Here is a 144,179-nt window from a genome sequence, read left to right as displayed (position 1 = left end):
CTGGGAGTGTTGAGACTTTAGCTGACCCTCCCCTAGGTCCATTTCTGGTAAAAGTCAGCCTTGGTGTGCAGCCAGGTTGTTTTCTGCACACACCCAGGCCAAGCAGAGGCAGTCACAAACTGTGGATCACTTATAGCTCCAAACAGGTTCGCCAGGACAAGTCATAGGCAGTGTCTGATATTGGTCTATACCAGAGTCTCTGCAGATCTACCTAACACATAGAAACAAACACAAGAGGCAGCCAAAAAGGAGGAGAAAAAAACAGGCCCCAAATGAAAGAACAAAAGAATTCTCCAGAACTAACTGAAATGGAGGCAAGGAATTTATCAGATATAGAGTTTAGAACAATGATTATAAGAATGCTCGACAGCATGAAGAAAAACATAGAAACCATAAAAAAGGACCAGTCAGAAATAAATAATGCAGTATCTGAAATAAATAATGCATTGGAAGGAATAATAGGTTAGATGAAACAGAGGATCCACTGATTTCCAATCAGTGATTCGGAAGACAAGGTAGATAAAAACATCTAAGCAGAGCAGCAAAAAGAAAAAATAATTTTTAAAAATGAAGAGAGTTGAAGAAACATTTGGGACAACATGAAGCTTAACAACATCTGCATGATGAGGATGCCAAAAGGAGAACTGAGTGAGCAAGGGATCAAGAACTTATCTGAAGAAATAATGACCAAAAACTTCCCTAACCTGGTGAAGGAAAAAGACACACAAGTCCAGGAAGCTCAGAGAGTTCCAAACAACATGGTTGAACTCAAAGAGGCCCCCACCAAACACATCGTAATTAAAATGGCAAAGATTAAACCCAAAGGGAGAATCTTAAAAGCTATAAGAGAAAAATAGTTAGTCACCTACAAAGGAGCTCCCTCTAGAATGTCCTCTGATTTCACAACAGAAACATTTCCGGCCAGAAAGGATTGGCATAAAATATTTAAGGTGATGAAAAGCAAGGACCTACAACCAAGGCTACTTTACCCAGCAAGGCTATCATTTAAAATTGAAGGAGAAATAAAGAGCTTCCTAGACAAGAAAAAGCCAAAGGAGGTGTTGTTTTTTTTTAACACCAAACCAATATTGCAAAAAAATGTTAAAGAGATTGCTTGAAGGAGAAGAAGAAAAAGGAAAAAGAAAGAGAAAAATAGTTAAAAATAAAATGTCACAAAATATGTATCAATAATCACTTTAAATTTTAAATGGCTTAAATGCTCCAATCAAAAGACATAGGGTAGCTGAATGGCTAAGAAAACAGGAGACATATATATGCTGTCTCCTAGAGACACACCTCAGAATGAAAGATGCACAAAGACTGAAAGTAAAGGGATGGAAAAATATATTTTCTGCAAACAGAAAGGAAAAAAAGGTGAGATAGCAATACTTATATCTGACAAAATAGACTTTAAAACCAAGGATATAGTAAGAGACAAAGAAAGACACTAAATAATGATAGAGGGAACAAACCAACAAGAAGATATAACCTTATTAAACATTTATGCACCCAACATAGGAGAACCTCAATATGTAAAGCAAATCTTGAAGGACATAAGGGAGAAATTGACATAAATACAGTCATAGTAGGGAATTTTAAAACCCCATTGACGTCATGCATAGATATTCCAGACAGAACATAAACAATGAGACAGCGACCTTAAATGACACTCTAGATCAAATGGATTTAATTGATATCTTCAGAGCATTTCATCTCAAAGCAGCGAACATACATTCATTTCAAGTGCACTGCGAACATTTTCTAGGATAGACCACATGTTAGGACACAAAATAAGTCTCAATAAATTTAAGAAGATTGAAATCATATCAAGCACCTCCTCTAAACATAATTCTACGAAACTAGACATCAATCACAAGAACAAAGCTGAAAAATACATAAAGACATGCAAGCTAAATGATATGTTATTAAACAGTAAATGGGTCAATAACAAGATCAAGAAAGAAATCAAAAGACACCTTGAAACAAATTAAAATGAGAATACAACCACCCAAAATTTGTCAGACAAGGGAAAGCAATCCTAAAAGGGAAATTCATAACATTACAGGCCTATCACAAGAAACAAGAAAAAGCTCAAATAAACAATCTAACTTTACACTTAAAGGAATTTGGAAAATAACAACAAACAAAACCCAAATTGTGTACAAGGAAGGAAATAATAAAGATCAGATTAGCAAAAACAAAGTAGAGTCTAAGAAACAATACAAAAGACAATGAATCTAAGAGGTGGTTCTTTGAAAAGATAAACGAGATTGACAAACCTTTAACCAGACTCATCAAGAAAAAAGAGAGAGGTCTCAAATAAATAGAATAAGAAATGAAAGAGGAGAAATAACACTGACATCAAAGAAATACAAAGGATAGTAAGAAAATATTATAAACAACTATATGCCAACAAACTGGGCAACCTGGACAAAAGGGATAAATCCCTAGAAACATACAGACTTCCAAAACTAAATCAGGAAAAATAAGAGAATCTGAATAGACAGATTACACCTAGTGAAATTGAAGCAGTAGTCAAGAAACTCCTAACAAACAAAAGCCCTGTCTGGATGGCTTTTACAGGTGAATTTCACCAACATTCTGGAACTAATACCTCTCCTTCTCAAATTATTCTGAAAAATTCAAGAGGATGGAAGACTCCTAATCTCATTTTACAAGACCAGCATTACCCTAATTCCAAAACCAGATAAAGATACTACAAAAAAAGAAAATTATAGACCAAAATTTTTGATGAACATAGATGCTAAAATCTTCACCAAAATATTAGCAAACCAAATACAATACATTAAAAAGATCATACACCATAATCATGCAGGGTTTATCATCTAGGTACGCAAGTTTGGTACAACATTCAGAAATCAAAAAATGTGATTCACCACATAAACAAATGAAGGATAAAAACCACATGATCGTATCAATATATACAGAAAAATCATTTGATGAAATCAACACCCATTTATGATAAAAACTCTCAGCAAACTGGGAATAGAGGGAATATACATAAACATAATAAAGGTCATATATGATAAACTTTGTGCCAACCTCATACTCAACAGGCAAAACTATAAGCATTCTCCTTAAGAGTAGTGAATAACAGGGATCTGACTTCACCTCACTTATTGGCTTATTCACCTCACTTAGAAAAAAAATAAACAAATGGGACTACATCAAACTAAAATGGTTTTCCACAGCAAAGGAAAACATGAACAAAATAAAAAGACAACCCACAGAATGGGAGATCATAATCACTAATACATCTGATAAGGGGTCTATATCCAAAATGTATAAAGAACTTATAAACATAGCAATCAGAGAGGAAGAAGAAATAAAAGCCATCCAAATTAGAAAGAAAGTAATAAAACTGTCATTATTTGCAGATGACATGATACTGTACATAGAGAACCCTAAAGAAACTACTAGAATGGTTAAATAAATTCAGTAAAGTAGCAGGATACAAAATTGATATCCAGAAATTGGGTGCATTTTTACATGCCAATAATGAACTAAAAGAAAGAGAAATTAAGAAAACCTCATTCACAATTACTTAAAAAAGAATAAAATACCTAGGGATAAATCTAACTGATGATATAAAAGACTTGGACTAGAAAAATTATGAGGAATTGAAGAAAGAAATTGAAAAAGATACATTAAGTGAAAACACAAACCATGTTTATGTATAGGAAGAATTAACACCATTAAAATGTCTATACTACCCAAACTAATCTATAAATTCAGCGCAATTCTTAGGAAGGTACCAATTATGTATTTCAGAGAACTAGAACAAATATTTCAAAATTTTACATGGAGCCCCAAATGGCCCCAAATAACAACCGTGATCTTGAGGAAGAAGAGTGAAGTTGGAGGAATCAAGCTACCTAATATACTATACTATATTATACTATACTATATAGTCAAGCTACCAGACTATACTATAAGACTATCGTAATCAAGAAAACATGGTACTGGCATAAAAATAGACAAATCAATGGAACAGAATAGAGAATCCGGAAATAAACCCCTACCTTTATAGTCAATTAATATTTAACAGAAGAAGCAAATATATACTATGGGCTAATGGTAGTTTATTCAATAAACGGTGTTGGGAAAATTAGAGAGGTACATGCAGAAAATAAAACTAGACTACATTCTTATGACACACACAAGAAAAAATTCAAAATGGATCAAAGACTTAAATGTTACCAAAACCATAAAAATCCTTGAAGAAAACATAGGCAGTAAAATCTTGCACATTGTTTGTAGCAGTATTTTTCCTGCTATATCTCCTTGGGCAAGGGAAACAAAAGAAAAAAAATAAACAAATGGGACTACATCAAACTAAAATGGTTTTCCACAGCAAAGGAAAACATGAACAAAATAAAAAGACAACCCACAGAATGGGAGATCATAATCACTAATACATCTGATAAGGGGTCTATATCCAAAATGTATAAAGAACTTATAAACACTCAACACCAAAAAACAAACAAACAAACCAATTAAAAAATGGGCAAAAGACCTGAATAGACACTTTTCCAAGAAGGACATACAGATGGCTGGCTTAATAGACATATGAAAAGATGCTCAACATCATTAAGCATCAGAGAAATGCAAATTGGAACCACAATGAGATATCATCTCACACTTGTGAGAATGGCTATCATCAATAAATCAACAAACAACACGTGCTGGTGAGGATGTGGAGAAAAGGGAGTCCTTTTGCACTGTTGGTGGGAATGCAGACTGGTGCAGCCACTGTGGAAAGCAGTATGGAGATAGCTCAAAAAATTAAAAATGGAACTGCTTTATGACTTAGTGATTCCACTTTTGGGAATTTATCTGAAGAAACACAAAACACTAATTCAAAAGAATGTAAGCACCACAATGTTCATTGCAGCATTATTTAAAATAGCCAAGATTTGGACACAGGCCAACTGTTCATCGGTAGATGCATGGATAAAACAACTATGGGATATTTACACAATGGAATACTATTCAGCCATAAAAAAGAAGAAAATTTTACCCTTTGTGACAGTATGGATGGACCTGGAGAACATTATGCTAAGCCAGTAAGAGAAAGACAAATACCATATGATTTTACTCATATGTGGAATCTAATGAACAAACTGAACTAACAAGCAAAATAGAGACAGACTCATAGATAGAGAGCAGGCTGACAGCTCTGGTCAGGGGCGGGTTAAGGGGTATAGGGAATCTAGCTAAAAAGAAAAAGGACTCCTGGACATGGACATCAGTGTGGTAATTGCCGGGGGAAAGGCGTGGGTGGAGGTGGAAGAGGGTGTAAGGGGGATCAATGGTAATGGAAATAATACAATAAAAAATAAAACACACAAAAAAAATGAATGAGCAGGACTCAGTTATGTGAAGAAATGGTGAGGGAAGTTCAGGTTGAAGAAACTTTACAGAGGGAAAAGAATGTAAAAGAGTATGTTAGAGACTAATGTGTGGGAGGGTCAGGCTGAGAGGATCAATTGAAGGAAGTAAATACTTGGTGCATCACTTCTCACAAGCTTCAGCTTCCATGCACCATTCACACTCTACTGTTGATCGTTTGGGAGTCTCTAGACAAGAGTAAGCATCCATGGTTGAGGATGGTGGATTAGAGAATGTATAGAAGAGGTTTATCTGCAAAGAATCTGCCAAAACCTCCACGGAATTTTCAGATCAAATGGAAAAGTTGGCTAGGTAAAAGTTTGATTAAATAAATTTATAGTGGGTTCAATCACTGGACCAAAATTATACTCATCTCTTGCCCCTAAAACTTCCACTGTTCATGTTATTCCCATCTCTGCAACTGGCCATTTGCCCAGTAGAAGTGGGAGTAGATTCTTAAAAATAAGTCAGTTCACACCCAGGTCAGAGTACTGGAGTTCCCATGGTGTGAATCATCGCAGGAGATAGAGGGACTTGCTGCCTTAAAGGCGATAACTTTCTCTAGGACCAGCTATAGGCCATGAAAATCTATGGTCCTATTTGTGTCCCAAAGTACGTAAGACTCTTCCATTTTCCAGTTCTAGAGTAGTGAGAACTTTTGTTTAAATTGGCATTTGGGTATGCTACACCACATAAATAAATGTTTCCATTTAGACCACCTCATGCAGTGAGAATAAATTCAAATGCCAAATCCCCACATGAACTTGCCACTGAAAAATATGAATTGTATCATGTTTTCCTACTAATACTCCCTGACAAGCATAATCACAGTGATTGACCCACATCTACCATTCTGTGTAAAATTCATGCAAATGAGGGGACAACAGTAGAAAGAGAGAATAGAGGACTGACTGGTCCTTGGATTAAAGGAATGGTGGGAGACGTCTTTTACAATTTATCAAGACATAAATAGAGATTACTTTTTTTAAAAAAGGGCAATGGATCTACTGAGAAGTAAGTAAAAATAAAAAAGAAGTGTAATCCAAAGAACCACCTGGAAAGGTGGCACAGTATGATCAGAAAGTACCAAATCCACAGCATCCAGCACATAAAATTGTAAAGTGCCAAAGCACCTTTTCTCTGGCATTATTTTGAAAGATGGAGAATTGTTTTTCTGGTGAGTCTTGAAGAATAAGGACCCAGCAACTAGGTTAAGACCCCCTAGTCTGACCTGCAAGTCAGAGTAGGGGGTCTTAAGTACTCTTGAAATCCCATCTCTGCCCAAGACCTCAGGATTTCTGCTTGAGTTAATGGAATGGGAGTTTTCACAAATCGCAGCTGTATGTGAATCATGGATGATCAAGGAGAGCCATGATTTCTGAAATCTGCCCCAGCCTTGTAGCCTGCCAGCTGAGGAGGTTGTCTGTGACAGAACCCATCTGACAATTTGAGCAGGAATTTCTTCCCAAAGGCAATAACATCCATGCCTTTTTTTGGAAGTCTGATTTTTTTTAAGTTCTTAAACTAGCAGCAATAATTCTTTCCTAAAGCGAAATTGGCCTTTTTGTTAGCATGGTCTTTGAACTAACTTTTTCTCTAATCCTTCTGGCACAGAAACTTGTTTGGAGTTAATGAAGAGGGTCAACATGTTGAATGAGATAGAAATTAGAAGCTTGTCTTTGTTAGCCAGATGCTGATGGTACACAGGACCCACAATAATTTACAGGGTGGTGCCGCAGGATAGCAAGGCAGCCACTTGTTTCAAACTAAAAAATAAGAGTGAGTGTACATGATAAAATAAGAGGAAGGACGCAGTTGAAAGGAGAGGGTTTTCATCATGTTTGTCCTACTGGCTCCTTCTTGTGGCTTTTCCTGAGTTTAAGGATCTATGAACCTTAATCAGTGTATTATTATATACCTGTGAACTTGCTGAGTAATCAGAAGAAAGCAGTCCATTAACTAACCGTAAGTCCAAATACCTAACATTTTCACATACTCATTAACCCTAACAGATAAAGAAGTCTAAAAGCAGCATTTTGAGGTAAAAAAAAAAAGTCTAATTAAAAAAATGACTTTTGAAAATCTCTTAGAGTGCACATTATACCATCTCTCAACAAGCTCTTACACCATCTTTATACCATCTTTCAATAAGAGCAACAGAGTTTGTTGGGTGTTTTCCTTCAGTTGGATAGCAGATAAAAGAGTGGACTTTTATTTAAAAGGTTGTTTTATGAAATAAATTTTTGTTTCTATAAACACAAATCAGCTCATATTATTAGCTACATCTATGGACCAAGACCAACAAGGAAAGAGTAGATCCACATCTCTCATCTCAGCCCATCTAACACTAGTAATTGAGTAAAAAGACTGGCAAATCAGCTTCACTATTTATACGGCTCTTTTCTCCTTTCTGTCTTGTTCTAACACGTATCACTGAGTTCATGTCAATTAAATACATACAGGGTTCAACTCCATCGTTCTTGGACATATGCTCTCACCCAAATACCAAAGTGAGAGCTAAGTAAAAGGCAGGGTCCTACACTTGAGGCTTTAGTTTCAGGAAAAAATGTCCACTGCAAAGTGTGTGTATTGTTAACTGCTGTCTTTCTAGGTATGTGCCCTGGATTCTGGCCCTTCGTTATCACTTCTCCCATTTATGACACCTCCTCTCATCTTTAACACATTTCTCCGATGACCCTTTGGTCCTGAAGACCTTCATTAAGAAGGAAACAGATTTATGGGAAAGGAACCTGGAAAATCTCAAACAGACACATCTTTATTGCAACTCTCTGGATCTGTGGGAGAGAGAACAGGGCCCAGAAGGATTAGCTCTGAATTTGTTCCAACTCACTCCCTTCTCTCCAAGCTCCCCATTAGGGCCAACATTTTAATCTTTCGATCTCTCTCTCTCCTTCATTATCCCCTGTTTATTCACCTTTTCCATTGCCTGTCTCATTTTCTCGTTCTTCCTGATTGCCCCACTCTCACACTCATATCCCCTCGTGTATCATCTTTCTGTTGGAGCCTGTACTAATGGCCTCTTTCCAAGAGCAGCAGGTTTGAATCAGCTCCAGTTCAAAATGAAGGCAGGGGGTGGGGGTGGAGTGAAGCCAGGAGGGGATGTCGGCTCTCTCCTGTCCAATATACCCAGAGCACTGCTCTCCCCCAAGCCTCCCAGCTTCCCTCTCAGGACCTTTCTCAGTATCTTTCTCAATCTCTCTCTCAATCTCTTTCTCTCTCTCCCGTTTTCTCCCTCCCTCCCTCACAGTCCCTCCTCCCTCTCTTTCCCCAGACACCTCCACACACAGGTATAAGCAAAAGAAGACTTAATAATCCCTCGCAGGCAAAAGCGGAGACCCCCACCTCCAATCAGGCAGCTGGTTTTCATTAGATGTTCCAAGTCCTATAAATATTCTTTTCTCACTTATCTGTTATTATTTTTCCTTTCCCTTTCTCATGTTCCCCACCCCTGGATTCCCTCCTGGGAGGAGGCCTAAATTAAGAAGGGAAGGCTTGCCAAGCTTTGCATTAACCATCTTGTCATGCCCCAGGCCTCTGGCAGAGCCGAACCCAGAAATGATGGCTACTTGTTTGTCCAGTTTGCTCCTCCGCACACCAAAGTTTGAAATCCTCCCGGGAGAGCAGAAGGGTTGAGCTCAGCCTGTGCTAGAGGATGCTTCCAGGGTCACCCCATCTGTGTGCTCCCAACTGTGCTCCTGGCTGAGCCTTTGAGTCCTCTGTCACGGCTGTCTGGGGCTTAGCGCTGGATGGTGTATGGTGTCTTGGGCACGGGTCTGGAGGGCAACATTCTGGGGTTCAGATCCCAGCCTCTATGTATTACACAGGCAATGTGGCCTCCAGCAAATGATATAACCTCCCTCATGGGTAAAAATGTGCTGATAAGCTCTACCTCAAAAGACTACTGGGGGGATGAAAATGGAGAAACTAATGGGAAAACTTTCAGCTGAAGTCCGCATGTAGCAGATACAGGTCCTCTCTTCTCACCCCTTCCACTAGGACTTACATTGGAAAAAACAGGCCCTCTTCTACTACCGTCTCCTGCACCTTCAAAGTAATTAAAAAAGCAATTAGAGAAGAATTAATACATAAGTGCTCAAGGAGTGTAAAATGTTTGCTTCTATCTGATAAATGTTTGCTCTCTAAGATAATGAGAGAAGCAGAGGAGGCATAAATGTAAAATCCTTATATTAGAACAAAGTTTACAATTGTGAGGACTTCTTATAAGATAGGCAGCAAGAAGATATGTCATTGTTGGGTCAGCGACCCCAGAGCAAGAGTTCCTCCCCGGTGGCTGGGAGGAAGTCGGGGGACACAGGCACCTCACCTTCTGCCATGGCAGTTAAAATGCAGCCTTCAGGATCAAACTGTCTCTGGGTCTGGATCCCAGGTCCAACCGTCCCTAGCTGTCGAACTTGAGTAAGTTATTGTCCTTTCTGTACTGCATTTCTTCTTCTATGAATGAGGATGATAACAGTACTGACTTCATAGAACTGTTGCAAAGATTGAATAAGCTGAGATAATTCACTGCCCTCGAACCAGTGCCTGACAGGGGAAGTGCGGTATATGGCAGCCATCCTTCCCACCCAGTAAATCAATTCTGGTTTCTTACAGCCAGGATACTCACAAAGTGACCCATGCGCAGGGCCATGATCCAGCAGGGACTAGCATCCCCATAGTGGGGGTGAATTTTGGGAGGACCCGCACTGCAGGCAGTAGGCATGCCTTTCGGGAGCCTCAGACGTCCACGACCACCGCACCGGGTCCATAGCCTTCCTGAGATCAGAGCTTTTGTCTGGGAGTGCAGCCGGTGACCAGAACAGAGACAGCCAACTCAGACAGAGCCCTGAGTCTTCACACGGTTTCGGGGAGGTGGTGAGGCTGGACTTGCCTACTCTGCCAGTCTCCTTGGCTGAGGATGAATGGAGAATGCTGCTGCCTTTCCAGCCCAGGCTCAGGTGCAGCACAGAATCCCAAGGCCTAAACCCACAGAATTCAATCCTCTATCCTCTGAACGTAAACCAATGTAAGACTAACGAAAACTTTGTAAGGTGGTTTTTATTTTTATATTTGCTAATTCCTTTGTCCTATGAGTCAGCCTTTTCATCTACTTGAGTCAGTTAGACCTTTTGTCACTTCCTCACTATGTGACCTCGGACAAATTGTTTAACCTTTCTGAGCCTCCATTCATTAATCTTTAAAATGGGGCTAACAACCTCCCAATCTTACAGATATATCACATCTTTAAGAAGGAAGCCCCGTGACTTATTCGTTAAACTTTGTGCCAGTTGTTGAGGGAAGAGAAAAAGAGAGAACTGCAGAAAGAGACTCTGAAGGAAATCATTAAATTGAGGAGAAGCTCTTAAGAAAAGAGACGTTTTCTGCTCCCTGAACCTTCCTTGCTACGGTCCGTTCTCCCATGGTGACAGTGTAGCTAATGCGTCTGTGCTCCACTCGCCCCTGCTGAGCAGGGCTGGAGTAGGACAGGAAATCGGCACTCAGAAAATAAATGACCTGTCCCAGAGTCTTTTGTTAATGAGTCCAGGGCATAATAAATCAAGGTGACCCAGTCTCAAGAAACACAAGCCTGTTTAAAAACAAAAGCCACGAAACCCCCAAGCCCCAGAGGTGAAGAGGAGGAGAAGGGAGAGGGGAGACCGCAGGGAGTCCTTATAAATCACACCCCGATGAAACCAGTGCAGATGTTTTCCCATTTCAGACCCACTCAAGAGGCAGAGAATAGACGCATGTGGATGTGAATGGAAGGGGCTATCTGTTCATGAGAGAAGACAGGAGACAGCCAGCCCAGTGGACACAGCCCCTCCTCTCGCTCAGTGTCCTTGGGGCTTTTAGTGGCCCAGGTCTGCAAGCTCCTTCCTCGTGTTCTTCTAGCTGTCACAGTCGTCTTGGCTTTTTTCTCTCATCCAGGGTCTCCCTCTAATCAGCATGGCGGGAGTGACTGGACTAAACAAAATGCCTCAGTCTTCTCAGAAGAAAGAACCAAGGGCCTCTAGTCTCAAATGTGGGTCTCAGCTTTCTACAGTGGCAGGCTCCTGTACGAAGCGAGGGCTGGTCAGGTAAATCAGAGGCAGGCCCTAGCTTTCCAAGTAAACTGTGAGCTCTCCGAGGGTGAAATTTAACAACAGAGTAGAAAGCATGTCAGATGGGAAATAAATATTCCAGTATGGGGTAGAGAAATAGGAACTTCTAGATTTAGGGTGAGCTGTAATATGAGATCAGTTATATGCAGAGGGCTTTCACATAGAGTCACAATGGCGTGATGATACGGGCAGCATTATCCCTATTTCACAAACGCAGAAAGGGAGGAAAAACAGTTTTAAGAAATAAGAAGAAAAGTCATTTGTAATGCACTTTGCAGTTTGCAAAGAGTTTTCAAAAACATTATTTCATTTGGGGTAGGTTTAACAAGTTGTTCTTCCTTTGCTACAGATGAGGGAACCTGGGATGATACAAAAAAACTTCTCCAGGTCATGCAGCTGACGTGTGGAAGAACTTCGGTCCACACTCAAGTTCTGGAATCTGTCGTCCTTTCTTTTCAACCACATCTATTTCCCAGGGTCTCACGATGAACCCTGTGCTGATAGTAAAAGGACCCTGAAAAGGGGAGATAAACTTTGGCCAAGGTGGGAAAGAGCCAAAGGCCAGTAAGGTCCATAACTGTTCCGTGTTTAGAGGTAGCTGGAAAGCAGATGAGTGGCCAAGAGGAAACTGTGGCCAAAGGTGTCCCCCGCTCTGTTCCTGCCATATGAACCCATCATTCCATCATTTTCCTCCGTCCTTATAAGCATGGCCTCCTCTGATCACTCTTTGCTGCTCACCAACATTTCAAAAGAAATGACATCATACCAGTTGCTTTTTAAAAAAATATTGCCCATGCTAAATTCAGTTTCAACCTCCATCATCACCACTACAAGTTTGTATAGCACTTTATATTTTTAAAAAGTCTTTCATATCTGTTACCTCCTCTGAATCTCTTAATCAGAGTTATCACTTACCCTTGAAGAAACTGAGAGCAGAGTGCTTGCGCACAGTTGCTCCACACATGAGCATGGAGACGTCCCCCCTCCCCTGAACTGCTTCCAAAACACACAAGTTGCCACATGGTCTTTTCCATCTTAGTTTTTTTTTTTAATATTGTCCCAGTTATGCAATGAAAGATGTCACCTTCTCCCTGAAGGGTTCTCCATAGACTTCCTCTACCAGCTCTGCTTTCTTTTGAAATAAACTAATGAGCATTATGCTCTAATCCAGCCACACAAGTATTGTCAACCACAACAGGAAGATGCCACAGCAGGCTGCCTAAAATAAACCAAAATAAACCCATAGCTTTTAATTGGTCCAGGACCTAGATCTGCAGTACAGCAGGCACACCCATGAAAATTAAGATCGTTTCAAGTATTTTAAGTCAAACAGCTGCCTTCTACCAAGGCAGATTGCTGCTTTTGGTTTCCTTCTATTATTTCTTGGGGTTTTTTGTTTGTTTGTTTATTTTGTTTTAGTTTTTAGTTCTGCTCTATGTGCCCAAATCATTTCCTGTTCTCAGCTGGGTACCCAGAGGGAAGATTGCCAGGAAGTGGGCATTTCGATGAATTCTGGCATATCACTTTTCTGTTGTAAAACTTATTCATTCATTCAACAAATATTCTTGAATTTCTCCTGCATACCAGAGATTATGTTAGGTGGTGAAGAGAATTGAGACTTATGTTTTCTAGTATCCTTCCAACCAATCTATTGGGAGACCTTGGACAAGACCCTTCCCCTTTATGGACACCAGTCCCTGCCTCTGTAAAGTGAAAGGGGGGCTTGATTGGCCTCTAGGTTCTTTCTACCCCTGCTCTTCTACACACAGCTCTTGGGGATCTGTACTGATGGTGTAGGCCTGGGTGTAGTGCCTAAGGAGAATAATAGTGGGATTTGTTTTTGTTGCTGTTGTTGTTGTTTTTTAATTCACTGATAGAAATCAGATAGAATTCAGGTAGAAATGAAGACCATACTTTACAAAGAAATCATACTTTGTGGTATGGGGTAACTATTGAGTTTTAAAAATCTATTATATGTCATAAAAATTTTTCAAATACAAATAAGTGTATCACTTTATGCTCCTTTCTGGTACGTATTTTACATACTTAGAATCAGTTTGTGCATGTTTTTCATTCTTTGTTTGACCAATGTTATTGTGTGTGTGTGTGTGTGTGTGTGTGTGTGTATTCTCTATATCACAAAATATATAGTCTTCTAATTTTTGTAGTGGATAAGAGTAGTCCATCTTATCATAACATAGGTCCCAAATGGCGGGGCATTTGAAGTATGTCCAGTCTTTTTTCTTTTATTAATAGCACTGATACAATATTTTGCCTAAATTATTTCCTTTGGACATTCATTAAAAAGAAAAAAGTTCTAAATCAGTGATGTAATCAGTTTCCAAAAGACTCAATCAATTTATAATGCCATCAGCAGTTTATGATGTTTATAAACCACCTATATCACATAGAATTTTTATTTTTTGTGTACTATTTCTGCTAACTTCTATAAAGTTATTTATATTTTCATTTATTTCATTATTATTGAGGCTTATCTGTGTTCTTTAAGTATGTTGAATTATGTGAATAGTTTTTTTTGTTTTTTGTTTTTATTTTTTTAATTAATTTATTTTTTCAAATACATTTGTCTCTGCCTCCCCCCCACCACTTTGCCTTGCCCCCTCCCTCCCTCCCTCAACTCTTCCCCTTTGGTTTTGCCCATGAGGCCTTGCTATATGTTCCTTGACTTTCCCCTTTCCTTCCTTTTCCCCTGCCCCCTCCCCGTCCCTCCTTCCCTCTTGTCTTTGTTGGTTTCTTTTCCTTTCAGTGTTGCTGGTCTTATTTTCCTTGCATCTTTGTATTGTTGGTTAGGTTCCACTTATAGGTGAGATCATATGGTATTTGTCTTTCACCCCTTGGCTTATTTCGCTTAACATAATGCTCTCGAGTTCCATCCATGCTGTCGCGAAGTTTAATAGTTCTTTTTTTCTTTCTGCTGCGTAGTATTCCATTGTGTATATGGACCATAACTTTTTGATCCAATCATCTACTGATGGGCATTTAGGTTGCTTCCAACACCTGGCTATTTTAAATTGTGCTGCTATGGACATTGGGGAGCATAGGTTCCTTTGAATTGGAGTTTTGGGATTCTTAGGGTATAGTCCCAGCAGGGGAATCACTGAATCAAAAGGCAGTTCCATTTTCAGCTTTTTGAGGAAATTCCACACTGCTTTCCACAGTGGCTGCACCAGTCTGCATTCCCACCAACAGTGTACTAGGGTTCCCTTTTCTCCACAGCCTCGCCAGCACCTGTTGTTTGTTGATCTGTTTATGATGGCCATTCTGACCGGTGTGAGGTGGTACCTCATGGTGGTTTTGATCTGCATTTTTCTGATGGCTAGTGATGCTGAGCATCCTTTCAAATGCCTCTGGGCCCTCTGTATCTCCTCCTTGGAAAAGCATCTGCCCAGGTCCTTTGCCCATTTTTTGATTGGATCGTTTGTCTTCTTGGAGTGGAGTCGAGTGAATTCTTTATATATCTTGGAGATCAAACCTCTATCTGATGTATCATTAGCGAATATATTTTCCCAAATGGTTGGCTCCCTTTTCATTTTGCTGATGTTTTCTTTAGCCGTGCAGAAGCTTCTTATTTTGAGGAGGTCCCACTTGTTCATTCTTTCCTTTATGTCCCTTGCTTTAGGAGACATATCAGTGAAAAAATTGCTGCGTGGGATATCTGAGAGTTTCCTGCCAATGTTCTCCTCTAGGACTTCTATGGTGTTGCAACTTATATTTAAGTCTTCTATCCATCTTGAGTTTATTTCTGTGTATGGTGTCAGCTGATGATCCAATTTGAATTTTTTGCATGTAGCCGTCCAGCTCTCCCAACACCATTTGTTGAAGAAGCTATTATTGCTCCATTTTATGCTTCTGCTCGCTTTGTCAAATATTAGATGCCCATAGAGACCTGGGATTATTTCTGGGGTTTCTATTCTGTTCCACTGGTCTATGGATCTGTTCTTATGCCAGTACCAGATTGTTTTGAGTATAGTGGCTTTGTAGTAGAGTTTGATGTCCGTTATTGTTAAATAGTTTTTTCATGTCTTTGACCTCATGTCTAATGATTTTTGAAAAACATGTTAAGGTTTTTGTGGGAGAAATTCATAAGTACTACTAATATCATGGATACCCAAATACATTCATCATCAGGAGATTTTGTCTGGTTTGTTCACTGAAGTATTCCAAGCACATAAATTAATTCCAGGCACACAATAGATGCTCAATACCTAGTTATCAAATAAGTGAGTGAATTATCATTTAATATTTATGAAATGTCCACTATGTGTTGAGGCAAATACGAGCATTCAGTTTTTTATTGTTTATTACGGTTGTCCCTGCTTTTTCTCCCTTTGCCCACCTTCACCCAGCCCCATCCTCTCCCCTCCCTCAGTCAATTCGCATATCATTGTCCATGTCAATGGGTCATGCATAAATGTTCTTTGGTTAATTCCTTCATCATCTTTCATCGTGTCCCCCCAACTCCGGCAGCTGTCAGTCTGTTCCATGTATCTATGCTTATGTTTCCATTTTGTTCATGAGTTTATTGTATTTATTAGATCCAACATTTAAGTAAGATCATGTGGTATTTGACTTTTACTGACTGGCTTATTTCACTTAGCATAATATTCTACAGGTCCACCTATGCTGTCTCAAAAGGTAAGAGTTCCTTCTTTTTTATTGCTGTGTAGTATTTCATTGTGTAAATGTACCACAGCTTTTTTCACCCACTCATCTACTGATGGTCACTTAGGCTATTTACAGATTTTGGCTACTGTAAATAGCGCTGCTATGAACATAGGGGTACATATATTTTAAAAAGCTTCTGCATAGCTAAAGAAACTATCAGCAAGATGAAAAAGGAACCCACTGTATGGGAGAACATTTTTGCCAATGATATATCTGATAAGGGTTTAATCTCTAAAATATTAATATACAAAGAACTAATGCAACTCAACACCGGGAAGACAAACAATCCAATTAAAAAACGGGCAAAGGACCTGAACATACACTTCTCCAGAGGACATATGGATGGATGGCCCATAGACATATGAAGAAATGTTCAACCTCACTAATCACTGGAGCATTCAGGGAAAATGAGAAAAAAGAGTCAAAACAGCTGAAGCAAGAGGGGGTTCTCACTTCAGAATTTTAAAAATCCGCACAAGATAAAGTAGTAAGGTAAGAAGCTACTGAGGAGTCCTTCCAGGTAATGACTTGAAACTTAATGACATGTCAATGACTTGACATTGCCAAAATATGGCACAAGTATTTGACTGTGTGTTCTTGTTTATCCCCTCATTTTGATGCACACTGATATGTCAGACCAACTTCAATATTATCACACTTCAACTTAACTGAAACAACGAACATTTTCTTAGCTTTTACTGTGATATGCAGGCACTGAACTAGTCATTGGGTACGCAATAGTGCACAGACCCTGGTCTCTATGTATCCATGTACTAGAATATTATACATCAATAAAAAGAAATTACTGATGTAAACTACAATATATATAAATCTCAAAGAGTTCTTCATGCTAAGTGAAAGAAGTGAGGTGTAAAAGAATATATATTGCATGATTCCATTTATATGAAATGTCCAGAAAAAAACAAATCTATCAGATAGAAAGTAGATTAGTGGTTGCCTGAAACTGAGAAATGGGCACAAGAGATCTCTTTGGGGTGATGGAATTGTTCTAATACTAGATTGTGGTGATGATTGTACAATTCTATAAAATTACTGAAAACACACTGAACTGTACACTGAAAATTACTGGATTTTATGTTATTTAAGTTATACCTCAATAAAACTTTTTTTTAAAACGGGTAGCCACCATGACCGGTTTACTGTCAAAATGAAGCAAAACACCATCCCCACAGCAGGCAGATAATTAGAAGACTGTCAGTTGAGGGCTGCCATAGAAGTGCGCCCAAAAGCCTCTAGGAGAACGCAATTACCTAACGCAGTCCTGCTCCTCACGGGACATTTCCCAGAGGAGATGATGGCTGGCAGAAATTGTTCCAGGGAGAATAGATGGGAGGTAGAAGAGTAGGACAGGCATATCCTAAGTCAGTGACAACAGTGTTCATGTCATGGGATGTAGTACTTAGGGCCATGTCCACCTCATTTTGTTTAGAAGGTTCCAGAGGAAGTTCAACACTGGTAAAAGCTTTGTGTGTCAGTTACAACAACCATCTGTCAAGTACCTTGCCATGAGTCAAGAGCTTTACATTCAGTAACAACAATCCTGCAAGGCAATTACAGATGAAGAAACCGAGGCAAAGAGAGGTGTACTTGCTGAAGATGTAGTAGCTTCCCTAATATGAACAGCAAAGCTAGAATCCCCACATAGATAGGCCTGAAGCTAAAACCCATGTTCTTCTCATTCCTCTACCTCCTTTTCTTCCCCAATTACAGTTTATGTTTAATATTATTCTGTATTAGTTTCAGGTGTACAGCATAGTGATTAGACAATCATATACTTTACAAAATGGTCACATCGATATTTCAAGCACCCACCTGGCGCCATACATAGTTATTTCAATATTACTGATTATATCCACTTCCTCCTTTTAAAACTACACAGACACAGGACTAAAACTCATCTGCGAAGGGTTGTGCAAATGCAGCGTGGCAGGGCCTCGGAGCCACAGCCCTTGTGATTTAGCGCTGTCCCTAGCACACTGCTCTGTATACAGCAGGCAGGCATTTGAGATGCGTCGTTCTCTATTTAGCTTTGATGTGTGAGTAAAATCCAACAATCTTGATTCAAAAATAAATTAAAGGACGCTGGCTTTTTAAACAGCTAGAAAATTCTAAAAGGCCACAGAAATCCAGTCTGTAACACATCAACCTCTACCAAAAAGCTTCATTAAATTGCCTTTTAATAATAGTTTAGGTGATAACATATAGCATTTAAGATGATTTGCCTAAAACAGCAACTTTTTTTAAAACTGTGCTTAGTCTTTCTTTCAGATTTTTTGAGAATTGTCTTTTCCCCTCACCTTTGGCCCAAGTGTATCTACCACTTATTAGTCTGCTTGGGTGAAGCAAAGACACACATTTTTCTCTTGAAAGAACAGACTTTCATTCCTATGAGTAAAATAAATTAGGGCCAGTTTCTCTGTCCATTAATTATGTGGAATAAACAACCTTTCCCTGCTTGGAGAGAAGCACAGGAGACCAGCACAAATTTCCTCCTCAGACTCAGGGGAAAGATCACTTGACCATCCAGGAGAATGCCTGTGGTCTGGGGAGGCCTCAGAGGATTGGATCAGGAAGGGCTCTGCAGCCAGACGTTTGTAAAAGATGGAGATGGTCCCATGACACAATCCACAAAGGACTCCCGCATTGCGGGGAGGGGGTGGGTATTGCAAAAGAGCAACAGAGTGAGAAGGAATTTGCATCCAGTTCTGCCCCTCTGGAATATCCATTCAACCCTCAACTCTGAAGACAGCGGATGGAGTCCAAAATATGACTTCCCTCGGTACTTTATTTTAGAGTCTTAGAGTACATCAGACACATCACCAGAGCCATGGGGGTGGTGGAAGGAAGGTGCAAGGTCCGATTCAGGTCTATACTCAGCTTGAACCCGCAGGGATTTGCAAGGGAATGAAACGTCACCACCCAATCACCATTCTTCACACAGGAGGAACACACAAATGAAAACAGTTTCACAGTTGGACATGTGTTTGTGTTTTGGCCTTTACACACCTGAGACCAATACTCCTATTCATTATCCCCTTTTTCTTACTAAGCGAAACTGACTTTTATTTGGAGCTACAGCAGGGCTCTCAAACCACTGGGCTCCCAGACTCCCCCGCAGCCAAGGAAGGCACGTGATCCACCTCTGTCCAATGATGTGTAAGCAGAGCTCACTGGGCGGGGCTTTAGGCTTGTCGCAAGTTTTGGTGCCTTGCACTTTGCACTCGCTTCCAGTCCAGTCCCAAGGGAGGACGCCACCCCCCTCCCCTCCACGGCCGGTTTTATCCGGCAAAGGGTGAGGGGAAGTGCCGCGTCAGACCAGGCCCTGGATGGTCCTCGGCCAACACCACACAGAGGCGGGGCTGCTACCTCTGTAGTTTTTACTATGCGAGTCCTATCTTATTTAAGCCTCCGTTGTTTGTGTCTTCTTTACATGCAGTCAAACGTAACCCCTAACTGACATTCAGCAGTGATCACCTGTGATGTGCTAGGTGTGGAAATACAAAGAGGAGACAGGTAAAACCTACTGCCCTCAAAAATTTCACCAACTAGTGCATGAGAGACATAAGCAAACCATTAGAGCATGGTGGCATGTTTGTTTAAAGTGTTACGGAAACAAAACTATCGATATTAAAGAAGCAAAATGCACTGGGGTAAATTGTGTGGAATTATAAATTATTTCACACTTTATAATACTTGTACATGTGTAAGTCCGATAAACCTACTGAATACGCACAATTCATAGTATTGATATAATCTGCCAAATCATGAAATCAGTTATGTTATCCTTCTGTAAGTACCACTTTACACTTGTTTATTTTCTCTGGTGGGGTCAGAGGACCTCCATGTTTCCTAAGTAAATTTCTCAAACCTTTGTCAATTCCATATACACAGGAGAAACCCCCACGAAGCCCCTGGAAAAATAAATTCAGCCTCCAAGAGCAGTAGTAACGCAGGACAGTTTGGTCTGAAGCACACCCTGAGGTGAATGCCCAAGCGCAGTAGCAGCATTGTCGCCCTGCAGCACCTACGCCGGCCACTGCTGCCCCTGCCGCCCTGATCTGTGAGCCTCTCTCCCTCGGTGCGTTCCTCTCTCCCTGTCCATTTCCGTCCTCATTCCCCATCGTCCCTCTCTAGTCTCCAGGATGGCAACTATTCCTCTGCTATCTCACACGGTCCACCTCTCTCTTCCTTATCCCACCATGAATTAAAAATAATGAATTCTTTCAAGGTTATTTACTGCATTTATTGAAGTTTTTATCCAAGATTTTAATTATGGAAGTTAGATTAAGAGATATTTCACATAAACAAAAATGAACTGCTTTAAAAATTTTTTTGAAGAGGTAATACATTCATCAGTTTCAAAATTTAAGAAATTTGGAAGGATGTAGGTAAAATATCTCTCTCACATCTGCCACCTAGTTCCCTTCCTCAGGGCAACCATGTTACCAGCTTTTTATGTATCCTTGCTGAGCTATTTTATATACAAGTAAATATGAAGAGCTATTTCCTCAATTTGTTCCACAAAAAGATGGCATATACTGCATTCTTTTCTGTACCTCTCGTTTTTTTCACTTAATATATCTTAAAATTTTTTCAAGTCAGCATATTAAAAAATTCTCATTCTTTTTTAAGCTGAAAATGTTTCTTTGTATAAATGTATCATACTTTAACTAGCCCCCTATTGATGGACATTTGTTTCCAACCTTTATTACTTAAAATAATGATGCACTAAATAACTTTGTATATATATTATTTCACAGATGAGAGTATATTCTAAGATAAATTCGTAAAAGGGAGTCAAATGATATGAGCACTGCAATTATGATAAATATTGCCAAATTTCTCTTCATTAAATGTATTATTTTTCACTTCTACTTACAGTGTATTAAGGTGCTTATTTCCCTAAACTCTCACCAACTTAGTTTATCAAATTTTTTGGACTTCGTCAATTTGATAGGTGAAAAATGATCTGTCGGTGTATTTTTAATTAGTTTCTTTTATTATGAATAAGATGGTTCATCTTTCACATATTTCAGAGCTATTAGTCTTTTCTACATGTAGTCTTTTCCTTTATTCTTTATTCTATTGGGTTAGTAGGGGTTTTATCAATATTTTTCAAGTTCTTTATTTATTAAACAAACTAGCCATTTGTCTGTGAAATAAGAGGCATACATTTTCCTAGTATGTCATATGTATTTTGATTTTGCTAATCAAGGATTATTACCTTGCCAAGATGTTTATATGTAGTCAGATTTATTAATCTTTTCAGTTCTGATTTCTAGGTTTTGTTTCATACTTAGAAAGGACTTCTGATGGGATAGGAGTTCTTTTTTACCTCCTTAATCATACATTATATTGACGAACAGTAAGTTGTTTCTTATGTGACTGGTATAAGTTAGACAATGTCCAGAATCAAAGTGTATGGGGCCAGGGTGGCACTTGTGAACGGTGAGAATCTGGTTCAAATTCTGTCCACTCCTGATTACGTTGATAGGTAAAAGGGCTTGGACTTATTCTGATACCCACTCCATCTATTTGTCTGCTGTAGGTGAATGATTATGTCCAAGGTACCACAGGCTAGGTATGTGTGAAAGGATTCTAAAATGTTTTGATGACATGTAACTAGACATTTAAATTCTTAAACTCCATATATCACAATGTCACGTCTTCTGCTGAACATCTAGATGCTACCTGTCTATATAATGTTGTTATTGTTTTTCCTCAAAGATAAAGATTCTGGCATGGGAGATAAAGCAAAACTCATTATAGCTGGAAAAAAGAAAGATCCCCCAGTACATTGCTGGGGAGAGGGGAGGAGAGTCAGTCAGTGAATATGCATACTCCTTAGTTGAGCATGGCTTGACATATGTGTAATGAGGCACCTGTAACAAATTAGAGCCATCAGGCTTCTTGGTCCTGTCTTTCCCAGTTCACAGCCTCCCAGCCTCATGGTTCCCAACTATCCTTTTTAGATGAGGCCAAACTCCCAGATAAGCATCTCAATAGGAAGAGCTGCCCTCCTGCAGGATTGGAAAGCCCCCATCAGTCAGAAAGGGCAGTTCCTGAGATAGCACCATTTGAGTCTTCAGAAGCAACAGCCCCTCTCTTAGTGTCCTTTCAACATCAAAAGAGCAGAGAAGCTGGCCACTTAGGAACCCAAACTTGACTCCAGAGCATCTTGACTTACTTCCAAGGAAAACCACTCAGGTTTTAAGGATTTTTCCTTTGATTTTTCTCATTTTTAGGGCATTTGAGATAATGTTACGCTTACACAAGGTTCTACAATGAGAGGCATGGTCAGTAACTGCGCTGTCATTGGGTCATACATGATGGGCCACTCTAAAGATATTAGCCTCAGTCATCAGTGCTCCCAGGTCTTGGCCTGTAGGGAAATGAATGATGGGGCTGCTTGAGGTCCAGCAGAACAGAGTGATGGGCAGCCACAGAGATCAGAATTAGGAGATTTAGGTGCCAGGAGGCCAGGTCATCTGAAGTCAGTGTCATGTAGTGCACCTTGGACATAGGATCTTGGGAGTAGAGTTAGCAGTGGGAGCTGATGGATAGAGGAAGTTTGTTATAGACATGGAAACAGCTCTGTTCAGAGCCAATATGGTAGAAGCCTGGAGATGCTCTTCTGCTGCTCTGAGTAGACACCAGCTGGATATATGTAATGAGGCCATTTAACATTTGGGGCATCAGTCACCACAGAGACATGGATAGCCTCATTGGCTTTATGAGAGCCTACCTATTTCTGATTTGGCTAGAAAGGAGAGAGGATTTATCTGAGTCGTGAGACTTGGGATCAATGAGTTGGAGACTTTGTCCAATGGAGAAGCAGCTATACCCACTGGAACTCTACAGGCAGGTTCCTCTGCTCTCCCCTAAGTTGGGATTCAGGTGGTTCAAGGATATTTTCTGTCTGAAACTATGGCATGACTTGAGGCTTAAGTGCAAGTAGAAGAGATCAAGAGCTGTTAAAGAAATGGCTCTAAGTTATGGATTAAAAGGTAAAGGTAATCAGCTAGAAGAAAGAGTGGCCATGTATTCAAACACTGCTCACTGAACCTTGTGTTTCAGAGATCGTTTAAGGTACCAGGAATACAGCAGTGAACTAAACAAAGTCTCTGCTCTCATGAAACGTGTATTCTAATGGAGATAACAGATGATAAACAAGGTATATAAATATGTATTTTAATAGGTATTTATATAATTATGCATTTATATATACTCTTCGTCTATCACGTGTCTATCTGTCCCATTCTCTGACTCTATTATCACTAATCCTTGCTGTTAATAGATAGATAAGAGATGGAGGTAGAATGCTATTAGGGTGGTCATAAAGTGCTTCGGTAGTAATGATATGGTAGATTGAGTAGAGCCAGAATGAAGTGAAGGAGGGAGCCATGGAAACACAGAGGGAAAAGTATCCAAGGCATAAGGCACAGTAAGCCCAGGGGCAGGTGAGAGTGTGCTAGGTGCTATAAGGAGGCCCCCGTGGCTAGAAACAAGTGAGTAAGGTGGATAAGACCACAGAGGTTGGAGAGGGTGTCATGGTGCAGGTCACATAGAGCCTTCAGGACCACAGTAAGGATTTAGGAATTAATTCTTTTCTTTTCTTTTTTTTTTAAGATTTTATTTATTTTCAGAGAGAGGGAAAGGGAGGGGAAAAAGAGAGGGAGAGAAATATCAATGTGTGGTTGCCTCTTGTGCGCCCCCTACTGGGGACCTGGCCCGCAACCCAGGCATGTGTCCCTGACTGGGAACCGGCAACTCTTTGGTTCACAGGCCAGCACTCAGTTTACTGAGCCACACCAGCCAGAGCAGATTCTGGAATTTATCCTGAGCGCAGTGAGAGGCTGCTGGAGGATCATATACTCATCAGGTTACTGGAAGGCCTGGAAGACACTGTATCATCATGTAAGTGTGATTTCCCAGTGCTGTACTTACCTCCTAGCCTTTGAAAGACTGTGCTCCCCAGCACCAGTGACAGGGAAAAGAGCTGGGTCCTCCAACCACTATTTGTATAGTTCTGGGCTGCAGAGTAGCCTGAAGAAGGAGAAAGACCTAAAGGCTGCAAATCTCGGGCCACTTGAGCAAAGCCTCGTCATCTGGATGGTGGTAGCTACAAGTGCAGCCTTGTAGGTAGTGGTTGCCTTGGCCTCCTACGTGAGGGGTATACTGCACAAGTAAGTGGCTGTAGCTCCTAACCTCTTCATACGCTAGACCTTTGCTAACAGAGCCTAAAAAGGACACCTGCTATGTCCATCTTCTTCCACCTGGGACAAAGTACTGGTAGGCCTTCACAAGCTTCTTCCTTACACAGGAAGTGAGACATCCCCCTAAGTCCTCATATAGTTAAAGAATGAAAGTGTTCATAGGCTCAGTCTGGAAAAACCCACATTCCTTGTAAGATTCAAATGCATTAGCAGACATGCGCAATGAAGGAACCCAGATTCCAGAAGCTGATTTCTTTCACAGGTACCCTTCCTTACAGCTTTAGAAAATGCAGGTGGTCTTATTGTCATTTGTATGTTTTGTTTTGTTTTAGGGTGTGTGTGTGTGGCTTATAACATAAAGGTTTATGTCTTGCTCATGCTACATGTCCATTGTGAATAGCTGTAGGTCCTTCCTGTCCTCATTCCAGGACTGAGGCTGGAGGCCTGGTCCCTAGCTGCAACATGCTCATCATCATCATCAGAATCATTCTCAAATATTAATAGTTTTTGCAAAACAGGATACGACTGCGCTTTCTTTGACACAATAAGTCCATACTGCCTTTCCAGAATCACCTTCTGGCTCCCATTTCCCTGTTTTGTTTTTATCATAAAGCTTTTGAACACACACACACACCCAAGTCATTACAATGTTGAAGTTTAATCATCTAGAACAGCGATTTTCAACTGGTGTGCTACAAGAATTTTTAAAATGTGCAGTGCCTGACAAGCTAGTCAGGGGCACTAACGTCTTTTCCTTTACATTGTCAAATTAAAAAAATGACAACAGCCAACACAGCAACAGTTGTCTGGTGTGTCTTGAAACATAAATATTCAGGTCATATAATAGTTGCATATTATTGGTCACATCACATAATAAAAATACATATGATTGGTAATTCTTGGTACCAGAAATCCTTATGTATAAGTATAGGCACATGATTTTTTTTAATTGAATTTATTGAAGTTACATTGGTTAATAAAATTATATAGGTTTTAGGTGTACAATTCTGTAATACATCATCTGAATATTGTATTATATGTTCACCACCCCTATCATATTTGTTTCTATCACCATTTATCCTGCCTTTACCCTCTGGCACCAGATATTTTTAAAAAATCAGTTTGGAGCACAAAGGGTAGGTAATTACTACTGTTATTATTTTTTGTAAGTCAACCAAAATTATACCTATTTTTTGTCAGATTGGCAAAAAATATAAACTATTTTTGTGTGTGCCTCAGAACTTTAGTAATTAGTTTATATGTGCCATGAGATGAAAAATGTTGACAATCACTGACCTAGAATGATATTCACATAAACTTGTATGTTTGGTATAATTGTGTGTGTGTGTGTGTGTGTGTGTGTGTGTGTGTGTTCATTTTAAGTATCAGTAAATATACATAAATATATCCACCAAAGTGGTGGCACAATGGGTGGTTTTATTTTCATTTTTTTCAATATGTATTCTCAAATGAAAATATTTTTGAAAATGTTTATATTCCCAACTACCTGGATATAATGTCAGAAATTTGTAGTCTCAACCTCACTCCTCCCATCTAACAACTCTCTATGATACAGGGCCTTGCAAGTCTGTCCAGCAAATCTTCTAAATAGTACATGCACTTGTAGTAAACCTTCATGGATGATCCCCTGACTGACCTTTTCTCAGGCACTGGCATGTGGCTTAGAATCATTCCCACCAAGATCACAGAATTGCAAGGGTTTTCAGAAATGTGATTCCCTGATTGCCCACTCAGTTTACAGCTCTCTGTACTGTGTCCCTGACTGAGGCTCCCCTAGTCTCTGCTTAGTCACGTCCAGGATGGGGACCACAGGTCTGAGAGACCAGCCATTGGTGGATAATGGCCTTAGTTAAGAAGATCCATTTTATAGAGAGGAAGGATCTGTCCCTACATAACTCCCACCCTCAGGTCCTAGCCCTTAGATCTATGGCACGTCACAGTTTTAAGATCTCATCTCATGAAAATAAAAGGGGGCGTAAGGTGAAGAATTGTTCGCATTTGTTTTTCCGTTGTTTGTTTTGATTTAAGAATTTCTTTTAGTTCATCTTAGATATTTTTTGTCTGTGCTTTTGGCACCACTCAGATTTCCCCTGCTCTCTATTTCTCTCTTTTTATGTCTGAAGTCTTCCTCCCCTAGGTGAAACATGGTAAACTTCTTGCTTCATTCTGCTGAGCTTCTTTGGCCTTTATCTCTTACCCTATATAGGTAAGTGGTTTTCTTTGACCTTTACCCTCCTACTTCTATCACCATTTTCTCTTTCTTCATCAGAACTTCTTATTCTCTCTTTCCATTTCAGGTCGTATGTGAATTTGCCTCTCCAAATGTGAATCAAAATAAAAGTAGGACCTAACTATAAAACAAGTCTTTCAGAGAACAAATTTTTTTTTCAGATTTTCATAGTGATGGTATATCAGTGCTTTTTTTTTTTGCATTTTTAATTGTAAAACAACATATAACCTAAAATTTACCAATTTAAAATGCACAGCTCAGTGACATTAAGTACATTCACAATATTGTGCAACTATCACCACTATCTAGTTCCAGAAATTTTGTGTCGCCCCAAAGGGAAACTCCGTGCCCATTAAGCAGTCATTCCCCATTCTGCTCTGCACCCTCTCAGCCTCTGGCAACAACGAAACTGTATTCTGTCACTATAAATTTACCATTTCTGCATATTTTGTATCAATGAAATCATACAACATGTGGCCTTTTGTGTCTGGCTTCTTTAACTTTGCATAATATTTTCAAGGTTCATCACGTTTGCAGCATGCATCAGTTCTCTATTTCTTTTTATGGTTGGATAATATTCCGCTACATGAATATACCACATTTTGTTTATCAGTACTTCATTTCTCTTTTGGCTAGGTAATATTCTGCTATATGAACATATCACATTTTGTTTATCCAGTCATCAGTTGATGGGTATTTGGGTTGTCTTTACCTTTCAGTGATTGTAAACAGTGCTGCTATGAACATTTGTGCATAAGTTTTTATTTGAACATGAATGCTTTTTTTTGAAATATTTTTTTCTTCTAAAACACAGGCTTGTTTATTTGTCTCTTGCTAGGGCAGGAGCGGTGGTGTGCCACTGCTCTGCCGGAGCTTCAGCAAAGACCCTGGCCCCTGGTAACCCTGTTCCCTTCCCTGTTCTTGTGCCTCTTGATAATCCCTCTCCCTATTTTCTTTACTCTCTCTTCCCTGCACAAATTTGCATGTATATGTGGGTTCTCCCCGACTCAGACAATTTGGAATTCATATTGGCAAATAGATTTCCTCCCTCTTTAGGGGTGATATTTTTTAAATAAATACAATGAATGTGTCCAATTCAGAAAGGCCTTAGGCCTCAGTTCTCAGCTTCCCCTAACAAGGCCCCTTTCCAACTCAATTCCGGGAAAGCCAGCTCCAGGAGCTCAAGACGGGAGAGGCCCTTCCTCGGGCCTCAGCTCATAAAGCCAAGGTATGTCTGCGCCCCCCCACTCTGGCAGGCTTGGAACTTGAGCCTTAACTCACTGGCTCCTGTCAGAGTTCAGTGCTCCCTGCCTAGCCCTTGGCAAGCTGGGGGCCTGGGGGGAGAGAGAGGTGTCAGGTTACTGCCTTTAAAAGGGAGGGGTACTGCCCTATTTGACACTCCCCATGTACAGTGTCACTGTGAGCCGCCACAGGCATCACCAGCATTCAGGATCACATCACAACACACAGCCTTATTATCTTGCCTCCTCTCGGAGATACAGATGCCACTGCTCCTTTCCCCACCGCCTCCCCACCTTTTTCCTGGGTTTTCCTCTCTTCCCCCTACTCCACATCTGCTGCTTTCCTGGATCTATTTTTCTGCTGATTTTCCCCAGTAGGCTCTCTAGATTTCTCCTGTCCCTTTGATTCCCTCCCCCTCCTTTCATCCTCCAAACCTTTTTTATCCACTCCCTGTCTCCTTGCCTTTTTCAGTGTGTCTTTTGGATCTGTTTCCCTTGACACTGGTCCCAGGACCGCTGCCAAGTTTCAGACCCATTAGTGAGGTGCCTTGCTGACTGAAACACAAATCAAGACTGATCCGGGTACAATTAACAGCTGCTCACACCTCATCTGGAAAGCATTAGCCAGCACTGAGAGTGGAGGGAGGGAAATATTGACGCCAAACAGAATAGATCTTCTATTTTGGAACATGAAAGGATCCTGACCTAGTAGATGCATAACTGAAAATAAGATACAAATAGACAAAGTGGCCCCATAAGATGCAAAGATGAATGGCCTGTTAACTGACCTTAGGTATCCTTCAGCGTCTATGCAAGAGATGGGGACCCCTCCACATTTGACTCAGGTGTCTGTCATCCCAGAAAAGGGGTGTCTCTTTGATTTAATCCAGACATTTGAACACTTGTGTAATCCAGGAGTTCTCTGTTCTCTTGCTGCATACTATGTTCCCTTAGCACTGTTTCTAGAAATCTAATGTGCATTAAGAATTGCCTGGAATTGAGTTAAAAATGCAGATTCTGATTTATTAGGACTAGGGAGGGGTGTGAGGTTCTGAATTTATAATAAGCAGGCAGGTGGAGCAAACTTTAAATAAGGGTCTAGGACAATTCAACTCATACAACTTTGGTGAAATACCTCTTCTGGAGGCATCTCCTAGTACCCTGTCCTTCTCCTTTTTGGCACTCACAATTTCAATTAAGGATAAATGATGTAATTAGCAGTCTGATGCCTATCTTCCCAACTCAAGGGCAAGCACCAGACCTGTCTAGTTTACCTCTGTTCCCCTAGCACTAGCCCAGTATGTCGTATATAGTAGGAGTTCCATAAACATTTCACAAGTGAACTTCCACATTTCACAAGTGGACAAACCAGCTCAGTACTCTAGGGCCACCAAAATCCTCTCCTCTTTCAGAGTGTCTTCCTAATCCAGTACTGATTCCTTATCTGTGCTGCCAGGTGGCATTTGATAATTTCCCATGTGTTTTAGCCCCTCAGCTGGATCATGAGCTACTTGAAACTGGGACTTTGTCTTCTGAGTTTCTGAACTTTTTATAGCCCCTCTTCCTCCACCTCCCCCCCATCCCCCGCCCTCAATTTTAGGACTGCCTTGCTGTAGGAGGCATTTAATGTTAGTTGATTGATTCAGAGGCCCTAGGATGGTGCCAAGTTCTATTTAGACCTCAGTTATAATGCCCAAGGAGTAGCTGAATTTTGGCTTGGACCAAAGCCAAGATTTTACATGCCCCAGTGGAAAAACCTTTAATATTACCTAACACATTTGAGGGGTGGGAAGGCTGAGACATTATCAAGGGATATAATATTGTGAGGCTCCCAGAGCAGTTGTAAATCAGGTCACCCCGGGGGGTTCACTGCACGGCTGTGACCATTACATCACTCCCATTTTCTCCGCTGAAGCTGATGGTTCACACTGCAGGGCTGTACTTGCAAGGCATGGGGGCTGTTGTTCTCTTCCAGAATTAGGCAGACCATTTATCTTGGAAATACAGAAAACTGGCTTACAGCATTCTGCCGTAGATAGGAGAACATGGTTTTGTTTGGAATTCGTCAAATGTCCTATTTTTCAAACATTCAAGGTTTCATGAAACCCAATATGTCTTTTGTCAAGCACTTTCCTCCCATAATCTTAAAACACGTGTGTATTTTAAGGGACATTTAATGCACATGCTTTTAATTTACTTACCCTTAAATCCTTGAAATATTGTTATGCAAGATTTGTTTGATGTCTGAGAAACTTTATGAGCATTATTTGAAAATTTAAAAACCTTGCTTTCAGGATAAAAACAGGAAGTTGTGTTTTCCCAAAAACACATTGCCTTTAACACAGAAAGATTTGAGGGCCTTTCCAGAATCCTAATTTTGCAGGGCTCAAGGGGTTCAGAGCCACCACAGCCCAAGCTCCCATTCCGTCTCTTCAGTGAATCAGAGGATAGCTGGAAGTCCCAGGCTTGGCAGACTCGGGCTGCCACACTTGATTGGAATCTGTGACCCTTCAATACCCAACAGTGACAAAGCTTAATCTGTCTGGAGACTCCCAAGCATATTTTACAACAAATACCCCAGATGCCTGTTCAATGTGTATTCCTACAAAATGCCTCGCTGTGGCCTGATTATCTTCTTAAGCAGATAAAACATGAATCCCAGGGTATTACAGACAACTTTTGAAGTTTGAAAGTACCTGGCAAAGAAAACCCACCAGAATGCAGCTCAAAGATGTAGTTCTATGGGATGGATTTTCAATGATCTGATTGCTCTCAAGGTGGGGCATGGGCAGGGAGTATAGGATGTTGCCTGTTGCCTTTTAAGGCCCTGTCCAAAATTGGCCCTGAAAACTGGGCACCACCACTTTAGTCTCTGAGTTCTGATTCACTTACAGGTGAAATGATAAAATAAGTGAGTGGGTGAGTTTCAAAGCAATGCTGATGTACACACACACATACACACACACACACACACACTCAAATACCCTATATAAACACAATTAGGGAGCAATAGAGAATATAAGAGATTCTGATGAAAGAAAGACTACAGGGCACCTAACACAATGAAAAAACTTAACAAACAGTTGTTGAATGAGGAGTGACGGAATGTTGCTGAAACCAGATAACAGGAAATCTGGATCCATGACTGTTAACTCTCAGGTAACAGGCTCACCTGTTCCAACCTGGGGATGTGGAAGTTTGGGGTAACAAGAGAACAGAAGATGGCTGCTAGGCAGGTAGCAATGGCTTAAGTCAGCCAGGAGAGGCAGAAGCATAAGGAGGTCCATGTTCCCCAGGCCACTTGGCCTGTCTCTCTGTTGTTTTCCCTCGCCTGCAACCTTGGAGCCCAGCCTAAAGGGAACAGAGCCCTGCCTGGGAGATTAGTCCCCCAGGAATGATATTCTGCATCTGAGAGAACCACTCAAATATCACTGAGGGCCTGCCATCTGTCAAGCATGACACAGCTGTCTCAGAGCCACAATGGTGGCTAAGATGCAGGCACCACCCCCAAAGAGTTCACAGTCTGGCAAAGGAGAGTGGAGAGCTTCCTTCTTGCTGAAGATTCAGGGGAGTGCAAATGGAAATGACAGGACAGAAGGAGATATGAGTGAGAGATGGAATCAACAGAAGTAAGCCCTTAGCAGATGTTGGGGCAAAGGAAAAGGCAGCATCAAGAATGCTATTGAAGTTTCGTGATACTAGCAGAAATGGAGATTACAGAAGAGAAAAGCATTTGAGAGTGAGGATGCCAGGACCAGTTTGGGACCTATATGCTGGGTCTGGTGGCACATCTCTGTAAAATGCCACTAGAGGGGACTCCCTCTGTTCATTTTGGGAGAGAAAAAATGGCTCCCAGGAAAGGTCATACACCAGGCACAAAAAGAGGAAAAGAATGAAGTGAGAGAGCATGAGAGCCATTGTTGAAGGGGCTCCATTCTCATGTGCTATGCCAGTCAGAGACTAGCAAAAACAGGTGGCTCTCTTGGCCTGAACATGCCCAGATTAGAACTAGCACACACCACTCTGTCTCACTTCTTTACTCTAAGTGTTCTCAAAGTGAAAGAAAAAAGTATTCTTGTCACTGGAAAGGGACTGACACTGAGGCGGGTCTCCTCTGGAGCAGTCTAGAATCTGTGGGTTCTTGACTTCATGCAGGAAAGATTTCATGAGAAAATCCAGGTGATTCTGAGGGTAAAATTGGGGACCGTGAAACAAAGGAAGGGCTTAAGAAAGAAGAGGCAAGATCATAATAACTGAAGTAAGCCTAGGTGGGGTTGCCTTGGCCCTTTGGAAACATAAGGAAGGGTTGAGCCTAGGAGTGGCCCTTTAGGAAGAATATCACAGAGACAGAAGAAGGGAGCCAGCTGGGCTGCGTGAACTCAGGAAACAAGTTACAGAGGGAAAATGAAGGCCCTTACAGAGAGGTTCAGGGAGTTAGCCCAGAATGAGCTGCTGCTTCCCACTACTCCCCTGGTTGCAAGTCTCCTGGGAATCTTTAGAGCTTAGGAGAAAGAAAGCAAAGATACACACCCAAGGAAGAAGGGGAGGCAGAGGCATGCTCCCGGTAGAGTGTGCACTGGGTCTTTTGTCTTAAGGGTTTTTATCTATTTTCTAAAGGCAGAAATTTTACAGGAAGTCCCAGGAGAGGATCTCATGAGAATATTCATCAGCTTTTCAGGTGTGTCTTTTTTATATGCTGAGTCATCAAAATGAGCATATAGAGGGGTCAGGGTCATTCTCTACTCAGCTTCACCTTCAGAGAACGTCACCAAAGAAGGGGACCAGATGGAAGCGGGTCTGCCCCAGCATGGTCTGGAATGTGTAAACCACCTGCTCCTAAGTGTCCCTGGTTGGGGAAGATAGGGCCTTTTGATTTATTATCTAGCTGTAAATTGTTCAGCCACGTAACTGTCTGTCTCAGTTTCCTCATCCCATTTGCCAAGGAATTTTCCTAGCTTCTTACTATCCTGCCTGAATCCCACACCCCAATAAACTGGATCAGATGTGTGCTTCAGTGGGTAGTGGTGAATCTAATACATATGGAAAATTGTATTCAGAAATGCCTGACTCCAGCACTTAAATTCCATGGCACACATGGAAAGAATTGAAGAGATAGCCAAACTTACAAATATTCTGCCCACACTGTGTAATATGGCATCCTGATGCATTTTGGAAACTAAAGAGCAACATGGTGGGAAAAAAATCTCTGCACAATTAAACGTGGACATCTTGAAAGTAGTCCAAGTTTTTAAAAGATTTCTATCTCATTAAGGACTTAGCTAATTCCATCATATTTTGAAGAGAAGTCACAGACTCTTACCTCGGGCTATCTAAAATGCTTTGGAAAACTCATTGTTTTACAGAGTAAATGTTCCAGAGAGCAAAGGGTTCACCCCCTTAAGTGCCAAAACTTTATTTCAGTGATTTTGAATGATGTTTTCCCCAAAGGCATATACCTTTTCTTAACTTTTTAAATGTGAACTTAATTTCACTTCAGGAATGTCAATTACAAATTATGCTATAATAAAAGAACTACTAGACTGTAAGTTCCTTGAGAAATGAGTGAGTGCATGCACAACTGGGTGAAATCCAAACAGGCCTGCACAGCACTGCACCAGTGTCGATTATCTCGCTTTGATCATGGAGTGTGCTTATGTAAGATGATGTCATTGGAGGGAAGCAGGGAGAAGTGTCCATGGGATCTATTTTTGCAGCTTCTCGTGGGTCTAAAATCATTTAAAATAAAGTTTAGTTTATTTTAAGTACTCTCAGATCAAGGACTCTGTTTTAGTTATCAAGTGGGCGAACAGAAGAAAGAAGAAACGGAGGGAGGAAAGGACGGAAGGACGGAGGGAGGGAGGAAGAGAGGGACGAAGGGAGGGTGGCCTCAGGACCTTTAGATATCTAAAAATCTGTATGGGAGAGAGTGGGGAGTACCAGGCACCCGGAGGCTATAGGTGCACGCAGGCCCTGAGATTATTCCCCCTTCCTAGCTTGGTGACAATTTTTTAAATTTTGCAAACTGGCAAGTTTACTTTTGTAGTATCAGGCATAAAAATACACACTGCAGAGAACTGCTCCAAGGATTAAATTAAACAGTATGCCCAATACACCCGATAGAATATCTATCACCTGATGGGTACTCAATGAATTGCCTTATTATAAATGCCCCCGAATAATCTGTGGTTATAATTCTTATGTCTTATTTCTATAGTTCTGGTTGCTGATCATCAGAATTCACCTCTCACACTTTAATGCTTTCCACATGCTTCCCTGTTTAGTTTGCTTCTCTCATCTTCTCTGAGTTTGATATCGTTCTATATACAATATTAAATAAGTTCAAAATAAGAATCTAAACTTTTTGGTTCTCAGCCCACGAACACTAATTTTAGCTGCTCAGAGACCCTTTTCTTTTGACTTTCTAGATTTGGGCTGAGTTCCAGATGAATGAGGTTCTTAGATAAATTCCATTTAGATGAGGCAATGATATTAATAAAAATAGCAATAGCCATCATTTATTGATCATTATAATGCTAACTATGCTAGGTGTTTTACATACATTAGCTCATTTACTTCTCACCACCACTCTATGAGGTAACTATTCTACACTTGAGATTAAGAATTTCATCCCTGACCAAGGTCCCAGAGCTAATTATCTGCAGAGCTGACATCTCAAGACCCTGCTCACTCCAAAGCCTAGGCTCCTGTCACAGAAGACATTGGAACAGTTTCCTAGTCCCTCATTGCAACCGAAAATACTTTGAAATGGCTCCAATCCTTAAAGTATGGGATCTATGTCCCTTTGATGAAGGAGGTAAAAAGGGAGTAAGAAGACGAAGGGAGGAAAAGAAAGTAGTTCTTTAGAAATTTCAAGAAAACAGCAGTCGTGGAAACAGCAATATTTTTTACTGTAGATGCTTAATAAGTATTGAGTGTTTCAGCAAAAACAAAGAAAAGAAACAGCATTTCCCCAAACTGCTTAAAGAAAGAAAACTTTCTTATAGGAGGTTTCTCCCTTCTATATCCTGAGATCCCTCATCTCCAATGCTCACTCTATTTCCCAATGCCTAGATGGCTGAGCCAGTCAGGAAACATTTCCTCTCCCAGAACAGGAAGCAGTAGGATTTGAATTACATAGCGTCCCTTTACAGGCAATCTGTTGGGAATTGTTTATTTTAAATTTTGAAGAATTCCTATGTTTGGTGATTGAACATCGGAAGAAATGCTAATGATCTTCCAGAGGGTCTGTAGGTGTTCGTTGCCTACATACTTAAGCCCACCATGGAAGCCATGTGGGTAGAGACACAAAAGAAAAAGAGTTGCACAGAAGGTGCGTTAGGAGGCTTGGAGAGAACGTGTCTGCTCTCTAAGGGGGCAGAGACCAGAAGAACCCAGCAAGGTTGCAGACCAGCTGTGAAGTCAGAAGAGTCTTTAAACAGAAAAGGTTGCCGGTCCTTGGCACGTATTTCGCAATGGGTTGTGGTGTGAGGGATGTTTGGAACAACTGTAAACAGGAACTGCTGTGTCCTTATTAGGAATAATCAGTTCTCCAGGCAGTGAAGTGGCTTTTGAGGCTATGCTTGCAGCCTCCTTCCTCACTCCTGGCCCCAGCCTATCCTCTCCATTGGTCCTATAGGATCCCGTTGAGGCTGTACTCTATGGTTGCTCTCGAAGATTGCTGCCCAGCAGGACTCAAGAAAAGAAAAACTCCAGCGATTCCATCTGGCCCAGCTGCTCACAAGAGCTGCTTATTCCCATCAACACTGAGCCCAGTGTAGCCCTCCTCCCTACAGGGTGGCCTTAAGAGCTGTCCAGCAGGCTTGGCAAAGTTTGTCCAAGCCAGAACACTGGGCAGGACTTCAGGGGGTGGATCTGGGTGTGCAGCAGCCTGGATTTGGAGAAGCAAGAGCTCAAAAGAAGGTAGGGGCTTTGGGAAGAGCAGATTGGTGCATCAGCTACCCCTTTAAGAAGGGGCAGATAAACCCTTAGGCCTCAAGGCCAGAGGTCATTGCTTAAAAGTCACTTTGTTCCACTATCACCTGTACAGAAGTGATTAACAGTATAGGCTGTGGCAACAAGCAATATGGGTGAGAATTCTGGCTCTGCTGCTTCCAAGATGCATCTTGCTGGAGATTAAAGTAAGACTTGGCAAGTAGCTGACATAAGGGGAAACAAAGAGTCTTTTAAATGTCTAGGCATAGAGCAGACTGCCTTGGAGAAGGTGAAGGTCATTTATAAAAATTTGGGATTCAGTAGGCTGAGCAAACTTGAAGATGAATATAAAGTCAATTTTTTACATTTTGAGTTTTAATAGCTAATGAAATAATCAAATGAAGGTGCCAGTATGGAGCTATAAAAACAGGAATGGAGTTTAGGAGAGAGGTTGAATTAGATTCTTCATCATTGATCTAGGCATGACCCTATCTTGCTTATTTTACCTTTAATAACTATGAACCTACCCCAGTGCTCATCCACATCCTGTTTGCCTCAGAGGAAACCATGGTCCTGATTTCCATGTCTATAATTTCTTTAGTTTTCTGCTTTATTTACATATTTTTTCCTAAAAAGTAACTTGATTAATTTTGCTTGTTTTTTTAACTTTATAAAGAGGCTATGCTATAATATCTGTTGGAAGTTGCTTTAAACATGCAGCATTATGTCACTAAGATTCCTACATGTTATATATGGCTGAATATCATTACTGCTATATAATATTGCATTATGTGAAAATACACAATTTATCTATTGTCACTACAACTTATCTATTGTTATTGGGCACCTAAGTTGTTTCCAGTTTGGGTTTTTTGTTTGTTTCTATTTGAAGAGTGAGCTTTGACCATTTTTTCATGTGTTTCCTGGTATATATGTGTAAGAGTTGCTCTTGGGCTTATCCCTACAAGTGGAATTGCTGGGCCACAAAGCATACAAATGTTAACTCTTCAAGATAATGCCTAAATGTTTTTCCAAGTAGTTGTGCTAATAAGACAAAGATTCGAGAGGTATAATTAGGGAGGTAACTGTTAAAGTCATGTAAGTAGATGAGTTTGTCCAGGGAGATCATGTAAAGCAGGAAAAAGAAAAGATTGAAGTCTAATTCTTAGAAACACCTACGTTCAAGTATGTATTGGAGGAAGAAGAGCCAGAGATACATAAACAAATGGCCAGAGGAGAGGGAGCACGACCAGGAGAGAAGATGGTTGAGCAGGCCAAAGGATACGTTTCTTAAAGGCTGGGGAGACCAGGATCAAAGGATGCTGCAAACATGGTTTGAAAAGGACCAAAGATGGGGAAAGGTCAGTGATCTTTAAGCTGTTTTGGCCTTTGTTGACTATAAGGGTGGAAGGCAGATGTCAAGGAATTTATGGGTGAGCATGGCATAGGGGGTAGTAAAGAGAAATACTGGTGTTATAAATGCCAATTGGATAAGTGTGACAGTGAATTAAGGAACAGATATGGAAAGTTAGAGGAGAGAGTGGGTCTGAGACATGGTATTTAATTTGTTACTTTTTCAGATATGGAAGACATAACATGTTTATAGACTCAGAAGTAGACGCCAATGAAAATGAAGAGATTGAAGGCGTAAGAGGTTCATTCTAGAGGAAGGCCTTCTAAGGTTCAGGAGAGTATAGACTCTGAAGCCCAAGTTTGTTCTTGGCCACTCTATTTCCCTGAAAGTGTTAAGATATAAAAGCTTTAAGTGCATCCAAAATTATCGACACCATCATAGCAACCAACATTTATTGTGTGTGCCATGTAAAAAAATCTTATCCTAAGTACATAACAAATATTATTTTACTTAATCCTCTGACCAGCCTGATGACATGGGTACTTTTTATAATCTCTATTATAATTTAAATTTTACAGAAGAGGAAACTGAGGCTTAGAGACATAAATAGACCAGGCTAGCTGATGGAGGCCATGTGCTCTGAATCACTGCTTATAAGCTGAGAATTAGGAAATGGAATGAGTTTGTGCAAGAGAGCAAAAGCATAGGGCTGAAGGAAATCAGAGATGTGCGAAGAATGGAAAAAAATTGGACTAGGAACCCTTGGTAATGTGATAAGGAATCAAGGGGAAAAGAAAGGGAAGTGAATATATAGGGCTCCTACTATACGTTCAGGCTAAGTGCTGGGGCCTTTACATGTACTGAGTTATTTCAAAAGAAATACATAAAAAAATTAAGAAGTAGCAAGGGCTCAGTGGTGATTGCAGCTATGTAGGTGTAATGGAACTGTGCAGCCTGGGCTTTCTCTAGCGTTCTCAAACACCAGGAGCAGGAATCTGGAGAAGACAGCGCAGTTGAGCATGGGTTGGGAATACACATAGCAGAAGCCAAGAGGCAAGTGAGTGGACAAGACCAGAGAGAACCACTTATTGGCTGATCATGGGGCCCCACATGAGAAAGAAGGCAAATGAACGTAGGGACAGATGAACTGAGTAGGGGAAGATCAAGAGACTCAAGTTCACAGAACAGATACAGGGCCAGTTCAGCATTGGCATGAGTGGGAGAGCGGGGAGGTAAGAGTGCAAGGCACAGGCACTTTCCTGATCTGATATCTTGGTGGTTGAGCAGCTGAGCAATGAGGTTTGCCACGCGGTCACTCAGGTGGGTGCCGATGCAGAAGAGGATGTAGATGAAGGCCAGTGGGACTGAGACACCAGAAGCCTGGACTATACATAGCACCTTGTAGTGATTTTATAATCTTCATAACTACCCAATGGGGTATTTGTTGCTGGAGCCGATACGCAGATGACCAAACTTAAGCGCACCCCCCCGCCCCCGATTTGGAACAAGCAGTTCTAGGATGTGAACCAAGTCTTTTGTCTCCAAGTTCCCATCTTCCTCCTCTGTGCCTGCAACTGCCACTTACCATTCAAGAACCAGGTCAAATGCCATCTCCAAGGTCTCACCTCTCTTAAAACTGAGTCAGGTGCCCTTCTTCTGTGATTTCATGATTCCTTTTGTCACATTGTATCCCATGTCCTCATTTGGGAAATTGAGGAAAGTGACTATGTCTCTATTTCCAGTGCCTGGTACCATTTCTGGCTCAGAATGGGCTCAGCAAAAGTTTATGGAATTGCTGTGTTTGAAAGCAATCTATGGGTCCACAGCAAGATAAATTCCATGTCCTCATACAGACAAGATAATACCACTCCAGGAGGCTCCATTTCCAATATTTGGACTTCCAGTCCCCGTAAGTTTGGTTTGAGAAACAAAGATTCTCTATAAAAATAAGGTCAGTGTGGCTGTGTGGCAGAGGCTAATACAAATAAATAGAAGGGCAGCCACGAGCAGCGTGGGGGGGGGGGGGACGGGGCTGGGAAGCAACAGGGTTACCTGGACAGGATGCGTTCGGGAGAGAGCAGGGGGTCCAGCTCAGCTCTGAGCAGACACTTGAATGACTTAAATCATTCATTAATCAAAAGCCCCAGTTTCCTCAGAGGCCATCAGATAAAACCCTCGTTTGTCGTAATTACCCCTGTCACTCTTTCCTCTCCCTAACCCAGCCCCAAAAGAAAGTACAAAAGGAATGAGCCTCAGAGCCCCCTCCTCTACTTAACCACCCGCTACAGCTTTGCTTCATTCTGAGTTCTTCACACCAATCTTTCCTCCCCCTACCTCCCAAACCTCCCGAATCCCCCAAATCCCATGCGTGACGACTCCCCTCTACACGCTTCCCCCCACCACAACATTCCATCCCCAGATGAGCATCCACATTTGCTCTCTTTTCCTCCCTGGCTGATTTTCCTCCCTGGTTTCCCAGACTGGGGGAAGAAGAAGCCTGTTTTCAGTTAAGGCTTTGGTCACACACAGATGCCTTTTCCATTACTCTTGTTTTTCCCCTTGAAGTGTAACATTTCCAATTAACTCTCCACTGGGGAGGAGACCCTGCATTAACCACTCCTATGTGGGTTAGGGGGCAGGTTGGCAGGTTCCTTGGAGGCCTGCCCTGAACTGCGTATAGCTGACCCCTGCTCAGGTTGCAACAGGGGCTTCCTTCATTTAGAATAGGGAAGGTAAACCGTGAACACAGTTTGAGGACATCTGGAAGGTATGCTCACTTCTGTGACTAAGGTCTGTGAAATGTGCACTTTTCTAAGCTTCTTTATGACACTCCCTGACAGCCTGAAGATACTCAATTAACCTTGTCTGTGTGAGGACATGGAATTTATCTTGCTCTATCTTAGAACCTAGAGGAAGAGCTTAAAACAAAACAAAACAAAGACTGTAAGAGACCTGTGAAAATCAAAGGATCTCCTCATGGATCTTTACTTTTGTACATACCTGCATAACATATAATTTTCCCCCCAAAAGTATAGCTGGGTGTAAATGAAAATGTTCGAGTCCCTTCTGCCTCCAAAGGACAGTTTATATTACTGCCCACATGCTATAAGAAAATACACAAGCATTGAAATCTGGATACTGAGCAGTTGACAGAACTCAATCATTAGTCCCTGTGGGTTAGCCCCCCACACAGGAAATTCAAATTTGGGCCTCAGGAAAATGAAAATGAGAGGCATTTTGACGGGTCCTGAAGATTGGTCAAAACTGTCCAAATTGCAAGTAATTGTGAACGTCAAATGTTGTCTGTGATAAGTCTACAGTGTGATTTCAACAGTCCAGGCATTACCGTAGGACCTTGGAAATCACGGCAAAGTTTATCAGGTGGGTGAGCTCCATGCATTTGTGTTGCACGAAGATTTCTTGTGGAAATCCCATCTGTGAAGGCCCAGACTCCATCTCTTTGCCTACTTGGAGCTCCAGCTTCAGGAATCCTTGACATGGGGTCTCACGGACTGGAGACCAACCTGACTGATCCTGGAGTCTGGAAGATGAACTGAAGCAGTATACCTCTTCGGTAGCAGGAAGAGCAAAAGCCATGGGAACTGGGTTGTTGGAAAGAGCAGGGGGATGTGAGGAATTTAGTCTGAAGGGAGGGACTGGAGATTCCTGTCAAATTTGAGGCCCAGACTCTGACAAGTGAAGGACACATGCTGTTTATAATCGTAAGTTAAGTAGGTTTGATTACACCTTGAAAGCTCTGGGGGCCCCTCTCCCAGGCACCTGGGTCCAATTATCTAGGGCCCCATCTACCTAGAAGGGAAGCTGCATCTGGCTCTGATTCCCAGCCTGACTTCACTCTCTCCAGACACTTCTCTTCTTTCTGAATGGGAATTTAAAGGAATATAGGTGGTAGAGGGGGCCCTGGCTGTTGACATACAACCTCCAGAAATACATTCGATGATTCATATTTTATATCTGCCTTAAGTTTTATCGTCAGCAATTTACTTATTCCTCTGCACAATTCCTCCTGGTAAAAAACTCTGCATACTGAGATGCACCTCCACCCAACACTTTATTGTGGTATAACTGACCTATAACATTGTGTAAGTTTAAGGTGTACAATGCAATAGTTTGATATAGGTATGTATTGCAAAATGACCGTGAGAGGGTCAGTTAACTCACCTCATGTAGTTGTGTGTGTGTGTGTGTGTGTGTGTATGTGTGTGAAGAACTTTGAAGATTTACTCTTTTAGCAACTTTCAAGTATACAGTATTGTTAACGATAGTCACCATGCCATACATTAGATCCTAAGAACTTATTTATTTATCTTATAACTGGAAGTTTGTATCCTTTAACCATCTTCACACATTCCCCTTTCCTGAATTTGTTCTTTTAGCTATTGAGTTCCTTATATACTTTGGATATTAACCCTTTACCAGATATATGATCTGCAAATACTTTCTCCCATTCAGTAGGTACCTTTTCATTTTGTTGATGGTTTTCTCTCCTGGGCAGAAGGTTTTCAGTTTGATGTAGTCCCGTTTGTTTATTTTTGCTTTTGTTACCTATGCTTTCACTGTCATATTCATAAAATTATTGCCAAGTCAAATGCCAAGAAGTTTTTTTTTCGGCATTCTAGGGGTTTTATGGTTTTGGGTCTCCCATTAAGACTTTAAATTTTGAGTGGTGTCAAATAGGGTCCAGTTTTTGTACGTGGATTACTTTAAAGACATGAAAGTGATTTAAAATCCTTAGGAAATGGAAAAGTGGGTTAGGTAATATCAGTACATATTTATTGCATTCAGATCACAGGAATAGGTGCTTTGGAGAGAAAACTTTTAAAATATGGTCTTAGATTTCTACAAGCAAATCTTTCTAATGGAGACGTAGTTTACCCATGCAGAGAGGATAATTAGATGCTTAAACACAGAGACTAGCTGAGGAGTGGCTTGGATCTTCTTTTAATAGAGTAGTTAGAGAAAGCTTCTCTGAAATGATTCATTTAAGCAGAGATCTGCAGAACAAAAAAGAGCCAACCTTGTAAAGAACAGGTGGAAATTCTTTCCAGGGAGAGGAAACAGAATGTGCAAAGTCCCTGAGGCTGCAAAGAGTTCAGGGAATTACAAGACCACTGTGGTGAAAGCTTATTTTTTAAAACATGATGAAATAATATTACATAAAAATTTCATATACTGCCCTGACTGATGTGGCTCAGTGGATTGAGTGACAGCCTGCGAGCCAAAGGGTCTCCAGTTCAATTCCCAGGCAGAGCACATGCCTGGGCTGTGGTCTGGGTCCCCAGTAGGGGGCATGTGAGAGGCAATCACACATTGATGTTTCTCTCCCTCTCTCCCTCTCTTCCCCTCTCTGAAAATAAATAAATTTTTTTATCTTTAAAAAAATTTCATATACTGCATTTTCACTTAATATAGAAATATATTTCCTGTGTTACTTTCTTTAAAAAATATGGTTTTAATGACATTTCTTTCTATAAATGTAATATAATTTGTATAACTACACCCTTCAAAAAAGTTTCTAACTTTTTGCTGTTATACATAATGGCAGCATAGACAGCTTTATACATAAGTGTATACACACACACACACACATATTTGTCTGAATTTCTTATTTTTCTTCAGGAAAAATTGCCAAGAGTGAAAAAACTATTTGATGGAGGTCTGTCTGGAAAAAGTCCAGCCATTGTTAACATAACGAGAATGGTTTGCACGACATCAATTGAACCTGGCAGCCAAAGAGAGTGGACTGGAATGAGCATGTATGAACAATGACACCTTTACTGTACTAGTCAGTGGCAGCAGTAGACACCATTGAGTGAGCATTGTGTACTGTGTGGCCATCACATTCAAAATAACTATACCAGTAGAGCAACAGATTTGCATCAAATTTTGTGTTAAGCTGAAACATTCCTCTGCAGAAAGTATTCAGATGATTCAGAAGGCCACAGCCATGGGCAACTGGTGATTGGCAGCTTCATCATAACAATGTGCCTGCTCATGCATCACATCTCACACAGAGCTTTTTTACAAAACATCAAATTACCCAGGTGACTCAGCCCCCTACAGCCCAGATTTGGTGCCCTGTGGCTTCTGGCTTTTCCCCAAACTAAAATCACCTTTGAAAGGGAAGAGATTTCAGACCATCAATGAGAGTCAGGAAAATATGATGGAGCAGCTGATGGCAACTGGGAGAACTGTGTGAGGTGCCCCAAACGTGCCTACTTGAAGGGGATTGAGGGGTCATTGTCTTATGTACGATGTTTCTGGTATCTTGTATCTTCAATAAATGTCTCTATTTTTCATATTACATGACATTCTGGACAGACCTCATATATAAGAATCGGTAAAACATAAAAGTGTTATCTCAAATTAATACATGGTGTTGGGAAACACCCTGTCTGGTTTCAGGGACTCTAGCCCCACTGACAGGGGTGGGCCCCAAGGCTGGAAATAATCAAGGAGGTCTTGGGAAAATAGGCCACTGGGGAGATGAAACCTGTCCCCCTGGCAGGGGCTAAGCCCCTGTCTCCCTATCATCACCGTGCTTGGCCCTGAAATGGCTCGTGGTCAATGATGAGTAAGATCCCTCGATGGAAGGGACAACCTAAGCCAGGCACAGATGAAATGGGCATCAGGACAAAAACTAGGGGGTCATGGAGAAAAGGCAAAAAGACCCGCACCCCTTGGCTTGGCTTTGACCTGACCAGGGTCCTCATCTATCTGAAAGAAGTCTCCTTGTCTTTTGGCAGGTCCCTCCTCCCACCTGGCTCAGACTTGAAACAATACTGGAGACAGTCCTAAACTGGATCTGGCAGTTCCCAGGGGAAACCAGGCCTAGAAGTAAACTCTTTAAAGCATGCTTTGTTTCTCCCTCAAAAGCTATGATAGCCAGCTCATGCTGGGAAGGAAATTTACATTATTCACAGACCCTAACTCTAAACCCCTTGGCACTCTCATGTTTATGCTGTCATGTTTACTAGTCTCCTCCCAGACCCACGTAAATCGATGTGTTCCTGCCATTTGGTTTCTTCAAAGCATCATCTACTTTCTGTAAACATTAACATAATGACGTAATGAGATCACCCATATATTCCTGTTACCTAGTCCCACTGATAACCCTTTCAATAAAAGCCTTTGTACAAAGGGGTTCAGGGCTTTCTCCTCTAGAGGGAAGAGCCATGTCCCCTCTTCTGGCAAACAGAGAAGTGTTTGTGACGACTCGTGTTTATTCCCCCATCCGTGACACCCCTGGGATGGGCTCTGCGGGAATCAGAGCCCACGCTCCCACCATAACTGACCCCGGACAGTGACCCTCAGATCCAGAGTGCCCCCTGTGTCACTCCCCACAATACATGGCTTTGGGAAAATTGATTATTTGATTAAAAAGATTATCTTCTTACCTCATAACATATACCGAAATGCATTTTAGTTGGCTTAAAGAGGCAAATGTAGACCGATATATACATTTGTCTCTGGAATGCTCATTATATTCCATTGATCTACTTGACTATTTCAGTGCTCGTGTCATGTTGGTTTAATTGCTGAGACTTTATAATAGTTTTAAATTTTTTAATATTTTATAATTAACTTTGACATTTAAAAAATAAATAAAATCAATCTGCATTTAAGAAAGAAAGAAAGAGAGAGAGAGAAAGAGATGGAACTCCCACCTTTTGTGATGGATGGAACTGGAGAATATTATGCTAAGTGAAATAAGCCAGTTGATAAAAGACAAATACCTTATGATCTCACCTATAAATGGAGTCTATTTAACAAAATAAACTAACAAACAAAATAAACCACAGGCATGGAAACATGGAGCAAACTGAAGAGGGGATGAGGAATGAGGACAATGGTGGAAAGAAGGGGAAGTGACAAGACAAGGAACATGTGTGAATGACCCATGGACATGGACCACAGAGTGGGAATTGACTGTGGGAGTGGCAGGGTGGGATGGGTGGAGGGGGAAAGGGGTAAAAATTGGGACAACTGCAATAGAATAAACATGATTTAAATTTTTTTAAAAAAGAGGTAAAGGTAAATAAATAAATAAAAAGGTAAACCATAAAAATACTCTAAGAAAATATAGTGCGTACTCATGTTTATCACAGGGAGAAAAAAAGCCAAGAAAGAAAACAGAAAGGAAAAGATTGATGGCTCTAACTGCATTCAAAACTCTTCTGTTTCATAAGTCTTATCAACATAAGTTTATCCTCTGAGAATAAAATAAGTACACTAGGAAGTTTCTTTTTTGTTTTGATTTTTTGTTTCATTTAGATGTGATTGACATATAACATCATATTCATTTCAGGTATACAACATAATTATTAGATATTTGTATATATTGTGAAGGGTTCATCACAATAAGTTTAGTTAGCATCTGTCACGATACAGAATTACTTTTCCCCCCCTCTTGTGATGAAAACTTTTAAGATCTACTCTCTCTCTCTTTTTAATCCTCACCTGAGGACACACTTATTGACTTTAGAGAGAGGGGAAGAGAAGGAGAGTAAAGCACTGATTAGTTGCTTCTCATACGCACCCCAACCAGGGATGGAATCCACAATCCAGGTATGTGTCCTGACTGAGGATCGATCTCACAACCCTTTGGTTTTGATCACAACCCTTTGGTTTATAGGACTAAAACTGACAACGATCCAACCAGTTGAGCCACACCAGTCAGGGCAAGATCTATCCTCTTTCAGCAGGTTTCTTAATAGTAATAGCTAATATGTATTGAGTGTTCATGAGGCACTCTGTTAAGTACTTAATTTGCTTATTATTTACTCCTGCCAGGTGGATACTATTAGTATCAACTTCTGCCTTGGAGGTGCTCTAGTCACTACCAGTAAATAGTAAGCTGAACTGAACAGGGGTGGTCTAGCCAAACACCTGTCAACTTACCCAGGATATTTACTAACCCCATAACTTTGCACCTCTCTTTTTCCTCAGCTCCTTCAGTCATAAGCCTGGCCTGCTTGGCAGTCACTTGCCCATCTATGGCAGCAGAATAACACACTGTGATTTCCCTAATTTCGAGGCCAATGACTGCTGTTTTGTGCACTCTTGTCCCCTCCGAATTTCTCCTCTACCATCTAAGCCCATCCAGAAATCACCATAGAAAAAGAAAATATTATTAGAGATTGTATCACAGATCCAGGGATCATCTCCACTAAAATAAAACTAATATATTTATCAAGAAAGATTATACATGTCGCCAGTGAGTCTTTTTCAGGCTCTAGAATAAACAAAGGGAGTTGCTGGCTGCCTTCTGGGTTGGTATTACGTGCTCTGTCCAGCCCTGGAGAAAACATGCTGCTGACTTCATCCAGCTCCCAGTGCTGCCCCAGACAGGCCCATCTCCCAGCCACAAACATCTTCCTTTATGTAGTTTTATTATAAGAAGCTATTCAAGGATGATTACAGGAGTAGAAAGAAATGATTTCTCAGAAAAGATTTAAAAGGCTAAATATGTATAATATAGTTAAACAGTGACTAACACTGGCCCCTTCATCTCCTTGTGAACTCCGTGGGGCTGAGGCATTATTTAGGCTGGACAAGGATTGGGAGGCTCGCCCTGATGTGGCCTTCATCTGTCAGCTGCCTCTTCTCCATTTATTTGTAGAAAGAGCATAGACCCAGACCTGCATTCAAATCCTGATGCCACTTATTAGCTGTGTGGTCTTTAGCAAAGCCCTTAACCTAAGATTTAATCCAAAATCTCAGTGTTGTGATCTGTAAAACAGGAATAATATTTCCTACCTCTTGGAAATGTTTCAAGGATTAGTGATATAAGGTGTTCAATGTGTTATTAACTTAAATTCAGAATTAAACTTATCTTCCCACTCCTACTATTTTTCCTAACTTTCCTTTCTGTCCCTCTCTCTGTTTGTTAATAATGAAGAAAATTATCAAAGTAATAAATATACATGCTTGAAAAACAAATGGTACTAAAGAGATGATAATAAAAACAACAGTCACTTTTCCATTCTCACCTAGCCTTGCTCTACAAATATAACTACTGAATGTTTTCTCTGGTAGTTATCCCCATATCTCTATAATATGCTTACATCATCTTTTTCTTTCTTTTTAAAATAAAATATGTATATGGAAAGAAAAAATCCAAGAGTGTAAAAAGGACCATCTGTGACAGCCATAAAAATGTGCCTGAGACATTGGTATCTGAGACAGTGGCCAAGGTCCCCAGGTGCCGTGCTCTGAAATGCATCCCCATGTAGAAAAGCCACAATTTAAGCAGGGCAGGGATACTAAGCCAAGCCCATTCTTGGGAGAAGTGAGACTACTCAGAAAGACAGCTTTCACTCAAGAACTGCCCATCAGCTTTGCTGAAGCTTTCTTGTACTATACTTCATCTGAGATTTTTTTTTCTGCCCAACCTTCCTTCCTTCACAGACCTCCACATCCCAGAGATGACCCAGCCCCCTAGCTTCTTCTGTCTTCCTCCTCATTTCCCCTCACAGATGTTCTCAAATAAATCTCTTGCACATCTATTCCTGTTTCGGCATCTGCTCCTCAGAGAACCTAAATAACATAGTAGTTCCAGGAGTGGTCCAATAATAGGGGTAGTAAATAGGGCTCTGAGGCTGACTCCATAGTGACCAGTGGGCCAAGAGGACACCATCATGAGTGATGTGTGTGGCAGAGATGGTCACACGGTAGTGGTCCAACTGCTGAAGATTTCATAGGGGATGAAACTGTCTCAGTGGAGGGAGATGCCTTGGTAGGTGTGGTGAGTCAGGTATTTGGAAAACAGTGGGGAAAACGGTCTACAAAGACTGTGGAACCTCTGGCTACTCCTAAGAGGTATTGACTCCCTACAGAGATCTAATGTGAAAGAGGGCCATTACTAAGCATTTAAGGACTAAATGTGAGAGCTAGAAGGCTTCTTTGGTAGCTTACGAAGTTGCAGCTAAGAGTAGAATGAGCAAAAAACAAATCTCATAGTTAAAGTTGCAGAGCTCCAGAGACATTTGTGTGCTCAGCCAAGGCAGGTATGCTGTGCTAAAATCAAGGCCCGCCCTGGAAAATACCAGGTCCCTGAAACATAACATGGGATCATCAGGACAGATGTCGCAGAAAAGTTTGATTCTACACCCACCACTTCCTTAGACCTTCAGAGTTTTCACAAGTTGGTTCACTCCTTAGTTTGAGGAAGTATTTCCCCTGTGCTGGAAGATGCTGCAGAGATCCCTACCCAAGAGATCGCACCCTCTCAATAGCTGCTCCCCAACTCCTCTACCTCCTGGATGATTGGCCAATAACTAAGGTTGAAGTCCAGCATAAGTGGGCTGGGGAGGTGTTGGACTTGATATAGGATAAGCAAGACAAAGTAGATGGGCAGCCAACAAGGATGCTGCTTAACACCAATAATAATAATAATAATAATAGTCAAGAATAAAGCCAGGAGGCTGAGGGCAGTCACCCTAATAAAAAAAGTCATGATCCTTTGCTCAGTTTCCAGACCTGAGCCTATTTTCAAATCTAGAACCTACTGAGTTGGAGATGTGACATCATAGCAAGTATATACTACGGTCATTCTCCCCATCCTTCCCCAAAAGGATCTATGCCCACTTACTCCAGGGACTGTGTAGTGCAGAAGGAGGGATACCCAGGCATTTGGAGGACTATTGGATGTGGGATCTGAGTAGAGAGTGATATCTTGAGTTGATTTGATAATCAAAGCCTCATAATGATTCCCCTGCCCTCACAGAATGGGGAGCCGTGGCAACCAAGTAATAATGAAGTCCTGGCCAAAAGTTAGCACACAGTGGGCCCACTTAGTCAGTGGATATACCAAGGTGTCATTTCCCCAGTGTCTAAGTGTATAATTGGAAATAACATGCTTGCAACTGGAGTGACCCCCTCCTGGGGCCTTAGTCTACTGAGTAGAGTGGAGAAAGCAAAATGGAAACCTCTGAAACTTCCCCAGACACCTCTAATGCCAGGCTAAGGTAGTATATCAAAACCAGTATTATATCCCAGGGAAGGAATGTAACAGAGATTATTGCCTATTTTAAGGACCTAAGGACACAGAAGTGGGAGTTCCCCTCACGCCTCCATTTAATTCATCAGTCTGACCCCTGTGGAAACTGAGAGCATCCCGAAGAATGACTGTAGACTATGGCAGAGACAACCAAGTCATAGCCTTGCCCACAACAGCTGTGACAGATCAGAATCTTCCCTAGAACAGATTAACATGGCAACAAGCATATGGTATGTGGCCATTGATCTGGTGAATTTATTCTTTTGAATCCCAATGAGAAAAGATGATGAGAAACAGTTTGCATTCATGTGAAAAGGATATCAATATTCACTTATAGTTTGCCCGAGGACTGTAGTAACTCTCCTGCCTTTGACATAATATAGCCCAAAGAGATCTAGACTACCCAGCCATCCTGAAGAATATCACACCTTCCATGGCTGACCATGCTGATGAGGCAGGAAGAACAACAGGTGGTTAGTTCACTGAAGGTCTTGGTACACATGTGCTCCAGAAGATAGAAGATAAACCCTATGAAGATTCAAGGATCTACCACCTCTTGGAAGTTTTTAGGGATCCAATAATCAAGGACATACTGGGAAAACCCTTCCAAAGTAAAAGACAAATTGCTGTACCTAGCATCTGCTGGCACACATGTGGACATCAACTGGCTGATAGGCCTCTCTAGGTTCTAGAGGCAACACATTCCATAGTTTCAGTCTATATCCCAAGGGGCACGGAAAGCTGCCTGCTCTGAGTGAGACCAAGGGCATGAGATGTCTCTGCAGCAGGTCCTGGCTGCCATGCAAGCGGCTCTGCCTCTTGTGCCATAAGATCCAGAAGACCCAATAGTGTTGGTGGTAGGAAAACATCCTGCTATGGTTGATGAGAAATTAGATCATTACCTCTATTTTTATTTTTAACTCTCCTGTTCATTTCTATTATGAATTTAAATTATACCTTTATGTATAGTTCTATCACCTGCAGACTGCCCACTTCATTCACCACTTTGAAAATAAAGTATTAGCACTCTTACCTTTTTCCATTTTTCCATCTCTCTGTCCTCTAAACTTTAACTTTTACATTGTCAGGGTTGGAAATATGTATATTCTGTTCTTCAACTAAAATTGTTTTCCATTGTTTATCTATCTACGGATTGACTTTAAAAGTTTAAAATCAATTAAGCATATAAACATTATTATGGCTATGTAACAATTATTTACCACAGTACCAAATGCTGAGGCAAATGATTACATTTCACTACGTTTTTAGTTGTTTGATTTTCCCTGGCTTTTCTCCTTGCTTTTGTGGAGGCAGGGGCTCTTTTTTATTTGCCTTTGTTAGAGCTGCATCTAATAAGACCTCCTTCTTAAAGCAGTAATTCTTTCTGATAACACACACTTTTTCTGGAAGATATTTCTTCCAGACCTACCTCCTATTCTAATTTAGACTGGTTGCTTTATTGATATGCACTGCACAGCTATCATGCTGGAACTTCACTGATCTTCTGGTTGGGATCCATCATTTTCTAAATACTATATTTACAAGATCTGTCCAGAAGGTATCCAGCCATGTAATATGAAAAATAGACATTTATTCAAGATACAAAATACAAGAAGCATTGTACATAAGACAGTGACGCCTCAGCCCCCTTCAAAGTAGGCACCTTGAGGACACCTCACACAGTTCTCCCAGTCATCATCAGCTGCCCCATCATATTTTCCTGAAATCTCATCGATGATTGGAAATCTCTTCCTTTTCAGAGGTAATATTAGGTTTGGGAAGAGCCAGAAGTTACAGGGTGTCAAATCTGGACTGTAAGCGGGGCTGAGACACCTGGGTGATTTGATGTTTCGCCAAAAAGTTCTGCATGAGGTGCAATGCACAAGCGGGCACGTTTAAGCACCTAAGTCCACGTTTAAGTCATGATGAAGCTGCCAGTCACCAGTTGCCCTTAGCTGTGGCCTTCTGAATCATCCAAATAGTTTCCGCAGAGGAATGTTCCAACTTAACACAAAATTTGATGCAAATCTGTTGCTCTACTGGTATAGTTATTTTGAATGTGATGGCCACACAGTACACATGCTCACTCAATGGTGTCTACTGCTGCCACTGACTAGTACAGTGAAGGTGTCATTGTTCATACATGCTCATTCCAGTGCACTCTCCTTGGCTGCCAGGTTACATCGATGTGCAAGACATTCTTGTTGACAATGGCTGGACTTTTTCCAGACAGACCTCATATATTTCTCTCTCTCTCTCTTCAAATATCACCTTAATAAAAAGCATATAGGAGGTAAACTTTGACTTCTTGCTTCTGAAAATGTCTTTATTCAACTGTCATAGTTAACTGTTGGTTTGGTAAGGTGCAGAATAGATTGAAAATAATTTTTTTCATAATCTGAGGACATTGCTTTATTGTTCTCTATGCTCAGTTGTTTCTGTTGAGAGATCTGATACTGATTCTAGTCTGAATCTCAATTTTGGTGTGTTCAGTTTTTTTTTCTTGGGAGCTTTTGGATCTTCTATTTTGCCTTGATGTTCTAAAATTTCACAAATAGGTGTCTAAGTGGGAACCATTTTCATTAACTGTGCTTGGGACTCAAAGAGACCTTTAAACATGAAGACTCGTGTCCTTCAGTTCTGTGAAATTACTTTCTACTTATTTTAAAAGTGTTTCTCCTTTTTCCTTTCTTATCATGATGTTTATATCAATCAGATACAAGAGCAATTGGCATGATGTTTTTGTCTCTCATCTTTTCCCTCATTTTTAATAATTTTTGTCTTTGTTACTTTTGGGGAGATTTTCTTTATATTTTACTTTGCAAATCAGAAGAGAAATTTACTATTATTTTATTTTTAGGCAGCCATAGTTTTAAGTGTTTTTAAAATAACATCCTGTTCTTGTTTTTTTCAAGCTATTACAAATTATTGAATTCTCAGTGATATTTGAGAATTCCCATGGTATTCATAAAACAAGACTTGTAGGTTCTTTTGACAGTTCTATTTTGATTCTCTGGATTTTCTCCTCTTCAAATCTTTTCATATCAGTTTATTTTCATGTTTCTCTTCATCTTATAAGGTCTTTGGTTCTTGTTCATATTTAAATAAGAGGCAACAAGTAGACATACTGTGAACTCTGTGTACACAGATGGAACAGATCAAAAGTGCAAGGAGACAGTAAACAGGGCACTAGGCTTTGAGATCCCTAAATGCCAGAGGGGCCAGCTTCCACAGTAATTCCCTAGCTTTCCCCAAATAATCTATTCTGTCCCTCCTTTCCTCCATTTGTAGGTATATAGGTGACCACCTCACACTTTTGTATGCAGTTGGTGGAGATGTATTGAAAGTTGCTTGTTTTATCTATAAATTCTTGCTTTTTCTCCCTGTGTTTAGGCGCTGGCCTCACCCCTGAGGTCTCAAGTTTCCCCAGAGCTCCACAGACCAATTTTCTGCTTGGCTTCGGCCATCTCTGGATGTGTATTCTCGGTTCTGTCTCTGCCATACTGCTTCATCAGTCACTACTCCTTGCCTACTTTTAGTCTTCCACAAATATGTTGACATCCCTTGTGCCCTGATGCCCCACTCTTTCTATCTTGGTCAAAGAGGAATGATAACTTTCTAATTATCCCTTTAGTATCACTTAATACATTTTTTGGGGGGAAGACATAAATGTGCATGCTCACCTAACCATCCTGAGCCAAAGGTTTCTATCTTAATATCCTTGCTCTCTAAAACCTCACTCAATTATGTTTTTACTGCTATCTATAACACATATCAATTAGAAATTAACATCTTTCATGTTCACCTATTCTTTTAATTCCCATTTCCACTATTTAGTGCTGACTCTCAGTACAGATCTGACTCTCACTATACAATGACTGCCTAACTAGTCACTCTAGCTTGATGTCTCTACCATCTTCCATAAAACATAAATCATGTCCATTTCCTGCTCATAAATTTTAATGTACCCTAAGGACTGTAAAAATCAAACAAACAAAAGAACTGTTGAAAATTCTCAACCATATCTCCTGTGAGCAATCCTATCTCTAAGTCATTTATCAAATTGCTTCTTCCTCCTAGAATGTCCTTATTTCCCATTTCTACAGCTGGAAGTCTTATTCTTTTTATTTTCCCTTTTATTCACACAACAGCTAACCTCCTTAGGTTACCTGTCTAAGATGCTACCTCCTTCTGGAAGATTTCACTGATTTTTTTTTTTACTTCCTCCCAAGCCCCTCCCCCAAGCCCCCAAGTCAGGGCTCCCCCAGAACACTGGCTGGGGCTGACGCTGAGAATGTTTCTGAAGGCCTGTATGAGCTTCCTGAGGGCGGAGACCTGCCTTTTTCACCCCATGTCTTTACAACCAAGCAACATGCCTGGTGCATAATAAGAATTCAGGAATTATTTGTTCAAGCAAAATTACTGAATTTGCTTTTCTCTCTTTTTAGGCCCTTTTCTAAGGTTTCAGTGCAGACCTCTGCCCACTGCATTTAGTACTTGGCATATGATAGCACTTCAGCATTATTTGATAAATGATTGGATGTTATTACCATTTTGTTTTCCCTAGGGAAACTTTAAAGCCCTGCGAACTATCATTTTAGTGTCAGCCAGATAAATCTAATAAACTAATTTCTGCTAAAGTGCGAGTGGAAAAGAGCTGAAGTTCCGGCTCTCTAGAAGTGGTAAGCATTTTAGCTGAGGCTGTTTAGAAACACAGCCTTTACTATCTCAAAAGACCCCAACAGTCAGCTGTTAGCCTGGTGAGGCCCCTGCCTACCTGGATAACGGAGCTGGAGAGACCAAAAATCAAGGTGAGAGAGGGAGAGCCAGAGAGAGACAGCACCAGTGGGGCGATGTTCAGATAACTAGGCTGCAACCCCTTGAAACAAGGGAGACGATCACTGGGCAAACAGCCGAGCAGTGAGCAATGTGGAGGCCTTCCGGACGGCGATGGGTCTGGGAAACAGAGTAAGTCCAGGAGGACCAAACCAACAAGTAAACATGAATAAATACTGGGAATTATCCTGATCATTATATCTCCTCGACACAGAACGTATTAATGATTACTTAGTTAATGATTACTTGGTTTGGTTAATTAGGTCACCCTGGGTAAATGTTTGTGGTGGTTAGTAGACCAAATCCACGAGGTAATAAACCAAGTGCCATTTCTTGTCCTATATAACCCACACCCTTGAGTTAGGCAACTTCTTTTTAATTGGATGTACCTGAAGGGGAGATAAAAGCTAAATGCACATGTGCTGTATTTTTATGCCTGTGCCGGTATGTATATGTGTGCATGCTGGGTGTTGGGTTAAAAAGAGAGCTAAAATGATTTTTTTTTTTTCTTATTGCTCATCTTTCTTTCTGCAAGCCAAAAGTAGGTTACACAATCTTCTCTCCCAAGATGACTTACAGTATTTCTTCAACAACTCAGGGCTTAAATCAAAGTTTGTGGCCACTCACAACTTTAAGCCAGGGGCTTCCAGATAAAGAGCCAGAGAATTTGGACTCTGGGGAAAAGTTTCCTCAGTGGGGTTCCAAGAGGGGAAGGAGACTTTCTAGTTTCACCACTTTTCTCCCTTGGCTTTTCTAGGTATGATCCCGTGTGGGGCCCCGGGGGCCGGGAGTCAGGAGAGGGGTTAGCAAATGTTTCCCCTCAGTGTTTCTGAGGGATTCCTGACAGAGCCCATCAGAGCTGCCTTTTATCACTGCTGCACGCTTTAGTGCACCTGTCATGGCTCAGAGACATCAGACCTCGTGCTCCCGCTGGATTAATCGTGCCTGCATTCATATTCAGGATGTGGGACACAGGCAGGGAGGGGACAATGGTGCAGGGGGGGCGGCGGGGGGAGAGGAAGGAAATAGGTGAGAGGAGAAAAAGAAACTTTGAAAGTACCAAATGACAGAACTAGAAAGGAAAAACAACAAATTAATTTGCAAAACTGGGGGGATACTGTTTTAACCAATTAAAGCTAACAATCTGAAAAGAGAACAAAGGACTAAAAAAATGGGTAAACTCAAAGTCCCAGAATGCAAGGGATATTCAAGAGACTCAAACTTTAGTCTAATGCTGTTAGAGGCAGTTTATGTTTTTAGATTATAAAGCAGAGCGATCATTCATTGATACATTCTTTCACTTGGTGCATGTTTAGTGAGGGCCTATTATGTGTGGGTCCCATGCTCGTCACACTTGGAGAAGTTTTCAGGTACTCAGTTCTGCTATAAGTTTACTCTAAGGCTTGGGAAGGAGATTTAATATAGCAGAGCATCAGTTTTACTTTCTGTAAAACTTGTTCCCAAATCAAACCTATAAAAGCTCTTTTGACATTCCATCCATGATAGATGTTTTTGAATGAAAAGTACTGCTGGCTTGGCACACAATGAACTCCAGTTATTAAGGTGCTGTGCTCGCTAACGCCACGAAGAGCCTCCCCGTGCAGACCGGCTGGCACTTCCTCCTCTTCCAGGGCTGCGGTTCCGAGTCTCCTAGTGAGACTCTTGGGGCACAGACACATGAGATCTCTGTCACTGTGAGTGAGCATCTTGAGGACAGAGACTGAATCTATTTCCTTTCTATTTCCTCTTTACGTGTTGAAGTTGCTAACTTAGTAGATACTCAGTTAGTTTTGTTGATTCTTTGAGAGGGATCAAGGAGGCATCAGAGAATTCATAAATGTGAGCTGGCCCTTGAAACCTTAATGTATACGCGGCATTTAGCATACAGAAGGTACTCAGTAAGGGAAGCTTAGTAAGTCTGTGGAGAGGAAAGAAAAGTAAGGCAGAGGAGAAATAAAATGCCTGCTCTGTTAAAAGAACAGAGTTTGTTGAGTGTGGCTAGACTGGTGTCTCCCAACCTTTTGTGTTTGTAAGAATCGCTGAAGGAGCTAGTTTTGACATGCAGATTCCTGAGGTCTCTATACCCAGGAATTCTGATTCAGTAGCTCTGAGGTCCAGCAAGGCTATCTGCATTTTAAACAAACACTGCCAGTTTATTTTCTTACAGGTAGTCAGTCTACAAACCACGCTTTGAGAGGCACGGGCCCAGATTTGGAGCGGGGAGCCGGGAGAAGGAGTAGAGGGAGGTAGGAGTGGCCTGAGTGTGTGGAAAGATGAGACCAGGGTTGGTGGGGAAGAGTTTTGGACTCGGTCCAGGAGGGGAGCCCTCCAGGCTTTCTCAGCAGGGGAGTGACAGGGCCAGATCTGTGATGGAAATCAACTGTTCTTACCAAAGCTCGGGGCATTTTCTTTTTGCTTTTGCTCCATTAGATATCATTGCTTCAAGGGCCTTGAACAAATAACGTTCCATTAAAGCCTCCAGGTTTTGCAGGACCCAGAGTTCCAGTTACCAGTGGAATGTGAAGTTCACAGGCCGCGTTCGGGCTTGCAGGGAGAGGATTAATTAGGTAAAAAGGCAGTTGCACACATAAGTGGGTGCCCACACCCGAGTCTGGCCTGGTGTTTTGGTGCACTCATTCAGGCATACAATACTCTTTTCAGTTCTAAGCGTCACATCTTGAAACAAGTTAAAAGGCAAATTCCAAGTGAGATGCCCAAGCGCTGTGTTTTACATGGACTAATGATCAACAGCTTTCTGTTTCGATGGCCCTGACAACTAGACTGAGCTCATGATTCCTAAAGACACTGTAGAAAAGAATCATTGCATCTAACATCTGACTGCATAGCTTCGTGCTGAAAAATATGATTTAGGTTAAAAAAAAGTATTGTGTCACTAAAATTATTTGCATCTAAAATACAAATTTCGTATGTGTGCCTTTTTTACATTTAAAAATATTTTTACATTAAATGTGCTATGTTTCATTGCATTGGGACTTGAAGTTAAATTTAACATTTGTGAAGTGTTTTACCTGTTGAAAAACACTTTCACGTTAATATCTCCATTGATTCTCAAAATAATCTTGTGAGACAGGTATTATCATTATCCCCATTTTACAGATAAAAAAACAAACTGAAGTTTAATGCCATGCAACTGGAAATTGTGGCACCAGGAGTCAATCTCAGGTCTTTTGATCACGAGATGCATGATTTGACAGTCACTGAAGGAACTCTAGCTGTCAGTGGGACCACAGATATGCTGGTTATCACGCTCATACCTCAGCACCAGGCTATAGCCAGCGTCACAGCTAGCTGCCTCGGCATTTTGTTCATTTCAAACATCCTTGACTGAGAGGGAGGTGGATGAGGTCATGGATACCATGTCTAAGTTGATAGTTGACTAGATTGGAAATAAGGTCGCTTGCGACAATTAAAATATAAAGTTAAATCCAATAGATAGCAAGAGACATTCCAAGTCTCTTTATAGGTAGAATGGCTGCCACACTGTAACCGAACAAAAATGGAGGTTCAGCTGCCTGTTTCCACAAAAGCCTAACTCATGAGGTAGATGCTGGTACCAAAGGAAAGAGGTTTTATTCAGATACTGCACAATCTGGGAGAATGGTGGACTCAAAGACTATGTCTTCTTTCTGCCAAGGAAAAAGTCCAAGCGTCCTCAGCAAGGCCAAGACAAAAGCCAGTGTCCAGACTTCCTGCTCCATTTTAAAATACAGTCCTTTGGAGCCCACAGGCAGCTGCTAAGTGGTCTTAGTCCCCACCCAGGTAGATTAGCTTGTTCCCCCAGCTGCTTCGCATTTCAGGATTCCCCCCCCCCCCCCGCCCTCCCCAGAGCCTGCCTGTGCAGTACACACAGGCATGGGCCACACGGTTTTGGGGCCACACAGTCGCATGCTCCCGGGTGAAAGAACATGAGAATGCACCGGCAAGTGCATCACCAGGTGGACTAGAAAGAGCGAGAGGCTCCCTCCTGGGGACCATGGGGGGGATAAGCAATTGCATAGAGCGAGTGCAGGCCATGAGCCAGAGCAAAAGAGCTTCTTTGTTTCCCTGGTATGATTTAGCTTGGGTGTGGGACAGACCAGGTGCTCTCTCAAAATTTTCACACGCTTTGGGCAGGCCCACCTCCCAACCAATCCCTTCTTTCCTCAGGCTAGACTGACAGGCCTCTTTGGTCCAGCACCTCTCCCCTCTGCCATTTGACTTCTGTGAAGCGTGTGGCTGCCTTCTCTTGGTCCCACCTACAATCTGGTAGTGAAAAGTTTGGGGAAAGGCCTTTCCCTATCCAATTATCTCGCAAACTTTTCACATGCTCTGAGAACTTCCCCCTGCCACCATCTTGGCCCATAGGGGAGACTCTCCAGTGCTCCAAATAACAGTTTTACAGTAACAAAACCTGTAAAATATTTTAATGTGTCTAAGAAATTATATAGCAAGTATAAGGAGCAGTTGGTCATCTTCCCAGAGACCAACGGGGCAAGACCCACTTGCGTTCTGCTTAGGGGAGGATGGGGCCCAACTACTTGACCCATGCAAGCCTAGTAACATGGATAGCTTCACCATGACAGTAGATGATGCCATTCAATAGTTGGACCACAAAATCTAACCCCCTTGTGTTATTTCCAGGCTTACTAAGGTAACTCTGGGATTTGACTCCCCTATTTAAGATGTCTCTGAGGTTTCTAAGACATAGGCTTCAGCCTCTCTAGGGCTCTCCTTATTCTGGCCCCGGGCCAGGCACTTATTTAATTTTTTAAAACATCCAGAGCAAATCCTGGAGATTTGGATGCTCATATCTCCAGAATAGGCCTTAGCATTTGTGGAGGCCTGCACTAGCCCATGGCTGCTTAAAAAGACCTCTGCTTTTTGAATGAGTGACTTAAAATGAGAAGTGATGATTCTTCCATTATAGTTAAAATTTTTTTCTGCCTCCGTGCTCTGTTGAACCATTCTGAACTCTCTTCCATTCCCTCAGTGCATTTTGCTCCCTCTCAGAGGACTTCAAACACACCTTCCTTTATTTCCTTCCCTTTTACTCACATGGTCTGCACTCATTCTTTCAACTTGGTTTTTTAAGTAACTTGCAGAAAAGTTGCAAAGACAATACAATGAGTTTTCATATACCCTTTACCCAACGTTGTCTGTTGTTATCGTCTTCAACAGCCTCAATAATCAAAACTAAAAAACTGTATCAATGCAATACTATTAACTATAGTCTTTCTTTAGATATTATCAGTACTTCTACTAATGCCCTTCTCCTGTTCTAGGATCTAATCCAGGATCCTATATTGTACCAAGTTGTCGTATCTCCTTGGTCTTCTCAATCTGTAACAGTTCCTTTGTCTTTTCTGACTTTGATACTTTTGAGAGTATAGGCTAGTTATTCTGTAGAATGTCCCTCAATTTTTATATATCTGAGTTTTTCCATTTTGGGCCAAGAATAACTGAAAAAGTGAATTGTCCTTCTCAGTATGTCATCTTGGGGGTACATAATATCAATCTATCTTATTACTAGTGGTGTTAACATTAATACTTGGTTAAGGTTGGGATTATTCACAGTGAAGGTAGTTTTTAAAATATATACTTTGTGATTAATAAATATCTCAGGGGTGATATTTTTAGACTCTGCAAATACCACGTTTCTCCTGAAATTTTTACCCACGAATTTTAGCATCCATCAGTGACCCTTGGCCTGAAAAATTATTGCTGTGGTGTTCTAATAAAGATTTTCTCTTTTCCTAACTGCTTCTACATTTATTGTTTGGAGTCCTTCTCTAAGGAGGAGCTGCCCCTTTTACCCCATTCATTCATTCATTTATTCAATTGTTTATTTATATCCCTGTGGATTCATGGATATTTATTTTGTTCTTTGAGTTATAATCGAATACAGTTGCTGTTTATTTTGTTCCTGAAATCTTTTCAATTTTGGCAGCAGGTTGGCTCTTTTGTCTTTTCAAAACATCCCCATCTTTTTTGACCACTTCCTTGTTTTCCTGGCAGCATGAGATGCTCCTGACTCATCCTGTTGTTTTTCCCACCACAGCCCTGAAATCAAACACTTTTCTAAGAATCTGTAATTCCTTATATTGGAGAGCGGGATATAGAACTAAGACTTGGATACTGGGTGTGCTCCCTATTACTGCGATATCATTGCTTCTAGGCCCTCTCAGCAGATAGAGCTAGGAAATCTATCGATGAATAACTAGGGCCATACTAGGTACATACATACATCTATATTTATGTCTCTCTCTCTCTCTCTGTCTGCCACCCCCTATATATATATTGGGTTGGCCAAAAAGTCCATATGGTTTTTTCCATAAAACAAAAGGCACATTTTTCATTTTCATCAATAACTTTATTGATTTAGATATTTTGAGTATGTCGGCTATCTCCCACATAGTATAACATTGATTGCTCTCAATTAATGTCTCGATTTCATCACTATCAACTTCAACTGGTTTACCCTACCATGGAGCATCATCCAGCGAGAAATCTCCAAACTAAACTCCACAAACTGCTTTTGATGTGTTCAATTAGTCACAGCAGGATCTCTATGCCCTGCACAAATCTTTGTGTGTGTGCGTGTATTTCAGTTGTGTTTTTACCTTTCTTGAAATAATAAAGCATAATATGCCAAGAATTTTGTGTATTATTTCCATCTTCAATATTAAAGTGACTACACAAAAATTCACTAATTTGGGTAGGTTTTGTAAAAAATGTGCGCTGATATGACAGCTATCACAATACAGTCTAACAAAATTGTTTCAAATGAAGTTAAAGACAATTAAGTGCTACTAGAGACATCATACAGAAAAACACAAATGACCTTTTTGGCCAACCCAATATATAACATATACGCAGGGGCGCGAAAAAATAGATTTGCAGTTGTAATACAAATAAATACCATAATAATTAATAAATAAATAATACAAGAATAAACTCTGTGTACCATGTATTCCTAACTGTAAACCTATTTTTGCCCACCCAGTATATATGTTTCAAACCATGAATTCATACTGATACCTCTGACTCCAGTGCAGTACCATAGAGTACATTCTAGCCTTCCCCCTTATTTGTAATTTCTTTCTCTGACAGTTTGAAACCTGGCTTTCATTATCTACAATGTATTTAATTATTTGTTCAACCCCAGTATATATACAAAGTAGTTTCAGACTTGCTAATCCATATCCCTGTGAGAAATAGATTTACTAACTAGAATATAGTATTTGTATACAGTTCTTTTGACCATTAGCCTTACAGTATCCAGTCAAAATACTGATTTCCAAAGTAACTTGTGTTAGTTCTTTTCTTCCCCACCGCCTATATTATGGTTATGTTATTCATTTGTAATATAGTGAGGTTCAATTGTTACAGTTTGTATTCCATTTTGGGTTCCCCTCATTCTGGTTGACTTTTAAAAATTTATATGCAGTAAAATTCTTTTTGTGGAGTATAGTTCTCTGAGTTTTCACAACTGCATTTTAAGTTGTTTAAGTTGTTTTTCTATGTCCATCAAACTGAATTCTTCTCTTGCTGTGTATACTTAGACATCTCTATATATTTTTCAAAATGCTGTATCACTTTATGAATTAGTCATTGCTGAGGGAGGTAAGCATCGGTGTCTCTACGTTTCACATCAAAAGACCCCAAGTTGAGGAGCCAAGTTGTGTCTATACACAGCCACTGCCTCAGATTTGATCGCACCATTATTTTCCTTCACCTAAGCAACCCATGTCTGCACGGTCAGATTGTCTGTGCTGCCGATCTGTACCGGCCCTCAAGACATCAAGCAGCTGACAGGGGAGGAGCTGAGGGGTCTGGGCTAGGAGAGAAAGAAACATCGCAGGCTGGCAGCTGCAGTTCTTCCTCGATCCTTTTCTTCCTTGTTTCACCAAACAGCTCCCCACTGCCTACCTTACTCTGTAAGTTGTACAAGGCATTAGGACTACAATGGCGATTAAGGACCAGGACTTGGTTTCAACAGTGTTACATGGGGAAAGTTGAAAAAACTCACAGTATAAATGGCATGCCCTGCAGCAGAGAAGCATGACAGCCTGGAATAGTTCATTGTAAAACAGCGTAGTAAGTGCTATGATATAAGGGTAAACATCAAATGCAAGAGTCCTAAAGTCCTTGGATAATAGGCACCTATCACAGGCTGGGAAGGGGAGGTAGGCAAGGAGGGCCAGAGGAGCTAACAATTGAGCTAAATTTTGCAGGACAAGTAGGAATTCGGTGCAGAAGGCAGTAAAGGTACTCCAAGCAACGGCACCACACATACAGAGACCTAGAGATATGAATGATCCCGGAACATTCTGAAGAATTCTGTATGGTGAGAAGGCTAGGATCTGAGATGGGACTTGGTAGGAGATACTTGTGAAAGGTTTTGTGTGCTTTGCTAAGCAGTTTGATTTCATCCTAAAAGCAATGAGGTCACAGAACAATTCCAGGGGGAGGGAGGGCTATGACATGATCAAATTTGCCATTTCTAAAGTTGTCTCCATCAGGAATGTGGAAAATGGACCAGTGATGAAGTCAGGTGGAAAGTAGGGATATTAATGAAGAGGTTTTTGCAATATGCCACATAAGAAACAAATGAAAGTCTAGACTAGGGCAACTTCAGAGGGGACTGAATGCAGGTACTACAGATTCTGGGGAGAGTGTGGATGGGGCATTATAGGAGTTAGTGACTGTTGAACGAGAAGAGTGAAGAAAAAGGAGGCACCAAAAGTGTTTCCCAAGTTTCTTTCTCAGATGGGTAGTTCACTAAGGTCATTTGATCTCAGATTTTTTTTTTTACACCAGAAAGAGAGAAAGAAGCAGATTATTTTTCTGCCCAGTAAGTGGGGCTTAGCTAATATTACTCATTCCCTGAGGAGGGGTCCCATAAGGAAGTGTCACTCTTCCACGCCATCATTGCTAGACCCCGCTGGAGAGGAAAGGAGAGGCCCCCAGTCCCAGGGAGAGCAGAAGGTTACAGTTTCAGGTTGTTTCGAGTTTGATGTGTTCAGGCAGCTTCATGGGCACACAGCCAGTGCCGTTACACAGAACCCTGCACTCAGAAGGGCCCGTTGCTTGGTTTTAATTTCTGTGACTGCCATTTTGAAATTCTATCTTTGAATTTCTGTTTTGTAAATGAAGTTTCACCAGACAAAGAGGCATACACAGGAGGTTCGGAGTCCCAGCTCCCATGTGGTCCTGCTTCCACTGCTTCCTTGGGATAGGTTCTCAGGTAGTGACATGCCTGATCCCGTCCTCATCTCTCCTGGATAAAAAAGTCAAGGTTTATGGATATTATTTTATTCTTATTTTTGTTTTGAGGAGTGAGAAAATCAGTGGGTCGGGCAATTAGTTTTCTTAGTCCTTCCTTATTTCAGGCAGATGTTCATAGGTGAGATGCTTCACAAGTTGGGCCCACCAAGCCTCAAGTGAATCCATTTCCTAGCTGACGAATCCAGCCAGCAGAAGGCAAATACTATAAAACTGGTTTCTGAGCGGGAGGCTCTTACACCAGTGCCAGCCCCAGCATCTCTGTCTTCCTCTCTACTCCACTCCCTTCTTTGTGGCTGTCCCCCCGAGGGAAGAACCCAAAGAACAGGGGTGGAGTAGAGTTAGGGTGGGGCACAGTCATTTTCTGTCGTTAAGGCCAAAAGTCCCGGTAAATCCCTGGTACCTCATTAAGGGGGAAAACACAATATATTAGGAGCAAAACAAGCCAGCACGTTACCTGCCTCTAAGCTCGCAGGAGCAGTTTTGGCATTTTATTTCCCCCAGCTCAGTCCCCAGAACATTGATCCTCCATCGTGGAAGCATCCCATCGCTAAGAACCTTAGAGCATGTGTGAGAAATTCCTTGCCTCTTAAAGGGCTGACCGAACAAATTTAACGGACGCTGTTACCCACTGAGTTCGGTATCAAAGCTCTGAGGTCCAGCTCTCTTTGAGTTTTTGCTTTCATCTGGAGTCTCTCACCCCCTGCCCTCTGCTGCCTTCAGCCACACAATATCAAACAGCTGGAGCCTGAGTTGCTCCAGAATCCAAGTTTCTCAGTCTGACATAAGGGGGGGTTGGGGTGGAGGACAGATGGAGGTTGTTGAGGTGGGTAGGAGTTTCTTGTGAGGCTAAATGGGGCCTACGCTAGCTTCAGAGAATCTGCTATCGTGGAATAGTGCAGTCTCTTAAAACTCAGTGTCAACAGATTCTGTCTGGTACTTAAGGAGTGTGCAAAAATCAAGCAAGCAGCATGGGTCACAAAAATGGTCTTGTATTACCCTGTTTTCCATTTCTCTGTTCTAGCTTCACCTTTGACTCAAAATTTTTACTGAATAACCAACTTGGAGTGCCCACCAAATGTGCATGGCATGGGAACTGACCAATCAGAACCACTGCTAGCCACAAACAGCTGGTATAGTTTTGTACCAGATAACCTAGGAAGACTCATATATGAGAGAGAGACTTTATATATATATTATTTCTAATTTTTAGAGGTGAAGAAATGGATTCAGAGTGTTCAGAGTAACACAGCTTGGACATGGCTGGATCCACACCCAGCCTTGATTCCACGATCTTGCTTTTTTACATCATCCTTTCCTAGGGTACCCTTGCCTATAGGCAGCCTTGAAGGCATCTAGAGACTGATCTCTTAAAGTCAACAGAACGTGGCCTGGAGGAACGCCTGAGCTGGCTGCGGGCTGGTGAAGTCAGACCCAGTCAGCCCAACTCGTAAGGCATTGACGGCCTTGTACGAGACTCACTTGTAATTCCGCCTGAACCATGCAATTTAGGGTTTAATTACATGCTGTCTTGCATTGTTTACTAATTGTTGCAGAGGTCAATCTTATACTTTCATTTCTCACTCTTCATTCAGTCATCAAATACTGTGGAGCAACTCTGCACATGGCTTCCCCGGGGGCCCTTGCGACGCCCAGAATGGAGAGGTGGAGCAACTCAGATAACTGATTAATGGCCCTCAAAAATGAGGGCAAAGTTTTCAAATAATAAATTAATGAATTAATTTTTGCATGTATTTTTCAAATGTATTCAAATACTACCTTAATAAATGTAAACTTTATACATTCAATGGCTAGAATTTGAGCCTCAGAAGTTGGATTCACAAATATTTTAATAAAATATTTAATAAAATATTTCTAACACCTCTGATCAAGATAAAAAAAATCTTTATCCATACATTAGTTATGAGAATAGGAATATATACAGAAGTCAGTTTACTAATTACTGTTAGTAATGTGAATTTTAATACTTAGCCTTTAATCTTAACTCATACACTAAAACTGCATTTTCTTAAGGTATGCAGTCTTTGGAGTCTTCTAGTAATTACAATTAGTAAGTTACTGTAATTCTTTGAATGTACTTGGATGCGCTTTAGTGGGAAGTCCACTAAAGGCTCCTTAATGGCTTGACAAAATTCAAGCATCTCCTAAATTATTACCCCACCAGCCTGTAACTCATGAAACAGTTGCAGGGAGAAAATGTGTGTTGGACTGGAAAACCTCTGGTTTTGGAATTAGTACAACCCCTTAAGTTGCTGAGGACCTTAGGCAAGCTACTTAATTTTCCATATCTATAGAATGGAGATAACCACACCTACGGCAAAGGGTTGTTCTGGGGATTTAAGACTGAATGTGTGCACAGAATCCAGCACAGAGGCTGTGAGAGACTGGTGCTCACAAAAAGTTGGCTTATTTCTCAGGGGCGTCTTGGAGAGGTTAAACAAGATCATAAATATAATAGAGCTCACATAGCAATAACTGTTTAACTCTTCCCACCGGGGTGTTGTTTCCACTGCAGTGAATAGTTGGCAGTTGTTTTCTTTATCTGGTCAGTACAGTCATCCAAACTAGATAATTCAATCAAGTCTCCACCGGGGGCCTTGTGTTTGATGACCTCATTGCTGTTGCGATCCCAGAGATGAAGAGGTACATCGGGGCCATTAGAGGACAATTTGCAATACCAACCGCATGTCTCTAAAATGTTTTGTCCATTGATTCAAAACTCTTACTCATAGGAGTTCACCCTTAGGAAATAGTCAGAATTTTAAATAAAGATTTATGATAAGATGTTTAGTCAACTGCAATGCATGATTGTAACAAAAATGGAAACAATCTAAATGTTGGACAAGAGAGGGATAGGTAAAATAAATAACAATCTTGCCCTGGCTGGGTGGCCCAGTTGGTTGCGGCGTCATCCTATACACCAAAAGGTTGCAGGTTTGATTTCCCGTCAGGGCACATAACTAGGTTGCAGATCCCAGTTGGGATGCGTACAGGAGGCAATCAATCGATGTTTCTGTCTTACATTGATGTTTCTCTCTCATTCTCTCTCTCTCTCTCTGCCCCTTCCTCTCTCTCTAAAATCAATAAATTTAGCCTTGGATAAGGATTAAAAAATAAAATTAAATTAAAAAATAAATAACAATCTTTCTTTTTGATGGGATACTACACAGCTGTTAAAGCTGAACTTCGGAGAACATTTAATGACATGGCAAAAATAATCACCTTAGAATATTAAATTTAAAAAGTAGGATAACAACTTGTATATACTGTACAATGAACACAATTTTGCAAAATGTGCAAGTACCAGATAAATCAATGAAGAAACTGGCTCTTGCCTAAATTACCAAATGCATAAGAAAAAAATAGTACAAAATACTAACTAAAGGTATTTGTTTATGTTGCCCTTTAAAACATCTTCCAATTCTGATCAATTAGACTCATATACTCATGTAGATAAAGTGTGTATTTGTGTTAGTTAGAAACAAAAATAAGAGAGAATGACTAGGAAAACACCTTAATCTAGTAAGAGTAGCACCCCTGGGTAGTAGGTTTAAGGTGATCTTTCCTCTCCTTTGTGCTTTTCAGTATTTTCTAATTTTTTTCCAATGAACATATTTTATAATCAGAGGGAAAAAATGTGTACACACACACACCGAGATAGACATATTTGTAGTGTTTTTAAATTTTATTTTTCAATTAGTTTACATTCAATATTATTTTGTATTAGACTTAGGTATACAGCATAGTAATTAGACAATCATACTTACAAAGCGTTCCCCCTGATATGCCCACTTGGCACCATACATAATTATTATTGGGTTGGCCAAAAAGTCTACTTAGTTTTTTCCATAATATAAAAGACATACTTTTCATTTTCATCAATAACTTTATTGATTTGGACATTTTCAGTATGTCGACTATCTCCTGCTATTGGCTTCTAACGGGTAGAGGCCAGGGGTGCTGCTAAACCTCTTCCAGTGCATAAGACAGCCCCACAGCAAATGATTCTTTGGCCAAAATGTCAATAGTACCAAGAAACTTCGCAAACTACTTTTCGCATGTTCAATCAGTCACAGCACCTTCTCCATACATTGCACAAATCTTTTTTTTGCGTTTCAGTTGAGTTTTTACCTTTCTTGAAGTAATAACGCATGAAACAAAAAATGTGTACTTTCTTTCATCTTCAATATTAAAATGCCTGCACAAAAATTCACCAATTCTGATTTTTTTAAAAGGCACCCTGATATGACAGCTGTCACTATATAATCTAACTAAATTGTTTCAAATGAAGTTAAAGACAACTAAACGCTACTAGAGCCATTGTATGGAAAAAACTAAACAAACCTTTTGGCCAACCCAATACAATATTATTGACTATATTCCCTATGCCGTACTTTTACATCACCATGACTGTTTTGTAACTACCAACTTGTACTTCTTAATCCCTTCATCTTTTTTACCCAGTCCCCTAACCGCACCCCTCTGGGTAGAACAGATGTATATTAAAACAGAAGGAAAATTATTCTCTTTGTCCACATCTTAAGTAGTTTTCTCAGCACAATCCTCTCTCGATATCCTTCACAACCTAAGCCCCTGTTTATATCATACTGGTAGAATGTCTGTAGCACACTGAGGAGGGAACACCCCTCTCTTCATGTCATTCACTAGGATTCCTTCCCGCCCACTCTGCACAGCCTTCAGTAACATAGTGATCATTAGACCTACTGTCCCTGCCTGCCCCCCAAACATAATAAATGTGATGATCACTTCCACACTAAATGCTTTTTTCTCAATGGAGGCTCAGGAGGCCCCCAATAAAGTAAGACGCAAGAGGGAAATCATGAACAACAGAGCAGAGAGTAGCAGAAAGCACCTTACCTTAGAGAGGGGAGGGGAGAATTAAGCAAGCAACTTGCTCCAAGCAAAGGGGGAGAGTTCAGAGATACAATGCTCTTTACAGGAGTAATAATAATAAACACAATTGTGCTAACGCAAAGAGATAAAAAAACAATAAGATGTGTTGTCTGAGGTGCCAACAGTGTACTCTCTCAAATTAAGCCGTGATCTGAATTCCGTCTAAACTGTATGGTAAAGGTAAGCATCCACGTGAATAGCCTGGGATGGAAGGAACTACAAGGCCATGGGTCTTTCCCCTGACTAAATAGTGTTGGTAAGGACTGCATTGGTCTTTGTTTTCTGCTGTGCTCTGACTCCTTGACTCCCCAGAGCCCAGGGTGAGACCTAAAAGCCAGAAGGGAGGGAATGGAGAGACCTGGGAGAAAGTCCTAGGAAGAGGACAATGTGAAGTGGTTACGACATGTTTGAGATGTTGGGTAATGAATAGTATATACAGGAATATTGAAGAATCCATATGAGAACTTCATGCATCGTGTCCTCATTGGAATCCCACATTGCCAGTGGGAGTGATTTCTTGGAGTCATCTCTGAAAACCAGACGGATGTGTCCCCTTCGTGGAGCTCTGAGGCAAGGGGGTGTTTTCAGTGCAATGGAAGGCGGAAGGCTGGCTGACCCAGTCCCTTGGGGAACAAAGAGTTCTGTACATTGTGCCTCAGAAAGAGGACAATAAGAAGGTAGAAGCTAACGTGGTAATTGAACAGGGAGAAAAATAGGTCTTGGAGAATGTTGCAAGAAGCATGTTGAAGATTAAAAGAGAAGGTAAAGTGGGTAGGGAAAGAAATTAGAGAAGAAGGGAGAGGAAAGAATAGAACTGCATAGTTCAAAGAGGGAGTTCAAAATCCTTTTCAAACTTGTTGAAAATGGATCATCCCCTTTATCCGTTTGCTACAGGAACAGGTCCAAAAATCCAGGCACCTGAGCTGAAAGTCAATCAAGTAAAGAAACTGGCTCCTGCCTGAGTTACCAAATACATGAGGGAAAATAATGGTATACTGAAGAAAATATATTTATGTTGCCCTTTTAAACATCTTTTGATTCAGATTTGATTAAAATCATATATTCAACATAAAGCATGTATTTTTACTGATGAGAGACTAAAGAAAGCAATATTGAGGCCCAGAAAGGTTAAGTGACTTTCTCAAAGTCACACAGTGGCTTCCTGACTCCCAGTGCAGCTGTTCTGCCACAGAAGAGAGGCAGACCGTCATTTACTCCACTGTTGGCACAAACTCCAGGTTCACCTCGAGCAGATACCTAAATCCTTCCGGGCCTTGATTTCCTCCGGGGTCGTATAAAGAGGTATGGACTGGATGTCCCTTCGCAATCTATGTTTCACACCTAAAGAATAAGAAGGGGACCCAACGTGCCATCAACTCAGCACACGTTTGACTTCTCAATACCTTGGAAAAGTGGTTTTTAAAATGTGGCCCTCGACCAGCAGCAGCAGCACCTGGGTGGTGACTAGAAATGAGAATTCCTGGGCCTCAGACCCTATTGAATTAGACACTCTGGGGGTGGAGCCCAGCAACCTGTGTTTTAATAACCCTACAGGGTGTTCTGATGCAGCTCAAGTTTGAGGAGCGCTATTCTGCATGTTTCCTGTCCAACGTTAAAGAGAGGGTTTCACACACACACATGCACAAAAGGAGGTAACCAACTTTTCTCTGGGGCCACTACCCCGTTTTCGCCCTCCCCCTCTCATCCTTTTCCTCGCTCCTCCATCCTGGGATGATGAATGGAGGTCAGGGCAGGGCGCTGTCAAAGAGGACGCGGCAACCCCCCGCCCCTCGCCCGACCCGAACGGTGGGTCTGGGGAGGTGGCCTTGGGGCTTCTCCAAGGCTGATTTCCTTATCATCCTCTCTACAGCCGCTACCCAACTTTTTTGGAAGGGGCGAGTTTAATGCCAAATTGGGTTTTACTGATTTTATTCAATGGTTTATTTGCAGATTGAAGGAGACTATTGAGAGGAGGGTGTCATAAAAAGGCTTGGGGAGAAGAGTCTGGGCGAGAGGAGCAAGGGGCGGAGGTGAAGCTAAAGAGAAAATGGGGGTTCAGGGGAAGCCCGTGGGTATGGGAGAAAGACGGAGGACATCCCATCATGGAAAAGAAAGAGAAGTTGGGGAAAAGTGCAAGACTAAGGCGCAAGAGAAAGAAAATAGGTGTCCCGAGAAAAACTGTGTTTGGGAGACGCTTTTTCCAGCTTCCTTTCCAAGACTTTTTCTTTGCTCTGTTTTGCTCCTCCCCCTCCTCCCCGCCTCCTCTGCCCCCTCTTCCTCCGCCTCGCGCGGTAATGGGAGGTTCCTAGGCAGGAGAAGCAAAAGAAGGAATTGTTTGCGAGTTCAGTCATCCAAAAAAGCTTCTTCCATATGGAGGGACCGGGTGCGCTGGGCGCGGCGTCCGCTGCCTCGTCCTCCTGCCGGCGCCGCCGCAGCGGCCCCAGCTTCCTGCCGCCGGGTCCCTGAGAGCGGCCCGCCGGTGTCAGCCGCCGCGCGCGCACACGCACACCCTCGCACAGACACACACGCTCACGCCCGCCGCAGCCGCACGCGCCCGCACGCGCCCTCTCTCCTGGCCGGCACCTTCTGGGTCCGGGGTCCTTTGTTGCTCCCGCTGCGGCCGTCTTCCGTTTCGGGTGTTCCTGGGTGTCACTGTGCGGGTTGTGCGTCGAGGCGGCGTGGGGCTGTGTGGCTCCCTCCGCGCCCACCACGCTGGCCCCCGGCTCTCCCTTCCCCGGAGCCGGCTGCACCAGAGGTGAGTCACGTTGCTGAAGTTGTTTTCTTTTCATAAAAAGTTGTGTTTATTTGTTGGTTTGGGGAGGAGAGGGGGCGGGAGGCGACCGCAGGCCGGCGACGCCAAGGAAACGCCAGCGGGTGGCTGATGGGGACGCGCGGGCGACAGGAGCCAGTCCGAGCGCTCGGCCCGCGGGTCTGGCGGGGGCGGCGGCCGAGGAGGGGCGCGCCGGCGCGGTGACCGAGGAATTGGGACGAGCAGGGCAGCGGAGTGCCTAGGGCGCCGCATCTTGTTCCCTGCGGGTGCGGTCTGGCCGGTGGCTCCCGGAAGCTCCAAGGGTGGAAAAAGCGCCGGGACAGCCTCCCAAACTTCCCCCGAAGGTTGACACCAGTGCTCTGACTCCCTGCGTCAGACCGTTGGGGAGAAGACCACAGCGCGATCGGCAAATAACACGGAAACACCCAACACCCGTTCGGTCTCTTTAGGGAGTAAGGGTTTATGGTATTGGCGTTTAAAACGGAAAACATTAAGGAGAGGGACCAAACGGACCGGGAACGAAATAGCCCCAGAAAAACATCCCTAGCTGGAGGGCTGGAAAGGACGAGGCTGAAGCAGGGTGCCCAGAAGTGTCCTTGGGATTGAGGCAGAGGTAAAAGGGAGTTTGTGCGCGCGCGCGCGCGTGTGTGTGTGTTCGCGCGCAGCGTGCTCCTGGGGTTGTGCTCCTGGAGTTTTTGTTAGTGTAACTGTGAGAAGGTGGGGCAGTGAACTACTGAACAAGTGGGAAGGGGCAAGGAACCCAGGAAGAATGTTCCACTGGGTTTTTGAAGGCCTTGCCAAGCTCTCGGTGTGCGCACGGTTAGTGTGCTCTTCCTGGTGATGGGAGAATTTTGAGGGGTGGCCGGCAGGCAGACCTGGAGGAGTTTAAGGAGCCCTGGGGATGTGTTTTATTTAGTTTTGTTTAGGGGTTGGGGGTGAGGACGGCAGTGGCAGGGTTACTTGAATGGTTGTTGTGTCCCTCCAGAGATGTGGCAGTAGAGCTAAGAATACCCAAACCGCACACCCGCAATCCTAAACAGGCACTTTCTGGGTGTGGTGGGGTGTTCTGCCCCTCCCCCATCCCTTCTCAGTCAGTTCAAATGGGTTCACATAAGTTTTTGACCCAGAGTTACCTCTTTGAGTGGACTAAGTGAAAAGTATATTTTGGTGTCAAGCCTTTGTGCCACCTTGAAATGCCCTGTACCCAGCTCACATTTGTCACCTAGTTCTTTGTTGCCCAGAACTTTGCAGACACTGGCCGTTGAACAGATGTCATTTTCAAAATTCTTGAATGCGTGTACATCTCTTGATTTTTTCCACAACTGGACCCTGAGCAGGCAGCCCAGCTCTGTGATTTTTTTTTTTTAATCCCTCTGTTTACAGCTAATAAATCAATCCCCATTTTCTCAAGGGCAGTGTGGACAATATTAAAACAGGTCTTGTTGGACTAAGGTGGGGGGTGGGGGAGAGGGAGCTCAGTTCATCTGGATGACCTGTTTTCTGAACTTTACTTAAAGTGACTCTGAGGCAAGAGCTTGGCCATTTTGAGGTGTGTAACAGGTTACCCAGGAACGTTTCTGAGGTCTTATAATTGGCACTTTTTAATGGTCTCGTAATTGAAACCCAGAAGGTTCCCATGGTAATCTCGAAGCACCTTGGGGTCAGTGGGACAGAGGCAGGGTAGGAACAGCAGTGGAGTTATGATTTTCCTGCCAGATGAGTTTTTGGAAAGAGGTAAAAGTAAAAGAAGAGTTGCCTCATTGTGCCACTTTGCTGACCCGACTGGTCCCCATTTATTACTCAGTTGGGCCCTTCAGGGGGCTAGAGGCTGTGCACACCTATGAAAACTGAGGACTGAGATCACAGGCACTGCCCCTTTTATCCCCTTTTAAGAGATCTCAGAGGAGTAACATCGTAAGAGACATTTTCTCAGGAGAAGTTGCCTAAACCACTTGGAGTTGACTTTACTTGGGAGAGGAGGTTGATAGAGGCCAGGATGGTTGGTTCCTTGACCACATCTGGGAGGGGACAGAGAGGACCCAACTTAGCTGTTGATTGGTTGGACAGCTTGTGATAAGAGGATGACTTATGTACCTCTCCATCCTACAAATGGGTCCAGGTATTTTCTTTACTTTGAAGTGCTCTTTTAAGTGTTTGGGCTCCCGGCTCTCTTTAGCAACTTATCTGTGGTTTCCATTCCCTACACAGAAGTAGATTCTATTCATGAAGTAATTTAGTTGTGTTCCCCAGGGAACCCCAGGGTTTAAGCAAGGAGAGCGAGAAGTGAGGCTGGTAATCACAGTATTTCCAAGGCCTCTGGGGGATCTGGGTTCAGATTTCAGTGAAGACACTGATATGATTAATGAATAGGAACTTTTCTCTCTCTTTCAAACAAGTGAGAGGAAACCAAAGAAGACCCAAGTGCAAAAGGTAGTTACTCTCCAGTACTTCTTGGCCTCTGAATAAGAAATTATTAACCTGGCACTAAAGTATATGTGCATTTGGAGTTGCAAACTCCAAACTTCTTTGTTGTCTGGAAAAATGAGAGAGAGGGGAAGAAAATGGAAATTGAAGAGGGAGAGGAAAAAGTGATTTGTTAGATTTTTTAAAACCTATTTACTTTAATATATGGAACTCCTTGTCATCGCCATACTTCAATACAGCAGACATTTATAGCACACTAGACGGAGGGCTGGGAGCGTCTTGTGCCAGGAGGATAACCTTTCTTAGACCAAGGGTGGTTCTCTGAACTACCTCCCCCTCCCAGTTTTAATTTATTGAACTAGCATCCTCTACTGGTAAACTGTTTTTTGAAAATTACCCACAATCCCACACTATAACACAACTTGTTTTTCTTCATCCATGTGCATACATACTTCTCACATAGTTATGATAAAATTATGGACTCTTTTGTAGTCAGACAGCCCTGAAGTGTCTCTTATGTTTTTGACCGAAGACACACAGAAAACAGATATGGCGGAAACAGCCCGAAGTCTAGGAGTGCTCCCACATGAAGCCTTCACATGTAACATTTTCATCATTTATGAGGCCGGATCAAATATTTGGGGCCAGGGGCCAGGGTGTTTGTTTTTAATCTAGAAATCCATGTTTGCTAATAGCTTTCTTAAATTTGGCTTTTGCCTCCCTGGAGCCCTCAAGGCTGGTAATGGGCAGAGAACGGGAGAAGGAATGCAGGAAGCAAGGCTTAAGGATCCACCTCAAGTGGCACTGCCCTGAGGATGAGGAGAGTTAGGTTGGGCCCTGGCTCTGCATGTGGACTTCACTCAACGCTGGTTGAAACCACTGAGCTAATGGATTCCTACATCTCCACTGCCACTAGGTTAGACTTCCTCCCCAAGCTTATCCAGTCTTTCCTGTCCTTCCTTTTATTTTTCCACCATCCGCATCATCTTTCTTGTCTTGCTACCCACTGTCTACCTATCACACTCCCCCCCATGCTTCATCAGTCCTACAAACAAGTCACTACCCAGCTTTAAAACAGTCTAAGTTTACATTTCAAATTTCTTAGCTCTCTTATATGTGGCTCCATCCCACTTCATGCTAATACTACCTCCCTAGGGAGCATTCTGCTCCAGCTTGACCCATCTAGTAGCTGACAGTTGACTTTTGCTGGGTGTATTTCTCGCTTGCTGCCATACCACCCAAAAGCCCTTCTTGTAAGCCCACCTTACTTTCTATGAAGCCAGCTGATAATGGGTTCTAGAGAAATCGTTGGTGAATGTTGATGGAAATGGGCTGCCGGATACACAGGTAATGGTTTTGTAACGTAATCATTGTCCGTCATCCATTTTTTTAAACTTTCACCTGAGGACATGCTTATTGATTTAAGTGAGAAGGACTGATTGGTTGCCCCTCACATGCATCCTCCCTGGGGACCGAACTGGCTACCCAGAATGTGTCCTGACCAGAAATCGAACCCGTGACCCTTCGGTTTATGGGACAATGCTCCGACCAACTGAGCCACACCAGCCAGGGCATCCTTCATCCATTTTCCACTTCATTTCTAGCAAGGAGCCAGGTAACTGGAGATTTAAGGAAGCCTCTGATTGGAGAAAAACTGCTTTTTCTGTTTCCTTTTTATAAAATGGATTAATAAGGAATTATTATGGTTTGTAGCAATGCATCTTATAAAAAGCAAATACTTCAAAAGTGTTTGTTTATTTGGTTGTTCAAAAGATGAGACACTTCTTTTTTTTCCTCAGTCCCAGCACAAGCTTCCTGGAACCCATGACCCATGAAGTCTTGTCAACACTCACACCGTCCGAAGGAGCAGCAATGAAGTAGAAGCAGCAGGTGAGGTTTTTGCCCGCAGTACAATATCTCTGGCCTGCTGGGTTTGTCGCTTTTCATGTTTTGTGTTGCCACTTGAAGAAAGAATGTTTCTCATCATTTTGTATTGGAAGGGTCCAGCTAGAGTGGAATGTGGACTAAACACAGTGGCTCTAGTTTGACTCACATGTATCTTAGTCAGAGCCTGTGGTGGCCTCTTTGCCTTGGGGTGGCCATGTGAACCCCCCTTTCCGTGAGGCGTATGGTTGGACATACTGCATACAAACCATTTACTACGGGATTTGTAGTGTAAGGCTGCTATGGAAAAGCTGTGCTCAGGTTTGGGCAAGGAAAGCCCTGTGTTTATGTCTCTGTCAGTGGTATTACAGCGAATGCCTTGTGATCTGATGTCCCGGGCAGTGTTTATCTCACAAAACCCAGAGGGATTCTGTGTCGTTCTATCTTCTGAAGTAAAGTTAGGAAATAATTTCTCTTTTCCTAATGGTGAATTTGGCCTTATCTTCAAAGAAGGCCTTTGATGTTTGGCACAGGATTATTGGGCAGTAAGAGGAAATCATAGGAGAAAGATCAGAGCCAGTAATACACAGGCAACTTAGCTTGGTTGCCAGAGAAAATGTTGAGGAAAGTCTCAACTAGTCCTCCTGGTTAGTAGCAAGAAAATACATAATATGGCCAGGGCAAGTAGGATTGAGTAAAAAATAACGCAGAAAGAGCTCAGCAGCAGAAAGTATGGCAAAGAAATGTTTATTCTCCTCTAAGATGAATTTGGACAGCATTGGACAAGGTGAGGATGATGATGTGTGTACAGATTGCAGCCTTCATATTTCCACAAGCTTTTATTGAGTACTTGCTGTGTACCAGAGCCCATTCCTGTGTATCAGAATCCCATTCCTGAAGGGAAGGGAAATGCAGAGCAATACAACACAAACTCCAGTGTTGAAGTACCTGGACTGGGTCAATTAAGAAGGGCTTCTTGATGGAGGAGAGTCAGCCTCTCAGACCAAGTCTTACAGACAGAGATGGAACTAGCAGTACTGAAATGTTTTTTTACTTTTGTGCATCATTATTTTTCCCTGGAAATGTACCTTCCCTCAGCAGCCGATAGGCTGAAGTATTCCTGAGACAGGAGGTAAGTTCAGAGTAGTGTTTTGTTGTTTTGTTTTTTTAGTTTTAGGAAAGTTGAAAACTAGAATCTCTACATTGAATACAGAATCTCAGAAATGTGACAACAGACAGGTTTCTAAAACCAGTTACTGAGTAGTTTTCATGGCAAAAAGAAGAAATGTGTCATTTTTTTTTTCTCATCTATGTCAGGTTTTAGCTGAGGATTCCAGAAACACATGCCTGAATTCGGCTTTTTACCTTTCATTTCCATTTGCCCTTTGCTCTACTGTCTGGGATAGGTTGGCCTGGCTCTAAAATCATTCCCAGAGTAGCAAGTGGGGGGACATTTATTTTAGGGACAAATACAAGTCACAGAGCTCGGCAATTGCCCAGGACCCTCCTTGGCTGCTGAGAGATCACTATCACAGAGGTAAGAGGAGGAGGGCATGTGGAACCGGCTGGCCATGGAGGCCCCCCCAAGGCTGGGCTGGAACTGGATTCTTGTGGAGAGCCCTCCCCCACCTTCCCTGGCTCAGCCAGTGTTTTTCCAGATTAGTCCCAGCCAAGTGCCTTTACTAGTCTGAACTTACCTAACATTATAATCCCAGCAGGTTTATTAGGTATGGGTCACAGTTAATTGGAGAGGAAAATTGGGGGGTTCTGGCTTTATTACTTTTCTGTGAAAGCAGATCATTTCACAGATCATCCCCCCCCCCCCCCCCCCCGCCCCCTGGACTCTCTCTGCTGTCTAACGACGGTCATCCCGCAGTGGTGTTTCTGTAGTCCTTTTTATGTACCTGTGCCCACGTGAAGTTCATAATGCAATCAGTCAGCATAGTGCCCTCTTTTGCAAGTGAGCCCACATGAAGTGATGGAAATTCATGGCTGTTTAGCTCTGTCATTATGAATGGATGTTTTGTAGTGAACACGTTCTATAAAAATCTGCTGTGTTACAGCCACGCGTTCGATTTTAATGGCTCTTCCAACGTGCAGGCCTTGGAACCAGTCACCTGCAGCCCTCCCTTGACACCGTTGGTGGTCTGCCATCGTGACGGCTGCGTCAGCTCCAGGTGAAAGCCCCACAGTCAGGTGCTTTGGTTCTGTAGCCTTCTGTTGCAGGCATGGAGGCTGGGTAGTTAGGCCTGGCCTTCGCCTGTCTGGACTGTGGCAGCTTGCCAGCAAGTTTCACTGGGTGGTCTTTGACAATGGAGAAGAGAGGAGGGGTGGGGGAGCTCAGCTCTCCTGCCCGAGGGGAACAACAAGGTTGGCAACCAGTTCCTGTCACTGAAGCACCACCGAGGTCTCGAGTTGGAGTGAAAAGAATGGAACAGGTTGCTGTAGGCGGTACTGTGATCAGGTTAATTTCTGTTTCTCCAAATTTACAAAGGAAGCCTCGCGTTTATGCGGCAAACCTCTCACCCAAGAGGTGAGCACACGCGAGCAGCAGGTCCCCTTCCTCATGCGAGGGGAGAATTATTACCCTGTCACTCAAGGAGTTATCCATGGACCTGGAGGGCTGGCCGAGACTGTGGAGTCCCAGTAACAACGAGGCAGCACAGCCTGCCTCTGCCGTCTCCCAGTGAGGTGGAGAATGACAGCTGCCATGTACTGAGCACCTACTGTGTGCCCAGCCCTGTGCTTAGCACTGCAAGCATTGCCTCTGTAGGCCCTTAGCAGTCCCGTGAAGATGGGCATTATAGTCCTATTCTGCAGATGAGGGAGCTGGAGCTTAGATAACTGTAGTGACTTATTCTGGTCACACAGCTGCGGAGGGGCCAAGCCAGGATTCTTGTACAGGGCTGCTGACTCTTAAAAACTCAGGCTTTGAAGGAAAAACAAGGGCCCAGACAGTCTCTCCCCTAAAGCAAAGTCCCCTTAGTTTGGGGGAGCTTGCTCTTTTGCAACAAAGTGTAAGGGGCAGGTGGGGCCCTTCACGTGACTGGCTGTAAAGAGTGAACGGAAGCCTGGGGCCACAGCTGGAAGGTTCTGACGAGCTCAGCGGCAGTGGCACGAGGAGGCCACACTTTGTGGCCCAGCTGGTGTCAGACTTTGCAGGCAGGGTTAAAAGCCGTCTCCACATTGGGTCTCATCTCAGAACATGCCTCCTGACTTTTTGTTTTTACCCCTGGGACATCGTCTGAACTGGCTGTCTGAATCTCTGCCTCATTGGAGATGCCAGCTGAATCCCACTGCTGCTTGAGCGTCTGCAAGTCTGGTCAAGCACGTCCTCTGTGCTCCGGGTGGCGTGAGGAGGAGAAGGCATTTGGCTGAGCAGATACTTTTACTGGTCAGGAGAAGTGGCAGCTTGTACAGAAAAATACCCCGAGGAAGGAGGTAGCAGCTTTGACAGACAGGTAACTGACAGGAGAGGGTACCTTCCAGGCACACACTCACAGGGCAGCCAACAGGAAGAACTGTACAGGCAGCTGCCTGCAGCAGAGCGAAACAGACCTCTCCCTCCTGGCTAAGGAGCGTGGCGGAGATTTGGCTATGGAGGACGCGCAGTCACCCACAGTTCCTTGTTTTTCTTTAACAAACATGGAAAGCCTGAAGCTAGGATGTTCTGGGTTAAGGCAAGAACACAGGGCACCAGGGTTTAAGATATAATTACGTGACCAATCAGTTGGGTAACTGAGAAGAAGTCGTGGAAACTCTCTGTGCCTTTATTTCTCTGTCCCCACAAGCTGCCTCCTCAGAGCACTAGTAGGAGGCGGAGAGATGGCACAGGGAACGCTTTTGATTCACAGAGTGAATCCAACACTGCAAACATGCGAGGCCTCTGGCACCTGTGCCCACCCAAGGTGAGTTAGGAGGTAGGGAATTCTAGAGAACGGGTCGGAGTCTGGGCACAAGGGCTGCACCCGCTCCTGTGGGGTGTTTCTCTGTTCTAAGGGAGAGGCTGGGCTGGAGGCGGTTCAGTCCTACTGCCAGAGGCCCTTCCGGGTCACTCCAGCTAACTTGCCTTTCCTTCTCTGGCGGGAGGAGGCAACGAAGGGTCTCAGGGTCCTGTAAAAGTTGGGAGAGGAAAAGACCTTCTGGTGGGAGGGTCCCGGTTAACATTCTTCCTGAGAGAGGAAGGACCAGTGGGGTCTGGGGACTGTCTGAGGGACCCCGCCGGAGAGGACTGAAGTCTGAAACGACTCTTATTAGGAAAAGGGTGAAGGGCTGGAGAAAGATGGTTCCAGGAGGGAGCGGTATTTTGGGGGCCACTTACAGGTTGGAGATTGTGTGGCATCCTGGTTAAGGGGGACTTCAGAACCAGACAGGCATGGATTTGAACCCTGGCCTTGCCCATACTAAGTGAATGTCCCTGGGTGAGTTACCTCAACCAAACTGAGACCCCAGTTTCTCAAGGTTGTTGCAAAGAAAAAGCAAGATACTATACATGTGATGTCAATGAAAGGTATTCTGAGCATTCAGTAGGATGTGTCTTATCAACACAAGAAAGAAAAGAGGGACAGAATGCAAGGAGGATTATTGAAAATTGGGCAGCTGGAGGGATGAGCAGGTGGAAGGCTGCACTGATGGAACCCTCTCTGGTCCAAGGTCTGCAGAGATAAAGGGATGAGAAGGTTGGGAGAGGGAGGAGCCCACTATGGGGCAAGGCCCAGCCCCGGGTGCCCTGTGAGGTAGCAGTGCTCAGACCTGGTCTCTGGAAAAGACTTCCCATCCAGCCTTTTCCTCTGCTTCTGCCCTAATCAGCATCTTTCGTTCTACCAATTACACTACAAACTTGCGCGCCATCTTTGGCTCTATACTTTCGCCCATATTCCACTTTAAATTGGCAAGTGACATTGGCTTTACCTCTAAAACGTATCCAGAATCCTACAATTTCTCACCACCCAAGTGTTCCATTGACATTTCCTACCCGGACTATTGCAGGAGCTTCCTAGTTGTCCTCCCTGCTTCCAAATACCCTGATCCCATAATCTGTTTATAGAGGAGTCAGTGTCAGCTTTCAAAAGAGAAGCCAGAACTCTCCATGGCACCCTGTGTCATTCAGAGCAAACTCCAAACACCTTCAGTGCCGTCAGCAAGCAAGCACCCCTTGCTCGTAGGCCCTGTCCTCCCTCTCCCCCCTCCTCCCTCACCATGCCCACTCCCACGGCTGCGCCGGCCTCCTGTCTGCTCCTCCAGCTAGCTCAGCAACCTGCCTTCTCAGGGGCTTTGCACTCGCTTTGCCCTCTGCCCGCAAGGCTCTTTCCCTGATAACCTGCGAGTCCCTCCATCACTTCATTCAGGTCCCCGACCCCCACTTTATTAAACTACACTGCCACCATCATTCCCTCTCCATTCAACCCAACATGTATCTATTTGTTCATTTGTTTATTGCCTGCTTACCCTCTAGAGTGAAGGATCCATGAGATCAGAGACTTTGTTTCGTCCCTCGCTCTCTTCCCAGTGCCTGGAATAGAATCTCATGTGTAACTGGTGCTCTTTTTTTTCCCCCTACTGATCTGCACGGGTCTCCTGAATCTCAAAAGGGATATAATGAGCTTCAAACAAAATGAAATAATTACATGCAGAATTATGTAAGAAAAAGCATTCTGGGCATGTGTATATATAGGGGGATGTGAGAGAGAATCCTAGTGCCATCAGAGTGTCTGTTTTATAAAAACCAGGAAGCAGTGTGCAGGGCTGCAGCAAACACAGCCCAGTTCCTCTCTCTTCCTCCAGGTGGCTGACTTCAGGAACATTGGCCGGTCTGCCAGCTGTTCCATCTGGAAGGGGAATGTAAGAATAGATGCCTCCCTGGCCCTTCCACATCACTTAAGAAGAATTTATTGAACATCCGCTTTATGCCCTGCGCTGAGCTAGACCTGGCTAGGAAATGCAGAGAGGCCCCGTGCACCCTCCCGCCCCACCAAGAGCATGTAGTCCAGTTGTTCCCCCGGGGCTCCCCCACTGCCTGGGCCGTCCACGGTGCCACGCCCTTCTGTGAGCGCAGTACCGGGTTGAATTGGAGCTCTGTTGAATCTGGTTTGGAACCACAAGCCAGGGACATGAGGAACATGGGGTGATTTTAAGAATGCTTCAGTCCCCACAGACATGAGGACCTGGGGGTAGGGGTGGGGGTGGGAGTCAGGCCCCACGCTAAGCACAACAGCCACACATACAGTCTCTGCTGTTGGGGAGTTGACAAGCACGGAAGTACTACGAACAGCATGTTTGGATGTCCGCCCAGAGGGGACAGATCTGACTTCAGATTGCATCTCAGCTATTTCTGACTTGGTTCTAGATTTAGAAGCTGAGGGAGAATAAAAATAAGGATTAAGATCCCAAGAGGTCTTGTGCTGACAACAGATGTGTTTGAGAAATTACACTTCCAAGGTTCCCAGATCAAATATCTATAGCACCTCAGGGAGCTGGGGAATGGCCCAAGCCTACTCCTCCAGGGTTTGTGTTTTTTTAAAGATTTTATTTATTTATTCTTAGAGAGAGGGGAACGGAAGGAGAAAGAGAGGGAGAGAAACATTGACAGGTTGCCTCTTGTACACCCAAACCGGGGATCAAACCTACAACCTAGGCATGTGCCCTGACTGGGACTCGAACCAGCAACCTTTCAGTTTTCAGGACAGTGCCCAGCCCGCTGAGCCACACCAGTCAGGGCTTCTTTTTTAACTTAAAAAAATTAGTAGCCTTTTTTTAAAAAGCAGTTTTAGTTTTACAGAAAAAAATAAGTGAAAATTACAGAGAGTTTCCGTACACCCCTCACTCCCCACTGATTTCCTATATTACTAACATGTTGGTGTAGTAATTCCGTTACAACTGATGAGCCAATGTTGACACATTGTTATTAACTAAAGCCATAGTTTACTTTAAAACTCACTTTTTGCATTATACATACATCCTATGGGTTTTGACAAATGCATAATGACACATATCCACCATTACAGTATCATACAGAATAATACTGCCTCAAATCCCTGACGCACCACTCCTTAGCTTTCCTTCCTTCCCTCTCCCAAATCCCTGGCAACCACTGCTGTTTTTACTATCTTCATAGTTTTGTCGTTTCCAGAATGTCATATAGTATGAACCACACAATATATAGTCTTTCCAGGTTGGCTTCTTTCACTTAACTATCTCCTCCAGTTGCAAACATGGCCTCTTCCCAACCCCCTGTACACGTGTGTACACACCCCCCACCTCCCCACCCCGCCATCCATCCGTCCTGCTGGGGAGCAAGAGGCCTGTAAAGAGGGAGCCTGGAGCCCGGTGCTGAGACCCACCTAAGCGGAGTCTGCAGTGCCGTTCCTTTATCGTTGTCCACTGAGCAGGCCTGGCCCTGGTGCTACTGGAGTTTAGCCCAGGCTGGTAAACTGTCAGGAGCTGCCTGTGTTTGGGTTCCACATCTGGAAGTGTCAGCTGCGCAGACCTTCCCATCCCATTCCCAAATAGACAGGAGGAGCACCCGGGCTGTCTGCCTTCCTCCTCGGTAGTTTGTTTTACTTGCTGGAGCTGTGGACTAGCAGTGGTGAAGTGAGTGCCCCCCGGGCAGCGGCCGCCAGCAGCCGCCTTCTCACCACATCCTGTGCTGGCCACCACCGGCACCAACCTCTCAGGTCAGCCCAGGTCCCAGCAGTGTCTGCGCTGAGCCCTGGGAGTGACAGAGCCCGGGGGCCTGTTTTGTGGTCATTCAGGAGGAAGACCCACCCAGGTGCAGAGAGATGGAGAACGTTTTCCCTGCCAACACGCACTGCCCTCTCCAGTCAGCCTCGCAAACTAGGATTCCTTGCGAGCTTGGTGGCAGGATCCTCAGTATTCAGTGTACTCAGCAGTCACTCTAGACAGTGAGGCTCTTTGGGGGTTACGTGATGATGATGGATTTTATACCGCTGCAGAGGAAGGGGCTCCTTCAACCCCTCTCCAATGCTGGACCCCAGTTAGGAGAAAGGAAAGTGCATTTGAATGGGGGTCATGTGGCTCATCCTGTTGAACCAGGCTGGAAATTTCCAGGGGCTGAGGAAAGAGGTACTAGGTAGAGAGTTCTGTCCCTGGGGAGCAGGGACTGCACTTTAGACCCTGCTTCCATCGCTTCCTGTTTGGAATAAACACAGAGCTGAGGCCAGCTGGTACCTTCTCGTGCTGAAAGACCAGCCAGGTGTTTGAAGAGTTCAGCATGAGGGAGGAAGGAGATTCTTTGGCCCCCTCGGGAAGGGGACATTCCATGCCAGCGACCCAAACCCACACCTCCCCGCCGCCGGTTTGCTTTCTCGCCTTCGCCTGCCCTTCAGTCAGTAGCCTGACCACTGACTGACCCGGTGCTCTGCGCTGCCATTCAGGGGCTCTACCTAGGTGCAAGTGGGGACTAATAACACCTCTCCCAGTTTTGTCACTAAGACTGTGAGCACTAATGCAGTGGAGCCTTTAAAGTTCTTTAAACTCTTCCAGGGATGACATTCTCCACAGGCCAGCAATTCTTTTGTCGTTAATTTTGTAATCAGGGTAGAGACGCCTGGATCCTCAGCTTCCTGGGTCTAGCTCCAGAGTCTGGGAGTCCGTGACAGTGATTTCTGACCATCAGCGCATCCAGAAGCCTCGGCCCTTGCCTCGGTTTGTCTGGGGAGGCAGGGGATAGAGAACAGCTCAATCACGTGAATGTGAGCCCTGTGTTCCTTACAAAATCCAGCCTGTACCCCTAAATCACCTCACGCTCTGCCCCCAGGAGGTCCAGTGAGAGTCCTGAAAAAGAATCCCAGGCGGGCGCCTCTAGGTACACACAGATAGAGCGTGTCTAGGGGCAGGGGCCACAGCTCCTGAGCCAAAAGATAAGTACGTGGTCCGACAAATCATTTCATTCTCTCCTCATTGGTGGGGTGGGGTGGGGTGTCTCAGAAAGGCTTTCATAAATTGCGTTTATACTTATAAAAATATACATTTATACATGTGATGCATTTCAAAAATCACCTTTAGCGTGAGGGATGGCATTCCATACAGTGGGGGCCCTGCCAGGCCCTTCAGCAGCGTGGTCCCCTGTCAGAGCGGGAGGCTCGCAGAGGCCGCGGGGCCCCGTGCTCCTTTCGGGAGCTGCAGCGAATGTTGGTGGAAGAAGTTCTGGTGCAGTCTGGGTCTCCTCTTGTACTTTCTAGAACAATCTGAAGAAACCAGGGCTGGGTTCCAGTTTTACCCACCGCCAACCTAATCTGTTCTCTAGCAAAAGCAGGCCTCCCTGGCCGTGGAGCAGGGAAGCCTCTCAATAACGAAGTTCTGTGCGCTTCCAAAAGCAGGAAGGAGAGAGGGACAGAATGCCCAGCGGAGATGGAATCTTAGGCAGAATTAATTTTCCTCACTCAAGGAAGTGAACCAAATGCCGGTGCTGACGCCCGTGGTCCGGATGGAGGAAAAGCACTGAGAGCTGTTTCTTCTCATCTCAGCTAAGATGAGGGGTGTTGCCCTTCCTGGGGCTGGGGAGTTCTGGCCCGTCTCCCTCATGGGAAGAATGCTATTCGCGGAAACTCATGACTGCCTGCAGCCTGCCTCTCCTCAGTCACTTGAGGTTTCACATCGAGCTCTTCCTGGTTCTCCAAATACCCAGCAATGGGCCTTGTGGAGAGCAGCACCTGTGCGTGCCTCTTCAGGAGTTTTCCGCATGGGCCCAGAGACATGTTCGTAACCGTTCAAGAGGGTCCTTTCCGTTGCTCAGGACACAGATTATTGAGCACTGTGCCCGCTGCCCTCAACACACTTACCATCTAGCTTCTGAGTATTTCCCAGATCCAATCAAGAGGGTCAATCCACATGGAATTGCATTGCTCACGTTCTGTCATTACAAGAGTGCTTGGCTCAGAAGTAAGTGCTAGAGGGTCACCATTGTTATCATCGTGATTATTATTTCTTTGGCTTGGATGAGTTGCTGATTTATAATTCTTTCCCAGAAGCCCACATTTTTAGATTTGGCTACTTAAAGAGTTTTGTAAATTATAGTATATTTGAGGGTCTTGTAGGTCGGGAAATGGAGGCCCTGAGGAAAGGGATGGTCTTTCACCTGGACCTCAAGGCCCATGCTCTTGGTTGGTCCTGCAGTGAGGGAAAGCCCGGGCGGAGGTGGGGACATGTTGGTAAGATATGCTCAGCGTCCTGGGGAGGGCCCATCCTGGACAGAGAAGCCCCAGAAAGGATGTGGAGGGCATGAGAGGCAGCTGGCTGGCTCCAGATTCCCTGAGACAGAGAGCCAGGGAGATAGGCTCCTCGGGTCTCCTCTGGCTGCAGCCAACAGTCTCCTGTCATGGACGGGGCTGCCTCTTTGTCCCAACCCTGGGGAGCATTTGAAGGTCAAAGAGGAGCTACACCACCCTCACCCACCGGAACCTGGGCCCCTACTGAAACCTGCCTGACAGTGCTAATTCGGGCGAACTAGGAAGACTTCGGGTAGGTGTGATGCTGGCGGTCGTGGTGGGGGGTGGGGGCGTTCCTGGAAGTTGGTGAAGGATTAGGAAGGTTTAGGAGGATCTTGTTCTAGTTACGCCATTTGAAGGAAAAATCATCATTATCTGCTTAATGAAAAACTCAAACACACAAAAGCAGGAAGAAGGGTATCACAAACCCAATGTAGCCATCACCCAGATTCAACAGTTATCAAGACAAGAGGGTTTTTAAACTAAACTATTACTTTGTTTTCATTACTGGGCTCCATATGCCAGATGGGACAAGGATGGATGCCACAAGGCTACCCTTTCCAAGAGAAGTGTGTGGTCCAGCCTTCCTATCCCTTCTAACAATGGCATGGAAGGGAAAGAATGCCAGCCGAGGCCACTCAGGTGTGATTCCCAGGTGTTCCGCAGTGCGCTGAGATGGGTCTGTGTCTCGCCCTACAGAAATGCTGCGCTCTTAGAAGAGCTGGAACTTTCTTTGGATTCCCCAAAGTCTCATATCGAATGCGTGGTCAATAAGTTGTTTACTGATTTGTAAGGCAGGTGATTCCCTGAGGCAGGGTGGATTCCATCCCGACAGGTTTAAGTAATGTGAGTACTTAGTTCACCACCTGGGAGAAGAAAGGGGACGGATGATGGGATTCGGAGTTGAGTAAGGGGCCATGACAGGAACCTGCAGGATCCTGAGCCGGTGAAGCATTAGGTGTGATCCTTCTGCAGTGCAGGGGCTCCTGGTTTTGCTGAGAAGGAAGCAGTGAGCAGTGGGAGAGACAGGAGAGAGCTGGATGGGAGCAGCTGTCTGCCGGGGCCCCAGCTTCAGGCATCTGCCTGCCCTGGGTGTGGTGGGACAGGATTCTGAGAACGAGGCTCTAGCTCCAGGCCCAATTTTCTGGGTGGCCACAAGCAGCCTGCAAGCTGCCTGCATCGCCAGGGCCCGCGTGTCATTCCAAGTACTGTTTTATTCATTTTGGAGTTGGCAAGGAACAGGCTCCTCCAAGTGAGGGGAGTGGAGTCCGCTTCCGGCCCTTGGAGTGCTGGCAGTTTGGCTGCTCTGTGCCCCTCTGGGCAGAGGTGGGGGGTTAAAGGGTGTGAAATGGGGTGTCCCAGGAACATGAGGGGATTTGCTGCCAACACTTGCCCTCAGATCTGACCCTGTGTGTAGCCAGCAGGGGCCTCAGGCAGGACATGACAGACCCCTGGGGGAGTGTTCAGGCCCTGACTTTCATCAGGGACCTGCCCCTCCCGCTCCCCGCCTGGTCTTTTTCAGTTTAAACTTCCAGCGCTGTCCTCCCCTCCCATACACGCACGATGTGTGTGTGTGAGTGTTTTAATTTTTATTCTTGGCAGAAGTTAAGACACCAAATGGATTTGGAAGGAGATGAAACCCGTCTGGGTATATGTTGGGCAGCAGCAGCCTCATTCCTGGAGTGGGAGGGCCGAAGAGAGGGGAGGGGCTGGGTGGGACCCAAGTCTCTAAGGTGGGGGTGGGGAGCTGTCTTCTCCCCAGTAGGGATGCAACTGAAAATCCAACTCCTTAGGGAAGGCCGGAAGCAAGAGGCTGAGCTGTTAACCCTTTGGGATGTCCTGTTCCAGCGGTGGCAGAGCCTTCTGATGTGCTCTGGGGTTAAGTGGACAGGGTACCCCGGGATGGCCAACACCTGTTCACTTCCTGGTGGTCTGTGAGCCCCTGGAGACTGTCCTGGCTTTGTTAAGGAAATCACTGGTGGCATTTCAGGGTTTGATGTGCAAGCCTTAAAATGCGCATATGCTTGGGAAACGTCTAGGCTCCTGCTCACCTCCTGAAGTTGAGTGGCCCCAGGCGCAGGGGCAGCCGGTCCAGGGACCTGTTTGAGCGTTTCCTTTGCTGCTTTGGAGCCCGTCTTGGCCTCCAAAGAGGGTGCTATTTGCAGTGGTGGCCTTCTCTTGGATTTTAATTTTTATGTGAGGAGGAGAAAAACAGGAATCAAATACTCCAGAAGATATCTGGGGAAATCTAAGAGAAGCTTTGAAAAAAATGTTGTATTCTTTAAAATAAATATGTGAAATGAAAAAAAAAAAAAGCGTTTAAAATGACAAGAATTTCTTTAAAATAATATAGTTGGGAATATTTTAATGCAAAATTCTCAGTTCCAGTCGTGGCATCCGTGCAATCATGGCGTTTCTGACAGCCACTCCTAACCAGAACGAACCCCAGGCCCATGCAGGGCGCACCCAGTGCTTTCCAACCCTGGCTACACATTACAGTTTCCAGGAAAGAGTTTTTAAAATACAGATGGATTGCTGTCTGGGCCCCACCTCCAGGGGTTCTAACGTAACTTGTCTGAGGGGCTGCCCAAGCACTGGGGAGTTTTCGTGTCCTCAGATGTTTCTTCTATGCAGTCAGAGTTGGGAACCTAACGTTCTAATGCTTGCGTAAGAACAGAAGGAAGATGAAAGAGGCCAGATTCAGAAATGGGAGAATTTTATTGTCTCTCATACCTGCTGGTACATACAATTTGGAGCCAGACTCAAAGTGCCAGTGCCAACTTTTGGATGGGATTTAGGCACCCGGACCTCAGGACTGACCCTGGGAGGGGTGGGGGACGACCCATCTTCAGGAGTTGGACACAGAGTGCATTGTGGGACGCGCCATCCTAATCCCTCCAGAAACATGGTAGCTGGTGCGTGACTCCATCCCAGACTGTTTTTTTTCCCCCCAGGCTTTTTCAGTTCCTTTGTTAGAAAACAGTTTATCGTGTATCTGCTTGAATCTACCAAGGGCACCAGGACCAGCAGGCAGGGGAAGCAGGTTAGCCCTGGCTTTGAATCCTTTGCTTGAGCAAGATGTTTAATCTCTCTAAGCCTCAGTTTCTTCATCCGTAAAATGGGATGACAACACTACCTACCTCATGGAGTTTTTAGAGGTTAGACAATACACATACATTGTCACACACATAGTAACTCAACAGATGGTCAAATACTTTTCTTTGTTTTATGCTATGATTGGTTATTTCTTCTAATTCTCAGTATTTGCCTTAGTCTCATATTGTAACAAAACCTGATGTGTTAGAGTCACTAAATCTCAATGACTTTTAATTCCATGTACAACTCAGTTAAATTAGGAAATTAGTAATTTAGCAGGAAAAAAAGCAGTCTTTTAAAGTGTTAATATACCCAACATGCTAATTTCAGCAAACTAAGTACTTGATGGGTATTTTATACATCTTACTAAAAAAAGTAATTCGATTTGTAAGGGTTAGCAACAGAATATTAAATGTTTTCATTTTTTCCCCAAAACATTTGGCCATATTGTGTGTAAACCATGAAATCCTGGAATTAGGGGAGGTGCTCCTTACAAGCCAAAGGAGTTAAATGCTGGAGATAGACCCAGGAAAATGTTTAGATGGGACAGTGGACAAAGAGTGACATCTTTTGGCTCGGGGGTTGTTGGGAAATAAGGTCTCCATGCCTGTGGGAAGTTAAAATAGTATGTGATGGCATCATAATATTTGGGAATAGCTTTTTTCCCCCCAAAATTTGCCTTTTTAATTAAAAAATGATAACATAATCCCCCTGAATATTTCTGAAGTGTTTAATGTAAAAAGTGCAAATCTCCTAATCTTCAGAAATAACTGACATTAACATTTGTCTCTTGGTATTTTCCAATGACAGTCCAAATAACTATATACCACATATTTATATGTACTTTTTTATTTACAAGAATGGGATTGTGCTGTTTTACAAATTGCTTTTGGGATATTCTCCAGGAACCTCTTAGGCCAATGTTTCCCAAAGTGTATTTGACAAAATTCCCCTCACTAATGGTACTCGGAGAAAAAAGAGTAGTGTGGTCAAGTCAGTCCAGGCCTGTGGTCATTAAGTCCAGGCCTGTGGTTAAGTGAATTCAGGCTTCAGTGCATATTCTGTCCCCCTCTGGGTGACTCAGATACGTAGTAGGATATTAAAGGCTCTGAAAAGGCCTGCAGTAAATAAACCTAATTAGCTTTTCTTAACATTGCATTTCCTTAAATTATTTTTGCTAGCACATTTTAACATCCCATGGGTTTTTAGAAGCACTAGCATTCCTTACTCACCTCCCTTACACCTACTTCCGCTTCTCCATCTATAACCTTGTGGGGTAGGCAGAAAAAAAAAGCTCGTGTATTCATTTCATCAACAAATACTTGCATTCCTACTGTGTGCCCAGCACCATGATATGACAGATGTTGCGGCTACAGTAGGCCTCAAAGACTTGCTTCCCTCCAGCACAGTGCTGGCGTTAGTCACCCCAGGATGGATTGCGCCCGGAACAGAACGGCAGAACCTCAGCAGGGATCCTCTGCAGCTGGTGGAGCTGGCGTGGCAGGCTGGAATTATCCCCACCCCTCTGCTCCTGACCCCCCTCCCCAGGTCCTTCCAATTCCCCACACATCACTCCTGCTATAAATAGCAGTGCCTGACCCAGCTGGCAAGATTCCAGGTGTTTGTTTTCTCTGCCTGTGCCAGCCTTGCATCAGGGCACCACGCTTCACAAGTTCGGGGCAGCTAACAAGAGTTGGGGGCTTCCAGCAGAAGGCAGGGACTGACGGGCAGATTGGAACATGCTTCAGGTTTCAAATTGGTATTTATTTTAAGTTTTAGTTGGTTTAAAAGAACTTTGTAATTGAGAAAGCTTGGGGGAGGGGGGGACGGAATGTGTATATTTAGGGGTCAGGGAGGTGGTGAAGAAAGTGTGTTTGTATGAGGTCAGATGGGAAAGAAAGTAAACTGTCATGATTCTAAAGCACACTTAACAGCTGGAGCTGGAGTTGATTGCTGTGAGGACACGTATGCATGCACGTGTGTGTGTGTGTGTGCGCACACGCGCATGTGTTTGTGTGTCTGTGTCTTCGACAGAGTGAGAGCACATGCCCAGAGTGGGAAGCCTGGAGAGCCCGGAAGGCCTGGCCCTGAGGCATTACCTAAGCTCATACGTCTTTTGTTGAAATACTGAGGATGAATCTGCTACAAGGGTCATACTAATGAAGATAGAGTGCCCCTAAAAGTAACCCTAAAGAGTTATTCAAACTTTATCAGCTGCTGTCATTCATTAAACAGCCACATTGTACCAGTCATTGCTCTAGATCAGCGATTTTCAACCAGTGTGCTACAAGAATTTTTAAAGCATGCACTACCTGACTATCTAGTCAGGTGCTCTGACCTCTTTTCCCTTAGATTGTCAAATAAAAAAAAAAAATGACAACAGTCAACACAACAGTAGTCATCCAGTGTGAATGAATCAAAGTTATACCTATTTTTTTTTTTTTTTGGTCAGATTGTAGACTTTTTGGTGTGCCACACAATTTTAGTAATTAGTTTATGTGTGCCATGAGACGAAAAATGTTGCAAATCGCTGCTGTCGATGATTTACTGATGTAATCTGTTTTTCCTTCAACATCCCTGTGTGAGATAGATTTTGTTGTTCCCTCTCAAGTTTAGGGTGAGGGTTTATTACTCGCAGTAAGGCCTAGGAGAGACATTGTCCCTGTCACAGTGCAGTCAGATAACAGCTGAAGAGCGGTAGCTTCTCTTCTACCATCTTTAGCAGTTCAGTCTTTTTACCTCAAGGCTTAGCTTTTCATTTGAATGCTTCATATTTTTTGCCAGCACGCATGAGCCTGTTAGGGGGGGGCGGGGAGAAAGAGAGAGAGAGAGAGAGAGTGTGTGTGTGTGTGTGTGTGTGTGTGTGTGTGTTGGGGTGTTGGGGTTGGAGGCAATTTTGCCTGACATTTATATGCTTGAGTCCGCCCCAAAACCAGACAGGTCAAGAGCAGCAGCTTGATCTCCATGCATCCCGAATCACAGACCCTGAGACTGGTTTTGAGGCATGTGGAGGGTGTGGGTGTGGACCTGGTGCCGTCGGTAGCTTGATCATCCTGAGGAAGGGGCATAGGAGATGACTGTAGGTGACAGCTTAACTGGAATTGGCCATTATATTACCTAACAGAGTAAATCAAAGTAAGCCTTTTAACCCCTAAAGCATCCTAAATGCCCAGCTTGTATTAAGAAAAAGCTCTCTCTTGACTCTTGTCACTATGGTTCTCTCTCAGGTATTGTGTTTCAGGTATTCATTCATTCATTCAACAGGTGTTTGCTGAATTACTTACAACTGTGTTAGAGCTGCTGATGCTCTTGTGAGTAAAATCATTGCCGTTCCTGATCCCTGAAGCCTGTGGCCCAGCAGTTAGGTGACCTGTAAATAATTAGTGTGATGGTGCTTACACTGGGGAAGTTCAGGACACTAGGGAGGCAGGCCTTACAGGGAGCAGGTGCTGGGACCTGCCTACTGAAAGAAGCAAGTTTTCTCGGTGCCTGCTTCTCTTCACATTCTCCTTCCCTGCCCATGTCATGCTTGGATGCTGCAGCGGGGAAGGCCTGGGGCCCGCCTGCCTTCCCCCCAGAATAAGAACCCAAGCCTGATCTTGGAGGGAGATAGGAATGGAGATGGCAGACACATCACCTTCTGCTCAAGTTCTGCTTTGCAATGGAAGCGCCCCTGGGGTTCCTCAGATCCAGACTTCAGGGATAAAAATAGAGTTAGGCTTGGAAGTGATTTTGGAGGTAGGTCTTCACAGCTTATTGAGTATCTATTATGTGTCCAGGAGAGAGACTTGTAAACATACAAGTTACTATATAGTGAGAAGTGACAGTGACTAAGCTGAGGCCTAAGAAATCCTCACAGGCTTTCCCATTAGCTCTGAGCCTTTTTTCCTGCCTTAACTGTGCACTTTGATGAATCTTCCAGGACTTTGCAAGGGATGAATACGGGAGGAAGGACTCGTGCAGAGCAGGGCCTGAGTGTGCCCGTGTGAGTGTGCCCAGGTGTGTGACACATTTCTTTGGTCATTCTCTGATGCCTTTGCTAGTGGTCTGGTTTCGAGCCTGTGCTTGGTAAAATCTGCAGTTTATCTTTGACTCTGATCTTTACTCGAGGCCATGCTGCATTCTAATTTTGGTGTAATAAAAAGATGTTGTCAAAGCTAAATGTTGACTAGGTTCCAAGTTCTTCAGGGATGGGAAACTGTGCCTGGTTTTCCTCTACGTCCCCTCTACCTTCTGTACAGTGCATGGTGCCTGTTCCCTTTCTGGATGATCTGGGGAAAATGCCTTTCCTTTGGTCATGTGCATGTTGCAGACGGAGCTCCTTCCTAGCTGGGATAATACATTTGGTTTCTTCTCGTTGCTTTCAGCAGGCGCTCTCAGGTGTCAGTGTCCCAGTCCCCTTCCCCTCAGCCTGCTCATGACAGTAAGGTTTGTGTTCACACACGGATCACTCGTCAAATGGGATCGGCTTTCCTTCGTCTCGAAAGAGAGGACTTTAGGCTGTTGAGATCAGCCTTAAGTGCCATTCAGGTCCGAGGTCAGGTTTATTTCTATACCTTATTCGTGCTGTCTACCCAGGCTCGAATTAGTTCCTTTTACATTGGGTCCCTTGAGCACCAGAATCCTTTGGAAGTGGGCGCTCCTGTTTCCTCCGCAGTCACCCTGTTACTGTGCCACTTCGTTGTTTACTTCTGTGGATGCAGCCCTCCTGGCCACAGGCTGTCATTAGAAACAGGTAACTGGAAAGAGCAGGTGGATTTGTTGTGGCTTTGGCATTCACTGACCACGTCGGAGGTGAGCTTCTTTCTGGGACTGGGAGTGAGGGTCACAGAAGGGTTAGGGGCATGTTTTCCTTTCTAGAAACACTTCTTTATATAGCTTCTTGTCCCAAATGACCTACAGTTTGGTGGGGATCTTTCTGTCTTTTTGTCCCTGAACAAGTGGAGACACAAAGGAGGAATTATTATCCTATCATTAGAGAGTGTGGAGAGGCCATAAGTGGGGTGGGAGATGGTGGTGGGGAGAGGTTTTTAGCTTAAGTGATAGGAGTGTTGAGTGGATATCAAGAGACTAGAAACTAAGGCTTGCCACACACTTGGGAACACTCTAGCGCTGTCCATAGATCTCCTGTCCCATGGGGCTACCGTGAGGTTCTGTAAAACACTACGTAGGATGTAGATGTTACTGCTTTTTTTTTCAACAAAAAATATTTCTTGAACTTTTGATACACATGTGTAGGGCAACAAAACCAGGCCATTGCTTAATTTTGTACAGTTTAGATGGAACAATGAGCAGAGAGATGATATCAAATGTGTCTGGAGTTGTTAAAATGCAGCACGTCTTTCAGTCTTAAGGGACATTAATATGAAAACCCACCAGATGGCAATGCCCCAGTTTGAGATTAGACTTCAGGTGAATGGCTCTTACTAAAGTTCCATGACACCTGTTTCCCCAAATTATTGTATGATTGCTCTGTGCAATCTTAACACTTTTAAGAGGCTCTGCAAAACAGGTGCTGTCATTCTCATTGTACAGAGAGTAAACCAAGGCTCAGAGCTTCAGTAACTCACCCAGAGCTGCCTCCTACCATGGGTGCCAGCAGCTGAGCTCATATCCAAACCCTAGGCTTGTAGGGTTTTGTTCCTGATCCTGCTGAGTTCCAACATTGTCACTTAGTGTAGAACTATGTTTATAACAGAAATTTGAACTGTGTCCTCAAATCCTTATGTGATGAAGCATCAAGAAGGGTTTTGATAAGCTCTTTCCCCATCTGTAAAGTGGGGACAGTAACACTCCCTGGGTCATGAAGGTGACAAGTGACAATGTATATGAAGCCCCCAGCACTGGGCTTGCCACACAGGAGGAGCTCACGCATTTAGTTGCCTTTTTGACATCTCTGCTCTCATCCCTCCTACCCCTCTGCTCTCTCAGCAGGTCTGAGCCCATCCTTCTCTTCCCATTCAACAGCCTTCTTACTCCTCCATCTCCCACCGCTCTCTACCTGCCTCCTTCCCACCCCGCCCCCAACCCCGGTCTCAGGCTCAGGTCCACGCTGGCCAGATGACACCTAATCATGGTGTGACCCTGGAGTAGATGGCCTGCAGTCCGGTGTCTGCAGTCTCAAGTTTAGTTGGGTGCTTGTTTTGGGAGAAGACAGAAGAAGGAAAACAAAGGAAGTCCTTGGATGAAACCTCAAACCGTAGGAGCATCTGCAGGGACCCTGACTTCGGGTCTTCCCTCCAGGGCTGCCTGTACCCATCTAGGGGCCATTTGGTTTTGAAAAATAAAGGCCACAGTTAAAGTCCTTTCCTTCTAGAACCGCACCCCCCCAACCCCCCGTACCACCACTGATAACAGTGTTTCTCTGTATGTCCCTCCTGTATGTCCATGGGTCAGATTAACATTCCTTCTCAACCACAAATTTCTAATGTGAACAAACCCTTCAGTTCAGCAGACGTCGACTGAGCCCCCATGACGTGCCAAGGCTTTTCTAGTTGCTGTGGTTGACACACCCTGGCCCTCGGGAAGCTTACAGTCTAGGCGAAGAGGGAAGAGGGAAGGGCACATTACAGACAGACACATGATCAAATGCATGAATCACTGGAAATGTTGGAACAGGTATGCAAAGTGCTGTGGAAACTGGGGTGAGGAACGGCCCCTGGAGCAGCAGAGCCCCCCTGATGGAATGATGGGAAGAGAAGATGATGGTTCTGGTGGAAGGAAGGAAGGATGGTGGGAAAATGCCGCCTGCCCAGGTTTTAGGGCTTGTGGGAAGAGGACATGGGGAAGGTGGACTCCAGCCCCGTTACAAAGGTCCGGGAAGGAGTTTGAACTTTATTTAATCTTACTTGGTCGAGGAGTAATCAAGGGTGGTTTAGTGTCTTTGCTTGTTTATTTTTAACTGACCTCAAAAGAGGGAAAAATATACTCATAATTCTTTCACATGTCCAAATCAGCTTCTTTTTATTTGTTTCATATTCTTACTAGGTCTCACTCAACTGCTTACCTGCTTTTTCAAAACGAGATCTATCGTTTCTCTCCTTAACACCTTTTAAACACTTTTCATGTTGCTACTTGATCTTTATAATTATCATTTTTAATGGCTGCTTAATGGTTTGATTATTATGCCATAATTTACTTAAGGACGTATGGTAGGGTGAAAAGACAAGGGGTTTAAAGTCAAGTGGACCTGGTTCAAATCCTGGCTCTGTGGTCTGACCTTGGACAAAATATCTAGTCTTTCTAGATATTTAGATATCTCTGAGCTTTAATTTCCTCATTTATAAAATGAGTTGATTATGTGCCCATCTTACAAGACCATTGTGAGAATTGCATCAAATTAGATGAAATGTGGATTATCTCCTGGGAAGGGGCTTGCTCAGTGAATGGAAGTCACCCATTTATAATCTTTACCGTTTTTGAGTTTGACGTTGTATAAAGAAGGCAGTTGGCAACGCAGAGCCTGTCTAGATGGGGAAAGGAGAGTCAGGGGCCAGTTTTGAGGGACCAGACTGTGCTGTCCAGTACAGTAGCCACCAGGACTGTGGCTCTCGAGTGCCTGAAATGCGGCTAGTCTGAATTGGGATTTATAGTAAATATGAAATAAACACCACATTTAGAAGACTTAGTATAAAACAAAGTATAAGATACCTCATTAACAATTTTTATATTGATATGAAAATATTTCAGATGCATTGCGTTAAAAGGTCTTACTAAAATTATTTTCACTTGTGTTTTAAATGTGACTACTAGAGATTTTTAAGTGATACATGCAGCTTGCATTGTGTTTCTCTGGTTGCGGAGGCCAGACTCAGTGTCCCCATGACTGACCTGATCCTGGGGTGAGGAATCGGGGCCAGCCACGAGACAAGATTGAGTCCAAGTTTGGGCCGCTGGGCAGGAGGAGAACATCAACGTGGTTTTAGGGAAGACAAGAGTAGATGAGTTCAAGTGTATGTTTCTATAAGCAGGTCATGAATGGGTATTCACAGTGAAATGAAAGGCAAGCATTCGGTCTAGCCTACTGTCTTGAAGAGTTGGCCATTCTGGCCCTCACCACATCATGCACAACTGCTCTAAGATTACCGCCCAAAGTGCTCGCTGTGGGGAAGGCTGGGGAGAGTTTGGCTGCTCTGCTCCAGGACTGGCTCGTGGTGGAGCTCCGAGTGTCCCCACCGCTCCTTTGTGGGGGACTCTCTCTAATACATGTAATATGCTGGGGTCAAAACAACTGGAAATAGGGCTGCATAGAAAAAGAGAAGTTGCAGGGGAAGGCTTCTTCTGCAGGGGGCCAGAGTAAGCACTCTCAGTCCTGTAAGACCCTGCCCAGTTGTAGGTCTTCATCTGCTCTGGTTTGGAGTTCTCAGAGACAAGGTGTTCCTGCTTTGAGGAGTCCCTAATGGATGTATTGTATTGGCAAAAGTGGTCCGTTTAGTTTTTTTCCATAAAATGAAAGACACTTTTCATTTTCACTGATAACTTTTTTGATTTGGATATTTTAAGTATGTGGACTCTCTCCTGCTATTGGCTGCTGGTGGGTAGAGGCCAGGGGTGCTGCTAAACCTCTTCCAGTGCATAAGACAGCCCCACAGCAAATGATTATTTGGCCAAAATGTCAATTGTACCAAGAAACTTCGCAAACTACTTTTCACATGTCCAATCAGTCACAGCACCTTCTCCATACACTGCACAGATCATTTCTTGCGTTTCAGTTGCATTTTTACCTTTCTTGAAATAATGGAGCGTAATACTCCGAAAATGTTGTATATCTTCTTCCATCTTCAATATTAAAATGGCTGCACCAGTTTTGATAAGGTTTTTATTTTAAATGCACACTGATACGATAGCTGTCACAATACATTCTGGTAAAATTGTTTTGAATGAAGTTAAAAGACAACTAAACACTACTAGGGACAGCGTATGGAAGAAACCTAATGAACATTTTGGCCAACCCAACGAATGGACATGGTGCTGAGGCGAGTTCCTGGGTGGAATTTCAGGTGGCGAAATACGATTTAGGTTTCAGAGCTAGGAGTTCAAATTGTGCCTGGCTCTTGAAAATCCACAGTACCATCTCCTGCAGGACTGTTTGGATATAGGGCTTTAAAAATCAAGATAAAAAATAGAAGCAAAGGAAAATCCTAAGAACTTTCATATGCTCTCCTGCAGTTGGTTCCCCCTGGGTCGAGCTTAGGGAACCACAGATTTATGATGCATCCCAGTGAGGCAAAAGCAAAGAAAGTAGAATGTCAAGTTTGGGAGGCAAAAACCAAACCACAAGGACCAGATCTGCCTTGGGTTGAGCAGTTTTATCTGTCTTAGCCTGCCTGACTTTGGCACAGGACAAGGTAAATAACAGAAGGCCTCTGTAACAGACACTGACTGGCACCACAAAGAAAGGGCACCATCTTGCTGCTAAAACCATTGCTGCCCATTGGAACCCTGATGGTAGTTGTCAGTTGGATAGATTTTCTAGCTCTTGGCCAGCAGTAGGAAAACTGTAGGAGCATATATACGGTTTGTTCTTTCGAAAACCATTTATTGAGCTCTGCCTATGTACTAGACACCATGGGATTAATATTTCCCCTGTGGTAGAGTATGTGCAAGTTTTTATAGCTTTTCTTCTGTTTCCATCTTGATTTTAAATTTGTGATGTCTACAGTCACAGAATGAATAGCTTTGTTTCACAACTTAGGAACCTGATTCTTTATTCTTTGAGGAATTCTTTAGTGCCTCAGTTACCAATTTTCCTTTTTCTAAGAAGTTGGGAGAAATGTGCCCCGTGCCCTTCGCACATTTTCTGCCTTCTTCTCCCTCTGAGCCTGGGGAAAGATCGCCTCTGATCTCAGGGAGCTCCAGGTCCCACTCCTGGCAGATCCACTCATGACAAGGCGTCATCTTCAGGCAGCCCACTCGCCACGCCGAGAGGCTCCGTGTGCCCTTCCCTCGGCTGTCACATCTTCCTCCAATCCCCCTCAGGCCACAGGAGGAAAAGGGCCTCACCCTGGCAGGCTGGTGGGCCTTCTGCCCCGTCAGGAATTTATTTTTAAAGTGGTTTCATTTCATTGTAACACCTGTGATTTCCCAGGGCAACTGTGGAGAGCTGGGAACTGGCCACTGGCCTGACACCTGGGGAGGAAGGTGTCACGGGCTTTCAGGACCTTCCATTGACTGGGATTAGAGATGGAGACTTGGGATACTTAGGCACAGGCGGCTGAATAAATAGGAAGGTTTCTGTGCTCCCTGCTGGGCCATACCCACCTGCCACCCTCTCTTCCGCAGGTGCACAGACTCAAGCCCGGGCACACCTGCACCCACGCAGTGCCATACCCTCCATCCCCTGAGCTGCTGTGCACCCGACTCTGCCCTCCTGGGAGCTCCCACTTCTCACACCTCCCCCCGCCAACCTCAACCCCCAGCCCAACACCATCATCACCTTCCTCACTCCTGACCCCCAGAGTCAACCCTTCTGCCCGCCCAGGCCTCTCCAGGTTACTGCTCTCTGGGGACCTGTTCCTTTTGAAAGGAAGAAAGAAAGAAAAAGGGAGGAAAAACAGAAAGAAAGAGGGAAACAGAAGAATGAAACTGACCGAGGGGGCCGTGGTGCCCTGAGCTATCTCACTGCATTACAATGAATATGGACTCTATTAAGCTCCGTTCTGCCTGTTAGTGTTTCCCGGGGCAACACAGCCCCCATATGGCAAGCATGCAGCAGATTAGGGTAGGCCCCTGGGCCCCATTGAAGGCCGGGGGCTTGACTGGCAGTTGAACCCCCTTCCCACCTCCCCCTACGCCTCTCACTTGACGCTGCCTGTGTTTATCTAAAGCGGGGGGGGGGGGGGGGGTGCATTTGGAAGGTTTTTGTCCGCTCTGAGAGAAGGGGAGAGGAGGCTGGAGGCAGAGTGGGGAGACAGAGTTGAGGGGGAAGGCAGTGGAGGTGGGGTGGAAAGGGACAGGCAGGAGGGAAAGCTTCATAAATATTCAAGAGCAGCATGAATGGAGAGAGAAATAAAGCAGATGGAATTCGTGTTAAAGAACAGCACAATCGCCCTGTTTTGAGCCCTCCAAAAACATAAAAAAAAAAGAAAGAAAGAAAGAAAGGAAAGGGAATGGCCTTCTAGGAGAGTAGGAGCTGCGTTTATCCAATTAGCAGGGTTGTCAAATTGAATTTATATGGAATAGGGGTGGGGGGGATTGAGAAGGGGTATAGAAGAAAGGAAGTGGTTTTCCTTTTCTCTTTTTTTCTCCCCAGTTTAGCAATAAAGGTTTGTGGTCCCCTACCGCCAGTAGATTTTTAAAAAATTTCTTTAAAGAAATAACGCTCTTTTCAGGAAGAGGTATGTGTAACAACAAAGGAGACTCCCCAGTAACTTCTTCCTCAAGTGGTGGAGGTGGGAGATTAGATTTACCCAGCGGGCAAATCAAGAGATCAGACCTTCCCTTTTCCCGGAGGCAGAGTTGACTTCTCTAGGGGGGATTCCCCAGAGCCAAGGGGCTCCTTCTTCCCACCACCCCCTCTATGGGGAGACCCCGCCTACCTGGGTGGAAACCGGCTCTGTCCACCTTTGCTAGCAGCTTGTTAAAAATACTGGGGTCTGTGAGAATGACTGACCCAGGTTTTGCTGATCTCACCAGGTGTCACCCTGATCATATATTCCCTTCTCAAAAACCGTCAGTAGTTCCCATCTGCCTGTGGGGGTAATTTCAGGCTCTTTTCCCCAGCCTCCCACAGCATGACCCAACCTCGTAGTCCTCCATTTTCTCTTTTCATCCAGAATAGTCTCCAAAGTGGGGTGCAAGTTCCTAAAGAGGAAATTCCGTTGGGACACTGGAAGAAAATACTAGAGACTCTTCTTAATGTTCATTTTGGTCTAGAAAAGGAATAGGAAAGAAATGAAGCTTTCCTCCCATTTGAGGCCGGGATGGACAGCGGCTCCGGCAGCCCGCGTGTCGGGCAGCGGGGGGCCGTCACGGGGGCCCCACGAGGCCTCCGCTGCGTGGAGGGCTTGACCGGGGGGCCTCGCTGCTTTTCATTCACTCCTCAGTTTTCCCTTCTCTGTTAAGTGGATTTACAGATTATATTACTTAGTTTTAACTAAATTAACTCTCCCAAAAGGACAAGTGGCTTAAAGAGATTGCTACAAAGAAACTGGGTTGTAGAGTATGCTGATAATCCAAACACAGGCAAACAGGGAAAACACAGCAGAGCTGACCCTTTTCGAGCCACATTAAGAAGTAAAAACAATGATAATGGAATCACGTCTGATCAGAAGTCCCCCAAATAATTAATGTTCACACAGACTATCTGAAAGAGATTACATCTGTGTTAGTGATGAGCCTAATCCTAAGTGGGCATGCAGTGTTAGTTTAATGATGTTACACAACCATCATTAACAAGCCATTAAAGTATGGTTTCACTTTGACCTACTCTTTTTTTACATTTTAATTCAGCAGTACATGCACTTAAATTTATAAATACATTTACATGCATAAGGGATATTTGCCCAGAATGTTTTATTCATGAGAGCGAGATCCGAATAATTAGAGATTCCTGTTCAAGATCAGCAGCCAAATTGCTTGCTGCACCCCCTTCCGAACCCCAGCCTTCCCACTGGTCCAGTCGCCAGCACCGCCCTGCAGTGCCCTTTCTCCCCTTACGCGTGCACGGCCCAGAAGGCCCGCCTTCAAACCCTGGATCCGGAAAACCTTTCCTGAAAACACAAAATTGAAAATGCTCTCCTTGCCCTGCTCTTATTTGCCATTTCCCATTTGTGACTGAACTGGTAATCAGTGAAGGTTTTAGAGTGAGATACAACGTGAGAGCAATCCCCGCACTTCAGTGGCTTTGTGCAACAAAGTTTTATTTTTTCTCCTGACATAGAATTGTGCTGCCTTGGGGTTGGAGAAGCAGTGGCAATGGAAGCTGTTCTCTAGTTCTCTAGCTCTTGACTGCATTGGTCTGGGAAGTGACAGGCAGCGTGCTCATTTCTACCTCATTGCCAGCACCAGTGCATGGCCCTAGGCTAATGGCAGAGGAGGCTGGGAAAAGAGGACGGACGGGTATCTGCAGAGCACTAGCTGGCTGATGGCCCATGTTTTGCTTTAAGCGTCTCAGGACTGAATCAATTTTCTATTACAGTGCTGGCTTACATACTTATACGTAATAGATTGCAGTAATATTTTCTTTCTTCCCAATAGCAATAAAGTCAAAATAGACAGTTTTTAAATAGAAGACTCGTACACAGAATTTGGATAAAGAATAAGCTAGATGTAGTTTTAGAAGCTGGCTCATACTTAAGAACATAAAAGCAATAGTTATCCTCCCTTGTTTGACATCAGAGTGGTCTAGGTCGCCGTTCTAGATACTAGTCTAAAACTGGGTTGTCCAGTGCAAGTGAACATGTCCTGTGTCACTTCTGGGCCAGGCAGTTAAGTGCTAGAAAACTATACCTAGTGGTGACCACTACCTACTATGTGGCCACTTAAATTTAAAATAAAAATGTAATTCCTCAGTCATAGTAGTTATAGTTTTAAGGATTTCATAGCCATAAGTGGTTAGTGGCAGCCTAGCGTTTTGGACAGCACAAATATAGAATGTCTTCATCGTTGCAGAAAATCCCATTGAGGAGTTTGGGGCGGGGGGGGGGGGGGGGGGGCGGAACAGCAAGAGATTGTCCTAGATTAGGGTATAAATGGTAGAAAAGTGACAGTGACCACACAGAGAGTTCCTGTAACAGATAGTGATCCATTACATTATGCATAAGAAAGTAAATTAAAAAACTGTAAATTGAGTTCTAAAAGCAGTTCTAGCAGTTGGTTAATCCAACCCCAGGGAGAAGGAGCGTTGGACTAGGAGTCAGACCCGACTCGCACCCCTAAGTCGCCCGTCTTAATTAGCTGGGAGACCTCCTGCAAATCACTCTCTTCTCCCATTTATAACACTCAATGCCCAGTAGGCATTATTCTAAGCTGTTTTATTTTCTCTAAGGGTTCCTCCTAATTTAAAATGTTTCCCTTTAGTTAGGCCTGTGAGTACAACTTTTTAAGTAAAAACAACCTTTTTTAATCCCTCTCTTAAATCTACCTAAACTCACATATTCAGCCCTCAGAGAATTAAATTCACTTGCTTCCCCCCGCCCGTGCCCCCTGCCCTTGGCGCTGCCCTGTGCGGGATCGCCACCTCCTCGGGAGCGCCACCTCCTTCCTCGGGGCGGGGGCCGCCGGTGCTCACTGCCGCTAGGCATCCCTGTTGAGGAGGAAAGCTCCTCTCTGCCTTGGAAGAGAGTTGGGAAGCGTGAATTTCACTCTACAGAATTGGGAACATGCGAAAAATGTAACTTAGGGTTAGAGATATTTCTTTTCTTAGGTAGCTAGCCCCTCCCAACCAACGGAACAAAAATTTTGTCAGATATGTTTCTTGCCACTGAATATTTTTAAAAAGCCTTTTCTATGCTTTTTAACAGGAGAGCGTGAACTGCTAGATCACATGCTCTCCTATTCAGCTCTTCTTCGTTACTGGTCATAGGCTGTCCAAAGGGTGTGCTTTGTATTTTAGATCATGGAGGTCTCCCTCATGAGAGAGCTGCAGGGGCCCAGGTGATCCGGGTGACATGTGGCTGTTGTCTCTGTCACTTTTGCTTGAGCCAGTCAGCCGCCCTCTTGGGAGAAGTTGGAGCTGGCCATCTCCTGCTGATGATCAACTCTCAGTTGTTTGTAATTTTCTTGCAAAATAAATACTGAGACTATAATTTCTCATGCTTGTTCTCAACCTCAGAAGTGTATTCTGTTGTTGTTGTTTTTGGAAAGGTTCAAAAACGTCTACTTGGTGGAGACTATTTCAGTGGGAACATATATGTCAGCAGTTAAACTTTTCAGACAGGTTTTATGTTTCGTGTCCAAATAATACTTTAAAAAGCAAGAAGTTAGGCCTGAGGAACTGATGTCAAGAATTCATTTTTCCGTCTAATTTTTGATTTTTAAAAATCTCTTTTCCTGAGAAAATACATAGAAAATAAGGACCTAGACATACTTTGCACTGCTAAGAAAAATAACAGGCCTTCCTGTTGCTTTCGCCCAACTTTGAAATTATTCCTGTTCATTTCACGGTGGGTCGAAGTTACACTGCAAATGGTACTTCAGTTTAGCCTTCCTTGCTTTTTATTTATTTATTTATTTTTAAAATCATGGAAGCAAAGTGCACAGAAACCTGTATCTTTGGAATTACTTTTCTAGATCAAACTCATTGGTGAAGTTGGTCCAGGAAATAACCAGTGACCCCAGCTGTTACATAAGATGCACCGTAGGTAGGGTGCCCCCCCGCGGCCCCATGTTTTTGTCATGCTTCTGCTGTTACTTGAAGGAAACCTCAGTGTCCTGCTTTGGCGTCATTAAATGGAACCTCCTTATGATTTTGTTGTGGGAATTAATGAGTTAACTCTTCTCCTGCCTTGGGGACCTGCTTCCTCTCACTCTCTCTTCCTCCACAGCTACATTCTTTTCTCCTGGTTGCATTTAAAAGCAGGATGGTGGCCGGCAGCAGCAGTGGGGTCTGTTTCCATTTTGAACCTTGTAAATTACCAAGGGTGCAGAAGTAACAGGAATTGTTTGGCTGCTCCTTGTTAAGCAGGAGGGGGTCGGAGCTGAATTTCCTCAGTAAAACCTTTGCGGAGTTTACAACCCAAACACCTCTGCAGCCACCCTGTGCTGCGATAAGAAACAGCCCTCCTGTCCCTCTTTGTCTCCTGGTCTTCTTTCTTGCCCTTCATTACTTTGTATTCCTTTTCTCTGCCTTCCAGCTCTTCCTTCCTTCCAGCTCTTCCTTCCTTCCTTGGGGCTGGGAAGGAGCAGGTGTCCGCAGGCTCCGGGGAAACTGGATGGTGCTAGGAGCACTCTAGTTCCCTAAAGTCCTATAATCGGTAATTCATGCCGTGTTCTAGATAAAAGTGTTATTTCACTTGGGGGAAAATAGCCAGTTAAAACAAGTATCTGGAAAATTGAGAAGACACCAAAAGCTTGTTTTTTGGTATTGGTTTGTAAACATGTAAGCGAACTTTCTCTCTAGAAATCACTGTTGAAATTTCTCACTGTTCTACATCACCTGTATTCCAACTCTGTTAAGCACCCTCTGGGTGCAGAGCACTGATAGGAAATGGGTGAAAAGGCTATTATTGTGGTTCAAAGCCCAGGGCTTAGGCATGAACCCAACCTGGGTTCCATTCCAGGCCTGCAGTTACGTGCTCTAGAGCAAGTTACCCTGGAACTTGGCGTTCTCACCTGGAAGATGGGGGTACCAGCCTGCGCTTGACAAGGTTTTAAACAGAGATTGAAAGAGCACCTCCCACAGAAGAGCCTAGCAAGAAACCTTTAGTGGTAGAAGGCCTGTCCCACTGCCACCCCAAACGCCCAGCCTCCATACCTCCCCGGCCACCCTCACATCCTTTGCAGATTTCCTCTATTTCACTTTGTTAGTAACGTGACCTTTGATCTACTGAATTGTTCAAAAAAGAGCAAAAGCTCTCCATACTAAAAGGAAAATATTTTAACTTGTCAAGAAAGAACTTTTGAAAAGCTTCTTTTCAAGTTTTTCTTTCCCCTTCTATAGGAAATGTCCCCTTGTCCTCGCCCAGAGCGATGGAGGAGTCTAATGTTGAAGACACAAGACAAAGGGAGGGATTAAAAATCAAAGGGAAAGAATTCTTTCTTGGAAAACATTCTGAACATCAGGCTGGTCCTCGATCTAGTTTGGAGGGGACCCTGCTGGCCAGAGTGAATGTGGCCCTCTTGTCTGTCAGCAGCCAAGTGAAAAGCCAAAGGGACGATGGAGTTTGGAGAAGGTAAAGCTTCAGGCAAACCTCTAGCACAAAGCAGGAGCCCCGAAGCCCCACCTTCACCCCCTGTGTCAGCAGCCATCTTGCAGGCAGCCAGAACTTCAGAGGCTGGGGAGCGCCACGCGTCACTCAGTTGGGTAGCTTAACTACTTTTCCTGACTTTTCAATGGTGACTGTAAGTCTCTGAAAGAGTCACTGGTTAGATAACTGGTGCAGAAGAGTGAACATTTTGAATATATGTCACACTCCTGGAAATAACTATTAATATTTCCACCTGGGCATAATTCAGGACAATGCGTTCACTGTAGGTTATCGGCGTGTTGCCTTCACTGTTACCTGAAGCTCACTCTGCTGCCTCCCTGCCCAATAAGGATGTTGACACACTTTCCTTATTGGCCTGATGTCGCTAAGTACCCCAGTGAAAGCATGGAAGCCGGACCTTGGTTTCAGCTGTGACAGAAGTGTGCGTTAGAGCATACACCTGTCTCTCTGTGATTTTGATGAGTCTTTTAAGGATTGTAGCTTGAAGGAGGCTTAAAGAAAGAAAACTGGCAGTCAGGAAGAGGGTGGCTGATATCTGAGAACAGTCAGCAGGGGCTGGAGGTGCAGTGAGGTCGAGGGCCCCAAAGCAATGTTGCCCTGGGGTGGAGAGGCCTCATGGTCAGTCTGTTGGCAGGAGTGCTGATTTCGTGGAATTAAAGAGTGTCAGAATTCCAGCATCAGGGGAGATAGGAAGGCGGCGGCCTCAGCTGATGAATGGCTTTTGTCTGTGTGGGGGCGGCTAGGGGTCACACACAAGCTGGGGAGGGTGGGTTGATTCTAAGAATGAAAAAAACATTCACAGAGGTACAGGTATAGAGTTGTGGAGAGTCAAAGCCTGACATCTCTGAGCCTCGGAGACTTCAGGACTCATTCATTAGTAACGTCCGCTAAGCAGGGTTTCAGCCACCCTGCGAGGGTGGCAGCGCTGTCCACAGGGTCCGTGCCGGCGGCATGTGGCCGAAGGCATTTGGCCTCCTGCAAACCAACGGCAACAGTAGCTTCATCTTTTTCCAGCATCCGCACTAGATACTCACCTCCTCTCTTTGTCCTGGGTCCCCTGTCCCGGTTGCTTTTGGTGCACTGGGCAAGGCTCTAGCATTCTTACCATCATAGAATCACCTCCTAGCCCAAGGTGTGGGGGTTAATGTAGAAGAAGCTTCATCTAAATGAGAAAAGAACAGGGTTCTGGGACAAAGCCAGGCATTGTGGCTCCCCTACGGGCGTCCCAGGCCTTCTCAGCACAGCCATTTCTCTCTCTCACACAGTGTGTTGCAGGAGACGGCAGAATCTCTTTGAGTGACCCTGGTGGCTTATGGGACATTGGCTTCGGACCCTTTGTAACACACCTTGCCGCGTGGGATGATGATGCCTCGGAGAGGAAAGAGGCCCAAGGTTGCACTCGCCTGCCTCCTCTTAGCCACGGCAGGCTGCTTGGCCGACCTGGGTGAGTGCTGCCGCCCTCCCCTTTCTCAGCCCGCCCCTTCAGGAGAACACTTCACCCTAATGTCAGATGGAAGCATTGCACGTTCTGCCAGAACCCTTTCAAAAGCCCCTCCTCCTTTAGCTTTTCAAAGAACACTTCATTCCCACTGGCCTTCAGGACCAGGCTCAACAGTACAAGGTGAGAAATGATCTCAACAACACCATATGGGTTATTTGGGGTATTTTAACCATTTCCAGTACCTATCAGAGGAGGAGGAGGAGGAGGAGCAGTAATAATAACTGCTCTTTACTGAGCATTTATTATGTGAGATTATGGCAGGCAGTTTACAGTGTTTCTAAGCTTCACAACAACCCTCTGAGACAAGTATTATTATCCCCATTTTACAGAGAAGAAACTGAGACCCAAAAAGGCTATAGTCACATGGCTCAGAAGCTGTGGGACTGGGATTCAGACTCAGATCCATCCAACGCCAAAGCCCGAGTGCTTGCCTTTGTACCTTACTGTCTCTCCATTCTAGTGTCCGGGTTGGCGACAGGGACAGGTTGGCGAAGGGACCCAAGCACAGTCATATTCTTCAGAGAGAGATCAGCTCCTCTGGGTTGTTCAGCTCTGAATGGCTGCCTGGGTGCTGTGCCTCTAAAAAAGGCCCATTGTGGGATTCTTAATAGTCTTACTTCATTGCTGTCTCCTTGTTCTTCCCCCAGACAAGGTCCCTCAGGTGACCGTCCAGCCTCCTTCCACTGTCCAGAAGCTCGGAGGAACTGTGATCCTGGGCTGTGTGGTGGAGCCCCCGTGGATGAACACCACCTGGCGCCTGAACGGGAAGGAACTCAATGGTTCGGACGATGCTCTGGGTGTCCTCATCTCTCGCGGGACCCTCGTCATCACCGCCCTCAACAACCGCACCGTGGGACGGTACCAGTGTGTGGCCCGGATGCCTGCGGGGGCCGTGGCCAGCGTGCCAGCCACTGTGACACTAGCCAGTGAGTGCTGTCCCTTCTGTGCCAGGGTGCAGTCTCTCTTCCTCTTGCCCGTTCCCCCCCTCTCCCCCTGCCCTTCATAACCCACCTTTAGTCTTACCGTACAAAGGATCTTGATCATTGCAGTTTGAAATTGGAGTGTGGTGGCTGCCCGGCAGTCCCAGTGGTGGGGGCCACGTGCCCTTGTGAAGCCACCGTCTGAGTAAGAGACTTGGAAGTGTCTGGGGTGAGTGTCTAGAAAGGGGGGAACTGACATGGTTGAACTGGTTCTGTGGGCCCAAGGTGGGCCCCGCCATGTCTTCCTCCTTGGCCACTCGGTGGTTCTAGGTGGTTGTGCCAACTGCTCACTATCCCCTCCATCCTCTGCACGCGGCTGCATTTGGAGCGTTTACAGGGCTATGTATGGTCTGACCAGAGCCCGTCCATCCTGCGCTCTGTGAGGGGCAAGCATATAACAAATGCCTGGAATATAAGATGTAAAACACGATGAAAAGGAAACTGTGAGAAAGGCCTAAAGAGAAGAGAAAGAAGGATGAGATTAGGTGACAGTGTGGCCCAAGGAGGCTACCAGGAGAGGACTTCACGCTACTCTTACGTATAATCACCACTGGGTCTGCCGTGGTGCCGAGGTGCCGCACGCGCATTGCCTGGTTTTCCACCCACTGTACACATGGCAGATGAGACTTGACTGATTAAATCAGCTTCCGAAGGAAGCCCCATGCCCGTCCTTACAAGCTGAGTCTAGACCTAAGAAATATTAAGAATTACCTCCCCTTTCCTGCACCCCAAAGTGTAGGGCATAGATAAATGCGCTGAGACTTTAAGGGTGTTTGGATTTAAACTGTGAGATCTTCAAGGCTTGTTCAACCCCTGTGCCTTAGCGGTGCCTCCTTCTCCCTGACAGCCCTGCTTTGGGCTTCCAACGTCCCCGCGATCATCGCGCACCCCACCCCCCCACCCTGCGTGAGGTGGCTCCAAAGGGTTGGTGGCCTTTAGGTTGTGGGTCGTGTCTAAGACAGCAGACTCCTGAAATGCTCCTCTGTCAAAGTCAGCTGGTGTCCTTGGGCTGTGAGGCGGGAGACCTGGGAGGAGAGTGATGAGACGCGGGGAAGTGAGAAGTGGGAGAGAAAAGACACTTTTCTGGCCTCTGGTTCCCAGACCCCTGGAGGGACTCCACTCCATGGGAAGCAGCGAAACAGCCCTGCCCTTTCCACAGAGGAGGGAGAAAGGCAGAGTGGGGCCCCGGCCCCCCAGGAGGCCAGGCTGCACCTGGGCTGCATCTGGGAGCCCCGCCTCCCAGGAAAGCCACTTTGTGGCAGAAGGAGCACCCAGTGAGTCTGTATGCTGGGCCTCCCGGGAGCAGGCCAGCAGCTGAGCCCTCCCCTCCAGCTGTGCCTCTGGGGTGATTGGAGGACTCGGGAGACCTGGGTGAGGATATGGGAGGGGGCTGAGGGGTCATCTCTTCGTAAAAAGCAAGGTCGAGGTCAGAGCTACACTTCCTACGATCATAGTCCCCTTTTATATTTTTAAATTATAAAATCACATTATAGAAAGTTTAGAATATGTAGAACACAATGTTTCTCCTGAGCCCCCCGCCATCGTCACACAACCACCCTCCTTTTGGAGTACACCCTTCCAGTGCGTATCCATACCCATATTTTTACACTGTTGTGATGATACTACTGAGTATGTAGTTTCTACCCTTATTCTCTTCCCCTTGACATTGTATGATAAGCATTTTTCATTGGCCATATGACCGTTTTTACTTTTTCTTTTTTATCGACTATGAAATGCATCCAATAAAGTACATATGGTATGCTAATGTTAAGTGAACAATCTCATGCATTTTTCATGTATGTACACCGAGTAATCATTATTCCAGAAGGTTTCCTCATGCCTCTTCCTAATTAATCTGCCCCATTCCCCACCAGAGCAGGATCATCATTACTCGTGACCCTAGAATGTCCCAAGTGTCTCTACCATAATGTCCTGAATGTTTTTCCTATTGTCCATTAGGTTGCTTCCAGTTGTTCACTATTACAAATAAGATGTGCTTTTTAGCAACATTTGGGCCTTTGAAGGGTAATACTGCTCATCAATGAGTGTTCATCTGCAAATGGTCAGCACATGTCTGTGAAGGCTCAATACTGTTCATCTGGCCTAATTAGAAGCCAGCCCGAACCTTTTATTGTTTGGAAGAAGGGAGAATTGGAGAGTAGAAGATTTATTTTGGAGCCCTCCTTTTACTTCAAGGTGTATCTGTATGAGGAGAGACAATTTATAGCTTTATTTTTAAAAAATTCCTGGCCACCTCTTTCTCTAATGCTTGAAGGGATCTGCAGTTGGCAGTGAGGACAAAGGGAAGGGTTTGGTTGCAACCCAAAAAGGCACAGTGAGAGAAGAAGGGGCTTGTGCAGAAGCCAACCGAGCCTTGTTTGAAAGCCAAGAGCTATTGGCTTGTCATTTAGACATGAATCAGAAGTGAAATGTTTGGGCCTGACCAGGAGGATGGAAAGGTTCTGGAAATCAGGAGACGGGTGTGGAGGGAGTTGTGTCATGGAGAACAGGGAGCTGGTGGAGTGGGACTGCAGCCTCCCAGACTTGGAGGCAGAGGGAAGGCAGGAGAGGCGGGAAGAGGGGTGCTGTCTTTGGGTTAATGCCATGGGGCATTTGGCCTGGACTCAGCAGTTAGATTAAGTTTCCGAAAGCACATTCCTGAGCAGAATGGGGGCTGTGTTTTGCTGGTTGGCTGGTATACGAGGGAGGCTGAGCAGTAGAAGGGATTACCAAAGGCATAGTCTGCATTTAGAGGCAAGGCAGGGCAGCAGCGTGCTTGTGTGCACGCACACACAACCCGTCCTCCCCCGCTCCTCCCCCACCCCCGCGTGTGAGACTTCCTTTTCCTCTGGAGCCTCTTGTGCAAGTGTTCAGATGTTTATCCTTAGACAAAGCCATTTGCCGTGTGTCCTACCTGGCAAGACTGCCGCCTGCATCTTAGTGAACTTCTTTTGATGATGGGGGCTAGGACGTGCATGACCCGCGGATTCGGAGGATGGAGGAGGCCTCCGGCAGGACTTTCCTGGTCCAGACCTCTTACCCTGAGGCTGGGGGGTGGGGGTTGCGCTTAGACTTCATCCCTTCCTGGTGACATCAGCTTCTGGTCTTCAGGTAAAATTGAACTACCTGGAGAGTCTCACCTGTGCACTCCTGCCCTCTACTCCAGGCTGCCCTCGCCACATGGATAATGGCTATCTTCACGCTCTGTGGAGGTGTCTGTCCCAATCTTCTATGTGGAGAATTTGTTTTCCTATTGAGCTTAAACTTTATTTGTGGTAAATGTCTCTTGCTGCTAATGCCTCACTTCAGACCTCCTTGTCTAATTTTTGGTTTTTGAAATGCTTGGGACCTTGATCTCCTTTACTCCTTTTATGTTTCTCTTCACAAGCTTTATACCAGGAGGCTAAACACTTGACATGGTTCAAATGTTCCCGCTCTGTGCCAATAGCAGACATTGCCAATGGACACCATATTCCTTCTTCCTGGCCCTGATTCATCCTAAGACTTGCTCTCACACAGCATAGCAAGTGCTCACAACCAGTGCTCCAGATCTGGCATTCAGTGTAAAAGCTGTTTTTTATTACTTACCTCTAATAAGCTACCATTCAGATGATTATTTCTACGTGATTCTTCATTTTTTACTTTTTTCCTAAAAGTTTTAAATTCTCCCAATTATCACTCCTAGGTTTCAGTTGACAATGGAAATAAAGTAGGTGGTATAACTAGGTAGTAATTCTGTACCTGGGAATTCTAGTCCTCAAGCTAATGTGTTAAGCTGATGCCGATTTAGTGAGGTGGCCCTGTAACTCCTCCACTGAGGCCTTTCAGCACTTAGGCCAGGCTCATACTCATTCTGGCGTCCCTGTCAGTAGGTGAGACAGTGGACAGGAAAGGAAGGAGATCCCCTTAGGCAGCTGTCTCCATGACTCTGACTTTAAGGAAAGGTCAAAAGATGACAAGGGTCATTTGTTACCATAATTTAATTCATGGATACAATGAAGAGCCAAACTGGTATAGTGGAAATAAAACAAGAAACTGGGGGGAAAAAGATAATGGGTTTAAGTTTCAACTCTGACACTTTGAGGAAATGTGTGACTGTGAGCAAGTCACTTAAGCCCTCAGATGGTCACAGCTCTGAGATGAGCACAGTAATAATTACAACGTCACTCTCATGGCTTTTATTTATTTGAGGACCAAATGAGAGAATATGTGATGGTAGTAGTTTTAAGCATTTTGTAAATTCCAGGCTTTATTCATCCACCACTTTGTTCAACAAACATTTGTGGCGTGTTTTCTTTCAGGAGTCTCTGGGCCCATGTCCCACCCTGAGCTGCCCAACTCCATTCTGGGAACAGCCCTTCAGAAGAAAGAGTTCAGGGGGTGACAACGCTTCCAGTCAGAGCCAGAGCCCAGGGAGAGGACTGGCTTATTAGGAAGTGAGAGCTAATTCACGTTCTGTGAGTGTCTGTTCCCCCGCTGAGTGCCTGTTTCCCAGTGCAGCGCCCCATCTCCCAGCTGCCCGTCCGAGCAGCCCGTGGTGGCACTACACTGTCGTCACGGTGGCCCACAGGGCTGCCCATGTATGCCTCTGTTGGTACACAGCCGCTCGTTCTTCCAACCGGACAGTCATCGGTTTACTCTGGCAAGCAGGGCCCCCAGAGTGGTGAATTCCACAAACAGAAGCCATGACTCCTTTGTCTTACCTCCCCACAACTCAGGTTCCCCGCAGGTACTTCCGTAAGGTCTTCTGGGCTCTGACTATGAACTAGAACAGGCCATTAAGGACCACTGTAGACATTTCTTAAAGTATTTCTAACTTCCTTCATCCCTGTTTTAGTCAGGGTTCTACAGAGAAGCAGAACGAATTTTACATAAATACATAGAGAGGGAGAGAGAAAGAGAATTAGAGAAAGGGAAAGGGGTGAGAGAGAGAGGGAGAAAGAGAAAGAGATTTATTTTAAGGAGTTGGCTCCCGACCCTGGTCAGTGTGGCTCAGTTGGTTGGAGCACAGTCCTATAAACCAATAGGTTACAGGTTCGGTACCCAGTCAGGGCACATACCTAGGTTGTGGGTTTGATCCCCGTTTGGGGCAAATGACCAATGTTTCTCTCGGACATTGATGGGTTTTTTTTTCCTCTCTAACGGCAATGAAGAAATGTCCTCGGGTAAGGATGAAAGAAAAAAAGGTATCATTTTAGGCCCTCTGCAGAAAACAGGCCTGGCACACTGGAGTTTACTAAACATTAAACAGGAATTTTTATATTTAAAAAAAACAAACAAACATCGGCTCCCATAATGGTGGCGGCTGATAAGTCCAAACGCCATAGGGAGTCCTAAGTCCCACCTGGGAAACAGCAAACCATCTGTTCTCCAACACTAGGTTCAATATTTGGATGTTTTAGAGACTGGTGTCCCGAGAATTGGAGTGTTTAGAATTCCCAGGAGAGCGCAGTGCGACCTAGGCCCCGCTGCTGAGGCGCTCTCAGTCTCATGGAGGAGACGACTGCAGTGCCCTGTGAGCCGTGCAGCAAGCCAGACCCATGAGTTGCCTCACAGAGACACAAAACCAGTTTCAGGGGAAGCTCAGACCAGCAGCGAGCTCGGGGGAGCAGTGATTCAGCTGGGGTAGAAAGAGGAAGACTCGGCGTTGAGCTTGAAAACGGTGTGGGAGACACCCTTTACCTTAGATGTTTTGAGTCCTCTCATACCTTTCCCAGACCGTCAACAACTAAATTCAGCTATCAGCGTTGTATACTTAGACTAAAGTCCAGTGCAGCTTCCAGGACGGGGCAGGTACTTACGTAGTGCGTTAAATTTCCAGTGTGATATTTCCATGGTGAGTCAAACAGATTCTAAATCTAAGGTGATTGTCTCTTTCTTGCTATCCCATCCGATTCCCCACTCCACTTCCTAACTCCCAGTTCTCATCCCTTTTCCCATTGAGAATGTGCATTTTGTGATTAAGGGGGGAAAAAGTGTTTTTTTTCAACACTGCCTCTCTCCCCCTGTCCGGTTCAGCTAGCCAATGATTCCTTGACAAAACAAGAAGGAACCTTCATTGCAAATTGGAAGAACACTTGTTGGCTTGGATGTTTCAGAGAAACCTATGCAAGCCCTTTGCTTTGGGATGAAGGGCTGGCAGTGGCAGTGTGAAGTGTTGGGGGAGGGGAGAAAACACAGGTGGCTTCCTGAGCTGCCTGCACAGGGGAAGAAGGGTGTCTGCCGCTGAGAGCTGGGGCTGAAGATACCGGCCAGGCTGATGGGATCTGCTTTGCCAGGTGAGACAGACAGCACCATAGCGGGGTACTTACGTGGAAATGAAGAATTAGCTTAAGCTCAAAACTTAGCAACTTTGTACTCTGCCAGTTGGACAAGAACATTATTGAGAGACAGGTTAGTTCCAAAAGGTGCTAAGCAACTTGAAATCTAAATAGGAAATGAGTAAGAAATACCTTATAGTTTCAGGCCAAAGTCATAGTAATCCTTTCTGTTTTCCACTGAATACGAGTACGTCCTTGATGCCCAGACGACACTGGCACTACTAACCCCGTCAGACCTGGTGCCAGTGCCCAGGCACGTGCGTGGTGTAAAACTCGGCTCAGGGCGCCTGGGCAGCAGCTGTCTGCCCTATACTACCAGGATTCTCTATTAGTAATGGTCGATATTTACCAAAGGAAGACCTCAAGACTATGGCACATCTTCTACCAAGGACATGCTTAGAACCCTCGCTTTTTGTACAAGAAGGCAAAGGAAGGATTACAGAAGTTCCCCCTTATCAGTGGTTTCGCTTTCCACGGTTTTAGTCACCCATGGTCAACTGCAGTCCGAAGATGATAAATAGAAAAACTCTAGAAATAAGTCAGTCATCAGTTTTAAGTTGAGCAGTTCTGAGTAGTGTGACAAAATCTCATGCCACCCTGCTGTGTCCTGCCTATAATGTGAATCATCCCTTTGCCCAGCGTATCCACGCTGTCAGTCACCGAGGCCCCATCTCAGCTGTCGGAGTGACTGCTGTAGTTTTGCAGTGCTCGTGTTCAAGTAACCCTTATTTTACCTGATAATGCCGCATTTACATAACTTATTACAGCATATTGTTGTAATTGTTCTATTTTATTATTAGTCATTGTTGTTAACCTCTTAGTGTGCCTGTCAGCTTTTGTAAATATGTATATATAGTCCTGTGCCACTTAATGACAGGTATACATACTGAGAAATGTTTTGTTAGCCGATTTCATTGTTGTGCAAACATTGCAGGCTGTACTTATACAAACCTAGATGGTGTAGCTTACTGCTCAGCGAGGCCTGTTGCTCCTAGGCTACAAACCTGGATAGCATGTTACTGCACAAAACAATATGAGATTAAATCAAGCTCAAGAGAAAATGATGCATTCAGAAGTTGTGGTAAATGCAAGATGTCTGAGGCTGCTGCTGACATAACACTGCATACTGTTTACAGCAAACTTTTTTTTATACGTAGAAAGATACACTCTAACAAAAATATAGTAAATTCATAAACCTGTAACAGTCATTTATTGTTATTATCAAGTATTATGCATTGTTTGTAATAGTATGGACTATACCATTCTATCACTGGCAGCACAATAGGTTTTACACCAGCAGCACCACAAACACTCGAGTAATGTATTGTGCTATATTATGACAGCTACAATGTCACTAGGTGATGGGAATTTTTCACCTCCTTTATAATCTTATGGGACCGCTGTCGTATATGCAATCTGTCGACCAAAACATCATTATGCGGCTCATGACTGTGTAGTATGTATAGGGTTCAGTACTGACTGGTTTCAGGCATCCACTGGCAATCCCGGGCTGGGAGCATATCCCTCATGAATAAGGCGGGGTGGACTGCTGTAATTAGCTTGCTTGAAACCACTGGAATCCCTCAGGAAACATGATGCAAGACAATTTCTTTTTTAAAAATTTTCACTTATTTCTAGAGAGAGGGGAAGAGAGAAAGAAAGAGGAGGAGGGAAACGTCTGTGTGAGAGGGGAACACTGATCGGTTGCCTGGAGTGCCCAGACTGGGGACCAAACCCACAACTTAGACCTGTCCGGGTTAGACTTGGTCTGACCCGGAATTGAACTGGCGACCTTTCGCTTTGTGGGCGATGCCCAATCAACTAAGCCACACTGGATAGAGCCAAGACAATTTCTTTAAAATGAAGAAGAATCAGCCCAGGCTGGTGTGACTCCATGGACTGAGCACTGGCCTGCAAACCAAAGGGTCGCCAGTTCATTCCTGGTCAGGGCACATTCCTGGATTGCAGGCCAGGTCCTCAGTTGGGGGCGAGTGAGAGGTAACCAATCAATGTTTCTCTCCTTCTCTTTCTCCCTCCTGCCCCCTCACTCTAAAAATAAATAAATAAAATCTTTACAAGAACAATTACAAGGGAAGAGTTCCTTGGCTCTTCCTTTTCTGTGTAGAAAGTTCAGGGATTTCTACTTTGATCTCGTTTTTAGAGTTTCAGCCATTTTTAGGATCTGGTAAAATAACCCTGGGAACAAAAGAACAATGAGTCTGTCCTGCAAATGGAACAAATGTTCACATCTAAGATAAAAGACCATTTCTTAATAGTGAGAAAAAAAGTAAGCAAAAAAAAAAAAGAAAGAAAGAAAAACCTTGCTGAGGGAAAAAACAGCACTTTTTTTTCCTGTGGGGAAAATTGTGCTCAATTTTGAATGACTGTGATCTCCATCTACTTAAAAATATTTGAAGATCCCAGGAATCACAGACTAAGACTCAGGCTGTACCAAGGTAAACGTAAGCCTGTCTCTGAGCCCCACCTTCCACCCCAGACCCAGCGAACTCTGCCTTTTACTCTGTTCATCGGGCACTTGCTGCTTGTTCTTGGAATGGTGTCCCATCTGCCTGCAGCATCTTCCTCTCCACTCCCTTCCCCAGAAAGTTCCTACCTTGGTTTAATGGATTCCTTCTCAGTTTTCAGGACTCAAGTATCTACTCTAGGAACCTTTCCTTGATCCCTTCAACTTCCCAAGTGTCTAGAGCAGGGTCTCTTCTTCCCAGCTTCCTTGCTACCCTCGGGGTGTATTTTGATAGCCCTCTCCCACCATGGCCTCGTTGCCTGAGGCAGGAATGTTACCGTTCATTTCTTTTTTTCTTTTTTTTAAAGAACAAAACAGGTATATTTCTATTGGACTATCTGATACAGAGGATAGTGTGGTATGGATGGATAGTATGAATGACAGATAATACAAATATATTTTATTTGAAATAAACAAAAATGCTTACGCAGCTCAACAGGTCACTTGGAAACAAACTCTTCCTTGACTATATTACTAAGCAAAAACAAAGCTGAAGCACGAACACCCTTCTTTTTTGACATGTATATCGAGGCAGGTAGGAAGACACTACTTGGTTTTTGAAAAACTGACCTTCCCTTAAGGCCTGGTCATAGAAGTGTAAACAGTGTAAATGAAACCCACCATTTCAGTTGTCATGTCACATCTATGTCCTGTGTATTCTGAGGTCACACATGCACCTGCCAGTATACCTGGGAAGGAAGGGTGGCTATATCACAGTTAAGTTCTTGGCAGGCAGGACTGAGGAAGAGTAATTTGGAAGAAGTTTTACATCCTATTGAGAACAAATCACTAGCATTCCCTTAAATAACAGGTTACAATAGAAAGATAACTGCCTGAGAGTTATCCTTTTCACTTTGGTTCATTTTTAGGTTTTGTTTGTGATTTACATAGCTGTTTGATTCATTTGCTTATAGTACAATCCTGCCACGATGTATTAAAGCAAAAGATACCTATTATTTCTTCATCTGCATTTTTCAAGTCCCTCCTATGTCAGCAGTTCTTGAATATTAAAAAATAATAAATGGGTAAAACTCTGCTAAAAATGCAGATGTCTCCAACTATAATGGTACTAGATGGGAAGGAGACAATGAGAGAGGGAGAAAAAGCAAACACGTTTCATGTGCAGGGAATGTGGTTCAAGTCTTTGGATTGAAAAACAACTTCCCCAGAGAAGCTGGCTATAATGGAATTTCCAGAAAACTTCCTTTCTCCACCAAAAGGACCTGAAAAGCCCCAATCCAGGCTTTTGAAAACGACAGTTAGGCAGTGCCGTGAACGGTGATGGACGCAGCTGGAGGGAGGCGAGGAATGTGGCTTCCCGTCGGCCACAGTTTTACCATTCGTTTCGGTGGCCACATTGCTGTACACAGGGCCTGGCACACAGTCGGCCGTCGGTGTCTAGAAAGAGGAAGCCTCTAGATAAAATGTGTGTGAATCCTGGAAGATCACGAGGACTTGCAGAAAGTGAACAAAGCCTTCTTCACCAAATCCTGATACAGTAAAAGGTTTAAGGAAGTAAATAAGAAAGGATGAAGTAAGAACTCAGGCTATAAACAGGTTGAAGATACAAGGAAATTCAGAAAGAGTTGAGAAAAACTGATGGAGATGAGAAAAGTAAAAGGCTGCTTAAAACAAGTTGAGATGCCTAGAGAAAACTGGGACTTTTGAAAGGAGATGCCAGTGAATGTGGTGGCTCCATGTCCTACCAGAAACCTCAGGGGACACTGTCGGAGGCTGGGGGTGGTTGGCATCCAAAGCCAATGCTCTAGGACTATATAGTTCCCAGGTGTGTGGGCAGAAGAAGTGGGAACCGCTGTGGGCCTCAGTGGCCTTGGGACAGTGCCCCTGCCTCTCCCACCTAGAAGGCTGTCTTTAAAGGCGTGCTGATGCTCATCTGCATTCTCCCTCTGAGCGCCCTGGGCTCCCTTTCACTCCTCTCCCTCTTCCTGGGCAGGCTGCCTGCCTGCCAAAGACTCTGCCAGGATCCCGCTCTGGCTCTGATGAGTCCAGACCACCAGGATTCACATTAATTTTCCCATTGCTAAAGTTTATAGTTTATATTGAGTTGATCAGAGAAATATGTGTGATGTGGGTTGCTGGCAAGTAAATCTTTTTTTCCTTCTCTTTTTCTTCAGTGTATTTTTTCAAACCATTTCATTCCTTCCTTTGGTCCAAAAGAAACTCCCCAGTTCTGCTAACCAGCCCTACCTCATAGCAGCACCAGAGTCAGATAATCTAACGAGATGGTCTGCAAACATCTCGGTTCATCTGGCTGCCAGACTCCGTGGAGACATGGCTCCCATCCTCGACTTGTCTTCAAGGATTAATCACATTTCTTTTTCTCTTCTTATGTCTTTTTTTAAAATATATTTTTAATTGGTTCAAGCCAAGGAATTCCTGAAGCATTAGGCCAGTTTATTACAAATCATTTGATGATACTGCAAACTAGATTTTTTATTCTCTCTCCTCCTTCCTCTCACACGCCTCCCTTTCTGCCTTCTCTGCGCTCCTGCCCACCTACTGTCATGACTTTGATCTTGGTTCTCATCTCCCTGGCTCTTTACTCCGTTCTCCGTCCTCTGCTTTCTCTCACTGCTCAAATCTGGGTGCAATCCCCACCTCAAATTAAAGGAAAGGAAAGATTCACAAGATTTAACAACTAATGTGTTTGGCGTCTGCAAAGCGTTTTTTTTCCCTCCCCTCCATGGAAACTTTTTTATTTAAATAAAAGAGAGTGTGTCTTGTTTTCATCAGAAAGTGTGTTTGAGAAATTTTATGTCATGTTTCCATGGCTGTCAGGAGAGTGCTTTGGAGCCAAAACTATTTGTGCAATTGAACAGGCGGAAGAAAATCCCACAGAGAGCAAATGTATTTAGCCACTGACCCTGCCTGCAAAGAGCGGACGAGTACTCACTCTGCCAGACTCCTTTCTGTATTTCCTCAGGAGAGCCATGTGACCTGACCCGGGCTCGAATGTTGGTGAAGGTGGGGCTCTGCTTGGGGACACCACTGGCAGATTGCTGTATCCTGCCTTGTGTGCTTGTGTACACCTTGTCCATTGAAGCTCCTCATGATTAGGAACTATGTCTTCTGGTTACTTTCTGCAGTGCCTGGCATAATACATAATCTCCAGCTCCTGGCTGCCCGAATGAATGTTTCAGTGGTGCCTGGAGGGATTGTGTTGTGCTGAATGCTGACTACAGAATATCCTGATTTGCCCAGTCTTGTGGGTGACAGTGGGTTTGGTTTCAGTGGTGTGTGTGCCAGGGCAGTGGTCTGGCAAAGGGCTTAGTCACTACCCAGGATGCCCGGTTTCTGAGATGCTTGCCCATCCCACAGCAGACCCCTCCGCTCACTAGGAGCCAGGCTGTCAAACCTAATGAGAGACCTGTCGAGCTCCACCCTCTACTCTGCTTCTGTAATTGATTCACTTGCAAAGCACTTGCTTTCAGAGGACTAATCTGGGGTCAGGGCAGGCCACGGCTCCTCAGGTGACTTGGAGGTGGAGAGCAGTGTCGTGGTTCTCTGCCCATCAGTGAAATCATTTGGGGCACTGTGGAGTCTGCATTGTCAGGCGGCACAGGGAAGCAGTGCCAAGGGCCCTTCACCTTCTCCGACGCCACCTCCAAGCCCTTCTGTAGAGCAGTGAGCCGTGGGCTCTGCCGGAGACAGCTCTTAGGAGCTTTGCTTCCCTTGCGTTTTTCTACCTTTCAAGAAGTGACTAAGGTGTGGGAAAGAGCCACGGGTTCGGCATGCCATGGAATGCTCTGTTAGAGCAAAACCTTTTTGTGCATTGTAACATTAGCCACAGAGGCACAAGCCGCCACAGGGACAAGTTGAGGCCTGGAGGCCATGAGAGGTAGGGAGTATAGAAATATCAGTCAGCCCAGAAACTCGCCGATGGCCGCGAGGCTACAGAGCCCTCCTGGCAACATTGCCAAGGGAGCCCACAGAGGTGCCCCCACAATCCGGTGGCTCCCGTCCAAGCCTCGGCAGATGAGTGCAGGCTTGTCTTACGAGTCCTGAGAACAGGCAGGAGGGGAGGACAGAGCTGACTGTACATGAAAAATGCCTGGGTGGGGAGAAGCCCGTTTTTTCAAGTCAGCTCATGGAAATGGGGGTGCTGGGAACTCCATGCAGCCTCCAGCCGAAGGCACCACTTTACCTGACTTCTTAAACAGAATCGAACTTCGATTTGCCGCCTAAGTGAAGGCTCAGGAAGAAGAGGATGGAGTAGGGGGACGCATTGAAAGTGATTGTCAAGTTGAAGGGTTACACTTGGAGCACTTCCACTGAGGTGTGGTGAGGTAGAGTGCCCCTGTAATTGGGTGCGCAAATTCTGTGAACATCAGGGCACCGAGCCTAATTAAGATTTGACAGTTTTGCATTATGAGAATGCGTACACCAAATGCGTACACCAAATATTGTAGTTTAACCCATAGCTCTGCTGAGCTTTTTATTAAATAAAGGACTGAGCCTAGAAGGTGATGAGAAAAATTCAAAAAGGACTCATGCTAAAACTTGTCAATTGTTGTTCCTCCTGTGATCCTGGGGATGGCAGCCACACCCGTGTGCCTCCAAATGTCTCTTATTTGTGCCCCCTTCGCCCCAGCCAGCATGTCTGATGCACCCTGTAAATGTGAAGAGGAAACACGGAGCACATCAACATGATTGTGCCTGAACGAATGCCTGTGATGTATGTATCCAAGGTCCTACGGAAGTGGTGGATCAGAAGATAAATGTTCCCTTAAGAAACTGAGCACTTAGAAGGCAAGGAACTGAGCAGGGTTCTGTTTGGAACCTAAATTAATGTGTGCTGTCTCAGACACACCAAGTTCTGTTGAAAGTAGAGTAAGGATGGTCAGTAAACTCTGAGATGGCCCCGGCCACCAGGGCTTCTGACCTGCCTAGAGCTGGGAAACAAAAGTGGGCCTATTGGCATTTGATTACTGCAGACAAGTTAATAAAATAGCTGGAAGAATACACAAAGAGAGGATGCAAAAGAGGGTCCGAGGGAAGGTAAGAGGATTAAAGCTGCAAAAACATTCGCTAATGGATTTCTCAAACACACCCGCCAGCAGGCAAGGACAGGTGTCCTGTCAAATCATTTCCCCGTGAAACCTGATCCTTCCTTCTGAATCAAGGTCTGCTAACCCCATTTGTAACTAAAGGGCCGGCCCCTGATTCCCAGTGAGACGCCCTGAGCAGCCCAGAGACTGGCCAGGAAACCAGTTTTGCAGACAAAGGGCCCTGGGAACAGGCCGCTTTCCTTCACTCGCAGCCAACTGGATCCCTCTGCACCTGCCCTGCCTGGTTGCTGATGAGGCTGTTATTGATCATTAAGCTTCCATCCATCCCTGGTCTCCTTCCTGCCCAAAAACACTAGAAGAGGGGTGCTCTCATTTTCAAATCGTCCATCACTGCTTTACTTTGCCTTTGATCCCTTAGTAAAACTCGGCTTTTGCTCCAGCAGCCAAATTGGGAATTTGTCTAGTGAAGCAACAGCTAAGGCTTAAGTTTAGGAGGCACAAGGAGGGGACAGGGCCAAGCTTATTTGTTTGGAAGCCAGGGAGCCTTGCCTGCCAGTCAGCCCTTGTGGGGAGCTGGTTGCCCAGCTGGGGTGTCCTCGGTCCTGCCTGCATGGGCTGTTGTACAGGTGTTGGCATCCGAACAGAGGGGCTGTCTAGCCACATGGCTGACTGGCACCCCGGTTTGCGCCTCCCCCATTGCCCAGCCTTCTGTCTCTGGCCCAGCCGCTGTCAGAGGGTGCGGGAGGGGCATAGCGGGGCATGGTGTTGCTAGGATGGGGTGGGTGTGGTGGGGGCACGGAGGACTGCATGCTCCCTGCCTGGATAAGCCCTCGATTACAATGGGGCCGCAGCCCACGGCCATTAAGATGGAGATGGCCTTCTGGCGCCAAACTCCTTTCAGTGGCTCACATCTTTGTTGCAAAATGATCTGCTAGGTTTAAATATATTCTTGCTCGAGGGAAATTTTCTTGGAATGAGGTAAAGCTATGGGGGAGGGTAGAAAAAACTCAGGATTCTTAGTGGAGTATTTTTAGGTGTGTTAGACCATTGAAGAGAGTGCTTCTCAGTGATGCAGGAATTTCCAGATGCCCCTGAGCTCACAATGCTCACAGCTCACTTGGTGGGGAGTCTCTTGACTTGGCAGGTACACATGCACTGTGCTGAGAAGGATTAAGACCTTTATATTGTTTAAGTGCATTGCTTTTAAAAACAGTTGCATATTTCACTAGAACACATTGAGCCCATATCTTCCTGATACGGATATGATCCCATATCAGTATCTTCCTGAGAGAAAATGCATCCAGTGTCTTGGCTGAGAGGCTCACCTGTGACTGGTATTGTAATTTGGGTGGCCCAGTGCAAAATGAAAATGTGGGGGTCCCTTGTTTAAACATTATTACGAATTTCAACATGGTGACACCAGACCATTAAACCAGACATTGACCCCTTCCAAACACGGGGCTCTGTGCAACTGGGCAGGTTGCAGGCTCGTGAAGCTGGCCTTAGGCTTTGCCTTCTGAAGTGTTCAACAAGGGTTTAGAGAGCATTTACTGTTTCTTCAGTACTGTGCAGGGGGAGGGGGAGAATGTAAAATAGACTGCTTACTAGGAGTTTATTATTTAGTTAGGGTCAGCTATCACACACACAAAATTAAGTAATGATGAGATAATTCTTTAAAAGCCAAGAAGGTCCTAAACTAATATGGGCATTTTTAGAAAGCACAAAGTTCTGTGGCAAGTAAGGAAGCTCACGCATCCAAAGGAAGCAATCCATGAGAGTGTCACCTTGAGCCACAGGCATCACTTGGTTGGCCTGGCAAGTGAAACAAGAGTGACAGAAATGAATTGGGCGATCTGTCGTCGTTTCGCCACACCACTCCACGAACAGCATGTATTCCTTACTCCACACACGCTGGACCTACTACATTCCTTTCCTGTGACCCTCTAAGTAACCTCTCAAGAAACATTCTATTTTCAAAATAGCCACACTTAGATAAAATGTTCATAGAAAATTTGTTGTGCTGGGCCCTTATCCTTGAGCTGACAGTGAAGACCAACTCAACTAGGAAATTGGAGTTCATGGGCAGTATAAAAAGGCACCTTGTGCCTGACTGAGGGGCCAGCTGCAAGGCAGTTTTTTCAGTCATTCAGCATTTACTGGGCATCTACTGGGGTCAGGCCTGGGTTAGGTTCAGAAAACATATATGTGAAGACTCGATTCCTGCCCCTAAACAGTTCACGACTGGTATAGTAATCAAAGGGACAACAATCCTTCCAGAGAAACAGAAGAGCTCTCCTGCCCTGGCTTGACTGAGAGCTTCTGGAAAGTTCCATTAAGTGGGGACCTCCTGACCTCACTAAGTGCCTCAGTCACTGGACTCTCCTTTGGTGACAGTAGTTTGTTTTTAGTAATTATCTCTTCTGTAAGAAACCTGACTCCCCACTGCTCCTGTTGCCTTCCCTGGGTCTTCGGTGGAAACGACAACACAGGCAGGTGGGGTCTTGCAGTGGACTAGTGGTAAACTCTGATAGTTATCAGTTCTCAGGAGCTGAGCAGAATTTGGTGTGGTCAGCATGCAGTGAGGCTTCCTCTAGGGTATTTTCTAAGTATCATTTTGAAGAGAGCATCTGGGTAAATATTTTTATCTCTCTTATCTTACTCTGGTTTTGTTGCACAAGTGGCCCATTCTGTTCAGCAGTATCAGTGATTCGGCTCCTACAAAGAGAGTTTTGTAGTTTGGACTGTTGGATTGGTTGGGAAGTGTCCCGCTTTTGTTCCAGATGGATATCCACCTTTTCTTGGTTTTGATCCCGGTCTTCTTGCCACCCTGCCAAGATGGCCACTGTGCAGCAGCCTGGTGTCAGGATCCTCAGCTCTCCCATAGACCTCTGCCATGAAGCCACACCAGGAAGGTCCCTCTTTGCCTTGGAAAATCCTTAGAGCATACACAGATCCCCAGCCCTAAGAAAATACTAGCCATGATATAGGGTATAGCTCCTGCGTAGCAGTAATCACCTCTGGTTATAACCATGGTTAGTAACTGAGCAAAATCCTGGCCCTGCCACTTGTCATTGTGGATGCCTGAGCAGACCCAGGGAAGGCTGTTATTGATTGGACTGCAGAAGATACCATCATTCTCTTTTATTGTTCCCTTCTGTCTCCATTAGCTGAGCTATGCCGAGACATTTTTGCCTTGACCCTGACCAGGTTTTGTAGGGTCAGTGGGCTTGGTCAACTTGCTCCCAGGTCTCAGTGTAACAAAAGAGGCCTGTCTGTATCACAGGCACCTCCTGATGGAATTCTCTATGTCCGCCCCCACCCTGCAGCCTATATATACCAAGGAGAATTCCCTTGCAGTACTGAGGGCCACACATTCCATTCTTTAGACTGCCATAGACAACAAAAGGCTAGAGGAAGGACTTGGAGAACACCCAGAGGGCTCCGTTTGTGAGGTTCTGCAGCTGTTTGTTTTGACTAAAGACACCAAAACACAAAGCACCCTGAAAAATGGAATGTTTCCTCCAGCAAGGTCCAACCGGCACCTTCCTGTCTCTTCACAGATCTCCAGGACTTCAAGTTAGATGTGCAGCACGTAATTGAAGTAGATGAAGGGAACACGGCGGTCATTGCTTGCCACCTTCCTGAGAGCCACCCGAAAGCCCAGGTCCGATACAGTGTCAAACAAGAGTGGTTGGAGGCATCCAGAGGTGAGCAAGCAGGAGCCTAGAGGCGACCAAGGGTAGGGGGAAGCGGGTCGCCCCTGACCACTGCTTCTCAAACCCCCGTCAACACCCAGTAGACGCTTCCTCATGCTGGTCAGCTGTCTTCGACCTTGATGTTTAGCCCTGGAGGATCCTAAGGGGACTGGCTTGTTACGGAGGCCTTGTGCCTTGTCATGAGGACTTTCTTTATCCTTTGAGGCCCTGGAAGATGTCGCTGAGCTGCTGCCACGTGATCAGGGCTCTCAGTACAGGGTCCCAGATTGCCTCCCCACGTGAGCTCCGGCCACCAGGCGAACACAGAGAGGCTGCCCGATAAACCCACTCCTGTAGCTGCAGCATGGGGGTGGAGCTCGTCCCCACACAGCAGAGCATCTTTTTAGTGGAACTTGAGTTCTTCTCATTTTCCTGGCAACGCAGCCACCTGAGGGAGGCCAGGCTTTGGTCCACAAAGTGCCAGTGAGGATGTTTTATCCACAACTGACCCTGCACTCAAGGCCGCGTAGACCCAAGTGATTGAACCCCACAGCTCAAAATGTGTACTTTTAAATAGCCTGTAAGTTTTTAAATATTTCTATTAACTTTTTCTGGTTATGAAAGGAATATATGTTTGCTATAGAAAATACATAAAACTATTTTTTGAAAGTGTAAAAGCCCTAATCCCACCTCTCAGAAATAACTGGACACTGAGAAAAGAGCGCTGATCTCTACTGTTTCCAGCAGAAGCCTGGAGTAAGCCCCTCGAGAAGGCCTGCTCATCCCATAAGGGTCAAGGGCTTTTCTCATTCTATCTGGCGTTTACCTAAGTAGCTCACATCCAGGGACAGGCAGGCACCCGGCTTAGTGAGCCCCGAGTGCTGGGACGCTACTGTGCCCAGAGCAGGCCACCAGAAAGCTCAGAGCTGTGTGCCAGAGATTTGCCTGCCAGGAAGCTGGACTCTATTCCAGTCACTGGTGTGTCCAGCAGCGTGACTCTATCTCCTATGGAAAGAAACTGAACACAGGCCTGGGCCCCACTACCTGGTGCCCCTGGCCCAGAAGCAGACACAGCCTAGCAGGCCAGTGATGCAGAGGAAAAGGCTTCAGTGGCCTTCATGCAAGGGGGTGGTGGTTGGGAGTCAGGATATTCCTCCCTAGTTGCAGAAATTCAGTAGCGAGGTGGCTCAAAGCTGTGACTGTGACAGAGACTGACGGGAAGTTGTAGTCAAATTCCTTCCCCGCTGTTGGCTTGTGGGGATGATCATCTCATGTCTTCTCCCACGTATGCAGCATGGCCTCTCGATCCTTAAAATGGCTGAGGCAGCACACGTTACACATTTTAGAAACAAGGAAACAAAATCTGAGGTTAATTACCTTTCCCAAGATCATACAGGAAGTACAGGCAGGTCCAGAGCTTGAGCCCAGGTCTGGCCGACCCCAAATCACCCTACCAGCTCCCTTGAAAGTACAAAATGCTCTTCCACAGACCTGTGTACTAACCTGAGAGGAGTGAGCCAGTCAGCCAGCTGGTTCTTTAGTGGTTTTCATTCCCTGGCACTTCTGTCACACTGGGTGCGAGGTTTTATGGGGAGAATCGCATTTCTAATGTGGGCTTTTTGGAACTCTGGGTACACAGCTCCTGGCTTCTGTCTTACCTGTCTCCTCCCCACCATTGTGGGAACTCTGGCTGTAGTATTTTAGGCCCTTCCCTGTTTCCTCAGATAACTACCTGATCATGCCATCTGGGAACCTCCAGATAGTGAACGCCAGCCAGGAGGACGAGGGGACATACAAGTGCGCTGCCTACAACCCAGTCACCCAAGAAGTGAAAACCTCAGGTTCCAGCGACAGACTGCGCGTGCGCCGTAAGAGCGGGGTCTCCCTGACCTGGGGTGCTGGGGCCTGGGGCCTGGGGTGCTACAGGTCCTGGTCCCACTCTATGCTCTCTGAGGTGGGGGTGAGGGTTGTGGGGCTTCGGCTAATGGAACTTCCAGGACTCTTAAGGATGGGGGTGTCCCCCCAGGCCCAAGCGCCAGGCATTCACAGCCCTCGGGCTTGGCTCGTGGGGCAGCTGTGCTTCCTGATCACTCACAGCAGAGCATAGTGAGGGACACCTCCTTCCTCCTGCCTGTTGAGAGCTGTCCTTCACTGGGTAACCTACAGAGGACGGGGATGGGTTGGGATGTGTGGGCCTGGGGCAGGACAGTCTGGCGCTCAGCAGCTGCCGGCAAATGCATTGGAAAGACGGTGGTGCATTTGTGCCTACGTTGAGGCCACCAGTCTGCGCTACTGTGTGTTCAGTGTTGTGACATCTTAACGTGGAGTTAAATTATAGAGTCCACACCAGCAGCAGATTTACCATAAAGTTAATGAGGCAAAAATTCAATGGTTGCCCATTCACCTGATTTTGTATTGATAATTTTGCATACTTTTTCTGAGAAGGGGCTGCCCAAACCGTTATGAGTTTCAGGTCTTATAAAATCTTATCTGTTGCTGGTTGGCACATAAAGCAAAATCGCACATAGTCAGTGTGCTTCTTGAAGATCCCCAAGGGAGGGAGTACATTGGCAAGCAACATGCCTTTCAATAAGTTCTACTCGGTCTCTCCCCCAGCATTGAAAAAAGATTGCTGCTTCCTCAGCTAAGAACCTAATGAAGTATTAACAGTTGATTAGTTTTGGGGGGGGCTTCGTAATATGACATGCATATCTTTAAACCATAGATCCTGCTCAGCAAGATGCTCATGCTGTGGGAGATACTTGGGTACTGGGCCCCATGAGTGGGGTTTGGGGGCCACCATGGATCCATCCTTGTATCCCATCTCATCCTCAGTCTTAGAGTTCACTTACTGAGTGCAAGCAAGAAAAATCACCTGCGCCACTTAAGTTGTTCCTCTGTCCACTGCCTCATCTTTCTCTCCGCCAACACGTACCGTCACCCATACATATGCTTTGTCCACAGTGCTACTCCACTGCTAACTCATTTCTTATTATAACAGCTCCTGCAAAAGTCCTCATTTCTCATAAGAAAACCAAGACCCAAGGGAATTAAGTAACTTGCCCCACTTTATGCAGGCCATAAGCCCCTGAAGGCTGTTTGATTCCAAATCCATTATCTCTGAGACTGCCTCCTGGGTCTGGGCCACCCAAAGTGGCACAGAAGGGATTCTCTACACCAAGCCCTGGTCCCCCACACAGTCCTTTCCCCCCTCGCCCCTTAGGCTCCACTGCCGAGGCGGCACGCATCATCTACCCCCCAGAGGCTCAGACCATCATCGTCACCAAAGGCCAGAGTCTTATCCTGGAGTGCGTGGCCAGTGGCATTCCACCCCCACGGGTTACCTGGGCCAAGGATGGGTCCAGTGTTGCGGGCTATAACAAGACACGCTTCCTGCTGAGCAACCTCCTTATTGACGCCACTAGCGAGGAAGACTCCGGGACCTACCGCTGCATGGCGGACAATGGGGTAGGGGAGCCTGGGGCAGCGGTCATCCTCTACAACGTCCAGGTGTTTGGTGAGTGTCTCTGCAGACCTTCTTCTCCTTGTTCTTCTCTTTGGTCTGCATGGGATTTCTGGAAGCTCATAACCTCAGGCTCAGGGTCGTGTGCCTTCTGAGAGGTCACGTCCCCGGTGAGCGACAGAGGACCACTGAGAGAGAGGTGGAGGTCCTTGGATCCCAGGGACCAGGGTATACGGGCCTGGAAGCCCTCTTTATGCCCTTTCCTGCCATGGCTCTGATGAAGGAGACTGAGACCTTTCCTTTCCTCTGTCAGCAGCTATAGGGAAGGAGGGAGTCTTTCCCGCCTGCAGTCCTTTCCCCAGCCCGACTGGTCATGGGCGGGGAGACTCAGCCTCTCTAACCACTGCTCTCATTTCCCGGCAGAACCCCCCGAGGTCACTATGGAGCTGTCCCAGCTGGTCATCCCATGGGGCCAGAGTGCCAAGCTCACCTGTGAGGTGCGCGGCAACCCCCCGCCCTCAGTGCTGTGGTTGAGGAATGCTGTGCCCCTCACCTCCAGCCAGCGCCTCCGACTGTCGCGCAGGGCCCTGCGTGTGGTCAGCGTGGGGCCTGAGGACGAAGGTGTCTACCAGTGCATGGCCGAGAATGAAGTTGGGAGTGCCCATGCCGTGGTCCAGCTGAGGACCGCCAGGCCAGGTGAGTGCAACCTAAGGGCTGGGAGTTGAGCGGGATAGTCACAGAACCCTTCTCTCAAATCCAGAACAGAACCCCAGAACCTAAAACAAAATGAAGTGGCTTTTCGTTGTAAGTTCAAACTTACAGTAACTTATTAAAAAATCAGAGTGCAGATTTTCACTAGTAAAAATAACCCATGTAACTGTTGTATTACAGTTAGAAAATGCGTTTTTAAATTTCATGTTCCATGAGACCCAGTCTAACAACCACTGCTCCAGAGCAAAGGAAAGGAGGTGTGTCTTCAGCTTGATTGGCGGCAGCGGACACCTGTGGTGACTCAGCGCCCCCCCCCCCCCCCCCCCCTCCCCCACCCGGTGTGCTCAGCACTGGGCTGGGTAACCAAGGGAATGCAGGGAAGCACAACGAGGAACTTACCCTCCAGAATTTTCTCATGGAGGAGATAAAACTTACCAAGGAAATAATTTGAGAATGATAACACATAATGAAATGCTGAATCAACGTTATCAGAGGCCAGCCTCCTGTGGTGCAGGAGGTCAGGCAGAGGAAAAGCCAGTGTTGGCAGAGTGTGTGGAGGGTTCCTGGAAGAAGTGTTGCCTCTCCTGGCTTATCAGATCCTTGGGGCATTTACAGTTGGCTTCATGTCATACGTTTCTAGGTCAGTGTGGGAGAGTAGGGAAGGACCCATGTTGTGCCATGGTGTTAAGATCTCACAGTGAAGGGAAGGCCTGCCCCCACCCCCAGTATTACACATGGGAGAGAGGGGGCAGGGTTCCTGTACCTCAGGAACAAATTGAGATAGTTCATCTTAGATGAGGCTGGTGTGGGGGCTCAGGAAAACAGGCAGGTTGCAGAGATGCTTGCCTCCCACACCTGGGCCACGGCAGGTGGACATGGGACACCAGGTTGCCGTTGCCTGCTGGGGGCGGGGCCGTGACCTCTCTCTTCCCACAGAGCCTGTTCAGGGAGCTGATGGTCATGGCAGGTCTTCTCTCTGACTCTTTTTTAATCTATGGGGAGGCAGCAGCTCAGCAGGTGCTCAGGGTGACTAACACCCTGTTCCCTCCTTTTCTTTTCCTGCTTGGTATTCCAGGCACAACCCTGAGGCCGTGGCAGGATGCTAACCTGGACAGCACCACACCTCCCCTGCCACCCTCAAGACCCAGAAGCCCGGACCAGGTGCTGAGGGAGCCCCCGGGTGTCCCGAGGCCTCCAACGTCAGTGCAGCCAGCTTCCCTGCGCTGCCCTGGAGAGAAGGGGCAGGTGGCTCCTGCCGAGGCACCCATCATCCTCAGCTCACCCCGGACTTCCAGGACCGACTCCTACGAGCTCGTGTGGCGGCCTCGGCACGAGGGTGGCAGCCGGGCACCGATCCTCTCCTATGTGGTGAAATACCGCAAGGTATGGGGCCGGGCGTTGTGCCCACCGCCCCTCTGGCAGGGTGGAGGTCTCTGTCTGCTCTACCCCTTGAGCTCCTGTGGCCTGGACCCTCCCCCTTGCCCCTGCGCCCCCCCTCCCCCCCCCCCACCCCTGTCCCTACTGCTGATTGCAACCTTCCCTCTTCTCCTGTGTACTTTCCTCCCACCTCCCGGGAAGAGAGCTGTGTTGAGGAAAAAACTGAGCGTTTGCCTTCAGGTCTGAGCTTCATGCACAGGCTTCCCCGAAACTCACAGCACCAGCTTCTGGTTCCAGAGGAGAGTGAAGATTCCCTGTTGCCTGTCACCCACCCTCCCTTCTTCCCTCTTTCATGTGTTGTTCACGTTGTTTTGTTTTTTAACCAAATGAAGCTCTGCTGGGTATATACCTGCATGAACTCTGGCTTGGCGAGCTCGCTCTAGAGCCAGGGAAACAAATATTTGCGAACAAGTGTTTTCTCATAAGGGCTATAAAAGACCCCCTCAGTTCTCAGGATTCATCGTGGCCTGGGTCTGACAAGCAGGCATTTGAGCTGAAAGCACATCATGTTGTTCAGACCTTGACAGAGGGAGTCTGTCCGGGTGAATGTTTTGGGAGCTGTCAGGGAAGGACTGTCTGGCATTGAGGGGTACAGGACACAGCCAAGCCAGCCCGTCCTCTTGGACACTTTTATCCTGTGAAGCAGGAAAGGGCCTGCAAGCTGCTCTCCCTGTTCAAGGCTTCATTCTCACTTACTGTTATCCTGAAGTTCCCTTTAGGAAAATGCCCTTGAAAAACATTTCTGTTCGTTCCAGGTGCACGCTGTTTTCTTTCTCAGGTCATTAGACAGACAGTAGACAATCACTGCTCTCAAATGGACTTCTAAAAATCATTTGATAAGAAATAATATATTGTAATGCTAGACTTTATTATGCACTCATATTTTGGCTTGTAACAGTGCTACGTGCACTTGGAAGAAAATTTGGAAGATATACGTATGTGGACCTAAAACTATTTATCAGCTCTTCTTCCCCTCCAAAGAACAGACAAAACGCACAGTGGAAGGTGCTGGCTGTGCAGAAGCCATTGCCCTGCTCTGGACCCAGCGGCCCCTCTCCATCTGTCCTCTCCCTTCACGTGCTCTGCCAGGAGACCCTGGGTCAGGACAAGTTCACAGAGACACCGTGGTTGTCAGAAAGACACCTAGGGCAAAGCTGCCGTCTAGGTGGGGGCCAAGGCAGAGCAGCTTCATATTAACGCTCAGCCTGCTGGCCTCTTTACAGCCAGCCAGAAAAGGAGGTGAATAAATTTTTAACAAAAAGCAGCATTGTTCAACCCTGCTAATGGGGCAGGGCTGGTCCTAATCCTCATTTCCCCGTGTAACTGGACACCTCCACCTCAGAGTTGTAGACAAAGATCAGGGCAGGCCAGACGCTCATGGTCCCTGGGAGATAAGAACCAGCAAGAGAGCAAGAATAATATTTTTCAGGCCAAGAGGTGGCCTCGAAATGGCCTCACCAAGAGGCAGACTGGCGAAGGCCATGCATGGGGATCCGGAAACGCCAGGCGGAGGCCACACTCGCCCTCTCAGTGGATGTGACAGTGACTAATTACTGGTCCATTTCTTACTTCCTTTTCTGATCCCAGTGGAAGGGTGAGGCCAGGGCTGGGAGAGGCTGGCAGAAGGGCCTTGGGGCCGGGGGGGGGGGGGGGGGCCGGGGGCGGCGAGAAGACGGCCCCCCCGCTGGTTCTGGCTTCCAGCAGGCGCCGGCCAGGGGGCCATTCTGAGCGGTTCGGTGGGCATTGCCAAGGCAGAGATTATGTCTTCAAAGCGGTTCCTCTCTTCAGGGACTAACATATCTTAAGGATCATCACATCAGAAAGAATTTGGAAATCAAAAGATACCAGCATTCGGGTTGTGTTTTTTCATCCCCCTTCTCTTGCTGGAGTCTGGGAATCATTCAGCTCCTTTTCCCTCTTTCACACGATGAAGCAAGTTTCATTTCCTGGTGCATCTGCAGACTCTGGGCTACTGTGTTTGGGTTTCCAGCACCGCTGGGGATTCTCAGTTTGTAAAATCTTCTCCCCTGGGGACAAATCCTGGAAGCCCAACAGTAGTGGGCCCAGGCCATCCCTGTCCCTTGAATAGCAAGTTTTGTTCTACTTTGGAATATTCGGCTTGGGACTCAGAGCCTTCCTACCAGCTGTTGAATTCCTTCAGCAAACCACAGCCTCAGGTCCCAGCAGGCTCTCTAAGATGTGCACAGTTGGCAGTTAAGTGCTTTGTCCTGAAAGGTAGGGTGGGTGAGAGGAAGCAGCCTCTCAGCATCGCCTGTTGAGGAGCCTGGAGTGTTCCTTTTTTTTTTTTTTTTTTCCCTTTAAAGAGCTAGGACTTTCAGGCCATTAATATTAATCCATAATCATTACAGTTCATCCACAGCTCTTCAGTTCTAAGCAAGGACTGAGGGCAGGAGCAGAAAAAGGAGCAATGAATTGGCAGACGCCTCACTGAGCGGAGGATGTGGGGCCGCCAGGAGAGGGGCCCGGCATCTGCTGTTCAAACCTCTGTTCAAAGCTTCAAACTTTACATAAATCACCTAATTTAATCTTCAGAATAACATGAGAGATTTGCCTCATTTTAGAAACAAAAGCCTTAGGGATCAGAGAGGTTAGGGACCTTGCTTATGTTACACAGCTAGTAAGAGACATGGCCAGGATTGAACCCAAGAGTTTGTGGCTCCCAGACTGTTTTTCTTTCTAAATAGGTTAAGATTATGAGCTTGCGCTTATGGTTTCTATGCCCACTAGTGTTGTGGCCTTCGGCAAATTACTCATCTCTCTCTTGGGCTGTTGTCATGAGAGCACTATAGCGCGTATAAAGTGTTCTGTTCTGTGCCTAGCACATGGTAAATACTTGGCAAATGTGGCCTTTTCTACTGGGGCTGCTACTGTTATCATCATCCTCATCGTCTTCTTATTCGAATATAAACTGAAAGAACTGTGTTTGGTTTCAATAGAGCAAGGAAAAAGAAAGTTAAATAGGGAGGTTTTCAAAAAGAGAGAGGAGATCTTTGGAGAAATTCTCAGCAGGGTGAGTCAGGCCTTTTGACCCACCCCACTGAGTTTTCTTTGAAGGGATCACTAGAATGGAGATCAGGGAGCCTGACTTCACTGTCCCAGAGCTCAGGACCAGTCCATACCCTCTACCACCACCCTTCCCCCAACATGGCCCATTCTCCTCCTTTCCCCGCCCCCACCCTCTGGTCTTGCCTTCCTTGCAAACCACAGCCTCCCTGTAGCTCCAGGCTGAGATGCCGGGCCTCATACAAGCCACCTTCCCCAGCAGGTCACAAATTCCTCTGATGATTGGACCATCTCTGACGTTCCAGCCAACCAGCACCGCCTGACCCTCACCAGACTTGACCCCGGGAGCTTATATGAAGTGGAGATGGCAGCTTACAACTGCGCAGGAGAAGGCCAGACAGCCATGGTCACCTTCCGAACTGGTACGGGTCAGTCATTGCGCCCAGCTTGGGGTTTCCTTGCGCCTGAGAAAACCCTACCAGGTCCAGGTGGGACTCTTTGCTCACCTTGTCCCAGCTTTTCACCTTCCTTCCACCTCCTGCCTCCCTGCGGTTTATGTGCCCTGGCCAAACTCACACCTTTCAGCAGGAGAGCCACCAGCCAGCCTCTCTGGCATTCCTTTGTCCCCCTTTCACTCACATGCAATACTGGGGTACTCAGGCAGAGCTGAGAATCCGATGATGCTTCCAGTGCCCTGGGCTACTTGAATCTCCTTGTCAGACTATGTGACAGAGCCTCAGGCAGAAAGGACTCTGAAAAGAGAGACCTAATGCATGCTCCCTTGCTGATTTCAACCCATTTCTGCCCAGGACGACGGCCCAAACCTGAAATCTTGGCCAGCAAGGAGCAGCAGATCCAGAGAGATGACCCTGGGGCCAGCCTGCAAAGCAGCAGCCAGCCAGACCACGGCCGCCTCTCCCGTAAGCTCCAAGCAACCCACAGGGGTCGGAATGATGTTCGGTCATAACTGGAATCAGGTCCACTGCCTCAGGGCTCATTGCTGAAGGTTCAACGGGCTCTTGGTTCTGTGGGTCCCGGAGTCCTTAGGACATTTTCTTGGCATCTCGCCAGTTAATCACAAGGGAGAAATAGAGATCAGAGCTTGTCAAATAAAACACTAGAGTCCAATATTGGGGTTGCTGACCCTGTGGGTCCAGAGACTGTGGACGGGAGAGCAGGTGGCCCTTGGCCCCTTCCTGCTCTGGACAACACGGAAGGATAGCTGTCAGAGGGCCGCCCAGCTAACCCTAGGAAGGTCCAGCGCAGCCGCCAGGGGTGGGGGGCTCTGGCGGAGAACAGGCTCCTATCAGGAGGAGGCCAAGTCTGGTTGCAATACAACCATCTTCTCATCGTGTCTTCTTCTTGCTTCCTTCCTCTCTTGTGCATGGTCTGCCCCAGCCCCTGAAGCTCCAGACAGGCCCACTATCTCCATGGCCTCTGAGACGTCAGTGTATGTGACCTGGATTCCCCGTGGGAATGGGGGCTTCCCGATCCAGTCCTTCCGTGTGGAGTACAAGAGGCTGAAGAAAGTAGGGGACTGGATTCTAGCCACCAGCGCCATCCCTCCCTCCCGGCTCTCAGTGGAGATCACAGGCCTAGAGAAAGGTAGGGGTCTGGCTCTCTACCTACTGTCCTTATCCCCATCCCCACATGCCAGCGCCCACCCCAACGCTGCCCCCTGGCTTCCTAAAGGAGAGTGGGAGCTTTGGAGGCTGTTCTCCCTGCTCGTCCTCCAGCTGCCGCTAGGTTCCTGTGGACACGTTTGGTGGTGTTACCTCAGTCCTGCAAGTCCTCCTCCCGCCCTCCCTCCCTCCCTAAGAGGTCCAGAGCCACCTCCCGTATGGCTCCTTTCTGAGGAGGGTGGGGACTCTCATGAGTCCTTTCGGGCTTTTTTGGGGGAAGGACTGCCCAGATGATCCCTCCAGGTCCAGGGCCTCAAAGTTAAAAGGCATTTCCCAGCTCCTGAGTTCAGCCAGTGTCTCTCTCACCAGGTACCTCCTACAAGTTCCGAGTCCGGGCCCTGAACATGCTGGGGGAGAGCGAGCCCAGCGCCCCCTCCCAGCCATACGTGGTGTCAGGCTACAGCGGCCGCCTATACGAGAGGCCCGTGGCAGGCCCTTACATCACCTTCACCGATGCGGTCAATGAGACCACCATCATGCTCAAGTGGATGGTAAATGGCCTTGCACAGACCGCGGTGGGAGCGTGGGCTGAGCTTCATGCTGGGCAGGAAGGAACCCTGCATTTCTTCTAAGATACCTCCCTTAAGTGTGTGTCTGTCCATCGCTCATCCTCCCCAGGCAGGTTCGAAGGGGATTTAACTCTTTGGGGAAAAGGCAGTTTGTTTCTTGTCTCCAAAGCCTGAGGGATCTCTACGCTAAACAAAATGATTGAGCTCCACAGTGTTCTCTAGGGAGCATGGGTATGTCATCGGAAACATCTGCCAGGGTCTCCCAAGTGGTTTTGCTCACCTGATAATTTTTCTGTTCCATTGTCATCGTTTCTTCTCTGCTCCCTACAGTATATCCCGGCAAGTAACAACAACACCCCAATCCATGGCTTTTATATCTATTATCGACCCACAGACAGTGACAATGATAGTGACTACAAGAAGGATATGGTGGAAGGTGAGAAACACTTTTGTGTGATTTAGTTTCTTTTCCTGGCAACGGGGTCTCGCTGTCAGTGAGAATATAAAGCCTGGACTGGTGCGACACAAAGCACCTGTGCCCCATGTCACTGGCTCTTCCATGACACGCTGGGGTCATCACGTTCATATCGATAAATCCACACGGTTCCTTCCCACAGTGATGGGACAGGAGCAGCATGGGTGGGGACCTACCACATTTTCTCCGATGTTCTCCCACCACCCAGCCCCGTGTGCCACTCAGTGGCCCCAGCCCCGTCGGAGTCTGACTGCCATTAGAGGCCAAGCAAACCAGATACACATTTCCACGTGTGACTCTTATTCTCTTTTCCAGGGGATAGATATTGGCACTCGATCAGCCACCTGCAGCCAGAGACCTCCTACGACATTAAGATGCAGTGCTTTAATGAAGGAGGCGAGAGCGAGTTCAGCAACGTGATGATCTGTGAAACCAAAGGCGAGTCTCTGCTTTCCTCTTGCTCTTGTCAGCAGTCAAGGACGTCACCGTTCCACGTGCCCTGCAGGGTATCTCTATCTCAGGAAGACTCCTTATTTCCCAAGTACCCCTAAACTTTGTCATTTTAACCCTCCATTTGCTTGTGCCTCCTATTAAGTATGAATGGTCTTCTATCATGATGGATACAAGGAACTTGGGAACTAAGTCATACATGAACTCATGGAATGGAACCCATTCTTAGGAATTTTCTATAAACACTTTATTCCTATGATAACATTTGATGCTTCCATTGATTGTTTTATTTCATTTAACTACAACCCCGTGAGACTACAACCCCGAGAAAGGAAATTCTATGCCTTGACCAGGGTTATGCAGCCAGTTAGCAGTAGAGCACACTTTGGGCCAAGTTCGTCTAATGCAAGCCCAGACTCTGTCCTTCATTAAAACACGTTAAGCATATCCACATAATAACTTGTTAATATTTTCACATTGGCCAAGTGGATAGATATTATCTCCATTTTGCAGTTACTAGAAGTGTGTAACGTAGGTGTATTGCAAAGAACAAAGTCAGGCGATCACCAAGCAGTAGGAACAGAGACAAGGAAACCATCCACTTTCCGTCATTGGCCACGTTCTTTCTCCAGCTCTGCACTGCTTTCCATCACTTACTCAACAAACAGGAGCACCTGCCATGCGCACTCCTGCCCTCTTCTCTCACACACAGTGAAGGGAGGGAGCAGGTACATCCACAGCCCCAAATCCTGTATCGGTCACACCCAGGGTGCCCAGGGCAAAGAACAGAGACTCCACGGAGGGTTCGCACTGGTCTTTTGGAAAGACTGACTCTTGAGGGGGGCCTGAGAGGGAGGTGGCCCAGGGGACTGGACCCACCTGCAGGTAACTCCGGATGGTTAAAGTTTACGGCGCCCAGAGGGAGGACTAGAGGGGGAACGCTCGGGGAAGAGGCCAGGGATGTTGCGGGGCACTGGGTCATCAAGCGTCCTGTGGGCTGTGCCATGGAGGAGGGTAACTGTTGGATTTGTTTATTGAGAAGAGTCACTGGTGACTCTGCAGTCATTGCCTGAGGGGAGGGAACAGGGGCGTGAAGTAAAGGCAAAGAGAGACCCATGGTCTGGGTCTCCTTTCTGAGGAAGTGTGTGTAAGACAGGGCTGAGGGTAGTGCAAGGAGCTCAGAGTAAGCCTTGAGGTTTCTAGCTTAAAGTAACTCACAGGTGACATTGCCGTTTATTGAAGTGGAGAAGGTGGGGAGAGAAACAGACCTATGAGAAAGGAAGAAGGTGAAACCCTTTGGAGACTTACAATCTGCTTCTTCTGAGGCATTGAAATCCAAGTGTCCCATGAGAGAAGCCAACTGGTCTCCTGCCTGGGGGAGGGCCGTGGGTGTGGGTATGTAGCGGTCATGAGGTTGAAGTCATGGGGAGAGATGAGAGTACAGAATGTCTACCAAGAGAGTCCAGGAAGACCTCTCAGTGTCTGAGGAGAAGGCAGAAAAGAAATAGTAGGAAAAGAGAAATGTTAGAAGCAGCAGTCAGAGAGGCCGGAGTAAATCAGCAGCCTGCAGTGTCAGAAAGTCAAGGGGAAGATGGCTGTGAAGAGGGGTTAACAAGGTCTGGTACACCTTGATAATAGCAAAACCCCATGAGGAGTTTACCATCTTAATTTGTCACCTTTGAATTAGCATTTCACAATTACCATCTGTCCCAGGGAGCCGCACCCAACACACCCATCTTCCATCTTGGGCTCATACCTAGTGTGACTTGGGCTCCTACCTAGAATTTCACATCTGGTAATCTGCCCAGGAAAAGCAAATTCGTGGGCAAATTCTCCCATTCCCAGCTCTTTGTTTGGTTCCATGCATTTTTAAAATATGTTCTTCATAGAGTTCACCAGTTCTTCTTCAGAAAACCCCCACAACACTTCTGCCCAGAAGACCCAGTCTGACTCTAGTGTTTGGCTCACAAATATCTCGGGGTGTATTTTGAAATATAAGTTCAACCCTCTTCAGTAATACCAGACTTCACTAATGTAATAAAGGGTTTTGAGGGCCTGTCTTGTGAATTTGACCCTATTTCCCACATTCATGGAATCAGGATATTTTCTATTGGTTGTGAAGGAAATGTCAAAGGCATAGATGCTGATGTGAGTTGTGTTCACAATTACAGCTCGGAAGTCTGGTCAGCCTGGTGGCCTCCCACCCCCAACTCTGGCTCCGCCTCAGCTGCCACCTCCTGAAACCATAGAGCGGCCCGTGGGCACAGGGGCCATGGTGGCACGCTCCAGTGACCTGCCCTACCTGATTGTGGGGGTCGTCCTGGGCTCTATCGTCCTCATCATCGTTGCCTTCATCCCCTTCTGTTTGTGGAGGGCCTGGTCTAAGCAGAGTAAGTGAGACACGCTCCTCCACACCAAGGGGAAGGAGCCTGGGTAGGGGGGGAGGGTTGGGGGCGGGTGGCTACGTGCACCCAGCCCTCCCAGGAGGCCTCTCCTCAGGGCAGGATCAGAGGTTCCCCACTTCCTACCCACCGGAGCTCAAGCTCCGGAGTCCACCGGAGGGCTTGGAGAGGATCAGAGAATACCCCAAGACTGGACCCCTTCCTCCCAGCTCACGGACCTTGGCAGGTGGAGGAGTACGAAGACGTGGGAGTTTGTCCTCTCTGCGTCTCGGAAGCTCAGGGCTTAGCTGGCTCCAGCTCCTTTTAACATCTGAAGCTGCTGCTCTGACCGCACATTCACACTTGCCTGCCTCTTTCCTCCGAACATTTTCTGCCTCTTATCCTGAGTTACCCTGACGGTTCTCCACTAATTTCTGCTTCAAATGGCAGCACATCTAGTCAGCTTGCCTCTCCTAAATACTATTCCTCCTATTTGCCCACCGGCACCTTTGCCTAAGCCCTAGTCACTATATCTCCTCACACTTACCCCACTCCCCCCCCCCAAAAAAAGGTTTAGATAGTAGGAAAAAAATGGGTGACAGGAAGAATATTCTGAGGGAGAATATTCTCATCTCTAGCGCGGTGCCCTGGGTGGTCAGGAGTTTTCTGAGATTCATGTGGAACTTTTTCAAGCTGTGCTGGCCTCCTTGGCCTAAGCAGATCTCTATCCTTCTGACCTTGCAGAGCATACAACAGACCTGGGTTATCCGCGAAGTGCCCTTCTCTCCTCTTCCTGCCAATACACTATGGTACCACTGGGAGGACCTCCAGGCCACCAAGCCAATGGGCAGCCCTACCTCAGTGGCACCAATGGACAGGCCTGTGCCAATGGGGTGCATGTGAACAGGGGCTTCCCCGCGGCTGCCACGGGGTACCCAGGCATGAAACCTCCACAGCCCTGCCCTGCGGAGCGTCAGCAGGTAACGGGGTCCTGGGTGTGTGGGCAAGCAGGTACAGAGGGAGCGGTGGGGCTGCTGGTGAGGCTTTCTTTAGTCAGAAACAGCTCTTCCAGTTAAAGAAAGAATAGGAAAGTTTCCTGGACCCTCTGACACAACCTTTTCCTTACTGCTTCTTTCAAGCAGCAGGATGACAGCAGTGGCCTCCTGAGGCAGACCGTTCTTGGCAATGGATACGATGTCCACAGTCACCGGATTCCTAGGTAACCAGGCCCCATCCCATCCCTGCCTTCACTCGTCCACTCTCACACCCAGGGCTCGCTCACTCCCTCATTAGGCCCTCAAATTCACCATCACTACTCAGAGGCGGGTACCAGTGCTTCACTCAGGGGTCCCCACACCTGACAGCCTGCTCCGCTGGGCCATTACCTGATGAGCAGTTGTGTTTGCCGATATGATTTCCTTTCTGCTCCAGAGCGTGGCGTGGCCTCTCGGAACCCGCCCCTCACTTGGCAGGCCAGAGGAGCCACACGCTGCCGGCTTCGCCCAGAGGGCCCGGGACTCCCAGCCCCACATTCTCTAATACGCTAGGACTGGCGTGGAATAAAATGGATACAGACGAGAACTACCCATGGAAATGGTGTAGCATCTCTTGACGTTCATTGGGGAGCAGACCCTGCTCTCTGAGCTCTTACCCCCCGTGGTGCTCTCAGACAGGGAAGCAGCCGGTCGGTGGGGTTGTGGGCCCACTCTGCCCATACCTCACCTCCCCATTCGGCCTCTTGCATGCAGGGGAACCAAAGCTAAGCCGGATGAGGTCTCTTTCTTATACACACTGCCTGATGACTCGGCTCACCAGCTGCTCCAGGCCCACCAGGACTGCCACCACCTGGAGGAGCAGCCCGCTTCAGCCAGCCAGTCAGGAAGGAGGAGTGGACCCCAGAGTCCTGGGCTGGAAGCAGCGTGGGACCCTCTTTTTCACCCAGGTCCGTGCTGGGGCAGGGCCGGGAAGGAAATTAAACAGGCTGGAGATAACGTGAGGTACGCATCCACACCCCTTACCTCCCCTTCCTCCAAGGAGTGACTTAGAGGAAGGGGAGATGAGTCGATGAAGGTGGTGCTTGGTAAGGAGCTATCCACGGCTTTTACTCGGGAGAGACCCTCCTTCCTACCTGAAAGCCTAGTGGATGTGCGGGAACAGACCGGTTGGGTCCCTCTCCGACATGACAAGCCGTGTCCTCACAGGCCAAGGAAAAGGACACTTTCTCAGTTCAGAGAAAGAAGTCCTTTGGTCTCTGATTTCAAGGCCAGTCACAAATCCCTACTGCCTCTCACCGTAATAAGAGGTGTTCTCTAATCGCTCCAAAATACCTTGCTTCATTGGGTCTTGTCTCTTAATTAAGGACTAAAGTTACATCGATCATTAAGGAGCCAAGTTCTCCCCAGTATCATCGAAACTCTCTGCGCGGCCGTAGCACGGTTCTCTCCAAGGGGCTCAGTGCACACCGGCCCATCCCGCTGTCTCCCTTGCGCCAGTGTCTTGGGGATTGGCGTGGGTACTTGGTTGGGTGCAGGATGGTGCGGAGGCTTGGATGATGTTTCCGCAGGCAGATCCTCAACCCCATGTCTAGGAGATGAAATTCACCTCCTACAGCCAGGCCCAGCGTCATTAAAGCCGGACCGCCCCACATCGGGGGATGAACTGCAAGTGGGGTGATCGTGACCAGAAATCATACCAGAAGGGTGGACCAGCAGCCTCAATCTGGAAGGAGCAGGGCTTCCTTCCACATTTGGTGGGCTAAGCTGATTTCATCTGCCCCAGGGTACAGGCCAAGTGCTTGAGAGTCTCCATGGTCCCACCACTGAAACGTGTAGGTGGCTGGCCCATGCCCGTGAGAGACCTGGGGAGCATAAATGGCCCCCTCCCGGCTGCAGGTGTCCCTCTCTCCGCTAGGATCAGTGTAACCAGCTCCCGGCACAGAGAGAGATTGACCCAGCACCTCTGGGCCTTGCTTGCTTGTCAGGCTGGATTTTAATGTTTCCCACTTTTCTCTTCCCTCAGGGCCGCCATGCTGCTTGGGCCTCGTACCAGTTGAAGAGGTGGACGGTCCTGAATCCTGCCAAATGGGTGGAGGAGAGTGGTGTCCCCAGCACCCCGCAGGGACCCACGGGGGACAGGAGCTTGGGAGACAGCTCTCCCCCAGCCCACCAGTGCACGTGTCGTTTGAAACACCACCCCCCACAATTTAGGCAGAAGCCAATATTCCAGAAAGACTATTGTTTTTTTAAAAGAGACAGAGGAAATTGGTATTTATTTTTCTATAATAGCCATATTTATATATTTATGCACTTGTAAATAAATGTATATGTTTTTATAATTCTGGAAAGACGTAGGGAATCCTACCCATGGAAGTATGAGAGGTAAAACAAGGAAGCCACGACATAACAGGAATGAACCAGGCACGAGGAACGCAGACTGGCCAGACCCAGACTGAGGAGGTGGCAAGAGGCTGCACAAGGGGAGACTCGCAGGCACACTGTTCATGACGACCACGGGGTAAAGCAAAGGCCACAGCCTGGTGTCACAGGCAGGAGACACCTGTGAAGATGGCCAGATCTGGTGCTGCGGGCAACGATTTCAGAAGATGCCCATGAGAATAGACTCAGATGTGTACAGTACTATAAGCATTAACAGACCTTCCAGAATCAATAATCTGTGGCAACATAGCTCTGTAGAAACAAACACTGTAACTTCTAAATAAATGTTTAGTCTTCCCTGTAACTTTCAGCTTAGTCATGTATGAGTCAGCGTTCTCCTTAGATCTTAGGATTCAGTCTTGGAGAATCTGAGGAAAATGCTCACTTGTAACATTTTCAGCTCAAGAGTTGAGATCTGGAAAAAGCAGCAGATGTTTCTCATTTTGTCCTTGTAAGTTGTGCTTTTATTAATGTGGAATACATTAATAACTGTTTAGTCCAAGAGGGAGACAGTGTATGGTAGGCAAGGAGAATCAGATTCATAGTTCTCGTACTGACCAGACTTAAGGTAAAACTTCGTATGAAAGGAACGAAACTAATCATTTCTTTATAGGGGACTGTGTGTATTGAAAGCCAAGTATTTTCTCCATTTAGTTTCATGTTATGCTGCACATGAACATGTGGCGCCTGATAAAATTCGCTTTCCTTCTTTCTAAAGATACACCAGCATTGCCAAGAGTTGACTCACTGGTGGTTTAAAATCAACATTTACTTACTGCTTGCTGTCCAACGCAGTATCATCCTTTATACCTGGAACTACATGGAGGCTGAAGCTTGCGATATGTCTTCTTGATTTCAGTAGAGTTGAGTTACCCGTGAAATGCCGTTGAGACACTTAATCTCTTTAAGATTAAGTGTTAGAGGCTCTCTAAGAGGTGTTCTGCCAGGGCCTAGTTTCTCTAGTCTGGACTCTGATAAACAAGAG

The 144,179-nt window shown here is 45.1% G+C and overlaps 1 protein-coding gene across 1 annotated transcript; it reads left to right on the top strand.

Moving 5' to 3' along the window:
• The first annotated feature begins 70,582 nt into the window (after positions 1–70,582).
• Positions 70,583–143,819, top strand: BOC (BOC cell adhesion associated, oncogene regulated). The gene is made up of 21 exons (XM_054577304.1): positions 70,583–71,065; positions 75,304–75,394; positions 105,311–105,542; positions 106,844–107,022; positions 107,727–108,005; positions 125,494–125,640; positions 127,353–127,496; positions 128,852–129,145; positions 129,515–129,787; positions 130,878–131,185; positions 134,523–134,685; positions 135,073–135,183; positions 135,662–135,868; positions 136,255–136,436; positions 136,785–136,890; positions 137,245–137,367; positions 139,551–139,769; positions 140,505–140,740; positions 140,903–140,979; positions 141,509–141,702; positions 142,779–143,819. The coding sequence occupies exons 4-21, from the start codon at positions 106,938–106,940 to the stop codon at positions 142,964–142,966; spliced, it is 3,336 nt and encodes a 1,111-aa protein (XP_054433279.1). The 5' UTR covers positions 70,583–71,065; positions 75,304–75,394; positions 105,311–105,542; positions 106,844–106,937; the 3' UTR covers positions 142,967–143,819.
• The last annotated feature ends 360 nt before the right edge of the window (positions 143,820–144,179 follow it).

The sequence above is a fragment of the Pteronotus mesoamericanus genome, unplaced genomic scaffold, assembly GCF_021234165.1.
Source record: "Pteronotus mesoamericanus isolate MK-2021 breed Mesoamerican mustached bat unplaced genomic scaffold, CSHL_Meso_final contig_42, whole genome shotgun sequence".
NCBI lineage: Eukaryota > Metazoa > Chordata > Mammalia > Chiroptera > Mormoopidae > Pteronotus > Pteronotus mesoamericanus.
The sequence above is the reverse complement of the archived record's forward strand: the minus strand, read 5'-3'. Positions and strand labels throughout refer to the sequence as shown.

Bases quoted from the DNA above. Each gene is read 5' to 3' on its own strand.
- BOC (XM_054577304.1), top strand. From the start codon at position 106,938: ATGATGATGCCTCGGAGAGGAAAGAGGCCCAAGGTTGCACTCGCCTGC. The intron at 125,641-127,352 runs GTGAGCAAGCAG...CTGTTTCCTCAG, and splicing joins GTGGTTGGAGGCATCCAGAG to ATAACTACCTGATCATGCCA. The intron at 134,686-135,072 runs GTACGGGTCAGT...ATTTCTGCCCAG, and splicing joins CATGGTCACCTTCCGAACTG to GACGACGGCCCAAACCTGAA.